The following is a 144,179-nucleotide window of genomic DNA, read 5'->3' on the forward strand; positions in this document are numbered from 1 at the left end:
GTTATAAGCGGTGGTCCTCTAAGTGTGGTTTCCCTAGATCACCATCATCATTACCACCTGGGAACTTGATAGAAATGCAAATTTGGATATTTTGAATCATGAATGGCGCCCAGAACTTGTTTCAACAAACCCTCAAAGGGCTTAGATATATACATGAGAGCTCAGGTGTGAAACACTTATTAGAAGGGTAGATTTTACCTGTGCTGTAACTGGATAACACAGCTATGTAAGGCCTGGCTGACTAGAAAAACAAATCCATAAACACTCATATATGTGTAAGAGAGAATTTTATATCAAGAAGAAATTATATATCAGGAAAACATTCCAGCCCTGTCCAAATCAAGTCTGATACTAGCCCATAAGCCTGATATTAATCCATAAATGCCTCATCACACTCACGCAGCTACATGGAAGGATGCAGAATGCAGGAAGATCACAGGCCAGGGGGTGCAAAGTCTTATGGATCCAATGGCAATGGAAGCATCACTGGAGCTCCTGCAGATCTCAGCATGACTCTTCAACAGGAAAGTGAAGGCAGAGATTGGGAGGGGCGGCAGGAGGGTCCCAAGACCCTCCTTATGAGGATCATGCCCACAAATAGGTGCCATCAGGCTGTGACCACATTGACAGGCTAGACCCCATTCCTACACTTTTATATACTAAAATTATGTAACTCCCACAGATCACCCCTTGTCAACTGTACACACCTATACAACTCTTTAGCCACACATCATTTTTAATCATAGACAATAGTAAAATTATGTTTGTGACTAACAGGAGAAAATTAAAGCACATGCAAATCAAAATGTGCCTGATGTACACAGGAGCATAATATAGAAACATAATATTCTATAAGTAAACAAAGCAAAAATATTCTATGTCTAACAATTGCAGTTAAGTGAACATCTGCACTTTAATCCTGTAATCCTCTTAACATATTCCCCCACCCATGAAAGTTTATATGTCAGCCCGCTCATACCTTTACACCCCACCATTAGGGTTATACAATTTCTGAAAAAAGGACAAGCATGTCCTTTGATGTGGAGCCTCTTCATTCCAGTTGGAACCTGTGAGTCCACATCCATAAGCAAAGTCAAATCAGGACAGACCACCCATAAAGTTAGCAACAATATGCACTAATTCATGGGTTCAAAAATATTATGTTTATCTAGTCAGGTTTCAGTCAACTCAGTGTGGGCTGCCTTGCTTAGACTCAACAGGGTGCCCATTAGCTGCCTCCCCTTTAAAAGGCATGGGCCCATCATGAATTCTCAACAACTCTAGCCCCCTTGGGCTTGGTCAGGCTGTAGGCTCAGGTTCCACATAACTCTATAAACTTCAGGCCATCCAACCTGCTCTGGTCTTTTCCTCTAGTCCCTGTGAACCACTTCCATGGGCGTCAGTGGCCAGACTCAACCCATCACTCTATTGCTGCTTTTTTCCCACTTCCACTGAACAAGTGGATCCAGGTGGTCACCCAGCGAGCCACTGGCTGCCTGCAGGCTTTCTTTAACTTTCTGTCCTGGAGTGGGGAGTTTCTACAAGGCTCCAGATTTTGCCAGCTCTGGGAGCAAACCACTAAGCAAAATTCAAAAGGGCCAAACTTCCTTTTTATTTCTCCAATCTGCCAACAGCTCTTTCAGCAAATCTTTCAAATGCAAAGGTACTGATAACTCAAGGCACTGGGTGGGGCTTATTTTTCCAGAGTCTTTTTTCAAGCCTGTCCTGTACCCATTTAAAGATCCAACTTAATTATGTAGACAGTGGGTTTACAAACACTTTGTTTCCATTATTCCCAATAATCATTTCTTTCACATATCATATCAATAACAATAGTTAGAAGATATCAATATTATCCTAGTACATCCAGATCTTACATTCTTAAAACAGTCGACTTCAATCCTTATCTAAACCATCCCATTCATATGCAATATGGCCTTAGGCCTATGATCACATCAAGCCAGGGCAGGGGTGGGGGAGGAGGGCCTTCTCTCAATCATTTTGACTAAGCAACAGTCTAGAATGAGAAGTTATTTGCCCCTTCAGCTCAAACTTTACATTCATCTCATTCATTTTCGCCATTTCAAACAGGAATAACCCAAGAGAGCAACCAAAGAAAAGAATCAAAACTTTAACTCCCCATATTCTTTCAGTGTGACCTTATCTGACTTCTGGCTACAAAAACGACCATAAGGCAGAGGTCAAACAAGCATCCACTCTCCATCTTCATGGTTTGTTTCTCTAGTACCCCACTCTCACCAGGTACCATAATATGTTAGGCCGGGTTGACTAGAGAAACAAATCCAGTGACATTCATATATGTGTAAGAGAGAACTTTATATCAAGAAGTAATTATGTATCAGGAAAACACCCAGCCTTGTCCAAATCAAATGCATAAGTCTGATACTAGTCCATAAATCTGATATTAATCCATAAATCCCTCTTCACACACATGCAGCTACATGCAATGATGCCGAATGCAGGAGGATCACAGGTCGGGGGATGCAAAGTCTTATGGATCCAATGGCAGTGGGAATATTATAGGGTTCCTTCGAGTCTTGCATGACTCATCAACAGGAGAGAGAGATGGGGTACGGGGGTGTGGTTCTCAAGACCTTCCTTATGAGAAGGCCCTGTCTACCAGGAGGTACTCTCAGCTTATGACCTGATTGACAGTCTAGACTCCAATGCTACACTGTCATATCTTCAAGTTGACATGAAATTATGTAATACCGGAGAAGTACCTCTTTCATGCTGAAGCTCTTCCCAGAGTTCTCGCTGTGAATGAGTAGGGTTGTCAATGCGCGCTGGAAATGCTGTGGAGCTCAGTGTGATTCAGTCAGCTCCCTGGGTGTCAGAGCAGAGCTGCATTCCGCAGGGGTTTCAACGACTGATTTGTAGGAAAAAAAAATTTTTTTTTTTTTGGTCTAAGAAGCCTCTAGATGAACTCAAACTTCCAACCTCAACCTTTGGGTGAACAGGGAGCGCATTGAACATTTGCACCCCCTACAACTCCAACACATCTCTGTCACTCACTAAACAACATGACGCTTGCTATGCCTTGTTGTAACTACAATTAAAAAGTACTGTGACCTCAGAGTTAGAGGAAAGGCTTTACTCATCCGTGTTTTATCATTTACTATCAAAATACCAACATTTCAATAATCTCCTTTTTCCCTCAAATTGACTTTAACACCTTAATCATATGCTCTGAGACAAGGTATGGTTGAAAAGAAGGGGGTGTACAATTATGTTGTTCGAAGGCAGTGGAAATGTCTTCAATGTGTACAGCATGTTAGGTTCCACTGAGTCATTTCTGACTGACAGTGTTCGACTTGATTCTCACTCAATAACCAACAGGTTATGCTTCTCTTAAATATTTCAAAAAATAAGAAACATCATCTATAAGATATCTTCTTTTGTCATTAATAAAAAATAAAAAGCAAACCAAAAAACACTGCCCTCTAGTGGAGTTGAACTATTAACAGCCCTATGTAGGTAGGGTTTCCAAGACTGTAAATCTGTACGGGAGCAAATAACCTCATCTTTCCCCTTCTGAGCAGCTGGTGGACTTGAACCACTGACTTACACACATGATGTCAATAGAGCTCCTTTTTTACATTATAAAACCAAACCCACTGCTATAGAGTCCATTCCAACTCGTGGAGATCATTATAGAAGCTAAAAAGATCAAATTTAGGTCCTAATATCTTGCCTAAAGATGATGCAGCCTTCTCTTAATTGACTTTCAAGCATTTTTTAAATCCTCTCCCATCAACTCTAAATTGAACCACTCAAATCACCTTTTTGTTTGTTTTTGTTGATGTTGTTTTATTTGACATGCCAGCACTTGCCTTCAGTCTTTTCAAACTAGGCATTCAATTTCCCACCTTCAACTGTCATGTTGCCCAGTCATCTTCACTGGGCTTTTCCCCATGGGTCGCCCCCCCCGCCCGCCAACCCCTGTTTGTATTTAGACTTTCTGCTCCTGTAAATTTTTAACCCATTGAGCAGTTCTACTCCATCCCATATGGTCACTGTGAGTCAGAACTGACTCAGTGACAGGGGCAGGGTGGTTATGTGTTAGTTTCCTAACCACAAGGTCAGTGGTTCAAATCCAACAGTCACTCCAAAGGAATGGAGCTAAGCTATCTATTTCTGTAAAGAGTTACCATCTTAGAAACTCCCAGGGGTTGCCATGGGTCAGAATTGACTGGATGCACTGAGTTTTTGTTTTGTTTTTTTATTATCTGACAACATTCTTAACCATAAATGGAATCTAAGAGGGTGAGATGAGGACACAGGTAAAATAAGAAGTCTGCTGTGGACTTGGCATTTCTAAACAGAATCTATCTGTGGAGCAGCGCTCTGGGTGATGCAAATTAACTATTCCCTTGGTGATCCAAACACGGGCAGTTCCAATTCATGCAAAGGTGCCATAGAAGAAAGGCCAGTGTTCTACTGAAAACATAAGCTATTGAAAACCGCATAGAATACAGTCCAGTTTACCACACATGGGGTCACCATGACTCAGAGGTGACACAACAGTCGCTGGTTTGGTTGTAGTTTATCTGGGAAGGTTAAGAAGATATCTCAGATAAAGGTCAGGTTCAGTGGCATGGAGTTTTCCATTTTTGCCATCATTTGTTCTGGACATACATAATGAGCCTTCAGTAAATCTGCCTTTCTAGGCTTTTGCCTTTTCTCATTGTCTCCCGGCTCTCTGGGTATTTACCCTGCCGTTGTGAAATTATAAAAATGTAGCCCTTGGGGTCAGACTAATAAGAACAGGGCATATCCATAGGGCAGACAGTTTGCAAAAGTTTCCTCCTGAATGGACCTTCCACTTACCAAACATTATTCAGGGACTATTCACTCCTGATCAGAGAGAAAAAAAAAAAGCTAGAGAGCAGAAGGGGCATGTGCAGTACGCTGGACAGCTGACAGGCTCTGGCCTGGGTGCAATGGAAGCTGGTACTCCATGTGGCAGGGCATGGGGGATTGCCAGGGGTGAAGCACTGGGGGGTTTCATTAGTGTTTACACTGTTGGATGCAAAGCTGATTCTCTGAAATAGAAATCCCTAACTTATTTACATAACATTTGTCTTAAATATGTATATTGTGTGTATATATGTATATACATGTATATAATATACGACGGGTACCCAAAATAAAATTAAAGAGTGTAAAGCTCCACTGAGTGGCGCTTTCGTAGTGAGCCTTTTTCCCACTAGTGAGCATCAAACAACTCTCTCTGAGTTATGCCTCCACTGGTGTCACATGGAGGGTTGTCTGTCTCCACAGTGAATGTTTTCATAAAATCAGTTTCGCTAAAGTCTAGATTTTTTTGTGTGTGTGGTGTCTGATTTAAGAGAACAGTGTGTGGCTGTGACTTTTTGTTCCCTGCTTGGGAAAAATACCAGAGAAACTGTTTTGACGGTGAACACAGTTTACAAGGACAGCGCTACAGGAAAAACTCCTGTGTGCGTATTTTTCTCTTTTCCAAAAAGATGAAATGTCAAGTGATGGCAAACCTTGTTCTGGATGTCCATCAACGTCCATAATGGGAAATATGTCAATTATAGTCCATTTGGAGTTTATTCCACCTGGTCAAACTGTTAATCAAGCTTTCTATTTAGAGGTTCTGAAAAGATTGTGTAACCATGTGTGACCAAAAAAAAGGCCTGATTTGTTACATACGGGGGATGGGTTTTACCACCATGACAATGCACCTGCTCATGAAGCCATCTAGGTGTGACAGGTTTTGGCAAAAACCAGCATGCCTCTCTTGCCCCATGCACCTTAATCACCTGACTTCACTCTGTGGCTTCTTTTTGTTTCCATGCATGAAGAAGAAATGTTGCCATGAAGGGCATTGCAGATTTAACAAATATATTAAGTGTATGGGAGGGAAGATGATAAGGTTGACTGGTTAAAAAAATTTTAATACATAGCTTTGAAAAAATTCCATTTGAGGGGGCACCCCCTCGTATATGCATAGATATCACACACCTACCCATATATAGACACACCCAGTGGTTCCAACAACGGACTCAAGCAGCGCTTGTGTTTCCCATAGGGTCCCTGTGAGTTGGAACCAGTGCAACATGACCTAACACAACTCTGGGTAGACAAGATACACAAGTTGACAAGTGTTTATTGTCTCAGGCTGATGTGGCCCTCGGGCTTGGTACACAAGAGGAGCTGGGATTCAACCCCCAGTCCTAACCCACAGTCTGTCCCAGGTCATCTTCTTCATGCTGCCGTGGCACAGCCTGGCCTATGTCTCTGCTTACCTTTTCCTCCCCTCTGGCTGGAGTATCTTTGCTTTACAGTAAGTTTAAGGGGACTTTTGCAGTAGAGATGCCCAGTGCATTATGCTCTTGGTTGGTTGGCTGCTTCTGCCATGGGCATCAATTGTGTGTCCAAGTACCATGAAATCCTGGACAATGTCAAACTTTTCTACAGTTATCATAGTGTTGGCTACTGGTCCAGATGTGATGATTCAGTTTTTCTTTGTACTTAGGTGTATTCCATACTATAAATTCCAGTCTTTGGTCTTCTTTGGTAAGTGCTTCAAGCCCTCTTCCCTTTCACCAAGCAAGGTTGTGTCACCTGCTGGTTATAGGTGCTAACGAGCCTTCCTCCAATTTTGATGATGCGTTCTTCTTCATAGGGTCCAACTTCTTAGACTATTTACTCAGTGTACAGATTTAATAAGTATGGTCAAAGGATATAACCCAGACACACATCTTTTCTGATAGGATATCACCTGGTTTTGTTTGTGTAACTACATTTTGGCCTATTTAAAGACTCGACATGAACATAATAAAGTGTCTTAGACTTCCCATTCTTTACAATTTACCTATAATCTATAATGATTCACACAGTCAAATGCCTTAGCATGTCAATAAAACAAAGGTAAACGTGTTTTTGGTAATCTCTGCTTCCAGCCAAGATCCACTTGGCATCAACAATGTTATCCCTCATTCCACCTCTTCTTCTCAGTCCAGCTTAAAGTTCTGACAGTGCCTGTTGGTGTACACCTACAACCATTTTTGAACTATGTTTAGCAAAAGTTTACTTGTATGCAACCTTAATGATATATTCTCTTGATGCTTCCTCTGTTGTTCAATTATTTGCCCATAGAATTCTTCAATATTGAAACTCAAGACTTGCGTTTCAATTTGCTTAGGCTGAGAAACGCTAAACGTATTCCCTCCTCTTGGCTTTCTAGCTGCAGACCTTTGTACATGTCTGTAATACATCTTTGGTCATGTCAAGTAGCCCTTGGGAATCAACTCTTCAGTTCCCTTTCTTCATCATTTCTTCCTTTCATTGTATCTACACTAGCTACATTCCAGGGAAAGTTTTAGAGTCTATTCTGACATCCATTTTGATTTTTTCTTTCTTTCTTACCTTTGGAATGATCTTTCACTTTTTTCATGCACGATGAGATGTTCTAGACATCCTCCCACAACTCACCTTCCTTTGGGTCATCATTGGTCAATGTGTCAAATCTGTTCTTGAGATGGTGTCTAAATCAGGTGGATGTACTTAAGGTCACATTTTGGTTCTCATGGACTTATTTTAATTTTCTTTTATCTTCAACTTGAACCTGTACATGAGCAATTAGTGATCTGGTCCACAGTCGGCCCATTGCCTTGTTCTAACAGGGGCTTTCCCATCACCTCTTTCTGCAGATGTAGTCCATGATTCCTGTGTATTCCATCCAGCAAGTCGCCCATAAAGTCACGGTTTAGGTTGTTAGAAAAAGGGTGTTTGCAATGAATACGCTGTTGGTATTCCAAATTATTATTGAGTGTTCCTTTCTATCACCAAAGTCATGTTTCCCAACTACCAAATCTGTTTCTTTTCCCCAACAGTCACATCCATATTAACGGTAATTTTCAGACTGCATGTCTGATCCATTTCTGACTACAGACATATTAAAATCTTCATTTTCTTCATCTTTGGCATTAATGGTTAGTCTCCATGTGTGAATAACTAAATGGTCTTTCTTATAGGCATAGGGATACTATCCGACCACTGACACCATTGTACTTCAGGCTGGATCACGCAATGTTCTTTTTTACTATTAATGTGATGACGAATTCCCAGCATAGTAGAACGTGTGATTGTTCTATTTAAAATGGCCAATAGCTGTCTATTTGAGCTCACTGATGCAAGAAATTTGATCCTTATGCATCACATTTAATTTTTGATGACTTCCAATTTTTCTATATCCATACTTCATACATTTCAAGTTCTGATTATTAAGGGATGCTTGCAGCTCCTTATTTTTATTTTGAGCCATGCGCTGCAAATGATGGTCCCCATCGCTTTACTCCATCACGTCGTTTAGGGCAGTAATTCCCTGAGGAGGCAGCTCTTCACCAGGCATCGTCTGAGTGCCTTCCGGCCTGCAGCCTCATCTGCTGACCCCGTGCCAGTCAAAGTTCACTTGCAACTCACAAAGTTCATACAGGTTTCACTGGATTTGTGATGCAGATTACTTGATTTCTTGACTGCTGCTTCTAAGAGCGCTGATTGTGGATCCAAGTAAGATGAAAGTTTTGACCACTTGCAATCTTGTCTCCATTTATTCCATCGCTATCTGTTGGTCTGGTTGTGAGCACTTTTGTTTCCTTTGTGCTGTAGTCCATACTAAAGGCTGTGGTCTGTGATCTTTGTCCCTTGAATATCCATCCTGAGATTTGGCAGAATTCCTGCTTCCCAACCCAGTTCCAGAAACGTCAGGTCTTGTCCCTTGATTTTTCTACCTATACAGCCCCATAGTTAATTCCCCTCTTCTGCCCTGAAGTTAACTGGGATCCTCACTTTTCTCTAACGCTCGCTCAGCTTCAGTGAAGTTTTATTGCAGAGTCCAGTGCTGACTTTCAGACAGCTTTCCAAGGAACTTCTTTTTAAATGCTCTCTCTGTTGCCATTTCATGTAATGTAAGCATTCAAAAATAGTTTTGTTGGTGAAGTAGAAGAAGCTTAGGCTTTCGATTCAGAGAGTAAAAACCATTCCTGTGTTCTGTTTGCTGCATGACCTGGGGGGGGGGGGGGGGGTTTAACTTGTCCGGGGCCTTAGTTCCTACATCTGCTAAATGGTTCCACATAGAAATTTATGCTGCACCAACTGCTAATGAAACAGCATATAAAAAGCACCAGTGTAACATGTAGAACATAGTAAGGGAATTGTAAGCAAAAGCCATAGTATTTTTTCCAAGTGGTGCCCTAGTGAAAATGCTATAAAATTAGTCCACACACGCTTGCTTTCCTCCTTCTATTGGCACGTGTTGAGGTGTGCTCCCATTGTTTCCTCTTCAGGTTTTTATTTTAACACCTTACGTAGATTGCAAGACCACACCCTGATTTTCTGAACTGGCCTAACATTTCCTTCCCAAGATGTCCATTCAACCATAGTGACCTCCAGGTCTATTTTTTAACTTCCACAATAGAGAAAGGTCTTTAGAGAGGATGTTTTTAAAGATCTAATATCATTCTTATCTGAATCACGTTTTAAATAAATAAATAAAGTTACTTTTTAACTAAAATTTTAATAATTAAAATTTGTTTCTCTTTCTTTAAAATATTATTTTAAATTATTTGGAGGGTTATATATCAGATACTCAATTTTATATTCAACAGCTTAAACTCTTTATAAAATACCCCAATAGCTTGTCCCTTTTATTTCCCCCTCTATGGAATACTATCTTCTCTTTCACCTCAGTCAATGCCTGTCTACATCTTTCACCTGTCTACACCTTTTGCTTCATCTTTCTCTTTTCTCCCTCATCCCCCACCACCACCACCCCCACCACCATCCACACACACACCTTTGGTACCATCAAAGTGTGTTTCCTTTGATATGAAAACCTTTGCCTTGAGTTTTTCTTTATAATATAATTTTATTTTTTTAATTGTAACAACGTTTTCCTTTTGCAACTGGCTGATTTCACTAGCATGGTTTTCTCCAGCTCTAGCTATGCCTTGCGGTGCTTTGAGGTGTACTTCATTATTTTTTTAGTGACACATAATATTCTGTTGTGTAGGTGTTCCAAAGTTTCTTTTTCAGTTTTTCTGCTGATGGGCACTTCGGACGGTTCCATCTTCTTGCATTGTAAATAGTGCTATGATAAACATGAGCACGCACATGGGGTTGTTGGGCCATACGGAAGTTCTATTCCCAGTTGTTTGAGGTAGTGCCACACTGCTTTCCACAGCAACTGCACACACTCACCAGCAGTGAGGGTTCCCATTGCCAGACAGCCTTATTTTCTCTTTTCTTCTTCTTTTTTTTCTGTCACTTTGTTGTCAGTGAAGAGTGAAGTGGTATAGCTGCTTTGATTTGCATTTCTCTGATAGCTAGTGATTGTGAGCAGTCTCGATTGTTAGCTATCTAGATGTCTCCTCTGGTGAACTGTACGCCCACATCTTTGTTCATTTTTTAATTAGATTATTTGTCTTTTTCTTACTGATGTGTTGCAGTTTTCATTAGATTTCAAAGATTAGTCCCTTGTCCGATGTGTCTTTGCCAAGTAGTCCCCTCCCACCCCAGACTGTGGTTTCTCTTTGGACTCTTCTATAAAGTCTTTGGATGCACATGATTGTCTTGTTTTTAGTAGGTTTAGTAACCTAGTGTATCTTCTGCTGTGTATGTTTTTGTTTCTTATGCTTGGTAGTATATTTATGTCCTATTAGGGCCCTTAGGTTTTTCCTGAGTTCATTGTTGTATAAGGGATGAGGTAGGGATCTGGTTTGAAGAATGATTAACTTTGAAAGCCTAGATCGAAGCTAACCAAGGACTTTGTCACTGAACTACTGTTTTATCATACTAATGTGGCATTTTGTTATGCGGGAATCCATGGGCGGGTGAATTCAATAATTTGATTAAGTTCAGGAGCACATTTGGGAAACCACAAATTGGCCCTAAGTATAAATGTTTTAATACGAGGGGTGGAGGGCCGGCGGCGAGGGAGGGAGTCTTTGTGCAAATGCATTGCACCTAAGACTACACCATTGATAAATGTGCAGACTCTGAGCCGAGCCTGTGAGATCAACCAGAAGGACAGAAAAGCCAGAAACTCGGTCAGAAGACCTTCAATTTGCATGTTTCAAGACATTCACCTGGGAACTCATTTATTTATTCAAGTAATTAGTGATGGAGACTCTCCTATTTGGTCTTTTCCAATACATTCAACTATAAATCTACTCGGCCCAGCTATTCAAAGGGGCTTTTATTTCAGGATCATGAAAAGCAGGGTCACAGTGGCATGGAGTGTAACTTCAGGCTTACTTTACCCATTGTAAGCTCACTCTATACAGCTACCTTCACCTACTTTTTAGGGCTAATTAGCAGTAACTCTGTCAAGTAAATGCAAATATTCAAACACCACTCAAAAATAACACTAATATTTTTAATGGTCCACATGATTTAGATTTGTTGCCATTTAGGGGTTATTTTATCACTGAGTTGCCAACTAAAGCAAATTCAACATCAGTTTTGCATATCTCCAATCATTCACATTAATATGTTTAGGTTATTGCCATGAAAATTGCTAGGAAGTCCATAGCGACATGGCTGAAGTAATTGTCAGTATCACCAGGTTCTAGGAGGCAAATACAACTTAGTAGAAGCTCGGCAAAGATTCCTGAAATGGATGGATGAGTTCTCATTATTACTCTTATGAGGTGTCCTGGTGACATAGAGAATGCGTGGGGCTTCGACCCAAAAGATCAGTGGTTTAAAACCCAAGCAGCTCCACAGCAGAAAGACAGCTTTCCATTCCCGTAAACATAGCAGTCTTGAAAACTCACGAGGCATTTCTACCCTGTCCATTATGAGTAAGCAGGGACTCAGCAGAGAGTTTGGTTTAATTTTGGTCTAGTATGTTTTTTTTTTAATTTAACTTAATTTTATCATGGTAGACATATAGGTAGCAATGCATTTTCCATTTTAACACTCTTTATATGTATAATACAATGGCAGTAAATATGTGTATCATGTGTTCAACTGTCACCATTCATGAAATCTGACCTTCCTTAGTAGAAGCCTCCACTATCATTTTAATAAACAAAGCTACATTTGAATTTTGTCACTGTCTCTCCAGAACCGGTGTCACTTAACTTGATTCTCTACACTGACTCCCACACCGAAGTCAAACCCTTTATGGTTGACTCATATTATCAGACTTGAATTATGTTCTTTTTTCCCTTTTTTTCCTCCATGTCTGAAATTTCTATAACCTTGCACTGCAGATATTGTAGAGCAAGGCCTCAAACCCTTTCAAAGCTGCTCTTGCAAGCACTGTAGGAATGTATTATGTTCTTAAGCAGAGGAATGTGTTTTATTTATAGGCAGGTAGTTTTGAGAGTTTTTAAAAATTGTTTTATTCTTAAGTTATTCATCTTGAGCTTTAATATCTTAAATGATTTCTGTTATTTCCTTCTTGTGCTGAATTTATTAAAAAGAAAAATAAACTTTTCCTAACATTTTAACTCAAAAGTTTGTTTCTAAGCAAACTGTCCACTAGATGGAACTATTGTTTCAAAGGAATAAGGGCACTGGCTTGAAAAGGATGCATTGCTAAAACTTTCCCATTGAAAGTCACCTTATAAAAATTAATTGATAACTCCTTTTCTTTGCTTTTACTAAATTCTTTGGCTTTTTGTGAATAGCACTAGCATTTAGGATGCACATCATTTAACTGCTTCTTCTAAAGCCTTTTACACCTTGTTAATACTCTGGCTAACATACTAAAACAGGGTTCTTTCACAGGCTTTTTGTTGTGTATTTTTGGGACTTTTTGCTTGTTTGTTTTACTGTATGCCTCAATGGTTTAATGACAAAAAGTAGAAAATGTCTTAGGTATAAAACATGCCTTAAAATTAGAGTCCTGGGAACTTGCAAAATAAGTCAGAAAGAACAATCCGGCTGACAGAGGTTTAAATGAAAAGTCCTAAGCCTAAAGTTCGCAACAAAAGATAATCAAAACCACACACAAAGATTAAATGTGAGGGTCTATTAAGCACATGTGTCAAGTTCTCAAAGGAACAATATCACTGTGTAGTCACACTCTCTTGCTCAGTACACACAACTGTATTTAAAGTACACAGCTTACTGTCTGCTAATGCAAATGGCATAGTAAAGTTGCAAATTCCATTCCTTTCTTGTTTGTAGGGGCTGACATGAATATAAAAACTGTCTTTATTAATTGAAATTGGTCATGGCTTACCGTTAGTTTAGTAGACTTAAGGCAGTGGCTAAAGCAGTGTTTTATTTTCGTGCTGTATTATGACTAAGACCATAAAAATTATGTCTTTAATCTATATGGCACATAAAATTTGCTATGGTTTTGGAATTAACTAATAAAGTTGGTATATTTAGGAAGTATAATTCTGCAGAAGCAAACTTATAATGCAACATAAAAGCATTTTAGTTGGGAGTTTCCATCCCTCTGTTTCGTGACAAACGTCCTGCACATGTCGCCCCACAAGTGCGTACTTTCAACAACTGATAAAGAGAAATCAGTCAGGCCCTCGGCAAACCCTTTGAGGTAATAATTGAAAATATCAAAGAGTATGTATTTCATCAAGCAAGTATGAGTCACTATGATGTCATTAAAATACTTTGGTTCTTTTTCTATATTAAAGCTGAGAAGAAATTTTTTGAAACTAACTTGAAATAGTTATAATGCTTTGGTAAAGTTCCCCTCACCCCCAAAAGACCACCACAGTTGAATTAGTTTTGTTCAGTTTGGGAGTTAATACTTTCTCACACAATTTACTTAAAGAGTAAAATTTAGTGATTAAATGAGGTCCTCAAAAGCTAGCCGAGCACATTTTCCATTTGTCAAAGTGAAGTTTCAGGCATTAGGTTTTGATTTAATATTATATTTTCGGTAACAAATACAAAGGTAGTTCACACCCTGTAAATGGGATTTATAAAATCTTGATAGTTTGAAATATCTCGAAGCTCATTTTTCCAGTCCTGAAGCTAGGCAGCTAACGGAGCCTATTTCAGCGCTGTGGGCCGGTTTATATAAATGACAGCACACTGTTGATGTTTGATATAAACAGTAGAGGTGACGCTGACGTTAACCTCCTCTTCACGTTAAATAAGGAGTCACAATGCGAGCCCTGGCTCTAGGGCCAGAATAAGTTTGTATTCCTTTGCCCTTCACGAAAGCAACTATTCCTTCATTCACTGGTCAATATTACTGAATGCTTATTACATGGCTTTAATTTTTCACAGTGAAAATTTCTCATTTCTTTTTTTTAGTATGCTGTAATACTTTTTGTTTTTAAATCCCCAAAATGTCTCTTTTAAAATATATAAATATGTGTATATGCATGTGTGTATATGTATATATATGTATGTATATATATATATATATATATATATGGAAATACATTTTTCCTAGCACCATTTGTCACGGAGTGTCTTATAGGCAGTTAACTATCGGTGTATGAGCTTATTTCTGGAATCTCAATTCTAATCCATTGGATTTTCACATCCCTCAAAATTAAATAAAACAGGATCCATGCCTCACATTATACACAAAGACAAATTCAAAATTAATTTAGGACTTAAATGAGTAAAATGAGCCTATAGAATTCTTAGAAGGAGAAGCAGAGGCAACACTACTGAGCCTAGCTCTCAATAATGGATTAGCTAATATAATAAAAGCCCAAACCACAAAAGACAAAAATAAATGAACAGACTTCATAAAAATTTTTAAAATTTGTTCATCAAAAGACTTTATCAAAAAAATAAAAGACAGGCCTTTGGCTAAAAGAATATCTTCAGAAACTATATATTATCCAGCAAGATTCTAATGACCAAATTATATATATGCTACAATTTAGCAAGAGAAATACAATAACTCAATCAGAAAGTAGATAAAGGACTTGAATAGATGTTTTACCAAAGAGGACATTCAAATGGCCCAAACCCATGAAACGATGCTGAGCATTATTAGGTAGGCATCACAGAAAGGAGACCCCAAACCACAATGAGATACCATTTCAATCCCACTAGGATGGCTAAGATTAAAAACAAACACACACACAGAAAATCCCCCAGAAAATGACAAATGTCATTTGGGGTGTGGAGGACTCAGGATGGCTAAACCAATTGCTCTCAGGTAATCTTTGACCCTTAAGTCTAAAATATTCCCTGAAGTGATCTTAAAACCGAACAGTAATATTACTTAATAAAAAATGTTCCTTCTTAAGCATTTTGCTATTTAAGGATGATTTATATGTGATCAAATTGCCATCTTGACCCCGGGATCCTGTGCACGTGACTGTTTTTGAAAATATAGCTATTGTAGATGTAATTCTTAGGGTGAGATTAGGCCACTGAAGTGGACCCTGATCTCGTTGTGACATTCTTATAAAAAGAAGAGAAGAGACACCAATATGGAAGGAGATGAGGTGTGAAGCCACAAAAACAGACACTTCACTTTAGAATATTAGATCAGAACCTTAGGAGGTGGTGAGTTTATGCTAAAGGGGGGTGGGGAGTATAACTGGTTGCATATCTTGAAGAGTGTAATCAATGTTGAATTGGTGTAAAGACAAGCAACTGTGCACATGCATGTACATATGAGGGTGAATAAAATAATATTACTACTGGGATTCCAGTTCACACATGTACAAGTCTATTCCACACAAAATGTGTTAAAAGATGCTGTGTTAGTCTGAATATTTTAGAGAAACAAATCCACAGAAACTCATGTATAAGAGAGAGTTTTATATAAAGGGTAAGTGCACATCAAGAAAACATCCCAAACCAGTGCTGCCCAAGCCCACAAGTTCAACATTAACTGATATGTCCGACACCAATGCACAAAGTCCTCCTCTATCTCACAAAACACAAGCAATGATGCCAACTGCAAGAGGAAAACTGAATCGGTGAATGTGTAAGCATCTCAGCACTGGCAGGTTTCTCTACATGGCTGCTCCAGCACCCAGGGCTGCATCAGAGTAGGTCTATGTGGCTTCTCCTCGGGGATGTCTTGCAGGAAGTGAGCCTTGCAAACTGAAGCTGGGAACTGGCTAAGGCAGCCGCACCCTGGTCCAATCATCAGAAAGCAAGGGACCTGAGAACTCAAAAGGCAAGGCTCGCCGAGCCTTTTATCTCTCTGCCCTTCAATTTATCCCACATGTGCTTTATCAGCCAGGTTGGCACAATAAACTAACTACCTCAATTTTTAATGGCTGAAAGCAAGTGGGCTTACGAACATTCTATTTTCCATATTTTTCCAAGAAAATAACCGAGTGTGTGTCTTTATCTGACCTCTGGCTAGACAAGGAAGAAAAACTACCATGAGGGAGAGGTCATAAAACATCTACTCTCCGTCTTATTATTTGTTTCTCCAGAACCCAAGGTACCATAATAGTGACGTAACCAGGTGGTGACTCCAATTTCAGCTGCCATTCCATATGTGATTTCATTGCTTGAGCAAATTAATACTTCTCCTGGTGCTTGGTATGCAGCTATTGATCTGGCTAATACCTTCTTCTCAATACCAGTCTTGAGAGACCACCAGAAGCAGTTTGCCTTCAGCTGGCAGTGGCAACAATATACTTTCACAACTCTCCCCCAGGGGTGCATCAACTCTCCTGCCCTGTGCCATAATTTTGTCTGAAGGGAACTTGATCTCCTGTCTATTCCACAAAATGTCACACTGGTCCGTTATATTGATGACATTATGCTGATTGGACCCACTAAGGAGGATGTATCAAAGACTCTAGATTCATTGGTACATCTGCATACAAGCGGTTGGGAAATTAACCCAATGAAGATTCAGGCACCCTCCATCTCAGAAAAAATGTCTAGGGGTCCAGTGGTGTGGGGCATATCAAGATATTCCAACTGGATAAGATGACACGCACTGGGGAGACTGGTCCTACTTTTTCCTTTGTCACTCCTGCTATCGCCCAATAGGCACATGAACAATGTGGACATGGTAGTAGGGATTGAGATTATGCATGGGCACAGCAACATAGAATTTGACTCACCAAGACTGACTTGGCCACTGCCAACACTGAGTGCCCCATTTGCCAGCAGAAGAAACCAACATTAAGTCCAAGATATGGGATCATTCCTTGGGGAGATCAACTGGCAACTTGGTGGCAGGTTGAGCTAGAGTGGCACCACTCACTATTACTCCTAGTGATCCACTTGCAGCATTTTTGCTTCCTGGCCCAGCAACCCTATGTACTTCAGACCTGGAGGTCCTGGTCCTGAAGGAAGGAACTCTCCCACCCGGAAACACAGCATGGACTCCACTGAACTGGCAGCTGAGAATGCCCCCTGGCCACTTTGGACTTCTCATGCCTTTGAATCAACAGGTCAGGAAGGGTGTCACTGTACTGAGTGGTGTGATTGATCCTGATTACCAAGGGGAAATTGGGCTGGTGCTTGCATGATGAAGGTAAAGAAGAATATGTCTGGAATCCAGGAGATCCCATAGGCCAACTATTAGTGCTACCATGCTCTGTCATTAAAGTAAATGGTAAATTACAGGAGCCCAATCCTGACAGGACTTATAATGACCCAGACCCCTCAGGAATGAAGGTCTGGGTCACCCCACCAGGCAAAAAAACACAGCCAGATGAGGTGTTTGCCTAGGGAAAATATAATACAGAATGGGTAGTAGATGAAGGTAGTTCTACCTCGCAGTTAGGACCACATGATAAATTGCAAAAGCAAGGTTTGTAATTGTCAATGTATTTTCTTTATATGTGCTTATTGCATATCTTTCCTTTGTTCATGTATGATATATCAGATGCAGTTTGACTCAGTGTGTTTTCATTTATATGTATGATAGGTGTTTGATGTTAAGTGCAATGTCATTAATATCTGGAAATTATATATGGCTAAAGAATTGTGTAAATGTGCCAAGTTGGCAAGGGGTAGATTGAGATAGTTTGCCAACCTGGCCAATAAACACATGTGGGATTAATTGAAGGGCAGAGAGATAAATGGCTCGGTCAGCCTCACCTTTCTCATCTCTTGCTCTTTGATCATCAGACCAGTGTGCGGCTGCCTTGCTTGTTCTGTGCCTCAATTTGAAAGTTACACTACCTGTGGGACACCTAACCTGTGAACTGTGTGACTGTAATTTGAGGTTCTTTCAAGACCTGCTTCACCACACCATTGGAATTTACATCTCATGGGTGGGGACTATCAGACCCTGTCATCTGGCTGACTGTTTGTGACATGACTTGCTGTTTGCTGCCTGTGTCCAGATAGCCTAAATTGCTCTACAGAGGACTACCCAGTGGCCCTTAAGACTTTTAGGACTGCCAGTCTCTCACAACTGTCTCACGGGAGTGAGTTGCACTGAGCTATTTGTACTGCTTTATAGTTTAATTAACTGTTTATTTCTTATGTTACATATCTATCTAGCTGTATAAATATTTATAAAATTATTAGCATTCTGGTTTTGTCTCTCTAGAGAACCCTGTCTAACACAGATGCTCTGCCATCAGTGGCTGGCGGCAGACCGTTTTCTTGGCAATGTCTTCGTCTCATCAGGGTGCCTTCCAAAGAAAGGGTCCAATCAAAACAGTAACCTCCCAGGGGATCCAGTGGGCCAGTTAAATTCAGGGCAGAGAGATCAGCTCAGAAGGTTATGGTGAGCGCTTTGGGAGATTCCAATGCATCATCTTGATAGAGTTTCTCAAAGGACAAAGGACAATCATTGGGGCTTATTATGGAGGGACTTATAGAAAAGAGAAAACTGCATCGGTAAGAAAATGTCCAGAAAATTTGTGCTAAATAATTTTTCCCTTAAGGATAGCAGTGCTTGCTATCCCTAGAACACAGTCTAAGTCCCTTGAGGATGCTCAAACACCTATTTTGAGGTGTTGTAACCAGAGAGCAGACTTCTTTGGGGCCGGGTTAAAGGTTGAAGAGATGGAAGCGCTGCCTTCACAATGTTATTGGACACACATGGAGGATACAGAGGTCCGTCTCATTGAGGACCTTCTTCTTTCACCACCCTTCCACTTTGCCAGATGATGTCTCTCTCCAGTGACTGGTCTCTCCTGACAATAAATATGTCCGAAGAATGTAAGATGAAGTCTTGCCATCCTTGCCTCTAAGGCACACTCTGGCTTTACTTCTTCCAACACAGATGGTTTTGTCCTTTTAATGGACCATGATACTTTCAATGTTCTTCTACAGCACCACAATTCAAATGTATTGATCCTTCTATGGCCGTCTTTAGTGTACAACTGTCTCATGCATATGAAGCAGTGGAGAGTACCATCGCTTGGGTCAGGTAACCTTAGTCTTCAAAGTAACATCCTAGCTCTGTGATACTCTAAAGAGGTCTTGTGCAGCAGATTTGCCTAATGCAGTACATCTTTGGATCTTTTGACAGGGATAGCTCAATATAGTTCCTCTGGGCCATCCCAAAGTCTGCAATCCTTGATCTTCATCAGAAAGTGCTTCAAGTCCTCCTCATTTTAAGCAAGCAAGCTTGTGTCACCTGCATGTATCAGGCTGTCAACAAGCCTTCCACCAATCCTGATGGCACATTCTTAGTCAGTTAATCCATTTTCTCTGATGATTTGCTCAGCATACAGATTGAACAAGGACAGTAAAAGCATACAATACTGACACACACCTTTCCTGATTTAAACCAGACAGTATGTCCTTGTTCTGTTTACGCACTGCTTCTTGATCCATGTACAAGTTATGAATGCACACAATGAAGTGTTCTGGAATTTCCATTCTTCTCAAGATTATCCAAAGTTTAGTATGATCCACACAGCTGAATGCCTTTGCACAGTCAATGAAACACAAGTAAACATCATTTTGGTATTCTCTGCTTTGAACCAAGATCTATCTGACATCAGCAATGATATCCCTTGGTCTACATTCTCTTCTGAATTGGTCTGCACTTCTGGCAGTTCCCTCTCAATATTTTGCTACTATCAATGTTGAATGATCTTAAGCAAAATTTTACTTGCATGTAACATAACGATTATCATTCTATAGTCTCAACATTCGGTTACATCACCTTTGTTTGGAATGGATAAAAATATGAATCTCTTCCTGTCAGTTGACCAAGTAGCTGTCTTCAAAACTTCCTAGCATACACGAGTGAGTGTTTCCAGCACTTCTTCAGCTTTCTGAAACATTTCAGTGAGTATTTCATCAATTCCTGGAGCCTTGTTTAACAAAAACGGGGAGTTTCAAAAAGTACATGGATGCAGAATTTAGTAGTACTTTCAATTAAATTTTTAATTAAAAATTTTTCCCACAAATTTAAAAAATCCCATTCATATTTACATGTATAAACGTTCATCTCTATTTTTTTCCTCTCATTTGCTTCAGAATCTTCTCTGATTGGCTAATCTCTTCTTCTTTATTGGCTTCTTCCCATCAGGAGGAATGTTTCTCCTATATTAAAACATAAGAAAATAAATTTCCTTTACAATCCGATGCCTACTTTCAATTAGCACTCTACCTCCCATCTCCCTTTAACAGAAATATGTCTTTTGAAACAGTTTTCTACCAGTGGAGTCACCACTCTCAAAGCTCACGATCACTTCTCAGCTCTTTGTAATTTGGCTTCCATCCCCATCACTCGAATGCAATCATTCCCACAAGGGATAGCAATGACTTTCTGTTGCTAACCTCCATGGAACGTCTTTTCCTTGCCTTCATTGGCCTCCTACATCACCTACCACCATTGACCTTCTTCCCTAGGGCTTCTGTGACATCTCATACTCTTAGAGTCCCTTTTAGATGTCTGACTCCTCCTCAGTTCATCACGTAACAGGTGGACTTTGGTCTGTGTTCTATCAATAGTCTTCTGTTTTCTACACATCCATCATGAAGGGTCATCTAATCCGCAGTTTTAGATGTCAGTATGCTACTGAATTTTGTGTCTCAGTTTTACTGCAAGTCGAGATTTTCTTCTGGGCTTCCTTCCCACGGAATGAAACTGCCCGCTTGGCATCTCTGTTTTCATAGCCCATATATAGCCCAAAGCCATCATGTCCCAAATCTCATTCACTATATTTCTTCTGCTCACCCAAATATAATTTTTCCCTCCACATCACACTAAAGGGCAATATGAGTGATCACATGTCCCAAGTCAGAAATGGAATTTTTTTTCTGGTTCGTGTCTTTATATGTGATTCCACACATTCGATCAATGTCACCAACTGTGAGTTTCTTGAATATACACCCCACCACCACCTCCTGCTCAGCCTCTTTCTCATTAACTTGGTTAAGACCATCATTATTTCTTTCCTGGATTTTGGCCATAGCCTTCTAACGTGTCACTCTGCCTTCAATCTCAGTTTCTGGCAATCTGATGGCCATACTGAAGATAGGGCAAGCTTAAAAAATACCTATCTGATCATTAGTTTAACACAACAATCGCTCAGGGCCTTATAGTCCCACTTCCTTAAGCTGGTTTACAATGGTGTATGTAGCCTGACCTGCACTCACTTCTCTGACCTCACCCATGGTCAGGCTCCCTTCAAATTCCATATTCCAACTCTTGCAATATGTCTTGCTCTCTCTCACCTCTTATCCTTTCCACACTCTCCACTCTATGTATAGATCACTCTTTTCCCCACCTCCAAATACCTTTGCAAGGCCCACTGCACCTGGTCTACCAAGCTTCTCAACTTAAATGCCTCATTCCTTAGAAAATATCAAACATCCTACTGTACCTGGGTCAGATATCCTCCTTTGGCATCTGATACATTATGGTGCCTTCCATTGTTTTGATTTGCTTGCCTGTATTCCCATTAATTGGTTTACAGTTACCTAACCTCATAACTTCAGTTCTTAATACACTACGTATTATATAGCAGGGACAGAAAAATGCGTGAAGGGATTATACCAGTGGTTCTCAATGTTCCTAATGCCGTGACCCTTTAATACAGTTCTTCATGTTGTGGTGGCCCCCAACTATAAAATTATTTTCATTGCTACTTGATAACTTTAATTTTGCTACTGTTATGAATTGGGTGACCCCTCTGAAAGGGGTCATGACCCACAGGTTGAGAACCACTGGGTTATACCCACTTTCACTGAGTGAATTCTAGCTCATAGTGAACCTATAAGACACAGTAGACCTACCCCATAAGGTTTCCCATGTAGTAAATCTTTCCTGAAGCAAAGTTTCTTATTTTTCTCTCATGAACAATTGATGAGTTCCAACTGACCTCCTTTAAATTAGTAGTCAATCACTTTAACCACTGGGAGCCAAAGGGATTGTAGTTGTTCAATAATATATGTAATAAGTGACAACTTTTAAAAAAAGTAATAGTACCTAGCACACAGGGGGAAAATAGTTATCCAATCAGTTGATTGGATAATTAATTTCTTAAGTTTGTTTTTGCTTTGCTTTTTTCTGCCATAAGAGTTTACTCTATGTAATATCAATCTGTAGCCAATCCAATTATATAAGCCAATCCATCCCAAACTCAGAACCCAAGCTTCCTGCCATCAAGTCAATTCCAACTCATAGCAAGTCTATACGACTCACAGACCCATAGAAGTAACACATTCACTGTCCCTGTGGGTTTCTGAGACTCTAAAGCTTTAAGGGAGCAGAATCCTTCCTCCTTCATCTGGTGAGTTTGAACTGCTGACCTGGTGGCTAGCAGCCCAATATACAACTCACTTCATGACCAGAAGTCCTTACATTGGTAGATGTGGTTGTTAGGTACTGTTCAGTCAGATCCTACTCATGCTGACTGCGCACAGCAGAACGCAGTACCTCCTGGTCACGTGCCATCCTGGTCATTGTTCTTATGCTCGAGCCCATTGTTGCAGGCACCGTGTCATTTCACTTTCTTGAGGGTCTTCCTCTTTTTCGCCGCTCTTCTACTTTACCGAGCATGTTGCCCTTATCTAGGGATTGCTCTCTCTTGATAATCTGTCTGAAGTACATGAGAATAAGTGTCATCATCTTCATCTGTAAGGAATATTCTGGCTGCACTTCTTCCAAATCTGACCTGTTTGTTCTTTTGGCACTCCATAATAATTTCAATATTCTTTGCCAACACCAAATTTCGAATGCACCGATTCTTCTTTCATCTTCTTTAGTCAGTATCCGATTTTCACCAGCTTGTGAGTTGATTGAAAATATCATGACTTGAATAAGGCCCAGCTTAGTGCTCTAACTAACAGTCTTGCCTTTCAACAATGTAAAGAAGACTGTGTAGCAGATTCACCCAACGCCATGTGCCCGCTGATCTCTTCACTGCAGCTGCCATGTGCATTGATTGTGGATTCAAGCAAAATGGAATCCTTGGCGATTTCCATTGCTCCTCCATTTCATGATGTTACCTATTGGTCCACTTGTGAGAATTTTTGTCTTCTTTACAGGAACCCTGATGGCAGTGTGGTTATATGTTGGGCTGTTAGCTGCAGGGTTGGCAGCTCCAAACTACCAGTCTTTTGACCAGAGAAAGAAGAGGCTTTCTACTCCAGTAAAGAGTTATATTCTTGGAAAACCACAGGGGAAATTGTACCCTGTCCTATATGGTCACTCTGAGTCAAAGTCAACTTGATGGCAGTTAGTTATTTTTAGTTTTACATTGAGTTGTAATCCACACTGAAGGCTGCAATCCTTTATCTTCATCAGAAAGTGCTTCAAGTCTTCCTCACTTTGAGCAAGCAAGGATGTGCTCTCTGCATATCGTAGGTTGTTAATAAGCCTTCCCCAATCCTGTTGCCCAGTTCTTCATCATTAATCTAGCCTCTCTGGTGATTTAGTCAGGATGCAGATTGAACGAGTGTGGTGAGAGGATACAACCTTGATGCACACCTTTACTGATATTAAACCATATAGTACTCCCTTGTTCTGGTCACACAGACTACCTCTTGATCCACGTATAGGTTGCTCAAGAGCACAGTGAAGTGAACTGGAATGCCCATTCTTTTCAACGTTATCCATAGTTTATTATGGGCCACACAGTTTAATGCCTTAGTGTAGTCAATAAACCAAAAGTAAAGATATTTCTGGTATTCTCTGCTTTCAGTTAAATGCATCTGACATCAGTAGTGACATCCCTTGTTCCACACCCTTTCTGAATCCAGCCTGTAACTTGTCAATGGACTGCTGCAAATATAGCATGATCATCAGTAAAACTTTACTTGTACGTGATATCAATGATATTGTTCTATCATTTGCACATTCTGTTGGGCTATCTTTCTTTGGAATGGGTATAAATATGGGTATAAATATGAATCTCATCCAGTCAGTTGTCCAATAGCTGTCTTCCAAATTTCCTGACATAGGTGAGTGAGTGCTTCCAGTGCTTCATCGGCTTGTTGAAACATTTCATTTGGTGTTCCATCAGTTCCTTGTTTGGGGCTAATGCTTTCAGTGCAGCATGAACGTCCTCCTTCAGTATCATTGGTTCTTGCTCCTATGCTACCTCTTGAAATGGTTGGATGTCAGTTAAGTCTTGTTGGTACAGTGACTGTGTATTCTTCCCATTTCTTTTGATGCTACCTGCACTATTCAATAGTTTGTCCATTCAATATTACAACTTGAGGATTGAGTTTTTTCTTCAGTTCTGTGTGCTTTGTTAGTGTTAAATCATTCACTACCAGCAAACATGAAGAAATATTACACTGAGGTAATGATTTAACTAAGAGGTCTCAGACAGCCAGAGTCGTAGAAATTTGGAAGCTTGAGTTGTTCTTCCCATGCCTTCAATTCTTCCTCCCCACACCACTTGTCTTCACTCAAAAGAAATTTATTGTAATGTAGCTCATGTCCCAGAGTCATATCAATGAACCATTCACACATTCTCTTTATATGCAATGCTTAAATATTCTCCCATTCATGATCTGAATCCATATTTCAAATTCTTCTGTGCCTATTTCATGTCATAGCCCTCTCCCAATGCCATGTCAAACTCATCTAAGGAGGTTTGGGTTGCTTCCTCTTTTAAACTCTTATGGCATTCCCCCACCCCCCCAAGCTTCTTTGTACGACTTCAGTCCGTCGGTGATGCAGTGTTCCCAGGACTCGTTTTGTCTTCTCCACACTTCTTTCCACACGGCACAATGGGTATCTACATTTTTAAGACAGATGTTCCCTTGCTGACCTATGCACCAACCAGAGAAACTAGCTAGATTCTTGAACACAGGAAGGCCTGGGAAAGACGAAGCAAGGATCAGCCTTAGCCCTGCCACCTCCGTCACGTGTGACATTGCCTACTCTGCCTTTCTACAGCTCTGGTTCCCCTTCTCAAACATGGAATCATGCATTTCTTGAAAATATCATCCTTGGTAAACATGACAGAGAGTGCTAAGCCCTGAAGCAGTCAGCAATGCCTCTCATTTTGTCATATATATTTATTTAATTACTATCGAGTGGAACCTTGGTCTTTTGGGGGTCTGCAGGCTGCTGTGGCTACAGCAGTAGTCCTTCCGTCAGTGCCAGCTAGCGTGGTGGCTACCCTGTAGCTTGTCTGCAAATTCTGTTTTGTGCAGATAGATTTTTCTTTCTACTGTATTTGTTGTCGCATCTTCAGCTCTCTCGAGGCACTAGGATGTGACAGGAAGAACACTGGGTGTGGCTGTAGAGAGCCCTGTTTATAACTTGCACTTTGTCTAATTGTATGATACCTAGTTGATTCTGAAGAACTGCCCACCTGGCCTACCAAAACGGTAACTATATATGGGAATAGAAAGCCTCAGCTTTCTCTTAGGAGCTGCTGGTAGTTTTGAACTGCTGACCCTGCGGGGTTAATTGCCCAACACGCAACCCACTATGCCACCCGGGTTCCTTGTATGACATCAAAGACCAGATAATTATAGCCTCAATTAATTTATACCCAAAATGAGAAGAATAACTGCCATGTTTTCCTCATGATTTTTGTAAGTATCTAAAAGAATTAAGGAAGTAAAAGCCACTTACAAACTGAAAAGAAGCATACCAATATGAATTATGAATTTTTATTTGATTTTGATTAGGCAGTCTATATGTTTCATCAAATTTCAAAATGTACAGCCTTGAATGCAAGCTTCTCTCTCGTCCTGTCCCCCCGCCACCCAGATTCCGTCAGCAGGGACAAAGAGGCCATCGTTTTCTTATTTATCTTTTCAGAGATGGTCTATTTATATGCAAGTTATTATGTAACTTTTTATAAAACTTTCCAACTGCCCCAAACGCCTTCCTCCAGCCTAAGGCTCCACTTAGCACCTTTCAAGCCAGCAACACCCAGGGCTGACACCTACAGTTGGCCTACTTAGGTTGCTAAAGATATTGACTATTGAGAGTCACTCCATCCCTGACACAGATTCTCTGACAAGTCTGGAGGCCATGCTCTCAGCCCCTTCCCAATCCTCCCAGGGGCCCTAGAGCCACGCAAGGACCACGCAGTTGCTACATCTTCTTCACAGAACCACAATAACTAAACGGCCCCTATTCTCTCACATTCCAAATGAAGCTGCGATCCAGCCATATCAACTGCTTTGCTCCCCTCCCCCCACATGTCTTTGCTTGACTTCCAAAAATTAAAAATAAAAATGAAATCTTCTATTGCAGCAATTCTGATTCTTAGCTTGACTTAGGTGTGCATAAAATGATTTGTTTAGATTTTCCCTCTATGTTTACACAAACTTTAAACAATCTTAAACTTTTAAAAAATATATATTTTTATTGGAGGCTCTTACATCTCTTATCACAATCCATACATTCTTCCAATGTGTCAGGCACATTTGCACATATGCTGCCATCATCATTTTCAAAGCATTCTCTTCCTTCTTGAGGCCCTGATAGAAGCTACCCATTTCTCCCCCTTCCTTCCCCTGTCTGCCCTCCCTCATGAACCCTTGATAAGTTATAGATTATTTTCCCCATATCTTGCATCATCCTCTGTTGCCCCTCACCCACTTTTCCATTATTCGTCTTTCTGGGAGGGGGTTCTTGGTTGATCCTTGTGATTGATTCCCCCTTTCTCTCTTCACCCTCCCCTTGTCCTCCTGGTATCTCTACTCTCCTTATTGGCCCTGAGGGGTTTATCTGTCTTGGATTCCCTGTGTTTCAGGCTCTTATCTGTAGCAGTGTGCATGCTCTGGTCTCATCCGACTTGTAAGGTAGAACTGAGGTCATGATACTGGGGTGAAGGAAGCACCAAAGAGCTAGAGGACAATTGTGTGTTTCATCAGTGCTATACTGCACCCTGATTGGCTCATTTCTTCTCTGTGACCCTTATGTGAGGGGATATCCAATTGTCGGTAGATGGACATTGGGTCTCCACTCCATGCCCCCTCTCCCCTCGTCCACATTGGGTATAGTTTTATTCTGGATCTTAGATGCCTGATACCTAATCCCATCGACAGACACTTCATGATTACACAGGCTGGTGTGCTTCTCCCATGTGGGCTTTGTTGCTTCTCAGCTCATTGGCTGCTTGTTTATCTTCAAGCCTTTAAGACCCCAGATCCTATCTCTTTTGATAGCTGGGCACCATCAGCTTTCTTTACCACATTTGCTTATGTACCCATTTTGTCTTCAGCGATCATGTCAGGAAGGTGAGCATTACACAAATCTTAAACTTTGACTCATTTTTTATGTTTGATATACACATCCTATCACATTCATGAGATACTTGTGCAGAGTACTTAAATGTTAAGTATTATTATATTTTGAAGCTCTTCAGAGGAACCTAATATATGCATATTATTGTTATTAATTCATAGTCAACTCCAACTCAAGGTGAGTCTATAAATAGTAAAGCATTGTCTAGACGTTTGTCATCTTCTTAGCCACCAACATGTTCAAATCCATCATTGTAGCATTGTGTCAAAGCACTTCCCTGAGGATAGCTTGTGTCCTCATCAGCCCAATAATTCACCAAACAGGAAGTCTTCTTTTAGAAATTGATCTTTCTTGATTATTTGCCCAAGGCAAGTAAGTAGGACAATGTTCCGTTGTGATCCATGAGGTTTCCATTGAATATCCTTTGGAAGACCACCAGGCTTATCTTGCTAAGTTATGTTCTTAAAAGACTCCTGGCACACAAAGTCTAAGGAGACCCTGGATAGCTTCAGCACTGAGCTATCAGGTTGATAACTGAAATGCACTCAGAGATGTCTTCAAAGGCAGGCCTGGTGATCTCATCCCAAAGATCACAACCATGAAAAATATGTGTACCAGAGTTTCTGCTCTGCATACATGAGGTCACACACTTGATGGCAACTAACAACAGATGCATTCTGAACATCTAAGATAACACAAATATGGTGATTAACTTTATGCTGTTGTTTTATCACTCATCTTACTCTTTAATCACTTCAGTAATAAAATGTCTTCCATAAGAATGGAACTAATATGAAAAACAGATTCTTTTGAATACAGGAATACCATGTATCAATTAGAAGAGGGAAACCATAGCATTGTTTAAACAGAGAATTTAATACAATTCTAACTCGAAATTTACTGTCATTGAGTCAATGCCAACTCATAGTGATTCTATAGGGCAGGGCAGAACTGCCCTTGTGAGTTTCAAGACTTCAGCATTTTTCAGGAGTAGAAAGCCCCATCTTCATCCCTGCAAGGGGGTGGGGGGTTGACCTACTGACTGTATGTATTGAAAAAGCAGCCCTGGCGGTGCTATCAGGTAAGTATTTGATGACTAACTGTAAGTTCATCAGTTCAGACTCACCAGATGCTGCCCCAAAGGAGGAGGAGGCTCTCTCTGCTCCTGTAAAGTTTTATAGCCAGGGTCACCATGGGCCAGCATTGGCACAATGCCAGTGGGTGGTAAATAGGTACTCAAAATTGAAAAGTGGAAAAGGAATGCCAGGCTTGCCCAAAAGTAGCAACCGAGGAAGCTGAAGCACAAAAGAAACAGGTGAAATTATTAAAACTTGGAAGCTTGTGTTGCAAGCATGAAGGAGATATGAGCAACAATTCAGCTCTCCAAGGTGAAGCGCTTTTCCACAAGTGCTGGTGTCTCCAGGAATCCCTGGCTGGGCACATGAATGGGCACTGGATTACCAAGTGGCAGACTCAGAAGCAGCTCAGAACACAGAAATGGTAACCTGCTTCCTGAAACCGTGACCAGATTTTAACCTTGGTAAAGCGGGACACCATGGATAAAATGCATATCCTGACTAAATAGCCACGTGGCAGCCGAAAGCCGGATACCCTAGCTTGTCGTGCATTCTTTCGAAAAATCGGGACTTTTTAAAAACGCCGCGGGACGCGGGAAACATTGTTAAAAATCAGGACTGTCCCCCCCCCCCCCCAACTACCATGATCCGAATTCTACCTTGCAGGGCTGGATAGGACAGAGGCTGTACACTGGTACATATGAGGGTTGGAGGTACAGGGAATCCAGGGTGGATGATACCTTCAGGACCAAGGGTGTGAGGGACGATGCTGGGAGAGTGGAGGGTGAGTGGGTTGGAAAGGGGGAACTGATTACAAGGATCCACATGTGACCTCTTCCCTGGGAGAGGGAAAGCAGAGAAGGGGGGAAGGGAGACTCCGGATAGGGCAAGATATGACAAAATAACGAGGTATAAATTACCAAGGGCATATGAGGGAGGGGGGAATGGGGAGGGAGGGGGGGGAAAAGAGGACCTGATGCAAGGGGCTTAAGTGGAGAGCAAATGCCTTGAGAATGATTGGGGCAGGGAATGTATGGATGTGCTTTATACAATTGATGTATGTATATGTATGGATTGTGGTAAGAGTTGTTTGAGTCCCTAATAAAATGTAAAAGAAGAAAAAAAAAGAGTTGTATGAGCCTCAATAAAATGATTTTTTTTTAAAAAGAAAAAAAAATCAGGACTGTCCCACCAAAAGCAGGACGTCTGATCACCTCCTGGGACCACCAAGAGTCATGATACTTGGCAGCAATGGAAACAGCGGGGGCGGGCGGGGGGAGGGGAGGGTGTCTCTGAGCTGCAAGAAGAGCGCCAGGGCTCTGTGCCCCAGACCTCTGAGGAGGAGGTGCCAGCCAGTGGTTACCGCCAGAGCTGGCAAATGGCACCGTAAAGTTGGTGTCCCAAGGGCTGGGAAAACCACAAACTGGAATTGACTGTGGATACAGCTAAAAAAAAAAACTACACTGCCCTTCACGGGAAGCAGGTACATAATCCAATTAAACAATGGGCAGAAGACATAAACAGGAAAGAAGACATGCAGGCAGCCTACGAAAAGTTGCTCATTTTGCCCCCTTCCTTCCCCATTCCCCCCTCCCTCATGAGCCCTTGATAATTTATAAATTATTATTTTGTCATAGCAGCTTACACTGCTTCTTAAAGGCAGAAAGGGCAAGACTTCATCTCACATACTTTGGATTTGTTGTCAGGAGATACCAGTCCCTGGGAAAGTAGAGGGACAGCAAAGTTGAGGAAGGCTCTCAACACGGTGGCTTGACTCCGTGACTGTCACAAGGGCCTCAAGCGTAGGGACAATTGTGAAGATGGAACAGGACCAGGGAGTGTTTCGTTCTGCTGTGCATGAGGTTGCTGTGGGTCCAGACCTACTCAGTGGCGCCCAATAACATGTAATACTATTAATTACATAAATAATGGCTTCATGCTCTTACGTGTTTCCCTGCTTGTTATTCTTGTTGCTGTTTTAGTTTTCATTGAGTCAGTTCTGATTCATGGAGCCCCTCTGTATACGATGATGTTGTAGTCTTACCTCACAGTTGAAACCCTTCTCTGTCTCTTTTGCCCTTCTAGTGTCCTACTATATTACGTGACTCATTATTTTCACTTCTAGATTTTCTGACAAGTAAACTCATTATTTTCTCTTGTATTCCTTGACCCCCATTACTGTAGTTGTTCTTTCTTTTCTTCATTTCTTAAATTCTGTGCTTCCTAATAATTTTACTACCTGTCCTTATTTTTCCTTCACACTCTTACGTTCTTAACCACTACCTTTTCTTATCATTACTCCTTCTTTTCCCGGATCTCCTGATCCCAATGGGAGATACTCTTTCTATATTCTTTACTCTCCGCTTAAGGTGTGCTTCTTGCCCTGCATTGGGTTCTACTGGACTTGTCTTGAACCATACAGAGAAAGTTGCAAATATGAACTTTATAAATAAAGTGAGTCAGATATTTCTCCTGCTTTTGAAGTTTTTCCTGCACTTGGAGCCAGTTTGATTTGTATCACTTATTCCCCTAAGATCATTCCTACTCAAAAGGAATTATAAAAATGCTGGTTTAGAATTGATTGGGTTTAAGATTATCTTTAGTTCTTGAATGAGACCCTGTATTAACACAAATTACATATTCCTCACAAGTCAATGTGTACTTTCCCACATAGATAAAATCTTGTAAAAGCTCTTTCAAAATCAGACTGATTACCCCATGTTTTGACAGATGGAAAAATAAGTTCTTTTGAGTTGAGGATTTCAGTTGACTTCAGAGTTTCAAACCTATTTGAAATTTTATTGTGGCATTTGTTTCCTCTACTTGTAGAAAAATTCCAACACCTAAATATAGTTTGTTCACAATAGAGTCACTTGGATTCCCATTATTTTAAGATTTGGGGATAGAAAGTGATAGAATTATACTATGATTGTCACATTCATAAAATTTTATGATCTTAGAAATACAGGGGTCAATAGGCAGTTGTGCAGGTAGAATAAGAGTTTAAAATCAGGAAAGATGTGCATCTGTGTTATACCTCCTCACCATACTTATTCAATCTGTATGCTGAGAAAATAATCCCAGAAACTGGATAATATGAAGAATGTGGCATTGAGATTGGAGGAAGGCTTCTTAACAACCTGCAGTATGCAAATGAGACAACTTTGCTTTCTGAAAACGAGGAGAACCTGAAACGCTTGCGTATGGAGATCAAGGATTATAGCCTTCAGTGTGGGTTACAACTCAGTGTAAAAGGGACCAAGATCTTCAACTGGACTAATGGGTAACATCATGGTAAATGGAAAAAAAGATCAAAGTTGTCAAGAATTTCATCCTGGTATGAGCCGCAAGCAGCACTCATGGAAGCAGCAGTCGGGCGATCCAACCATGCATTGCTCTGGGAGAAACTGCTGCGCAAGACCCCTTTCGAGTACTGAGAAGCAAAGGTAGCACTTTGTGGACTAAGGTGTCCCCATCCTAGGCCATATCCATTGCTTCATATGCACATGAAAGTTGGAGATTGAATAAAGAAGACCAAAGAAGGATCTATGCATTTGAATTACGGTATTGGTGAAAACTTGAAAATACCATGGATTTCCAAGAGAATAAGCAAACTTGCCTTGGAAGAAGTACAGCCAGAGTTCTCCTTCAAGGCAAGGATAGCGAGACTTTTTATTTACATACTGTGGACATGGTATCAGGAGATCCCAGTCCCTGAAGCAGGACTTCCTGACTGGCAAAGCAGTGAGGCGATACAAAATAAGAAGGTCCTCAACAAGGTGCATTGACACCATGAGACTCACAGAACTGGATCTTTCCCAGCTTCTGCTCTAGAAAGTCCTGGGACAGAAGAGAGGGCAAAACTCAAATTTATTTAAAAGATCATACTTATTGGACTGATAGAGACCGGAAGTGCTCTCAACACCATCTACCCCGGGTTCCCTTTTAAAATGGTTGTTTTGTTTTTAAGAAAGCATGAATTATAGTCTTAAATAGGACAAAGGGAATAAAAGACATGTTAGCTTGAAGGAGGGATCATTGGCATGGGGTCATAATGATGTACAAGGGTATGCTGATATGTACAACTTTACAAAGGACATGGCTGATATGTACAACTTTACAAAGGACATGGCTGATATGTACAACTTTACAAAGGACATGGGAGGTAAAGGAAAACTGCCACACATGCAGCAAACCAAAACATCTTATGTACAGGTGGGCTTACCAGAGTGTGAAGGGGGCCATGATTGGGATATATATGCTGTGGAAAGCTTAAGATATACTTTTAACCTAAAAGTGAACCCACTCCTGGAGGTCACTTTAAACCAGGCAATTGTCACTGCTCTTAGGTGTCACTAAGTAGGGTCTACCTCACAGAGATCCTATGGCCAACAGAGCAAAGTACTACCTGGTCTTACACAATCCCCGTAATTACTGCTATATTTAAGTCCATTGTGCATCTTGGGGAGTAATGGGTCCCTTAAAAATTAACTGTATGAGACCAAATAGTCAAAAGCTACCCAAAATCAAAGATTAGAATGTAGAGAGAGGAAGGAGGAAGCGAAACTACATCAATGGAAATAAAAGAAACAGAATGGAAATCATGAGAATGCTGACACGTTGTACCCAATGTAATGGTTAAGTGGTGTGGCAGTTACATAACCTGTCAATTTGAGGAAGGGGTCATGTTTAGCCTGTCAATCAGGTAGGTACTTGATGACCTCATTTGGAGGTACTACGGAGATAAATTGCTCACTGGAGGCGGGACACTCACTCACTTCTTGCAAGACATTCCTGTGGACAAGACACATGGAACTATGCTAGAGCCCTGGAGCTGGAGGAACCACGTGGAAATCCCAGCCAGTGTAGAGATACTTCCACTGCCACTGGAACCACAAGACTTTCCACCCACTGGCCTGTGATCTTCCTGGACTTGGTGTCATTGCATGTGTTGCATGAGTCTGAAGAAGAATTTAAAGACTGGCATTGGACATATGGGCTAATATTATTCTTCTAGACTTGATCTGGACTGGGCTGGGATGTTTTATTAAGGTACAATTGCTCATTTATATCAAGTTCTCTCTTACACACATATGAGTGTCTATGAATTTGTTTCTCTAGTCTAACCAAGACTAACACAAGTAGTGACCTAATTCACTGTGCAATCTTTCCCCTAACAAACAAACAAACAAAATGTTGAAAAAGGGAAAAAATGAAGGCTTTGCATAGTCATGAAGAGAAAACAACATAGAAGGATTACATAAGAAGGAGTTAGGGGAGATACGCTTTCATTAGTGAAAACACTTTTTTTCCCTTTAAAACACAAATAGTGTTCAGAGTAAAATCACACTCTCTTGGGACAGACACTATTTTCCCAAAATAATTTCAGTGATTCATTTCCAAAAAGCTTTGCAGGAAAAGAAAAATGCCTTTATCCCTTCTAAGTGACCTGGAATAATGCAATGTCTTTCCTCAACAGAGAATGAGTTGAGAAGTCATGCTCAGAAAGAAAGACAACCCTGTTTCTTGTTACCTAACACACGCAAATTTTCAATTTTACAGGGTAGCGATTCATCTTTGATTTAGTGTTATAGCAGAATCTGATTTGGCAGAAGGAAGTAAATATTAACACATTTCTTTCCTAGATGTGGCATTAGAAGTAGAAAAGTGACCAAATCCAGTGTTAGCTGATCTAATCCAATAAGGAATTTAGTAAGCTTCAGCATAACACATAGTGAAAAGCATAATGTGCTGCTGAAATAATGTGATTGAATAGATGTTATTTCTTTAATTTAAAAAAAGCTCTATATTTTCAAAGGAATTTTTTTCTTATATGCCTAACTACGAGGAAATTGGTTTTTTTTAAAGGAGGGGTATACTAATAGGATTAGGGTTGGAATGTTTCTTTATTTCATTTCCCACAATTGATACAATACCAACAAAAGGGACCCAAAGGTGCCACTGACATGACAATGGCACAGGCGCCATCAGTGGTCCTACATAAGGGCACCAGAAGTCACAGTAGACTTGAAGTCACGGAGAACAACCGTGGATCCATTCCAAAATCTGGGGAGATACATGTGAGGTTAAGAATGTCACTCCACTGTCTCGGGCAAAATTTTCTTCCAACAAGAAATGTGGCGAGGTCTGACAGCCTCAGTAGCCTTTTCTCTTAAATGGGAACAAAATTACTTAGTGAAGCGGCCTCCCCGGCAAACACCTTCAGGAGACAGAACCGAGATTAAAAACATAGACTTCCTCACATGTCAAGCTTTGAGGATGCTGAAGTCCCTTAGTAAAATCGAGTAGTTTGGGGGTACTACCAAAAGTTCATGGAGAAATTCCACTATCCTGTTTTTCCATAAGCTCTTTGAAGGCCACTTGAATGTACATGTTTATACCCATCTTCCATATATTTTTCATTGTCTCCAAATCACTTGTAGTACATAATACTAGGTAAAATCTCTATAAGTAGCTCTTGACCAAACCTTTGAAGGATTACTTTGACCACTTAGTTGCTTTTTAGGAGCCTGTAAACTAATTATTTTCATGGTTGGTTGAATTCATGGATGCGGAACCCCTGAGAACAAAGACCATCTCTGTATAAATAATCAGATGGCTACTTTTTATGAGCTGCACATGTGAAACATTTTAACCTCTGTTAGTGCTTCTACCCATACAGCTCTGCATAGACAGGCTAACTTGGTATGTGTCATTAAGGAAAGACATGTAATGCATTGTGTCAGGGTAACAAAGTTGAATTATTTTTCAGATGGGGAAAAAAAAAAAACCAAGTCAAGAAGCTAAATCAATTTACCTGTTCTCTCTCCCTCCGGTTTGATCTTCTAGACTTGCGAGCCGAGAGGTTTGTGGCTGGAGTGGAGGAGTAAGTAGAGCAGTGCGTGACTGAGTTTACTCTTAAAGGAGGCCATGAAGAAGTCACCAAAGCAAGATCTGTGATGAAAATCCTTTTTCTAAATGCCTGGTACTATGATGAGGAAAAGAGGAGAGGGAGAGGAGAGAAATTACCCTGAATAAAAAGCTGACGGAGAAGTTGTAGTGAACCCCTCAGCCTAACAACATGGTGAAGATCACTTACTTTGGAGGTAATCAGAATAAAGCTAATTCCACTCAAACCGGTCTCCCCTGAAACTTCGGTTTACTCCTTTATGAAATATGTACTCATTTCACCGAATGTCTTAAAGAACAAAATAAGTAAAATTTGTAAAAGAAAGAGTATTCTATTGGCAGATTTTGTCAATGCTCAGATCAAATATTTGGGTAAGTCTACGAAGCAGTGTCTGAGTGAATTCATTCAATATTTAAATTGAGGAGGACTTAATGCACTTGTTGGTGAAGATCAAGGCTACAATCTTCAGTTTGGAAGGCAATTCAGTGTAAAGAAAACAAAAATCATCATCACTGGACCAATAGACAATCATGGTAAATGGCGAAAGAATCAAGGTTGTCAAAGATTTCATTGTGGGTGGATCCACAGTCACTGCTGAGAGAAGCAGCAGTCAAGAAAACACAAGATGAATTTCACTGAGCTAATCTGCAACGCAGGCCTCTTTAAGTGTGTAAGAGCAAGAGTGTCATTGGAGGAATAAGGTGTGTGTTACATCATCTGTTGTCAATTTGAGAGGATTAAGAGTGAGTGGGGTGGAGTCTAGCCTGTCAATCAGGTCGTAGCTTGACCTCATTTGGAGGTGCTAAGGAGATAGATAGCTTGCTGGAAGCAGGACACATGCTCACTCCCAGAGAGACATTCTTGATGACAAGCTACATGGAGACAGGCTGATGGCAGTTAGAGTCTTGGAGCTGAAGGAACCATGTGGAGACTTCCGCCGACGCAGATGATGCTTACATAGCCACTGGATCCACAAGACCTTCAACCCACTGGCCTGTGATCTTTCTGTGTTCGGCATCGTTGCATGTGTTTTTGTAAGTCTGGAGAGCACTTTATAGATTGGTATCAGACATATGGGCTAAGATCGGACTTATGTACTTGATCTGGACTGGGCTGGGATGTTTTCTCAATATTCACGTGCTCCTGTATATAAAACTCTTTCTTGTGCACATATGAGTGTCTCCTGGATTCGTTTCTCTAGTTTACCGGGACTAACACAGTGTGCCTGACCCAAGCCATGGTATTTTTAATTGCCTCATATGCATGTAAAAGTTGGACAATGAATAAGGAAGAGAAAAAAAGAATTGCTGCATTTGAGTTACGGTCTTGGTGAACAAAAATGAAAGTACCGCAGTCTGCCCGAAGAGCAAACAAATATGTCTTGGAATAAGTAGACAGGGAATGCAACCTAGAAGTGAGGATGTCGACACTTCATCTCACATATTTTGTGTATTTATCAGGAGAGACCAGTCCCTACAGAAGAACATCATGCTTGGCAAAGGGAAAGTCAGCAAAATAAACACAAAATCCATATCTTTAAGGAGAGAGATTGACAGAGCGCCTGCAGCAATGGGTTAAAACAAAACCCCTGTTGTGAGGATGGTACCTTATTGTTAGAATTATTAAATGTCCCATGGATATTATTTCTCAAAAAAAGGATAATGCTGCTCTTTTGTTGTTGTTGTTGCTATTATCAGCTTTGTTTTGGCTGAGGTTGTTGTGCATGTGTGTTTTATTTTGATGTTATTGCTAGGAACATTTTTGTATAACTATAAAATTCAGAATAGGTAAATCTATAGAGATAGTAACTAGAAAATGAAAACAATGTTCTAAAATTGATTGTGGTAATGAATGCACAACTCTTTTTAATATAGTTAAACCATTGAATTGTATGGTATGGTACATATGTGTCAATAAAACTGTTGTTTTTTTTTACAAGAAAGATGAAACTTTCTTTTCTCATAAAGATTACCGTTTCAGAAACCCACACGGGCAGTTCTACTTTGTCCTATAGGGTGGCGATGAGTCAGAATGGGTGCAATGGCAGTGAATTTGAGTTTTAATTATATAGCAGATATTTTTCATATTCAAAATACAGGGAAATTTCATTTCCCCATTTTCAGATTAGAAAACAAAGCCTTGGGGTGATTGAGTAACTTTCCAAATCCACACACTCACTAAGTTATTAAATGGCAGAGCAGAAATTACACCCAAGGTCTTTGGCTAAAAAGGCTATCCTCCCTCCCCTCTCCCCTCCCCCCACACACTTTATCTGATGCCATTCAGCTCCATAACCTTTGTTCAAATAAATAGGCTTTGTATCTGTGCGGCCCTAAGCATTATGATATCACAGGCACACCGACAAGAGGACCTGAGGCCAAATTACTCACGGGGAAAGGGTTTTGTTTATTACACGTTTCTCTCAAGAAGCCAAGAGATGTAGCAAATAAAGCAATCATTCAGTGAACCCAAATATAGGAGCATATTAATCACGTAGCCCTGGATACCCAGTTATAGCAAAGTATACATCCCACCCATTTCTTTCAGTCATTTTTATGCTTATACTTAGCATGTTTTCTTCTCATCTATTTCTGTGTGCACACAACTTTGTTTCACAACTCTGCAGCTCACCTAGGTTCCTATTGAATTGCTGTATAACTGATCATGGTACCAGCTACTAAAAACACCAGCCCTACCCGATTTGGCCAAACAGCCGGAAGCAGAGACTAGATACCACAGGCTGAGGCCACTGTCCTCAGTGGACTTCCTTTTCTAGAACACAAGAAGTCTAGGTTATATTGTTTGAAGAATAACACTTTAAAACATGGGTTCAGGTTTCCCTCATGTAACTGATCAAGTATAATATGTGAATTAATGAAAATAGTCACAGAAGAGGCAATGATTAGACAAACAGATAGGCACACTTTGAAGTGAAACAAATATGAAATTTTATGTAAGAAAAAATCATAAATGACAATCAAAAGCATAACTTTTTTCCGTTTGCTTTTGTTGTTGTTTTTAATCATTTTATTAGGGGCTCATACAACTCTTATCACAATCCATACATCCATCCATTGTGTCAAGCACATTTGTACATTTGTTGCCCTCATCGTTCTCAAAACATTTGCTTTCCACTTGAGCCCTTGGTACCAGCTCCTCATTACTTTCATGATTTTATCATATCTTACACTGCCCGACATCTCCCTTCGCCCAAAAGCATAGCTTTTACTAAGTGGCCATGTCGCAAATGATGTTCATTTTAGTTAAGTAAGAATTTACCCACTGCCAAGAAAACGAAGCTCAAATCTATCTACCCAACCAATATATCAGTTCTCCTCTGCTTGTTTCTCCTATTAATCTCATTGGTCAAATCCATCTCAGCCATACGGTTCCCCTCTCTGATCATTAAATGCACTGCGGCCAGGCCTTTCCCAAGGTGGGTTTTCCACTTCTGGTGTCCTCGCCCTTGTCACCAAATCAAACCTCCCTCATTCTTAGACGATTTCATGAAAACTGCCTTGTCTAGTCAAGCTGTGAATAAGCCACATCCCATCATTCCTAGTATTGTCTTGGTAATTATCACTCAGTAGCTGATACTCGGAGCAATACTGGAAACTCAACTAACTTGTTACTTTTGCTCTCTGCAGGCAGAGGTAACACCTGTCATGTCAATAATGCACCCTTGGATCTGATTGACAATAAACTTTACTGGATACCTAAAGGAACTCATCTCGGAGATTTTCCCTTGGGAAAATACTTTGATGTTAGATGCTGTCGAGCGGGTTCCGACCCCTAGCAATCCTATGGACGACAGAGGAAAACACTGCCCAGTCCTGAGCCATCTTCGCAATGGTTCGGCTGTTTGAGCCCAGCGTTGCAGCCACTGTGCCCGTCCATCTTCTTGAGGGACTTCCTCTTTTTCCCTGTCGCTCTACTTGAGCAAGCGTGATGTCCTTCTCCAGGGATTGGTCTCTCCTGACAACATGCCCAAAATATGCGAAGCTTAATCTTGCCATCCTTGACTCTAAGAAGCATTCCAGTTGCAATTCTACTGTAAATATATCTGTACCTCAGCATGCTTGTCGAAGTTCTCATCTTTGGAAATCCATGAAGTTATGTTTTCATTTTTTAATACAATGTTCAATATTCTATTTTTATTCTAGTTATTCTTTTGCAGTATTATATTGATCACTCTGATTTAAGTCAATGTATTATAATGATTTAAAATACCATATTTTCTTCTCAAATAAACTGTAACTCAGTGAAAACATATTGAACAATGAACAACTTTAAAACTAAGATCACTTTCTGTGGTAATTGCTTATCTTCTAACATCCTTTGCATTGATCACATTATACGTTGTTCCCTTTTCTCTCGAAAGCTCATGTATTCTGTGTCTACCCTGTCCTTTGCGTCTCTCCTTAGATGTTCTTTTTCCAATGTGCCTTCCCTTGAGCTCTCAGTTTTACAGTGTTGTTGGTACGCACCAGTTGAGTTTATTTCAACTCATAGCAACACAATATGACAGAGTAGAATGACCCCATAGGACTCTTGTTGGTTGGACGGTTGACCCTTTTGGTTGTAATTTCTAAGGAAGCAGATTGCCAGGTGTTGTTGTCAAGGAGCTATGGATTCGTTCCACACTTCCTGACATGAGGAATAAGTGATTCCAGTGGTTCTTGTTTGTTGGAAATTCCAGTTGGTGTTCTATCAATTCCTGGGCCTGTTTCTTGGCTAATGCTGTCAGGAAAGCTTGAACTTCTCCCTTCAATACCATTGGTTCTGCTCACAGGCTACTTCTTGATTCAATAGGAATAGAAGGGTTTATTTACAAATAAGCAAGACAGATTGTGTCATCTGCATGTTACAGGTTGTTACTGTGCCTTCCTCTAATCTTTCATATAATCCAGCTTCTCTGATCATTTGCTCAACATACACATTGTAAATAAGTTCTTCAATATGTATCTCACTGCCATCGAGTAGGTGCTGACTCACAGTAAACTTATAGGACAGTGTAGAACTGCTCCCGTGAGTTTTGAAGACTGTAACTCTTTATGAGAGTAGGACGCCCTCTCTTTCTCCTGTAGAGTGACTGGTGGTTTCAAACTGCTGACTTTATAGTTAACTGTCAATATACCATCAGGGCTCCTTCCAATACACACACACACACACACACATACATATACATATATAAAACTTACTATATATATTTGTATTAGTCTTGGTACTTTAGAGAAGCAAATCCACAGAAACTTGTGTATATGAAAGAGTTTTATATAAAGGTTAAGTGCACATCAAGAAAACATCCCAACCTAGTGCTGCCCAAGCCCACAAGTCCAACATCAACACATATGTCCAACGCCAATCCACAAAGTCCTCTTCCATCTCACAAAACACACACAATGATGCAGACTGCAGGAGGAAAGCTGAGTCAGTGAATGTTTAAGCATCTCAGCGCTGGCAGGGGTCTCCACATGGCTGCTCCAGCACCCAGGACTGCATCGAGTTAGGTCCATGTGGCTTCCCCTTAGGGATGTCTTGCAGGAAGTGAGCCTTGACAGCTGAAGCAGGGAACTGGCTAAGGCAGCTGCACCGTGGTCTGACCATCAGAAAGCAAGAGACCCGAGAACTCGAAAGGCCAGGCTCACTGAGCCTTTTATCTCTCCACCCTTTAATTAACCCACATGTGTTTATCGGCCAGGTTTGCACAATAAACTATTCAATCCACCCCTTGCCAACTTGGCACCTGTATGTAATTCTTTAGCCTCACAATTGCAATTAAGTAACACCTATACCTTATTCCTATTATCCTGTGAATATGTTCCCACATCTATGAAAGTTTGTAAGCCAACCACTTCATGCCTTTATTCCCCCAGTTTTGGGTATCCAATTATATACTGCCCACTTACATCAACCCAGGAACTAGTATAATTTTATATGTAGTTTCCTCTTTATAATTTGTGTTAAATGAAAAATTCAATGTGTAAATATAATTTGGGAGATGGTCCATCTTTCATCAAAATATTATTTTGTCTTCATGAGTCATCAATCTGTGTGAATGATAGTAGCTAATTCAAATGACTGTAGTTCTAGCCAATCCTATACATTAACTACTGAAGAATCCAAGCCTTTGTTTTATATGAGTTATAGCTAGCAGCATTCACTTTAAATTGAAATAAAGTTGACATTTAAAATATGTATTTATTCATTCATTTTAAAATAGTTACAGTAAATCTACTACATGTTAACATAGTTTTTAATGAGTAGTATTGATTTACATTTTTGCAACTCTCTTCACTATCTGGCTTAATGGATAACAGATGAATTCTCACATCACTTCTGAATTTAATCTGTTGCAATATGTTGTTTTGTTTTAAGTAAATGAAAATCTGTCTCACACAGATATGTAGTTGGACAGGGGGATGAGAAAGGCATAAGGGGAGAATTCAAAATATCCATGGAAAAATTCCATTATCTTTGTATTCTATGTTTTCCATGAACTTCTGAAACACCTTGAGATTTCAATAACCCTCTCAAATAATTCTGGATTTTCTTCTTTGGTACTACATAAAACTTGGCAAATAGTAGTTTCTTAAAACTTGTAATTATAATGTAGAATATAAAAACCATATCAATAAGCTTTTCCTGTTCTGCTACAATGAAATCCAGTGGCCCATAGGAACAGAAGAGCTCTGGTAGCATGTTGGCTGATGCATTGAACTGCTAATCGGAAGGTTGGTGAGTCAAACCCACTGTCTGGTTCTCAGGAAAATCAGCAAAGATTTGCAATTTCAGAAACCCTATATGGGGTCTCTATGTCTCATAAGCAACTGAGTGGCAATGGGTTTAGATCAATGAACTGCTCATACTCTCTTACAATAAAGTCCATTGGTCTACCTTCTACTTCTTTTAATCATCTACAATTTTATAACTTCTTTCCTTGGTCACTTCATGAATATTGGTTTACTGAGTCATGCAGTTCTTTCAAATTTTGGTATATCTTTGTATGCAATGCCAAGAAGCCTGATTTTTTTAGTACAACTACAAAAATATAAGAAAAACATTTATTGGGAATCTATGGAGCTCATAGTAGCTGATACAGGTCTCATAGCATCTAGTTTGTACTTAGAAAGCTCTAGTGTTTCATTGGAAACCAGTACTGTCCTTTGTTTAACATTGAAGTGATAAGGTCACTTCATTCACTTTGAAATCTAGCATTTGACAAATCAGTTTGTCAGTTCTCCTTCCAAGAAAAATATTTTCTGGGGGTGGAGGGGTGGGGAGGGGGTGGGCAGCCACTTTAGCTAACAACTCAGTCAATTACATAAATCTCTTAATCCAAGACAAATATTAAGTTCTGGGTTTTCCATTTAATCATACAGAATATTAAAAAGCATAGTCAAGTAAATAAAATGAACAAACATTAATGTTTCACCAGAACATTCTTAAGGGAAATATTCTTTCCACTAATATTTGTGGCTGTGAAGAATTCAACGATGACTAGCGAAGTGAATTGTGCCTGCCATGATTCATATTATCCTCTTACCCAACATGGCTTTTGTACCACTGGGGCACATGTCAACACACTAAAGAAAAAAACTTTTAAAGGTAAACATGCCTTAAAGTTAATATTAAAACAGTTTAGACCTTGCAGAACTTCTGTGGAAAGTTTCAGGAACAACCCAGACCCACAGACCACATGACAAAACCAGTTGCCTTAGGACACAGGACACAGAGAAAATTCTCTTAAGTAAAGTCTATTAAATTGCACTCATAATTTTATAATTGTTTTGGAGTTTAGCTGTTTTGTTTTCTGCAATGGAAACAGTGCATGTCATAGTTTAATAGTAAATTCAGATACAAATATGCCAAGCACTTGAATATGTTACACTACTTTATCCTCACTGTGAATCTGTGAATCAGCTATCATGGCTTCTGTTTTTATATTTGAATGAGAACTGTAACCCAGACATTTGAAGGTTATTTGTTTCACAGCACATAATTGTCAGACTCTAGAATTAAATACAAGTCTGTCTGCATACACAATGCATGTTCTGTGTATGGCAGATAGTCCAATTCTCTCAAAACACATAGAAAGTATTTACATATATAAACACATATCCATCCATTGGCTTTCCCAGTGACTCAGTTTGAGAAACAGGTATCCTATTAAATGCAAACCCTAAAGTGCATGGGAGCAGCAATCAAGAGGTCAAATGACACATGACCTTGGGTAAATCTGTTACATAAGATCTCTGTCAAGTGTTGAAACGCAAGGACATGACTTTGAGGACTAAGGTGCACCTCACACAAGTCATGGTGTTTCAACCACCTCCTCTGCACGTGAAAGTTATACATTGAATATGGAAGACTCAAGAAGGAAGATCAAAGGAGAATTGATCCAGTTGAATTATGGGGCTGTTGAAGCATACTGAGAGTACCATGAACCGCCAAAAGAACAAACAGATTTGTCTTGGAAGAAGTATAGCCAAAATGCTCCTTAGAGGCAAGGATGTTGAGAAGGTCTCCTGTACGTTGGACAAGTTGTCAGGAGAGACCAGTGCCTGGAGAAGGACTTCATGCTTGGTAAAGTACAGGGGCATCGAAAAAGAGGAAGACTTTTGACAAGATGTTTGGACACAGTGGCTGTAACTGTGGGCTCAGACAAAGAACGATTGGGAGGCTAGCTCTGTGCCAGGCCATGTTTCCTTTTGCTATACATAGGGCAGAAGCAACACGGTGGTACCCAACAGCAACATGGAGGACAGAGATGCTTTGAGGAATTTTCTCAGAAATATCCTTCTCAGGGTTCTTAGAGAATTTTTCTAAAACACAGGTTTGTCGTTAATTTGCTGAATTATGGGACTCAGTTTCTTTCCAATAGCCATTGTAAACAGTGCTCTAATCACTGCTGGCTTGGGACTCTCCACTAACCTTTAGAGATGTATATCACCAGGTGAATATTAGACACAGTCTCTCCCGAAGGTAGATCCTACTCCCCACCCCAATTATATCAAAGAGAGAAGAGACCCTCAGAGAGCTTATATGGGTTTCTGTGCTCTATCTTTAGCCTCCCGTCTCTACCCACTCTGTCTTCATCAGACAGTTAAGACCAGGAGGGGGAAACTGAGCAGCTGATATTAAGGGCTCAAGTGGAAGGCAAATGCCTTGAGAATGATGATGGCAACAAATGTACACACGCGCTTGACACAATGGATGTATGTATGGATAGTGATAAGAATTATACGAGCCTCCAATAAAATGATTTTTAAAAAAAGACCAGGTGTTTCACATTTGGAAGGGGAAAAAAACCAGCGCAAAAGGCTTTTCTCACCTTGTGTTAGTCCGGGTAGACTAGAGGAAAAAAATTCATGGACACTCATGTGTGTATAAGAAAGAGCATTATATGCCAGAGCAATTGAATATTGAGAAGACATCCCAGCCCAGTTCAGATCAAGTCCATAAGTCTGATATTGGGCCATATGTCCGATACCAATCTATAAATTCCTCTTCAGACTCATGAAACACATGCAATGATGCCAAGTGCAGGACAATCGCAGGCCAGTGGGCAGAAAGTCTTGTAGATCCAGTGGTGATGTAAGCATCTCAGCGCTGGCAGGAGTCTCCATAAATCTTCCCCAGCTCCAGGACTCTGGCTGCCATCAGCCTGTCTCCATGTGTCTTATCAGCTGCAATGTCTCCCAGGAAGAGAGCATGCGTCCCACCTCCAGAGATCTATTTATCTCCTTAGTGCCTCCAAATGAGGTCATCAAGCTATGACCTGATTGACAGGATAAATTCCACCCCTTCACTCTTAATACTCAAATTGACAACAGATTATGTAACTATCACATCCCTCTAAGTAATTTTCCCCTCACAACCAAACGATTAAATAAATAAATTTACATTCTCTGTCCCCACAATGTACCTGGTATTACTCAAGTCCTTTGTGAACCTACAACATAAAATCCGCTTAGTCCAAGTAACCTGCGGGGGTTGAGAAAGAATAGCTGTGGTTTTCAGTCTGGTTGTCATGATCTCTGTCACCCGGTTTCTAACTGGTCACCAATCCTTCTCTTTAGGTTTCAGGAGCCCTGCTCTTTCCTTAGTCTCCTCTGCTTTCTCTTCTCTCCCGAGTCTTCAGCCATTCCTAAAACAGCGAGATTCTGCCAGATTCCAGCCTCAGTCATCTTCTCTTCCTGCTGCCTTCCTCCACACCCTGACTTCCAGAAACTACTGTATGCAGATGACTCCTGCTGGTTCCTCCAGTTGGGGGTCTTCTCTCCTAGGAGGTCTCTCTAGGCAACGCTAAGACATGGTAGTCAGATGTCCCTAACACAGGCTTCCCTAACTCAAGTTTAAAACAGAACTCACCACATTCCTCCTGAAGCTACCCCTCCCTATGTGCTGTTTCTCTTGGCTAATAGACCACCCCGTCTTGTTGTCCCAGCCAGAAACCTGGGAGTCAGTCTAGACTCCTCCTCCTCTTTAGTACCCTCCACATCCTATCAATCATCAAGTCCAGTCTATTCTAGCTCCCAAATATCTCTAGAGTTGCCTCCACCTCCCAACTGGCATTGCCACTGCGTTAGTTCAGACCTGTTCCTCCCCACCACCCCTCTCTAGAAATAACCTCTCCATTCTTCTCTCTCTCCTCTGCCTTCCACAGCGGTATCAAAGATAACTTTATGAATCTGCTGATTCTTAACTATCTTAAAAGTCTGTCCCTGCATAAAACTTTTCACAGTTACCTAACCACCAATCTCCTTCGGGGCAGTTCTGATTCTTTGGGCTAGCAGATCTGAGATCTGACAACTTATCTCACCTACAGGTTAGCCTTAACTCACTGTTTCCAGATCCCGGGACACACTTTGACACCTCCCTAATCTTTTCCCTGGCTTCTTTTTGTTTCTGAAGTGCCCTCCCCCAGCCCCCTTGTTAACCTGGTGATCCTGTCCTCCTCCTTCAGGATGTTATACTAAACTCTCTACCACACACACCTTCTCAAGGGGAATTAGATGCTCCCTCGTGCTTGTTCCCACCTGACTGGGTACAAACATCTATCATAAGCGTTAATCATATTTTCATTTATATATGTCTCTTCCCAAAGCTGTAAGCTCCTTAAAGCCAGGTGTATGATTCACTTTAAAGGAGACCTGGTGGCTTAGTGGTTTGTGTGTTGGCATGGTAACTGCAAAGTCAGCAGTTTGAATCCACCAGCCTCTCCCTGGGAGAAAGAGGAGGCTTTCTGCTCCAGTAAAGATTTACAGTCTGGGAAACCCATGGGGACAATGCTACTCAGTCCCACAGAGTCACTATGAGTCAGAATCAGTTGCTGCAAACTTGATTCCAGCTCTGGCGACCCCTTGTGTGCAGAGAGGAGCTGCTCCACTGGGGCTGTCAGGATGTGACATTTCAGAAGCTCCCTCCAGGCCTGTGTTCTCAGCCTCCCACCTCTCAGCTAGTGGACCAGCAATTTTGGCCACCTTGGGATTCCTGAGCACTCTAGGCCTCCTTTTCTGTCTTGCATACAAAATGAAGATTTCCCAGTGACCTCCAAAGTTCCTTTTGAGTTGAGTCTGATTTTTACAAAACACATTTTTTGTGTTTGTTTCATAAATCCCCCTTCTTATCAAGGAATCAATAAACCGTAGGAGCTACATCCTGTGCACTCTGTGGCCAGCTATTTAACAAAAAGAAAGATCGAAGTTCTTAATATGATCGCGGTGAGGTTAGTTTTCATCTTGCATTTTCGTGGCACTGTGGAGGCAAGCCTTTTTCACCTTATCAGCACAAACATTTTTAGAATCTTAGAACTAGCTCATATTCTACACGGTAAACTCCAGGGTCCAAAAACCAGGTTTACTGGAAGCGAAGTTCGCCATGCCGGAAAACGAGATCACAAAATCACTGTCCTTTTTTTTTTTTTTCAGTGCCCGGGCCACGTTGCTAATTAGGTAACTTCTCATCATAATTACCTAGTCAGCCTTAATGGGCTTCACACTCTCAGTTCCGTTTCTCCCTGGTCCTGTAGGGCCGCTTTTCAATTGTTAAAACAGCTGCTGAGTTTCAAACCGGAGCAGGCTGGGTCTGCGCCGAGGGGGCAGCGCTCCCCAAGTGAAGGCTGTGGCAGGCAGGCTTTCCGCTGAAAAGTGGGACATGAATGCTCAGTTTGCTCGTTCTGTTTTCCACCCCCAATCTCCCGGATCTAAGAGATCTCCCCAGCCCGCCCCCAGTCACCCCCAGGAAGTCCCCCTCTATTGTGCACCCCCTCTCCCTGACAGGGCAATGGTTCCCCATGGGTAGGTATCTGCCCGGGTTTTGAGGTTCACGGGGTTGCCTGTGAGCCTCCCACTTCTATCCTCCCAGTGGTCAGGGGTACCCGCAGCAGCAATGAATTCCCCGGGATGCCGCCTTCGAGGATCCTGTTAGGGGAGCCCTGGGTGGCCAGGAGGTGTCTGTGTGTGTGTGTGTGTGTGTGTGTGTGCGCGCGCGCGCGCGCGTGCTAATATGTGTGTGTGTGTGCACGCGCGCGCGCGCGCAGCGGGAAGGAGGGAAGGAGGGAAGGGGGGTCAGCGGGCAGCGGAGGGAGGGGGAGGGCGGGCAGCGGCCGGGCGGGAGGGGTTGGGAATGGGAGGGGGAGAGACTGGGGCTTTGGCAGTGACACTCCGGAGCGAACACACACTCCCAGCTCGGAGCCGTCAGCGAGCGGAGCCAACCGAGCCGCGCATCCGCCGCCGCCCGGTGCGCCCGGTTCTCCCCACCGCGCTCCTGCCCAGCGCCCCGAGCGGCCGCCAGCCGAGCCCTCACCTCCGGCTCCCGCGGCAGCATCCTCGCGCTGCCCGGCGGTGCCCCCGCGCGCTTGGAGCCTTATACTAGGACCGCTCGACCCTTCCCGGCGTTGGCCCGGGGCGCTCTCACCCCGCGCTTCTCCCCGCTCCACTTCCCGGCAACTTCGCGGCCGCGCGCCGCCACGCCTCGCTCGGCTTTGAAGTTTGCAGCGCCGGCCGCCAAGTTGGGGCGCTTCGGCCGAGCTCCTTTTCCGCTTTTATCCGTCTCGGCCGCTGCCCCGCCAGTGCCCTGGGCTCTCGGATACCGGTGCTCAGCCCCGGGGCTGGAGCCGGGGACGTGAGCCGCAGAAGGCACCGCACCTCGGGGCGGCACTTTCCTCTGGCCCGGGGAGAAAAAGACTGAGAGTCAAGGTAAGAAATCTTGAGAGCAAAGCAAACCCCCGACGCCCCGGAGGGGTGTCCACACCTGATCGCTCCTCGGAGATGGGGGTTCAGGGGCCTGTCCCCTAACTCGCGGGGCCTGGCGACGCCCTTGGTCAGCGCGGCGTCTCGGGCACCTTCTTGGCGGGAGGCTCCGAGCCGCGTGACCGGGGAGTGGGGAGACCTGCGCCGGCCGAGGCAAGGCCGAGGGGGGACCTGGGTGCCTTTTCCAGCCGTAGCCTGGACACCCCGTTTTGCCCTCCCGCGGAGGGGGCGTCGGCGTCCCTTCGCGTTCTAGATCTCCGCCAGCCCCGGGGGTGGGGGGCGACCCTCCTGTGGACCCGGGGACTCCCCGGGGCGTCTGCGCCCAGGCGGCAAAGCGAGGGCTGCGAGCGCCCAGCGCAGCCCCCGGCGCCGGGGTCACCGTCAGCCTCGCCGGCGCGACCCCCTGCCGCTCTGGTCCCTCCTTGTGTCCTTTGTGCGAGCAACTTTAGAGAAACTTCCTCCGGCTGCGCTGGGTGGTCCGGGACCCGCGCGGACGCCCGGGAGAGGGGAGCTGTCACCCCGGGAACGCTCTTCCGGCCCCGGGCTGGGCGACCGCGAGCCGAGCCCCAGCCTGGAGGAGCGCAGGTCGGGGTGGGCTCTAGTCCGCGCCGACCTTCAACCCAGAGCTGGGAGTCAGGTGGTCCCGACTTCAGGAATGGGAACGTGTACCCCCCAGATCCCAGATGCTCTCTGTGCGCGTTTTACCAAACGCTCCCGCTGGCCGCGGAGCTCCTGCCTGTGCGCCCGCCTACCTCGGTCCCCGCACTGCTGCCTCGGGCCGGCGCGGGAGAGGTCCCCGATCCCCGGCCCGCGCTCCGCGCTCTCCTCGCGGAGGCCCCCTGTGTTTGCCACCCGCACCACTGCGCTCGCACTGAGCTGTGACCCTGGCCAAGTCGCGGTTCCCCTCTAGGTCCCCTTCGGGGCGCTGTCCATCTCCTGCTGTGGACGCGAAGTAGCTCCCTGGAACCCAGACGTGGAGCGGGAAGTGAACCTGAGGCAAAAGTCTTCGGCTTTGATTTTTTTTTTAACTGATTTTTTTTTTTAGCAACTTCGTTGAGTTGGTAAATGCATTTACTCCTCGCTCTCGGATCTCCCAGGCTCCCTGGTGTAAAAGGAAGACTTCACTTTCCATTTAGTGGCTGATCGCCCCACACCAGCTACCCTCTCTTTTCCCCTCCACCCCTCCTCCTCCTCCACCCTGGCTTCCTGAACCCTTTTTCTTCTGGGAAGCAGGGAATCTCGGCACCTCCTCCTCTCCTCCTCCCACCCAGTCCCTGTGCGCTGGTGAGAACCTGGGGAGTGGGCCATGGAAATAAATAGGACCCGCACCATTCTCCGCCCCCTCCAAACAAGTAAAATCCTCCCTAGGCTCACTGAGTACAGATAAAACATCCCTCCCAAGAGAAAGGTTGCTGAGGATTTAATGGGATTGAATTGTTTTATTGTCCTGGAAGCTGTGATGGATGGATGGAGAGGAGAGGGGATATGTGGGCAGCGCAGTGGGCTGAGGGCGTTGGGTATTTGTTATTATTCATTATTGTTTATTAAGAGTGATAATAAGGCCGTAACCCTAGCTGGGGACTGTGTTTATCCTTGGTTTGATTTTATGTCAGTCTCTTATTACAGTGGTTTCAGAGAGTGAAAACACCACAAGGGTATTAATTCCTCACACTCACTCTGCATATGGGATTAATCAGATGTCAAAATGATACTGTCCTTTTACCAAAGTTTGAATCTGTGAACTTTTGGAAGGTTGCCATCTTAAGAAATGCCCTCACTTGCCCCGACCCCTCACTTTTAAAAAGTCAGCAACATAATTAATCATGGTCCCAATTCCCATTTTCAATCTAAGCCTATATTCAAGATCGTATTAAAATGTCCCGTTATTTACCCTTGAAAAGCAACTCTTACGAATTTTATGGTCTTGGGGTTGGGGAAAGCTCCTGGGAAGAAGGAGCCCAGAACTCATAGAAAATAACACTACTGCAAATTTCCTTCAGAAATCCTTTACTTCTTCCTTGAAAAAACAAGTGCCTTCTCTGCTCAGCTCTTAACTTCAATGAATGTCCTTAATCTTTACCACACACTGGAAACATAACAGCTTGCAGCCTTCTCTGGATTATTGTTTTCATTTTTATGTCAGGAAGTTTTATTCATTAAACCTGTATGTCAAAGAAGCAGGCGCAGCGTGGCAGTAACACTCTGTTTTAATTAGTAACTATCATAAAAAAGAAGCTAGAAGTCTGTAATGGGCCTAAATTGCTATGAATTATGTGTGGTTTAAATTACGCATTTATTTCAGCAGAAATGAAACCATGAATATAAAGCATCTTCTGATCACTTGCAGCTACAGCTTTTTATCTCTTAAGATGCAACAAAATACATAATTGGAAAATCTCTTGAGTCAAAGAAGAAGGGAACCCCCCCCCCCCCGTTTATTTCTCCTGGGTCTATTTAACAGTCTTGTGGTAAAATATGAATACTAAGGAGTAGAGACCAATGTTACAACCTTGCCAATACCATGCTGAGAGAATGCTGCCTTAGAAGTAGCCACAGCGGGCCAGTCTTCAGATAATGTAGGGGCTTTTTCAATGGACTCCAGGAACCTGGCGATTCAGATCTCAGCTTGCTTGTTTGGACATCTTAGCGAGATTCTGTATGGAGTTGAAGGGGAAAGAAGTTTTAAAACTCTCACAAATTATTTGAAATGAAGAGGAAAATGGTTTGACTGTATTCATCTATTGTTATTTTTCTATGTTTTCTTTGATAGCAGTTCTCATCAGTTTTTGAGAGATCAGATTTTTTGTTTCAGAATTTGTGTTTTGCGTGTGTGTGTGTGTGTGTGTGTGTGTGTGTGTGACACGGCAGGTCAGAACTTCTATTTTGCTATGGTAGGTGAGCCAACATGCCTGGTTTAACAGATAGTCAAGAATGAGTGTGCATCTTACTTCATGTGGTTAAAATGAAGGTTGATTTATTGCTCTCTCATTACCACCAGTCCACGTTCCCATCTTCTTGTCAAGTCTTGCTTAAGAAAACCAGACCCCAATATAGGTAACGCGTCAATGACTGAAACTTGTCAGTCAGTTGCCATTTGCTTGCCACTAGGAAGAGTATTATCACAGTCTTTGTATCGAGTCAAAGACAAGCCTATCCGCAAAAAAGCATTCAAATAATTCCTTGGACCTTGAAACAATATCTAGTACCTATACATGTTTATTTAATAACGGTTATTCTGAAGAACAAACTTTTTCCCCTCTATTAGTTTATGATCATTTAATAATGGTAATAGCTAAATAGGCTATAATTAAATAGTACATTATGCCAAATATTCACATTTAAAAACTTGATTTTCTGATTAAAGTCCCCGGTATTTAAATACCCTACTTTAAAGCTTTTGTTTGATACCTATGAGTTAGGTTGCATGCTGCTTTGTTTTATTTTTCTAACCAATTACAAATACAACTGAAACCTAGAATACCTGAGGTCATTCCTTTATAGCAGTGGTTCTCAACCTGTGGGTCGCGACCCCTTTGGGGGTGCGTCAAAGACCCTTTCACAGGGGTCAGCCGATTCATAACAATAGCAAAATTACAGTTATCAAGTAGCAATGAAAATAATTTTATAGTTTGGCGTCACCACCACATGAGGAACTGTAGTAAAGGATGGTGGCATCAGGAAGGTTGAGAACCACTGCTTTATAACATATATATTATTGTTATTGGAGGGGGAGTAAATACTCTGTGGTTGTCATTAAAAAGGAATTGTGTAGAGTGTCACAGAAAGACAACCCTGCTGATATTTTATTGCATCATGGGGTCGTGTATCAGCCATCAGCTCAGTTATGGACCAACTTCCACTGTTCACATGTGAAACTGCGTTTGTGTGGATGTGTGTACAGACTCACGTTTCTCTGGCCACTGCTGAGAAGACACCTGGGATTTGCTGTGCCTCAGTCCACTCTGGCCAAATTAGTGCCCAAGGCAGGCATAGTCTTGGCTACTTACCCCTAAACACACAGCTCTAAGTGCTACCGCCACGCCCTTTCTTCTCACAGTTTGCTAATAGCAAACTGACATATCGATGTCTTTTGAAGTACTTGAAGAACATGAAAGATGTAACATTAGTTCCCCCAAATAAAATGTATTGTTTGTTTTTGGATTTCTGAAATTAAAGGTAAAACTTTAAACTGTGTGGAATAAAAGCTAACTAGCAATATGTTCTTGTATATTTTTCCATTTGGGATGAGGAGAGGCACAGAACAGCTGGGTGTTGGGTCTCATTTCAATGTCTTTTTTAAAGATATTTATTGCACTCTATTTGATTGTGAATCCCTTTGGAGTTAGTAGGCTTCATGTATATAGGAAGAGTATAGCAACTTTCAATGTTTTACATTTCATTACCCCCACAATAATTTCCAGATCCTTTGGAAATGGATTTATTTTAGTAAGTTAATGAATAGTTCTTGGTTTTCATTTGTTAATTTCTTCCTGTAGCAAATTTGAAAATGATCCATTTTTAATGTTTCATGTATTTTTCTGAAGTATATATTTTCAGAATCATTTGTAAGAACACTTAAATAAATCTTATATTTTAAATATGGAAGAGTGGATCTCATTAGCTTATGAAATGTCTCCTTTAATTTTTCTTTTGAGAAAAAAATCCCTATTTTATTTTGTATAGCCCTGAGAAAGGGGAAAATTAGAAATGGTGGGGTTCATATAACTTTTGGAAGAAACTCAATAAAAGCATGATTAATCATGATCCGAAACCCGCTGATGTGCGTGGACCTCCAGGTACTCCCCTCCGGAATGGAGTCTTCTGAATACAATAACCAACAACCGCACAGAGTTAACAACTTGCACGCATGTGTTTCCTTAGTGGGGTAATTTCGGTCAGTATCACAAATCGTGGTGACAGACTGAAGTAAATGGCTAGGCAAGTTTTCGTTAGCGTTTCTTCTCCCTAAAATGAAATCCAAGTAAACACTCTTCTTCCAGCTGTGTGCTCGGGGAACATGTATCCCAAATTCAAAGAACATAGCCAAAAATGTAGAGCTATGTTCAAATGCTGTTTATCAACAACTGAAAGTTGTCATAGCTACCTTTGGTCCTGTGAGGGCAGGTCTTGATAGCCGCAGAGATGAAAGGAGGTTGCAATTTTGGCTTTGTTCCTCAAATAACTTGTACAACCAGGACTCCTGGTTAGGAAAAGCCCTGTAAAGTGCGATAGCTGGTTTTTCGACAGTCACCAGGACTCTCCACCCCACCCCCCACCTTTTTTTCATTTTAAGCAAGTTAGTATTGCAAGGACAGACAGTATCAGGAGAGTCGGCAAACGCAATGAAGGGGAAATGGTGTGGTTACTGTCCTTAATTGGTGTCATCAGCTGCAATTGACAACGACCTACGTACTTGAAGACACGATGCATAAGAGGGCTTGGTGTTCTGTATAAGCGCCCTAGGTGTCAGGTGCCCAATTTGTTTATGACTGATTTCTCCAACTTTGATGTTACACGTGTGTTAGGTGCCTACTAGAGTGTCCTTATAATATATAGTGCATTGCAGTGAAAAGGAAACCCTTACAATCCCTACAAACCCGAGAGATGGCTTGGATTAGTCTCATGTGTTCAGGTCCTATGTATGCTAACTATAGGCATTGCCAAGTGTAATATTATGTATTTTATGCCAGTAAGAAAATGTGTTTGGGATTAAATTATCATAGCCCTACCAATAAAGGCCACAATAGAAATGCACTTGATCCATTATCTTGTTTAGAGAAAAAAACCCAGACATTCAAAGAAAAAGAATAAACATTTTTACCCATTCGGTTAAGCAACATAATTTACATCTAAATATGAAATTTATGCTAATGGACCTCAATGCTCATTGTGATTTCATATTGAATTGCAGCATTAGTCAATTTTGGTCAAAATTCACTGACATTATCAAACCTTAACATGGGGATTTCTTCAGAAGTAACTGGATCCTGTAATTGAAGAGATATTTGTCGATAGCAGTGGTGACAGGGATTGGAAATAGCAGAGTTAGCTGAAACACCTGGCAATCTGGGGAAAACAGCAATCATGTCGACCGTGGCACTCCCCCAGTCCCGGATATGAATGTCACTTCTATTGGTGACCCTCAGAAGTTTGAGAAAATGGGCCATGAGCATGTGCTCTTTTTTTCCCCTTTTGGGTGGGAGTAACAAGACGGCCTTTTAGATGGGAGCTGAAGCTTAACCCTGTAATGCTCTCAGGACCCAGGGAGCTGTGCTAGGAGGGCAATAAACGGAGCCTCCTGAGGGCCTAGTCTCAGCCCGGAACACTAATGCCTCCCTTGGCCCTTAGGGATTTTCAGGGTTGGTTGTTGTCATCAGCGATGCGGCTGGTCCAACAAAGGCAACCCCCGCACCATGAAGCAGAATGCGATTGGCCCCTGTCCCACTCCCACGATCCCTTGTGCATCAAAACCATAGGATTTCATTGGTGGATTTTCAGAAGCAGATCACCAGGCCTTTCTTCCGTGTCTGTCGTAGTCTGGAAGTGCCACTGGAGCAACCAGCAAGCCTCCAGAACAGAGGAGTGAGTCGCTGCTGCCAGTGAAGTGGATTAGCCGCGGATCGCACACCCTGTCTTGTGCTTGGAAGAAGAGAATTCTAACACTGACCCGCCTGTGCTCTCATTGTGTGTCACGGCCCCGCGGCCTAGACATATTCCCGGAGGAGGAACAGAGCAAGCCGATTTTATTTGGCATACAAAGATCTGTTAATTGCTGCAGAATGACAGATAGAAAGGAAGTTAGCTTAAGACGGAATTGGGCAGCCTACCTACTGCTGCTCCTTGTTCTCTTTCCCTAATAGTTGATTTTCAGCTTCTTGTATTTTCGTGTGAGTGATACACAGGGACGGGTTTTTGAAGGCGTCCACACGTGGCTGAATGCGCTACTGCTGCCATCTCGAAACCCATCATTTGTGAATGAGCCGTCCTGGATTTTCATTTTGCGCTGAGCCGTTGCTTCTGCAGGTCGTCCTCATTACAGCTTGTTGTCACTTTAAAACACAGAATCTTAATGCTGGGAAATGACAACGGGTATGTGGGATCATCTCTGCAAGGTGCGGCCCATTATTATGTACATCCCACACCTTGAACCTGAACACTGTCAGGTACTCTTGAACAACTGAGGTCAAGGTTGCCCATTGTCTTTCGAAAGTCATACTGAGCAAGGGGAGCATGTCTGGTAGTCGCCCTGCTAGTCTGAGAGCAGGACCTGCTCCTGTGGAGGCTACCAAAGGTGCTTCACTAGAGGATAAAAAAGAAAGACCAGAGCATCTATTTGTCTATTTATATTTACTCATAGGTGTTGAGAAATACATTGTTTTATTGATATTAGACATTATATGAATTGACAAGGCCAACTTTACTTAGTGGGCAATTAAGCAACAAAAAAATAGCAAAGGTGACAGCTTCTGTGAAATAAAAATAATAGAAAGCAAAGTTAACGATAAACTTCTCAGCACTGACGAGGAGGCAGTTCTTCTTGTAAAACTCCCCTGAGTTAAATGAAATATTTTGCAAATATTTAAATGAAAAGATTCATCTACAGTAATGAACTGTGATGCTCATCCCAGAGTAGAGACCTGCAGGTTATTATGTATACGATAATTTGTGTTTGGTCTTAAAGTCATAGCGTTAAGACCTTTAGAGACTGCAGATGCTGCTGTACATCTGAGCCAAAGGCTGTAAAAGGGGAAAAAAATAAACATTTTACCATTTTGAGGAGCACTTAGTTATTTATAAAATTTCATAGTGCCTCTGTTCCCAATAAAATAGGTATTTTACTCAGTAAGTCCTTCAAAATCCAGTAGTCTAATAGTTTCAACCTTAACCTTGATCATGCTTATAAAAACATGCATTATGTTGCATTTCTAAATATTTTTAAATTATTTATTTCCCTGTAAAGTTAATCGTCAGTTTGTTTCTGTGTTTTGATTGTCATGATGTGTACATAATTGGATCTGTTTACTAGTAATATAAGAATTGCGTATAATTCTTAATTGTTTACAAAGTATTCCCACATCCATCTCTTTTGCTTAATCTTCATAGCGACCTGATAAAGAAGATGCTGTCATATCCTCTTATCCCTTAGACATCTGAGACTCACTTTGGTTAATAGACAAAATGTCACAGAGACATTTTCTAAGAAGGTGATAACTCTTTGGGGGTTAGATGTAAAATTATTAGGCATGTCTAAGAATTTATGTTGACGTGGATTGCCAAAATAATTTTCAGAGACACATTTTTCTTAGGGTTCATTTAAAAATTGATGATTCAAAAAATACCACATTTTTTTTCGTCTTAATCCACCAGATCCTAATTTCAGGCTGCCTGGGGCATTAAGATTTCCTCTTTGTCTTCTTCCTCTTCCTTTTCTTCTTCCTTTTGCTGTTGCAATAACTCATTTATTCGAAGATTTTAAAAGGAAAACTGATTAAACTTTTCCACTTGTAGGTCAGTGCGTAAGACCATCCAGAAACAGCCTTCAGGGGTAGACACAGTCTAGCTGTAAGCGACACAAGGGGCTAGCAGTGGCTTTACCCGTGGTTTGTGTGTAACAGAAAGAGCAGCAATAATGACCTCCATCTGTCCTCCCAGAAGGCGGAAGACTTTCTCATAGGGACGATGTTAAAAGGGAAATGAAGTGTAATCTCTGAGCACGTGTAAACTTCCCTCAGCACCCCTTACCTCGCCACGACCACCACCATTTGCACACATCCTCCCCAATTACAAAAGCAAAATTAGGTCATCACTGTGTTTTAAGAAGTCTACACATGCAGCTCTCGAGGCCCTGTTGGCGCGGTGATTTTGTGCTGGTCTGCTAACTGCAAAGACAGCCGTTTGAAACCACCAGCTACTCCGGGGAGGAATGCCGAGGCTTTCTACTCCCATAAAGGGTTAAACTCTCAGAAACCCACTGGGACTATTCGTCTCACGGTGTCGCTATTAGTCAGACTTGACTCGCTGGCAGTGGGTTTGAGTTTTTTGGAATGTGTATCGAGAGGACAGGGCTTTCTACTCCTGTAAAGAGTCATCGTCTCAGAAACTCATGGAGGCAGTCTGTCCTATAAGGTCTCTAAGAGCAGGCATCTACTCGAGGGCAGTGGGTTTCTTTTTTTTCAGTGTATGTGCATATTGTAATTTATACCAATATGCATTTATACTTCCAAACGAGGCCTCTTTCCCTCTTGGCTGACTCTGTCCTGCATAAAGAGCACTGCGCATCGCTGACCCTCGACACTGACCGGCTGCAGCCTGCCTCCAGTGCTTCCCTTTACACATGTTTTGTGGAAAATCAAAAACACAAACCCTAATTGGATACGTTCCTTCTCCGAGGAGAACAGAATGAACTCATTGTGTTTCTGATTACTGGTATTGGATTGGTACCTACTGGGTTGTCATCTCTCTCACTGTAGGTGTATATGTGCATGTTATTTCATCTTAATTCAGCCAAATGTGCTGCTCGTGTGGGTCTGTCTGCATTGTGTGCCTTTTGAAAGTGCCCTGTCCTTCGATCATCTCTTAATCCAGAGAGAATAATGCACAACTTCCCAGGGACCGAGCCAGATCCTCTGCTCTCTAATCTCAGCACGTGCATCTTAATCCCTTGCTAGATCTAGTGCCTGAAAAGTCTGAGCACGCTCACCCTTGAACTCATTTTAATCCAGCTTTGTTTATCAAAAATTATTGATGTTCTCCATCATGGTGTATCGAGGCTAACCAAAGAATATGAAGAGTTTCTGACTGGTTATGTGATTTTAAAAAAATCCAACATCTTGGCCTTCTTCTCTTTTTCAAGTTCAGTCTGTAACTGAAGAGAAGCCCAGCCTTTTACCTGATAGGTTAAATCAATAAGGATAGAATGATCTGATGCGGAGACTTCTCTCATCTTCTTTAAGAGCAAATCAAAGCCCGTGTCTTTTTGCTATTGAATGGATTTTTGCAACCAGTTTGAGAAGCTGGTTTGTGCTACTTGTAGATCAATCCGAACCTTTCCATTTGAAAAGGGCATTCATATCCATCATTACACTTAATCCGTGACAACCCTGGGGTAATTTCCTCGGCTTCGTACGTGAGGAAACGGAGACCCAAAGACATAAGGACACTTACTGGCCTCTTGTGAAGGAGTTGATAATGATTTGGCTGGACTTGACCTCAGCTCGTCTTACTCTACTTCTTGTGCTCCTTTTCCTGCGTGGTTTTGTTAGCATTTTAATTGTCCCCAAACTTGGATAAAACAAAGAGCACATGACTGTGGAGGATAGCAACGAGAAAAGAAGAGCTAGAAGAGTAAATCGGGGTGTTTGGGAAAGAATACAGCTCCGAACTGATTGAAACCAAAGAGTTAAAAAGAGCCCATTTGACATACTGAAGCCTAAAATCTAAGCGTGTGCAGAGCAGACAATGGAAAGCAGAGGGCTGGCTAACTTTTCCCCGAAGCGCTCCAGACTACTGATTATCAGGAACAGTGGCTTTGGAGAAGATTGTCTCATCTCTTCCAAGACAACGCTTCTTCTTTAAATTTGGTCGTGGTGGTGGTGGGGAGGACCTTGGATTATATAAGGGAGATAGCAGAAAAATATATAAGAAAAATATTACATTAGCTTCTTTCTTTTTACTAGAAAAAGACCACTACATGCTTGTTAGTCTTTCTAACAAGCGGTAGGCTACCTGCTTCTGAGATTCACAGCCTCAGAAACTCGACAGGGTTGTTAGGAGTCCGAATCAACCTAATAGTAGTGGGTTGGTTTATTTGTTTGTTTTGTTTCAACAAGCAACCATCCGCCTTTAATTTTTTTTCTATAAATAACAATAATCTAGAGGTTCACCATTTTAAGTACTATATCTAATGTCCCTGATACATCAATCCAGTTCATTTACTTCATGGGTTATACCATCTTTATTATCATTGATATGACTTTTGTTTGTGTCGTGTACATTTTGGCATTGGACACTCCCTAAGTCCCTTTGGGCGGTAGCTGCTGCTAGTTGGCCGCTGGCTCATGGCACAATCAGACCATGCTGTTGTGATCCACGGGTGTCCTGGACTCAGTCTCAGAAACAGATCACCAGGCCTTTCTTCCCCGTGTGCTTTGGTTTAGTGGCTCTGCTGAAACCAGCCATTGCTATGACCCTTTCTGACCCGCGTTATTGGAATCAGACAAGATCCAGGGATGGGACTTGGGGAGATGTGATTGAGAAAGCTCAGCAGAAGATGCAGCTTCAGAGTGATCAGCTGTTGGGTGAAAGATGAGCTAGGGCCTAAGGAACAGCCTTTTACTGATCCATTCTGCATTTTCACTACACATTAAGTATAGGAGCAAAATAGAAACTTAGTGTAACTTTGAATCTTGTCACAATCTCCAATCAGTCCTTTTTTTTTTTTTTGGCCCTTATGAGATAGCAAAGTCAAAGGGAATAATCCAGTGTAGACATAAATACATGTATACATATGTATATGTGAAAGTCTATATTCATGTAAAAAGGGTAAAGAAATCAGAAAGCTGTGACAGTGTATGAATAAAAGAAAGGTTCTTCAAGAAAAATTGTTAATACTCTCCATTTTGTCCATGTCTTTCTCCAAAACAAGTATTTAAAATACTTAAATCTAAATGATGAATGAAAAATTAGAACTCAGAACATCCTATCAAAATCCTAAAGATGTGGGGCCAAAGAATGTACAGATGTGCTTTACACAATTGATGTATGTATGGATTGTGATGCGAGTTGTATGAGTCCTAATAAAATGTTTTAAAAAAAGGAAAACAACAACAAAAATCCTAAAGATGAAAATCACAGTAATCTGTTACTATGGAGTAAGTCTTACTTTTTTAGGTGTTTCAAAAATGAGAGAACAAAAGAACCACAGAATTGGAAGAAAAAAGCACCCATCTCTAACCATGTTCTTTATAGCCCATGGGCTATCAAAACCCACCTCTCTTGGGTGCATCTTTTCCCACTGCCATAAAGTGGATCTTTCCAGACTAGATGACTCTCTGTAGGGTTAATGAGACTGTAGATCTTCACAGGAGCAGAGAGCATCATCTTCCCCCCAGTGGAGAAGCTGGTGGTTGCTTGTTAGCAGCAAGACCAAACCCACTGCCATCCAGTGGGTTCCAACTCATAGCAACCTCTCATAGGGTTTCTGAGGCTGTCCATCTTCACAGAAGCAGGCAGCCCCCACCTGTGACTTAGCGAGTCATAGAAAAGTCATAGTATTGAGAGAAACAATGGCAGCTAATAACTTGCTCTGAGTCTGATTGGATGGCAGCGGGCTTGGCTTTTGTTTCGGTTTTTACAAGCAACCATCCGCCTCTCAGGATGAGAGACAAGACTCTTTGCTTCCATTTGGCCCACGAACCATCAGCTTCAGGATATCCTGGGAATTTGTTGCCAGTTGCTTCAGTTCCCCCTGAATCAGAATTACGACAACCTAATGTGTGCTCTCCAGACTTTTCAAAGGCTAATTTTCTTTTGGAAGTAGATCTCCAGGCCTTTCTTCTGACATTCCCCTGCATTGTTTGAGCCTCCAAACTTGCTGTCAGCTGCGGAGCACATGAACAGTTTGCACCCGTCAGGGACCCAGCGGGGAGCTTGTTAAGCTCGTTGCCATCAAATGGATTTCTACTCATGTGGAACCTATACGAGAGCTCTTCACCAAAAGCAGGCCACCGCATCGTTCTCCTGCCCAGCAGCAGGTGGGTTTGAACTGCTGACCTTGCAGTTTGCAGTGGAGTGCTTTAACCACTGTGCCACCAGGGCTCCTTTGGGAGATTGTTAGAAAGGCAACCCTCCTGCCCAGACACCATCCAAGATACACGTTGAGCCAGAATCTGTAGGTGATTCCTGTGCACATTAAGGGGCCAATACCACTGCCGTCGAGTGAATTGAAATGTCGTGTTAGGAGTGGCAGTCAGAGACTCACAGGGCAGTTCTGCCCTGTCCTTCAAGGTCGCTATGAATTGGCATCAACTCGCTGGCAGTGAGTTTGGTTTTCTTATAGGGCAGATTTAAACCACCCCTTTGGGCTTGAAGGAGTTTTAAATCATTTTGGTGGGGGGGGCACAGACAATCTCATCCTTCTCCATTTGGGAAACTGGTGGTTTAAACCGCACCTTTACTATTAGCAGTTCAGTGAAGACCCGACGCCGCCAGGACTCTGTTGTACGGCCCCATTCCTGTCTCCTGATGAGCACGGGTCCCAACCCAACCAGATGTGATACAATTTCAAGGGAGAAGAGCCTCTTCAAACATTAAAAAGAAAAATAATTGCCATTAAATTGATTGTGACTAATGGCAACACCATGTTACAGAACAGAGTTGTTCTATGGGGCTTCTTGCTGACTGTACTCTGTGGAAACCCATGCTCAGGCCTTTCCTCCACTCTACTCCTTCCTGGGCTCAGACGACTCGCCTTTAGGCGAGCAGTGGAGTTCATAATATTTGTGACCCCTTTCTTTGTAATGCTCCCCGGACCTTTGCCACAAATACATGATGTATATTCCTGCCAGGACATTTGCGTGTGTGTGTTTGTGTATAAAGAGGAGCCCTGGTGTCCGGGCTGCTAACCGCAAGGTCAGTAGTGTAATAGTTTGAACCCAACAGCTTCCCGTCAGGAAAATCGGAGGTTAACTTTACAGCCTCCGAAACGCCAGGCGGAAGATGCGCCCATTCCTAGAGTGTTGCTGTGAGTCAGAACTGACGTGATGGCAGGGCTATTTGGTTTGTTTTATCGTTTGCCGCAGTCCCCTGGGTCAGCTAGCATACACCATCTGTCCAAGCCAGCGAGGCCAGTGGGTGTCTGCTATGTCTACCTCCAAAGGTTTTATAGCAGTGTAATATAATGCAGCAACTATTTTTGAAGTATTGTGTGTGGGAACTCTAAGTTGGTATAGATATATAGAGATTTATAGATTATATGTGTGTATATATATATGTATTAATGTGTTTGTATACACACATACACAAATAGACTCATCTTTCTTCCGAGGAGCTGATGGGTTTGAACCACTGACTTTGTAGTTCGCAGTTCAGTAGCTGACCCAATAATGCCACCCGGTCTCCATTTTATTCATGTATAAAAAGTCATTTTTCCAAGGAATAGTTACTTAAGTACATGTCATGTAAGCTTCAAGAGAAACATTTTTTTGTAAAGACGAGGAAAAAATACAAATAACTATAATTCAATCCGATTAGAAAGTTTCCCTGAAGGACGGTCATTCCGCGGGGTTGTCTTCTGGGAATTCCCCAGGCCTTTCCTGTAGGCTCTGAGTGGACACTAGGTGACTTACTGATGGCACGCAGAGGAGGCTCAGACAACAGAACATGTAGCAGACACCACACTGCCACACTCCTGTTGAGAACCTCCCAGAGATCAGAGAACTCTTTTTTTTCTTTTGGAGTTGGGGGTGGTTTCTCATTCCCAATGTCAGGATGCATCCTTCCTCTGGCTGGAACACCACCTACGTTTTTAAGCGTGCCTTTAAAGGCTTCATCAGATAAACCTTTCTATTATTGAGCTCAAATCTCTCCCTTACAACGATCAACCTCTGGCGCTAGCTGGGCTTCTAATGTCTTTCATCTGATAATGTACTCGGAAACAGCTGGTGCCCCGGCCATGCCAACCTGCCCAGGTTAAACACTGGCCACTGGTTCTTCCCACGGCATGGTCCTGCCAGGCTCAGTGAGCCAGCACCTCGCTTCTGGTCCTTCGTGACTTGGCACAGTCAACGGTGTATGATCGTTGCATACATTCCCATGTATGGAAGGCAGCTAGGTGTGAATCTCAGAAGACCAAAACTTGCCCTTCCCCTTGCTCTTCCTAAGTTTACACATGTGTCAATACACATACATATGCATGTACGTATGTGTGTGTATATGTGTGTGTGTGTGTGTGTGTGTGTTCCAGTTCCTTCTGTGGCTCTGCATGGCTCTCTCTCCTTAGTTCAAGTTTCTGCTCCAAGGTCACCTCCCCAGAGAAGCCGTCCTTGGTCACTTCACGGAGGGCCTTCCTTTCCTCCTTCCTTGTCTTCCCCAGCCCTTCTCTGCCTCGAGAGAGTTTCATTTTCTCCACCTGCTTTCCCTTCTCTGGGATGCATTTTCCAGGGTACTGTTCGTCTTTTGTTTCCCTGCCCTGAAGCCTAAGCATTCCAGCTCAGAAACTTCGAGCACCTTGCTCCACACCTGTATTCCTGGGACCCCAACTAGTGCCTGGCACAGAGTACGCCTCCCACAAAAGTGTCAAGCCAGTTGCCATGCAGTCGGTTCCACAGCACAGCATCCTTACTTGTCAGAATAGACCTGTGCTCCACAGGGCTTTATGCAGCTGCTTTTCCAGTGCAGTTGCGAGCTCTTTCCGGATGAGCTCAAACCTCCAAAATTTTGGTTAACAGCTAAGTGCGCTCATCATTTCTTCACCCACAATATGTCAGTGTCCAATAAATGTTTGTTGGACTCAAAAACTCTAGTTTGTTTTTTTAATTGTGTTGTCACTACCTTGTTGATGGGTATCGCTTTTTATTACATCACTACACGCTGTTGTGTTTCTTTGATCAAATTTTCATGGATAAGGCAGTTCATGTGTTCAGCAGAGTTTCTGAAGTAGTGTTTCAAGACATGTTTGTCAAAAGAACTGGGATATCTTTGAACTTGAAAATTTTAAGTGTCTTGTTTTTTGTGAAATTCATGTCAGTAGAAGTAGAGAAACCTTTTATGTTGAGCTGATCCTGGGAGAAGATAGTATATTATTGCCCAGGAGAGCTAGAAGGTCCATAAACATTCAGCTTGCTGCTGATCAAAAAATGAAGAGATGGATAGTTAAAATTTTTTCCCTCTGCTCCAGAGTTTGGTTTTAGTCTTTCATATTTCTACATTCACCACTAATGTAAACTCACCCAGCAATGATCTCACTTCAGCATATACAGCGATCAGTCAATTTGATCGATCAATTTGTACTTAGTAAACCTCAACACATATAGCCACCCTTTAGGACAGAGCAGAACTGCCCCTGTGGGTTTCAAAGGCTGCAGATCTTTAGAAGAATAGAGAGCCCTCTCTTTCTCCCGCAGTGTGAGTGTCTGTTTCAAACTGTTGTCCCTATGATTTGTCCCTATGGTTAGCAGCATGGGCAACAGGGGGCCTGTTTTGCCACCAGGAGTCAGAGTCCATTCAACGGCAGTGAAGTCAATTGTGATTAGGAAATATATATGAAACCCTGAGATGTACTGGTTACATACGTGTTGGGATGCCATCCACAAGTTCAGCAGTTTGCAGCCACCTGCCACGCCTGGGAGAAAGATGAGACTTTCTGCTTCTCTAAAGAGTTGGTCTCGGAAACCCACAGGTGCAATTCGACCCTAGTCACTGGAACTGCCTCGATGGCAATGAGTTTTTATGAGCTCTGGAGGTATAGTGGATTAAATAGTGAGCTGCTAACCAGCGGTCAGTTGTCTGAACCCACCAAGTCACTGTGCAGGAGAAAGATGAATTTGTTGGCCCCCATAAAGATTGTCTCAAAAGCCCAAAGCACCAGGTCTCCCTTATTCTACAGGGTCACGATGAGTCAGAATCCATTTGATGGAAGTGGATTTTTAAAAATTCCCTATGAATTACAGACTATTTTAAAAGATCGCTGAATTTTCCCCGTTAGATGTATTAGACTTCAAAGCATGACATCTGCCTGCCCGCTAACCTGTGCTTTTCTGACCTTCTCAAGGACAGCAGGTAGCCCTTCCAGCCTTTTCTCCGTGTGCTCACCACCACTGGCCCCGACCTGTGTAGTCCACCCCATTCTCATCTTACTCAGAGCTTTCCGGATTCCGTTATCCATGGTGCTGCTTTACACACACACACGCATGCACACACCTGATAGCATAAGTTTTTGGACACTTATAGATCCTTGTTGGTGTTGTTGGGTAAGTGTTGTGTGGTAACCATTTCATGGTGGTTCGAACCCATGATCCACTCATCAGAGAAAGGTGACACTGTCTGCTCTCATAAAGATTTAACTGTCTCAGAAGCACCATAGGGTTGCCATGAGTCAGAATAGACGCAGTGGCCGTGGCTTTGAGTTATGTTATCTGACATTTGGCAAGTGAACTCAGAAGAACCCACACAGGTTGGGTTTTATTTGCTTGTGTAACTTATCCATCTGGCTGCCCAGAGGAGCTGTGTAGCACTCTGGTGAAAGCACTCAGTTGCTAATGAAAAGGTTGGAAAGGTTGGCAGTCTAAGCCCACCAGTCAATCCCTTGGAGAAAGATGCCATGGTCTGCCGCTGTCGAGATTACAGCCGAGGAAACCCTGTGGGCCATTCTCGGTCGGAAAGGGTCACTCTGAGTCTGAATCTGGCACCGCAGGTTTTAGCAGAAGCTGTTTTCCTGCAGCATCTTTCATGCACCACCTGCATCTGCAGCACATCCCGTTTTCCACAGGACAATGGGAATCAACATATGCATATATAGCAACACAAGTTCGTCTTACTACATTTTACTTTACTCTTTTTGTTCCTCGTAACAGAAAGCGAATGCCTGCTTATTTTATTTTCTAACAGCTTCTCTGGTACAAGACGGCATTTTACAAATTTCCCACTGACGTAGGCACCAGAGCATAAATTCTCTGATGCTCCCCGGAACTTCTGACCAACTAATTTCACATTTCTCTTATTTTTCTATATCTCCATTATTTGTTCTTTTATTGAGTGTACTTCTATAATCACAGTGACATCTTGTATTCTTTATTCTCTGTCATCTCTCACGTGACTGCATATCTAGGTGATGCTCGACCAAGCCTATTCTAGATCTTTCTGCATCACCCTAGCCCAGTGGTTCTCAACCTTCCTCATGTCCCACGACCCTTTATTTTAGCTCCTCATGTTGTGGTGACCCCCAACCATAAAATTATTTTTGTTGCTACTTCATCACTGTAATTTTGTTGCTGTTATGAATTGGGCGAAAGGGTCATTCGACCCCCAAAGGGGTCGCGGCCCACAGGGTGAGAACCGCTACCCAAGCTTCTCTGTTTATAACTGTTGCATGCCAACACCATCTCCACCCAGTACTCCACTGGACCTTTTTAGCTTTTACAAGGCTCAGATTTGTTTTGTATTTTTGCTTTTACAATGATCTGCTCCCTTAAATCCATTTTCTACACGACAGGCAGAGTAATTAAAAACAAAACAAAACACATGAACTCCATAACTTCGTCCTGCTTAAAGGGCTTTCCAACTGCAGATAGAGTACAAGCGCCTTCATGTGGTTTGCAACGCTTTATGTGACCTGGACTTTGCCTTCTACTCTTCCCCTGACCCGCTCTGATCGCCCTGGAGATATCTTCATTTAATCAATGGGCCAAGTTAACCACCACCTCAGGACCTTTGCACCAGCTGTTTCTCTACTTCTTTCTCTTTGTTCTTTCTCCTGACATGTGTTCCCCTAGCTTCCTCTTGTCATTCAGATCTCTGCAAAAATGTTTCTTCCAAGACCTTCCTATTCATATTCAAGCTGAAATGGCCATTACCATTGTACTCTCTTTCACTTGGCCTATTTTAATTAACTGCATAGCAAGAAAAGCCAGTTAACAGTGTTTTCTTATTTATGTATTTGCTTCTGTCTGGATTTCCACCTCTGCTAGAACATAAGCTTCATCATTGTCCCTAGAAGTGTGTCTACCAATCAGGTGTGTCTACAAGGCTGATTGCTTACATACTTATTAAATAAAAGTCATGATAATTAATGATAAATGAGTGAATATACTAAACTCATTTGGCTTGATTTCCTGAGTATGTAAGTTTGTAGTTGTTGGTAGATTATAAATTCCTAGGACAGTCCTTCATCGCTTAGTTTAGACAGTGCTTTGCAAATTAGTATTTTCCAGATCTTAGCACATTTTGCTGTCAATAATTTGGTAGTCTATGGGATCCACAGACAGTTCTATGCCGCAGAACAGTTCTTTTCTCAGCCACGAGAGCTATACAAATACCAAACCTGTAATTGACATTTTAATTTTTAAATTTTGCCTGTGGTAAGTCTTTAAATGTCTTAATGATGATTTCAAGAGGAACTAAGGCTAGACTTACTCACCAATAAAACATTTGTATTTTACTTTTGTGCTTTAACGTTCTTTGCGTGATTTTGCCATGGTGGTAAATTTCTTCCCATGAATAACCTATTGTCGGAAACCAAACCAAAGCAAACTCACTTCTGCCAAGTCAATTTCTACTGACAGTGACTGAACTGTAGGGGGCTGGAGACTCTGCATCTTTATGAGAATAGCCTGCCTCATCTTTCTCGTCCAGAAAGGCTGGTGGGTTGGACCTTCTTATCTTGTGGCTAGCAGCTCAGCAGATAACCTACCCCCCTGCCAGATATCCTACAACCGAACCCCAGACCCACTGCCACCGAATGGGTGCTTACTCACAGCGACCCCAGGCAGAGTTTCTGAGACTCAGGCTTGACGGGAGCAGACAGCTTCATCTTTCTCCCAGAGACTGGCGGACACGTTTGGACTGCCAACATTGCTCCCCTAGTGGCCCAGCGCCTGACCCGCTGCACCACCGGGACTCTTGGGGCTCCGACAACAGCAGCTGTTAACTAGATAGCATGGTTGTACACTTTTCCCTGGAAGCAAGCTGGCTTTGGCTCACTCTGTCCATCTAGGCTTTCTTGTCTTATGATTAGGCAGGCGAGAACCCAAGCTGCAGTGTGTACTACTGGGAAGGGTATTTGCTGCTAGCTTTTTAGAAAGAAGTCCGATGCACTGGTCTTGGGATCTTAAGGATTCACAACTGCAGAACACCTTCGCCAGTGGTGTTACTTTACTGAAATAGACACCGAGGTCCAGAGAAAAAGGTGACCAAATCAATAGTTTCCCTACTGGAGTAGAAGCCCCCTGGGTCCCAACCCGCGATTTTCCAAGGAATCCTAGTCTTTCTTTCTAACTTTGGGGGGATTTTGTGAGGAAGAGAGAAAGACGATAAATAGTGGTTTGTGGAATGATAGACGGTCTTCTGAGGAAGTGAAGCTTCTTGTTTCTTTCGCTTTTCTGGGAATGCGTCAGGACACAATCTAAAACCTTGGGGGCCCTCTTTGGAAGTCCTCGCAGGAATTTCAGCAGTTACCAAGAAGCAGACAATATAAACCATTACATGTACGTTTGCCTTTTAGCCTTCCAATTTCTCTCACTCTTTGTAAAGTCACGCAAGGGGACTTTGCATTGTGGGCAAAGTGCATTATCCTCCGATTCCACTTCCCACAAATCTTTCAAAGCTGCCTTCTCTTTTGCTTTAAGGACCTTCACAATTCGTTCCCTGTGATTTCCTCATCAGTATATATGTTCTTCCTCATTTCTTGCTAGACTGTATGTTCTTCAAAGATAGAGGATGCCCGAGTCTGGCGTTATGGACACTTAGCTCAATGTCTGGCAATGCAGCAGATGCTCCATTAACGTTAGTTTAACTCTTCCTGACACAATTCTACCTCCCTGCCCAGGCCCCTCCTCCAAAGACACATCTTTTTTGCTGCTTTGATCTCTTCTCTGATATCATGGACTCTACCAAGTCCTCACTCCAAATCCTTTGGCCCTCTTTACCTCTTGGGCTTGTTATCTTGGATTACTTTCATAATCAACTTAATTCTAAGCAGTGGAATTATAAAGAGCTATGGTAAATATCTTTGCACGTTTCCTCTTTTATTTGGTTTTGTGCTTTGGTGGGGCTAGTGCGTACAGCAGGGTGTCGGCAGTTATTACCCCTCACCAGGTTAATATGCGCCTTGACAAGATGCCGCTGGCATGGGGCCATCTCTGTGAACTGCATTTCAGCGGAGGATGAGGTGTGCAGTTTGTAAACTGCTGTTGGAAACATTGCGCAGGAAGTCATTTCCATTTTGTTGTAGAGCAACAGGAAATAAGGCAAAGTTGCCAAACGAAAGCAAGAAAAGCAACCAAGCATATGATTCCTCCCCAACGGCCTTCCAGGAACCATGAGCTGCTTCTAAGATAATGGAAATATCCCACCAATCTCAGTTGCTCAGTCAATTTTGATAAGAGGGAAGTATACCAGATTTTTTCTGTAGTTTATCTTTGCACTCTTTTACACATTGCTTCTTAATTTTTATCATGGCATCTAATGATTTATCAGATTCCATTTAGGAGATATTGTGCCTGAATTTAGTAAACTGGATCTTGACTCAAAAGACTATTCCTTCCTGTGCTATTTTATTTTGGCCACATTGCTTTTGTTGTTCATTACGAATCTCCAGTGGTGCTGTGTCTAAACCTATAAGACACTCTGTGAGAGAAAACTGCCGGTCGTTGTTGCTACAACGTTAGTAGTCTTGGCAGCTGTACCGTGAATGCCGTACCTTTGGTTGGCAGACAGACAAGATCTGGCGACATCAACGCCCTGTGCTGTATTAAGATACGTATTATTCTGGCAAACCCGTGAGAGCCATTCAGTTATATTATGCTGCTGCGTGTTTATATCAGGGTGTATCTCAGAGGTGCGCTGCCATTGGGGGGTCACCCTCTTGAAGCTATGTTAATGGTTTCTCTTTTATTCAGTCAAGGAACCCCAGGAAGTTGAGCCTATAGGGAAAGAAAATATAATAAGGTTTTGGGAGAGGGGCGATATATAAGGGTGGGGAAATGAGAAGGAGATGATGTCAAGAAGTCTGGGAAGGAAAAGTATGTTTGGAGACTGATCCTGGAAGCAATTGTACAATTATGTTTGACAAGATTGAACTATGGAGTAATATCACATATGTATGAACTCCCAAGGTACTGAAATTAAAACAAAACAAAACATAGATCCAGGCATGGGTTTTAGATTCACACTAAATCCTAGTTCTAACCGAAGAACAATTACTTCTTACATCATGGCCCTGCTTGATACTCACCTTCATGAAATGATCACTGAAGGTAAGGGTGCTCCAGGAAAGTGTGGTGAAGAACGTAGATGGTGTCTGGCTATCAATCAGAATAGGGTCTGGGGTCTTAAAGGCTTGTATTAAAACAAGCAGCCATCTAGAAACGGAATCCACTTGGAAGAAGCACACCAGCTTGTGTGACCCAAAGATGATCATTACAAAATTAAAATATGGTGAGGAGAAAAGTATCCAAGCTAAAGTTATGAACAACGAATTTGTAGAAGGTTATGGAGGATTGTGAGACCCACAAACCCATCTGCAGACTATCTAGTCAGACTGAACCACTGGAAGATCCAGTCTAGTCTCAAACAACCTTATTCTCAGGCAGAAACCATTGTAATCTTAATTACGCTGGATCAAACTTGAGACTTGGCCAGTCGGCATCCCCCCTCCCCGCTATAGACATGACCTGAATTTGTACTGGGGGCAAGGAGCTCTTAATACATAACAGAAATTTCCTCCCTGAGATTTTGAATGTTGATGGGGTATTTTCCTTCTTACACATTATTTGCATTTATACTATTACGATTTTAGTCTTAGCATGTTTTTAAATTGTTGTTATTGGGTTTCCCAGCTGTGAAGCACAGGAAGAGTGGATGCACAATGAAAATAGCTGATACAAGGGGTTTTAGGGAATGGGGGTGTGGACAATAGGGGAAAGGGGAGTTGGGGAGTAGATAATGAAGGCAGTAGGGAGAGGGAGCCCTAGAACTGATTGTGATCGCACAACTCATTGTCAAGGCTATGCAACCATGGGGGAGGGGATGCTCTAAGACTGATGTGGTGGTGACTGCACAATACCCCTGGATAGGATTGAATGATTGAATTGTATGGTCGGTAAATTATGTGCTATAAACCTGTTGGGAAAAAATAAATAAAAGACAGTCTTGGAAACTGTCCGGGGCAAGTCTGCTGTGTCTTATGGAGTCACTATGAGTTGGAATCAACTCAATGGCAGTGCATTGTTGTTCACAGTTCTTTTTGTTAGCTTTAATGACGGTGGTAAGACAGCGTTACTTGCTTTAGCGTTTGATCATCTTTCAGATTTTTCTTACTCTGTAGCTTTGGCAATCTTTTGGGAGTAGAAGGCCCTAGCTCTGAACTATGCCCATGATGAACTATATACACCACGAAGACTTGAGTGGGTGCATGACAGAATGGAAACTTTATTCAGATCCTTGGCATGTTTTAATTTTACATTGCATTTTTTCCTACTAATCTAATTTCCTTCCAAAATGAAAGTTGGCAGTCATTTAGGGAAGTGGTAGAGAAAGTTGGAATTATTGAGGTTGAAATGCATATGAAGTTCCCTAATCCACAGATTATTGACATAATGAACTCTAAAACCCTCAATAAGGATTCTGTTATATAATGACAGCCCACATCTAGAGAGCTTTGACCCACGGGTTCTGTATAGAAGACTGGCTTCACTTTGTAAGGCTAAGTAGGAGTTAGCGTATATCAATTCCACTCCGAGGTTACATCGCTTATGTAGAACCTGCCAGAAACCATTCCTTCCCCCAAACAGCTGAAGGAAGAGGTCAGACCAGGAACCTATTACTTCCTTCCACTGACATTATTTCGCTCTTTTTCAAATATGGGAGTATATCAAGCCTTAATATATTTCCTTCCAATTGTCAACCATAGCAGAACATATTTGTAAATTCATAAGACTGACCAGTTCGTTTGTCTACATTTTCATTGTTTGCAAAGGACAACCAAACAAAAGAAGCTTCTCAGAACTCCACTCTTCTTATGGCCTGAGTCCTGTGTAGAGGGTATCTGTCCATCTCAGCTGGCAGGTGCTGGGCATCCGGGGCAATATGCACTGTCCCTTTCGCTCACCCAGGGCGGTGCGGCAAGCACAGGGCCCTTCCTCTCACCAGTGCTCGATTTCTTTACCTTCCCTGCCAGATCAAATGCTTCAACTTTATTATCAGATGTGGCACGGATGAGTCAAATGAAAACAAATGCCCTTGAGTTTTAAAATAGCAGTTAAAAAGACTAAATATTTGCACTTAAAAAGGAAAAGAAAATAACAGACGTCTCTGCGGCAGACCATTCCTTGAAATTATCCACACTAAATTATAATCGTGCACTTTCCACTCTGTAATTAACCATTAGATTTCATTTATTACAGATGCATTTGCCTCATGTAAATTCCACATGCCTAGCCATCTCTTTTGGTCACTGTAAATTTATTTGAAGCGTGGCCAGCACACAACTGGGTACCCCGGTCATTTTTAAGTGAACCCTAGTGACACTATCCTTTTTGTTGTGTTTGTTTGTTTGTTTTTAATTTTGTACTTTGTGCGGAATTTTTATACTGATCTTATTAATGACACATTATACTCATAAGAGTATGTTTTGCCGAACATTCCTATATTTCTGCAAGGAATTTGCAGGAGCTTGGTTGTAGCGGGGGCATGGAGGACCTTGTTTTCATCATTTTTTCAGATAGTAGAGTGTTGGCTACTGTACTACTGAGCAATCCAGAATGCTGGGAGAAAGGCTTCAAGGCTCTTAATATACTCCCAGCCATCTACTCAGAGACCCTGGGACAATTACATGAAAGCTTTAAGGAATTTTTAATTTGCTATATTTCCAAATTCCTTACATTAGCGAGATCATAGAGCTAAAAAAGTGTCTGAAAATTTTAAAATCAAGCTTTTTAGTGGTTTGATGTATGTATGCCTCCACTCTTAAAACAAGGCTCTTACTTAGGATTGTGGTTAAATAAATATAATATGTTTTTAAAGGTGGTTTTATAAAAAGAAAATCCAATATATTTTATTTGTGCAATTTCAAATAATATGTATTTCACTAACTGAATCAGTGGTTCAACAAAGATTAAATTAACTGTCAATCACGTGTAACGAAAAGACAAACGTTGCAAAACGAACTCAAAAGGCGTCATCTGAATGCAGTCTCTGCTGTATAGACATCTGGGGAAGACTTTATGGTTTTAGGCATGTTGTGTTCATGTGGTGACAAAGATCATCTTGGGTGTTTTGTTGAATCTTGGGCAAGTTACTTACATCCCCTAGAAGTTTCCTTTGTCATTTGAACATTGTAAACTTCATGAGCATTTTCACAGGTCATTCAACTGTGTGGACCATAATAAACTGTGGACAAATGGGAATTCCAGAACACTTATTGCTCTTAAGAGGAACTTACACATGGATCAGTAGGATACTGCATGGTTTAAAATTAGGTAGGATGTGTGTCAGGGCTGTATCCTTCCACTGTACATATTCAACATGTTTGCTATAATTTGAGCAGCTGTACTATATGAAGAAGGATGTATCATAAGGTTTGGAAGAAGGCTTATGAGCACCTTTGGGTAGGCTGGTGACACCACCTTACTTGCTGAAAACACAAAGACTTGAAGTCTTTCTGAAGATGGACAGGGAGGGAAGCCTTCAGTCTGGCTTGCAACTCAAGGCAAACACACAGCGGGACCAGGGACAGCCTCATAATACATGGAGACAAAAGGGAACGTGCCAAGTTCTTTGCTTTGCTTGGATTTGCAGCCAATGCTCGAGAAAGCAGGAGTCACGAAATCAAACATTACATTGGGGAAACCTGCCACACAAGACCTCTGGAAAGTGGTAAAGAGCAAATCTAGCACTTGGAGGCCTGACTTAAGCTATGGCATTTTCAGTTGCCTCCTATCCATGGAAGAACTGGAAAATAAGGAATACCACAGAAGAATGGATGTCCTTGAATTGTGGTATTGCAAAAGACTGTTGAAAGTGCCTGACACTGTCAAAGGACAAGCCAGTCTTCCTTGGAGGTCTTTAAACCACGAGGCTCCTTAGAAGCATTGATGGCAAGACTTCGTCATGATGTCAGGAGATACCAGTCCCCAAAGAAGGACAACATGCTTGGTAAAGTAAAAAGGCAGTGACAAAGAGGAAGACCATCACTGAGGTGGATTGACAAAGTAGCTGCAGCAATGGGCTCAAATGTGACAGCAATTATGAAGATGTCACATGACCAGCAGGTATGTCCTTGTGTTGTACATAGGGTTGCTACGTGGGGGAACTGAATCAACATGGTGGAACAATAACAACATATATTTAATAATAGTCATGTTGCTTAACTCCTCCTCCTTTGTTGTTAAAATGTTTGATACTTCCAAGTCCTACACATATCCTCTATATACATAAATGTAGATACATACAGATACATGCATGCTGATACTGAATTCTTCAAAATTCTTAAAATAATAAAAAAATTAAATAAAGTATATTGTTAAAGAAACAAGAGTAAGCAAAAAACAAAACGGAGACCCTAGAGAGAGAGACCCATGGATAGCGAGTTTGGCACAGTGGCTGCAATGATGGTCTCAATCATTAAAATGAAAAAAATGTGAGGATGATGTGGGAATGAGCAATGCTTCTTTCTGTCACACAGGGGATTGCTATTGGTCTAAATCAACTGTTTGGAACTGGATCGCAACAACAACAACAACAAAGCCCCCTGGAGCCCTTGGTGATGCTGTAGTGAAGCTCTCGGCTGCTAACTTAATGGTTGACAATCCCAAGCCACCAGTCATTACAGGGGAGAAAGAGGTGACAATCTGCTTCCTGGAAGATTTCCGCCTAGGAAACCTGTGGAAGAGTGCCGCTCTGCCTTGTAGCAGGACTGAGTGGGGATTGATTTGACAGGAATGTTGTTCTTTCTTTCAGGACTCCCGAGATCAAAACATGTAAAAGAATGCGGAGAATCATGTCCTAGAATTATCTGTACATTTCAATTGTCCATCCCCTACCTCATGCTCTACCCTTCACTGAACAGTAACAAGAAAAAAGAGCTCCACTTTCGCATCCATTCTTTGGTATTGTCTTTAAAATTAGTGTTCTGTTTGTTCAGTACAGTCCGTAGGCCTCCCGGTTTCCCTTGACATGACCCAGGGGAGAGGGGAAACGGCGAATGGAAAGGGAAGGAGTGAGAGTGCAGGTGCTAGCTAAAAAGAAAGCCACTTACTGGGCTGCATGTGTTGTTTACTGGCTCGTCAGAGAGGGGGCAGCAAACGTCCCGTTTTTACATTTACAACTCTCATTTAGAACTCCAGTTCACTGGGCTTCGTGCTACCACACCTCAGGCTCGCATAATGTTCCTAAATATTTCTGTATACATATCACGTGAATTCATTATATTTAAATTTATATACTTTGTATATAAATCCTCTAAACCTTTGTAATTGCAAAACACATAGATAATCTTTTACAGTTGTATTTCTCACACACACACACACACACACAGCTCATTTTAATCTGTGACATATTCCAAAGGATAAAACCATCACACATTACCAATAATTTATCTTCCAAAGACCGTGATGTATCAAACCACGGTGTCATCTTTTGTTGTGTGATTACAGTGTTGGCAGGAACTGAAATTGTTTCTCAAATATGAATAAGGCCTTTGGCAAATGAGCAGGAGCAGAGTTTTATACGCTCTCGTGCATACTTCATTCATCATAACTTTTCTATCAAAATAGTCACCATCAGTCTTCACAGTGATAGAACACCACACCTGACTTTTCTGGGTTGTGAATAATTGTACAAACAAGTTGATGGATCTGCCTTGCCAAAACAAACAAACAAAAAAAACAACCCGAAAAAAGCAAAAAGCATCATCTTGCAACTTTCTATTTCTGATTGTGGAATGAATGGAAAGATGGTTTCTTTCTATACAAATGTGTTTCTTTCCCAGATTATCCATCAAATCTGCCCCTGAGTCAATGCTTACTCAAAGTGACCCTATTTTGCACCAGATGCCCACAGAAAAGGCAAGAATGATGAACGAAATGTTACTTAGGTTAGAATAGAATATACCTCGGAGTAATAAAATGAAACGAGAGGTAGAGTTATACCATTAGAGGGCACTTTTGTAAGCTTAGAATAAAAGTCTGTTCTTCTTGACTGGTCTACCTGAGGCTTATTCTTAAAATAAGTATTTTCAGCTGTTTGTGTTAAGTAACTAATTCTTATACTGAACACTTAAGCATGAACATTTTATTGTAAAGAAAAAAGAATCCATGAAATCCTAAAAGCATCCTTTAAAATATTTAAGTGAGGTTTCAGATTTGTTCAGTGACTAGGAGATGTAAAAATATACACACTATGTCTGGACAGCTAATAATTGCTTTTTTATTAGCTACATTAAGTGCTTCTTTTAAAAACATCTCGCGTTAAAAACTGCCTGTAACCTGATCAGAATGAATGGATTATTAACTGTCCCTAATAACTGAGTAAGTTTTTTTCCTAAGAAAATTTGACTGTTATCAGATAAAAATCATTTATATTTTGGAAACCATAATCTAGCACAATATAAGATCCTGGCTTTGGAAAGCCATGCTAATTTTAAAATCTTTTCTGAAAAACATGTTCCTCCCAAAACTGATCTGACAATTCAGATTATTTAAACCGTTTCAGGGTTGGGGAGAATTTAAACTGATTTAACTTAGAAAAATGAAATATTATTTATGTAATAAGCAAAATATCTTAGAACATATTTATTCTTGGTGATATATAAATAAACATTTCTAACTGACCCAGAATGTAAGGCAGTAAATTAATTTAATAATGCACGTTTAGAAATGTTATCATTCTTGAAGGCCGACTGGCCTGCCATCGTTGCATTCTAGCCAGGGCACAAGGAGCCCTGGTGGCACAATGGTTAAGCACTTGGTGGCAAACTAAATTCCACAGCACCACATCAAGGAGACCAGATGGCATCAGTTTTATTGTAGGAGAAGAGAAGTCACCTTGTGCATAGGGAACACATTTCTTTTAAAATGGGCAGTCACCGTGCCTACTGTTTACTTCGGAGGGAGATACTCTCTTTGCTTTCCGAGGGTACTTCATACTTACACACTCATTGCTTCAGACCCCAAGATACCCAAAAACAAGTGCAGGAGAGCGCTGGGACATCACCTCCCAACACATGCTTTCCACGGTCCTATCACCTGAAACTGGTAACATCACTAGGTAGTGCCTTGGAAAGTCACTGAAATGTTCTTGGGGAGTACCAATAGTCAAGCCCAAAGAATGATAGTTCAAATCCACCCAGAGGTGTCTTGGAAAAGAGGCCTAGCTATCAACTTCCAAAGTAAAAACTCCGTGGAGTTCTACCTGAAACACAGGGGGTTGCCATGAAATTAGATGACATCAACAGCAACTGCTTTGTAAACCTAACTCTTGTCTGCAGTCCATAAAGCAGTTGAGCTCCGTCCCATATAACTCACATGATGATGATGTAATCATCAGATTTACCATATCAATTTTTAGCCAACCATGATAAATAGCTCATAATTCTCATATTTCCTGTCCAAGTTCCATTTTTTAAATGATAAAAATCAATGGTGACTCCATCACAGAGTTCTTGCTAAGCATAATGTGAAGAAAACTTGAGAGAGTGTTTGGTTTATTAGGAACTCAGAACAAATAAGAAAGTTGTTTGTCATTTGATTGAAGTAATGAATTTTATGATATATGGATTATATGCCCATAAAACGGTCTAAAAAATAGAAGAAAGAAAGGTGTGGGTCAAGGTTGTAGCCTCTCACCATATTTACTCAGTCTCTCTCCTGAGAAAATTATCAGAGAAACTACTAGATTATATGAAGAAGAATGCGGCATCGGAATTGGAGGAAGGCCTATTAACAACCTGCGACATGCAGATGACACAGCCTTACTTGCTAAGAGTGAGAAGGACTTGACGCACTTGATGAAGATCGAGGACTGCAGCCTATAGGGTGGAATACTACTCAGATGTAAAGAAAACCCAAATCCTCACGACCGGACTAATAAGTGACATCATTCACGATAAAGCACATGAAAGGTAGAAGTTGTCAACGATTTCGTCTTGCTTGGATACCCTCTTGATGCTCCTGGAGGCAGCGGTTAAGAGGTCAACGATCCACTGTGTGGAGTCAGGCTGCCACAGGAGACCTCTTTAGAATGTGGAAAAGGAAGGACATTACTCTGAGGGCTAACCCAAGCCTGACCCAACCCATGGCATTTTCCATCGCCTCTTATATATGTGAAAGCTGTGTACTGAAGAAAGGAAACCACAGAAGAATCAATGCATGTGAATGATGGTGTTCGAGCAGAATACTGAGAGTACCTTGGCCTGCCAACATAGCAAACAAGCCTGGCTTGGAAGAAGTACAGCCAGATGTTCCTTGGAAACAAAGATGGAGAGACTTTGCATGTCCTTGGGCCATGCTATCAGAGAGACTAGTTTTTGGAAAAGGGCATCATGCTTGGTAAAATAGAGGGGCAGCAAAAAAGACACTCAACAGGCTGAGAAGAGCCCATAAATGATACCTAGCTAATTCTCTGACTACGGAGTTGATCTTAGTATCCCAATTATCCTGGAGTGTTGAGAATCATTTCCTGCTCAGTGAATTGTAAGATTGACAACTTTATGGGCAAATAGAGAGCCTGATGAAGCAGAACTCTCTTTGAGTGAGGCTAGGATAAAGTATCTCACTTTCAAGTGTTGCCTTGACACATTCACTCTATGTCCTAATAAGGCAAATTCTAAACTTTTCTGAAGAGACATTTTTCTTGCCTCTCAAGAGGGAAAGTTTGAAGATAACACTGCAAAGAGAAGTAAACTGAATATTTTTTTATGGAGAAATGATAAGTACCGGTATTTCTAAAGAGGGGCATTATGTAAAATTCCATCTGGTTTTCCAATCCATTATGGCCTAAGAGAACATGGTGCGGAGGAGAGAGATTGGATACTTAAGGGTGAATGCTCTATCCAGTGCAGTCAAACATGCCCCTACTTTTTAGAACAGATTAATGCGTTTTGATTTCGCTCCACCCAGCCTTCTTGTGCAAACCTAACACTCGTCTGCAGTCAGTCAAACCGTTGAGCTCCATTACACATCCCCACTTTCCTTAGGATGGTTAAAAAAAGAGCTTATAAGACATCATTATACCTTTCTTGAAACATGATTTATTGCAGAAGAAAATGTATACTGTATTCTTGGACTCAGTTGGATTCATGTCATTTGTCTACCTCTGTGGAGTTCCTGGGTGCTACAAACAGTTAATTTACTAACTTGCTAGCCACTTGGTTGGAAGTTCAAGTCTACCCAGAGGCACTTCAGAAGAAAGCCCTGGTGGTCCACTTCCAAAACTTAGACATTGAGAACTCCGTGGAGCACACTTCTGTTGTGGTGCACAGGAAGTCACTCATAGGCTGCATGGATCCCCTGGTAACTGGTTTTTTGGATATCTGTTTTTTATGCAAAAGACGTTTATTCCTACACAAAAAGAGTACCTATGTCACAGTGAGTACCTACGTTACAGTGAGGACTGAGTGCAAACATATAGTTCATGAACTTAGCGCAAGGCTTCCCACATGATCAGTCTCACTTGTTGCAGGTATTTGGTATAGAGATGGCAGAACAATTTGCAGGGGGAAAATGGTAGATTCAAATGTAGCAGTTGATTTTATCCTCCTATAGGCCCATTTAAAAGTTCGATCAGTTTAAAATTGTTTAAAGTGAAGTGGAGATAGATACTCAAGGATTAAACTTCCAATGACTCCCCTCTGAACAAAGATGAGGGATGTGAAAAGCCGAGAGACCATGCAGTGGACTAGAAAGTGGATTATGGCACAGGTTGTTAGGTTAAAATCTAATGTCATTTGAACTCCCTTATTGGTCCGTTTAAAAGTCTTTCTAGTTTTTAATATTTTGTATCTTCTTTTCACCTGGGATTTTTCTCTATCTTATTTTGTTACTGTTGTTAGCTTTCTTTACTCTTTGCTAGTTTTTGTTTGTTTCTGTGTGTTTTTCAGTATATGAAATCCAGACTGGGTGAATCCATAGAGACAGTAACTAGACTAATAATTCCCTAGGGATATGACAGGGTGGGCTGGGGTAATGGGGAGTTATTAACAGAAAGTATAAGAAAGAAGAAAAAAATTTAAAAATTGACTGTGTAATGAGTGTACAACTTTTCTTCATATGACTGAACTACCAAATTAAATGTGTGGATTATATCCCAATAAAACTGTTTATAAAAAAACAGTTTTCAAAAAAGAGTTAAATGCCTTTTTGATTAAGCTAGTTATTGGGGCAAACTGCTCACACTCTAACAAAAATGACAAGTTTTATTATTTTCAAAAATACATTCAGTTGTCTGAATCAGTTTTTGATAGAACTCATAGAAAGATAAAATTAAAGTCACAAGATTACTTTAAGTGCATATGAACTAATAGTTATATTAATGTATATTTTAAAATAAAATGAGAATTATCTCATTTATTTAAATTATCACATATATTTATATTTGTCACTATTTTATATATATTAATTTTCCTGAAGTATATTAAGTTTTAAAAATTGCTTAGACAATTTGGTGAGGGGGAAAAATGTTGTACTAAATTTTCAGTGGAAGCAAAACCTTTCACTAGCATGGCATGAAAAAGAATTGCCTACCTGTTGTTTAGGTTTTTTGTTGGGAATACTCTGACATGTAAAATCAGTATCCTTGGCAACATTCCTATAGCAATGTGAAATAATTTTCCAGAAAGCCACTGATAACCTTATGCACAGCTTCGAAGCATTTTCAAAGACTGCATGCCTAAGCAAAAGAAGAACTTTGTCTGGTATAGTGCCAGCTGATGGACCCTCAGTGCTGAGGGCACGTGAAATGTGATTCAAGAGGAGCTGATTTCTTAGAGGGGAGGTGACCAGGGTGACTTAAGCCGGATGAAGCCTGTGGGAAAGGAGCCTTCTGCATCTTCATGTGCTGATGGAGCACGACTCAGGGTGAAGAGAAAATCACTCTAATGATTATAACCAGGGATGTGCAAAGTATGAATTTAGGAATATTGGAAGTGGTCAAAAATGAAATGTAATTCATGAAGATTGATATCCTAGGCATTGGTGAGCCAAAATTGACAGGTATTCGCAATTTTGAAAAAAAAATCATATGATTAATCTGCTGGGAATAACACAATCAAGAGGAATGGGGAACATCCATTATCAGAAAGGATTTTGCCAAATCTATCATGAAGTACAATGCTATTTGTGATCAGCTTATATCTATCAGTCGTCAAGGATTCAATTAATACAACTATAATTAAATTTTATGCACCAACCACAGAAACTAGTGATGAAGAAACTAAAGAATTCTACCAACCACTTCAGTGGAAAATGATCAAACATGTAATTAAGATGTATTGACAGTTATTGGAATGCAAAACTCAAAAACAAAGAGGAAGTCGTTGGGAAATATGGTCTTGCTGATAGAAATGAAGCTGGAGATCTCATGATAGAATTTTGTAAAACCAATTTCTTCATAGCAAGTACCTTTTTTCAACCATACACATGGAATTACCTAGATAGAATTCACAGAAATCAAATTGACTTCATGTGTCCGAAGACATGATGGAGAAGCTCAATATCAGCAGCTAAAACCAGACCAGGGACCAATTGTGGAGCAAACCATCAATTGCTCATATGTAGGTGAAGGGTAAAGCTGAAAAAAATGGAAACATGTCCACAGGAGCCAAAATACAACCTTAAGTCTAACCCACCTGAATTTCAAGAACCAAGTTGACACATTGAACACTAATGACAGAAGACTGATGAGGGTATCAAGACCATCATTCATGAAGAAAACAAAGGGTCATTAAAAAGACAAAAAAGAAAGAAAATATCAAAGTGGATGTCAGAAGAGACGCTGAAACTTGCTCTTAATCATGGAGCAGCCAAAGAAAAGGGAAGAAAGAATGAAGTCAGGACCTGAATAGGAGATTTCACAGGGAAACTCAAGAAGACAAAGACAAAATATTACAACGAAATGTGCAAGGACCTAGAAGTAGAAAACCAAAAGAAAACACTCAGCGCATCTGAAAATGAAAGAACTCAAGACAAATTCAAGCCTCAAATTGCAATCTTGAAAGATTCTACAGGTAAAATATTAAATGATGCAGTAAGTATCAAGAGATGATGGAAAAGACAGAGTCACCATACCAGAAAGTAGTCGACAGTCCACCTTTCCTGTAGGTAGCATATGAGCAAGAACCAGTGTACTAACAGAAGTTCAGGCTGCACTGAATGCATTAGCCAAAAACAAGGTTCTAGGAAGTGACAGGATACCCACTGAAATGTTTCAGAAAGCTGAAGAAGCACTGCAAGCACTCACTTGTCTATGCCAGGAAATTTGGAAGACAGGAACCTGGCCAACTGACTGGAAGAGATCCTATTTTTGCCCATTCCAAAGAAAGGTGACCCAACAGAATGCTCAAACTATGGAATGATATTGTTGAGACCACACTCAAATAAAATTTACTTAAGATCACCCAACAATGGTTGCAATAGCACGTTGACAGGGAAATGCCAGAAGTTCAGGGTGATTCATAAAAGGATCTGGAACAAGGGCAAGCATTGCTGATGTCTGATGGATTTGGCTCAAAACAGAGAATAGCAGAAAAAATGTTCACTTGTGTTTCATTGACTATTCAAATGCATTCAACTGTGTGGGCCATATTCACCTATGGATAACCTTGAGAAGAATTGGAATTCCAGAACACTTCACTGTGCTCATGAGGAACTTGTATATGGATCAAGAGGATACTGCATGGTTTAAAATCAGGAAAGATATATGTCATGGTCAGGGTTATATCTTCTCACCATACTTGTTCAATCTATATGCTGTGCAAATCATCAGAAAAGCTGGGTTATATGAAGGCTTATTAACAACCTGTGGTATACAGATGACACAGCCTTGTTTGCTTAAAATGAGGAATTGAAGCACTTACTGGTGAAGATCAAGGATTATAAACTTCAATGTGGATTATAACTTAAGTAAAGAAAACCAAAGTCTTGGACCAATAAATAATATCATGATAAATGGAGAAAAGGTTGACCTTTTCAAGGATTGTGTCTTTTTGGATCCAAAATCAATGCTCATGGAAGCAGCAATTAAGGGATCCAAAGATGTATTTCATTAGGTAAATCTGCTACACAAGACCTCTTTTGAATATTGAAGAGCAAGGATTTTACTTTAAGGACTAAGGTCTGCCTGACCCAAGCCATGGCATTCTCCATTGCATCATATGCATGTGAAATTTGGACATTGAATCAGGAAGACCTTAGAAGAATTGATGTATTTGAATTGTGGTGCTGGAGAAAAACATTAATAGTACCATAGACTATACTAAAAGGACAAACACATGTGTATTGGTAGAAGTAAGAACAGAGTGCTTCTTCGAGACAAGATGGCAAGATTTCATCTTACATACTTTGGACATATTGCCAGGAGATACCAGTCCTTGGAGAAGAACATCATGTTTGGTAAAGTGGAGAAAAATAGGCAGTCCATGGATGGGATGGATTGACACAATGGCTACATCAATGGGCTCAGGCATAGGGACAATTGTGAGGATGATACAGGACTGCTCAGTGTTTTGTGCAATTGTGCCTACGGTCACTAAGGGTCAAAGCTGACTAGACGGCACCTAACAACAACGATTGAAAATAGTATGACTTGGGTCAGGCACACCTTTGTCATTCAAGTGTTATTTTTGCTTTTTAATACTAAACAGGTCTTTTGTGACAGATTTGTTCAATGATATACATCATTTGATTTTAACTGCTGCTACAGTGGCATTACATCTTCACCCCAAAAGAATGAAATCTTTATTATGTTGGTCATTGGTCCAGTTGTTAAGATTTTATTTTATTATGCTGCTTATTGATACAGTTGTAAAGATTCTTTCTTTCTCCTCCTCCTCCTCCTCCACCTCCTCCTCCACCATCACCTCCTCCTCCTCCTCCTTCTTTTTTTGGTTACATTGAGACAGTCTAGACTGATGGATATATTCTTCTAGACATCAACATATAACTTATCTTGTGATTTTAGACAAATTGATATCCTATGAAGGTGTTGAAAATTTTTATCTATAGCAATCTTTGTTTCATGAATATTGAATTTGCAAGTTTGTATAATGGAGAATGGATAGTATAATCATTTGTTGCATTTTAAGGAAGAATAAATTTGATTGCCCAGTGGTAGTTTTATGGTTCTCAGTGGTCTTTATCACTTATAGTAAATGTAATAATCATTTCAGACATGTCACAAATTACTGACCCGACTGTTGAGCAAGGATTCCAACCAACTCTTGGCGTAGCTTTTATAACTATTGGGAGAACAAACACTTAACACTCCTTTTAGTACAGTCTCAGAGACACTGGAGTGAAGTTGTTTTCAATGACCATATAAGCTTCTTCTATAATAGAGTGGGACCTTTCTCTGTAATATCCACAGGCATCAATTCACCAAGATTCTTCCATTTCAAAATCTTTCCAGCATCTTAAATTCTTGTGAATTCATTTCACCTTCATAAAATCGTCTGAAGACATAAAATCAGAAAAGATGTTTCAAGTTCATGTGCTTGTATCCAAAGCACCTGATCCATCTATAAGTTCCAGTCAAAGCTAAGCTAGCACTCGCCCTTTAGGAAGTTTGCAGCTTGCTTCAGTGTCTACCTGTGGAACTAATGTGAGCAATCATTTCTGTTGTCCTAGGATGGTGCTGCTTCACTGGTGTCTGCTGTGGCTGCTATTACCACTCAGCTCAAGGACCCAGAAGTTACCTACTCGGGATGAGGAACTTTTTCAAATGCAGATCCGGGACAAAGCATTTTTTCATGACTCTTCAGTAATTCCAGATGGAGCTGAAATTAGCAGTTACCTCTTTAGAGACACACCTAAAAGGTATGCCCCCTGCAGAATTTTTGTGTTAAAATGCTCATAAACAACAGCTCCCCCCCCCAAAGGGGAGTAGACCTTTTAGACCTAGTTTAGAACATTTGAAATCCAATCTAGGAATAACATTTACAGTTTTCTTTTAGTACGAGGGAAATGACAGGGCAGTTATCGATTATTGAGAGGCTGCCGGAGACTGTGTGATCATGATCTCCTTTTGGGTAGAAAGGCGATCCTTGCCATTTCTTATCTTTTAGAAGGCTTTTTCTCATATTCTCAGGGCAGAAGGAAATATCTGAAAAGAACTACGTGGGTTCAAAAATGAAATTAATTGAATACATATGACTCTTTAAGGCTTTGCATTAAGTTTTGTAAGGATAATGTTTCTTAAACCAATATTATCAGATTCTGAGAGAATCAAACCAAACTGTGATTAAAAACTGGGTATTAAGCTCAACAAGCAGGAGAAAGACAAGGCTGTCTATTCCTGTAGAGTTATAGTCGGAAAAACACACATACACTCCTACGCTGTCCTATGTGTTGCTCTGAGTTAGAATGGACTTAATGGCTGTGAGTGAGTGAGATTAAGACCAACAATAATAATGGAATTTGACGCTCTAAACCCTCCCACCTAGTGGCCCAGTCACATCACCATCTGGCCAATCTGTGGGTCATCTGTTTTCCTATTTTGACTGAAGTGACCTGTTGCTGGAGTATCACTTCAGTGCGGCCAGATGAGATTGTCTGCTTTTATTTGAACAAATGCAATAGATTTGGAACTGATATGGCAACAACCAATAATTATAAATCTTTACATATAAGGGTGATTACATCCAAGGAACTTAATACCCTGCTCCTTACTGAGGCTGCATCTCTGAAATTAAGAAAAGATGAATGAGGCAGACCTAATATTTCACATGAATCTGAAATATCTACTGAATTCTCACTATACACATCTTCCTTTTGGTATAATTTTGTCTCTAGAAAATGTCGAATGAATCACAGCCAATTAAATTTTGTATTCGGTACCTGGTGGGGCATGAGAAAGTGCAATGTAGCCCAGAGGAAATACTGAAAGCCAAATAAAGGCTGAGCATGCTAGTGGGACAAGAGGAAAGTAAAAAGAAATAGAGGAAAGAACTAGGAGGCAAAGGACATTTATAGCGATATAAATACAAGTACACACATATGTAAATATATTTACATAAAATGATGGGGACATAGAACTATGTATATATATTTGAGTTTTGAAATTTAGCCTTTTCTTTTTAGTCATAGACAAGCATGCAAATTGAGAGCACATATTTTTTATTTGCTTGAAACTTACTTTTTTTAAAAAAAAAGTATTTTATTGGGGGCTCTTACAACTCCTATCACAATCCATATATACATCCATTGTGTCAAGCACATTTTTACATTTGTTGTCATCATCATTTTCAAAACATTTTTTTTTCTATTTAAACCCTTGGTATTAGCTTCTCTTTTTTACCCCCTGCCAGCACCCACCCTCCCTCCCTCATGAACCCTTGATAATTTATAAATTGTTATACTTTTTCATGTATTACACTGACCAATATCTCCCTTCACCTACGTTTCTGTTGTCCGTCCCCCTGGGAGGGGGTTATACAAAAATCATTATGATCAGTTCTCCCTTTCTCCCTCCACCTTCCCCTTCCTCTTCTGGTGTGGCTACTCTCAATATTGGTCATGAGGGGTTTATCTGTCCTCAGTTCCCTGTGTTTCCAGCTCTTATCTGTACCCGTGTACATGCTCTGGTGTAGCCAGATTTATAAGGCAGAATTAGGGTACTGACAGTTGTGGGGGTGGAGCATTAAAGAACTAGAGGAAAGTTGTATGCTTCATTAATGCTACACTGCACCCTGACTGGCTCATCATCTCCCCACGTCCCTTCTGTAATGGGATGTCCAGTTGCCTGCAGATGGGCTTTGGGTCACCACTCTGCACTCCCCCTCATTCACAATGATATGATATTTTTTGTTTGGGGTCTTTGATGCCTGATACCTGATCCTATGGGCACCTCATGATCACACAGGCTGGTGTGCTTCTTTCATGTGGACTTTGTTGCTCCTCAGCTAAAGGGCCACTTATTTATCTTCAAGCCTTTCAGACCCTAGATGCCATATCTTTAAATAGGTGGGCACCATTAGCTTTCTTCACCACATTGGCTTATGCACCCACTTTGTCTTCAGACATCATGTTGGAAAGGTGAGCATCATGGAATGCCAGGTTAATGGAACAAAGTGTTCTTGCATTAGGGGCATAGTTGAGTAGAGGCCCAATGTCCATCTGCTACTTTAATACTAAACCTATAAATATGTGCTCATAGATCTATTTCCCTATCACCACATATAAATACAATTACATATGTACATGCCTGTATTTGGACCTCTATAAATGTCTTTTGCTTCTGTTATATGTTAAATATTAAGGAAACAGATGGGTATTGGGCCTCTCTACTCAAGTACCCCCTCAATGCTTGAGGGACAGAAGGTGGGGAAGGGAGGAAGTAAATGAGGAGCTGATACCAAGGGCTCAAATAGAAAGAAAATATTTTGAAAATGATGATGGCAACAAATGTACAAATGTGCTTGACACAATGGATGGATGTATGGGTTGTGATTAGAGTTGTAGGAAAAAGTGGGCAAAGGAAGACGTCGGGCAGTGCAAGATATGACAAAATAATAATTTATAAATTATCAAGAGTTCATGAGGGGGCGGGAGGGGGAAGGAGGGGTAAAAATGAGGAGCTGATACCAGGGACTTAAGTGGAGAGCAAATGTTTTGAGAATGAATGTACAAATGTGCTTTACACAATTGATGTATGCATGGATTGTGATAAGAGTGTGTGAGCTCCTAATAAAATTATTTTTTAAAAGCATACAAAGGGGAAAAAAAGAGCTGTAAGAGCCCCCAATAAAATTTTTGTTTTGTTTTTGGAAAACACTTTGATTTTCTACGCATACTTGCTTGGAGTTTGTGTACTAGAACATTACACATGATGCATTCATATCACTTAATCCAATATAGCTTATCCGTAGTCTTCCAGTCTGCCAAACATTAAACAAACTTTTGTTCTGAGAATTGTCTTTAAAATTACATTATGTTTTTTCCCTTCAAAACCACATGTTTTTATTAAAGTACATTGCAAAACAATTACTATGCTCCCCCCTCTCTTCCTACCTTCATATGTCTTCATTTATTCATTCACTTTGTCTTTTTTTAAAACTCATACTTATTGGGGTCCTTCATTTACACAGTTAAGGTGACTAGCTCATGTACACAAAAGACTTACACGAGAGCCACCATTTATTTTCTTGTTTCACTGTAATGAACTTTAATTTCCCACGGTTCTTGTTGCTGGTGAGTCCATATCACGATCCCCCTGTGGGTTTGCGAAACTATGTTTCCAGAAGTAGAAGGCCACACGTTGTCCTGCAGAGCGGCTGGGGGCTCCCATCTGCCAGCCGTGCAATTCCCATCCCAATGCCTAACTTCTACAATTAGGAGGTTCCAAGTCCAAATTCAGGGCTCTCTTTTTAGGAGTCGGCTCTCTCTCTGTCTACTGTGGGGACTGGACACCTTTGAAGTTCCCAGGAACGGAATATTACTAGCCGGTAGACTAGGCTGCTCCTAGATATCACTAGCCTAGAGACAATTCTTCCTCTATTGTCATTGCCTTCGTTTAAAAAAAAAGTTTTATTGGTATATGTTTCACATATCACACAATGTGATCATTCAATCATATTAATCAGAGTTGTGCAATAATCACCACAATTAATTTCAGATCATTTCTTCTGGTTAATACTTATTAGCTTCTTATTTTCCCCCAACCTCCTCTGCCATTTATTCCCCTATGTAATTATTAATCAAGGTACCTCTCCTGGATTCAAAAGAAAATCATACAAATGCAAAAGATAAGTAAACAACAACAAAAAAGAAAGCAGAAAATATTAAAGACTGAAACTTTTAAACCTCTCAGAAGGGAGACCCCATTCTAACCTATACCTGTATCTACCACACTAGACTTTCCAATGCTCTGTCTGATTGCAAGCTTATTCACATTCCTGGCCTGTGTTCAAGAGGGGGCTTTTGGAGGCTTAATCCATTTGGGGACCGTGAATATGGATTTGGGCTTCCATTGTCATTCATAGCGTTCTGAAAACCAGCTGTGCATAATTGAAGTTTCGACACCATTTCCTCCCTTGGATTTTGATTTTTTATTGTCAATCTTCGGATCATTCAGGCTAGTGTGTGTGATTCTTCCATTTGGACTTAGTCGATGCCTCACTTAACTGGTTATTTTAAGACAAATCTTCAAGACCCCAGACATTGTTCCTTCTGACAGCTGGGCACCACGTGGTTTCTTCACCACACTTTTTCATAGCGCCCAACTCTTCATTGATCTCATTAGGAAGGCAACTATTGAGTAGGGTCATGCCATGTACACTAATTGTTCTCAGAGTTCAATGTGAGCCCCATATCATCTCATATATCTATGGTTTATATGTGTTTCTGATTCACTTTAAAGACATCATTGTCATTTCATGATAGAGAACATTATAAGTCATCCCACTGGGGCAGAAGATAATTCTATTGATAGTGCCACTAATTTAACCAATGGTGCAGAATTTAAAACATTATTGAGAAAAGGAAAATATGAAAGTATATGCCAGCATCAAACTGGAATACATAAATTGTTGAACTCTTAAGTTACCAGACACTATTTATGTGAACAATGGGGGGTTGGTGATAGGACAAAACTTTGAATAGTACTCATTCACAAAATAGCAAATATAATGTTAGTGTTCCAGGCAGCCATTAATTGGGCACCCTCAAAATAAGAAACACAAACCAAAGTCCAACAAGCTCCAGTTCCATAACCTTGGGATAATAGCCATCTGCCTCTTCTCACACTACAGGTATTTCAGCCTGAAGTCCAACAGTGTTTCAGTTCCTTAAATCTGTACCGGTGAGTGTGAGATAAAGCCCAGGTCACTTAGTAGGGTTTCCACGTTGAATCCTTATGGTGTGAAAGCCACCGTTCCACAAAATACACAACTGGAAGCAGACAGAGTCAAAGTAGACATTACAACTCAAGATGAACTTCAGAATAAAGTTCAGTAGAAACAGTAGAAAAATACAACTAAGAAATGCATTATTTATTTTAAAAATTCGTAATGCTGTATATTTAATATGTAAAGTTTTCTCTATATATGTGCAATTCAGCAAATTATTTGATAAGAATCTTCTAGCTATAGTCTGTGTAAATCCCATTAAACAACTGGATGTTGCTTTTTGCTAGTCGGTTCTGCCTCGTAGAGACCCTATGTGCAACAAAGGATACACTGTCGGGCCTGCGGCATCCTCAACATCGTTAGCTTCAACACATCGTTGCTATCAATCCACCACCTTGAGAGTTGTCTGTTTTTTGATGATCCTCTTCCAAGCATGATGGCTTTTTCCAGGGAATCGTCTCTAACATGGCCAGAGTATTTGAGTGTGTTTAGACATACATTCCAAAGACCAAACGCCATGGAGTGCTTATCCTTCAGCGTAGGCATTGTAATTTGGGGCATGGTTCTAGTTATTCATTATAGTTTTATGTACCTCATTAATTAGTAAATCCCTTGATCATATAGACCACATCTTACCATCTCAGAGTGTTCTCTTCCATGACAGCTTTCTGCATGGTCGAAAATAAATGCTTATTTAATTGTTAAAGTGTTCTCAAATATTCATTTATCTCTAATCATAAGTGGTTCAGTATGAACATGTTGCCCGAGAGGAACTTCCTCCTGTTTTATGCATGTATAAATTACATTGTAGAATGCAAGCATTGTTTTATTTGTTACTGGCCACTTCTGTCCTGTAGTTAAGTTACTGAGATAGAGTTGTTTACTTTGGGAAATAAACTACTTACTTGTCTGTAAAGAGAAGAGGAGGGAACAGATGAGCTTTCACATTAGTCAGTTCTGCTTTGGCTTCAGTTCATTATGCTGTTCACATAAAAACCAAACCAAACAAAAAGTTTCCAACACTCTTATTTTACCCTCATGATGCCGAGTAAATTCGTTTTACTGTACCTATTTCTTTGTACCATGAATTGGTTCAATGGTTTTCTCGATGGTTAATATCTCTATACAACCTAGCCAAAGAATCACACTTCCTCTTTCCAAGAAGTAAACTGAACTGGAAATGAAACCAGCTGACATCTTTCATTATGGATATTTATGGTACATAAAAATTTCCTTGCAATTAAATCATCTAACTACTTAGTTGGCATCATTGTCTGACTCCATTATTTTATAAACAAATTGATTTTGCATGCATCGAGTGTTCACATTCTTTATCCTTTCCTCTATTCCTACCCTCATCTCCAAATTCAGCTCTCAGTGGTAAGGGGTAGTACTCAGTTTTTCCCACCCATTTCATATCTTCACATAGAGATAACTCTGTCTTGTCAGGCTGGGACAATAAGAACAGGGTTAGGATTCTCGGATTCTCTGCATTAACTTAGTAATTCATTCATTCAAGAGTAGTTATCAAGCATCTACCACTTCCAGATGTCGATGCTAAATGCTGGAAATACAATGACACAGAAAATGAGCCTAAAGTAGGTTCATGTGGAGAAAAAATATATAAATCAAATAATAACACAAATATAGCTATAAATAGAGATAAGTGCCCCAAGTATAGGACTCTCTAGGAGTACCAGAGAATAGGTTCAAAAATAATGCTAATATGACATAGAAAGCTCTATTTAACAAAATATCAAAATGTGAAAGTTATTGTTTTTTGGCTTATGCTTCTTCTACGTCTATACACCCTGTAGAATTTTTCAGTTTCATTTATAGTACATCAAAATGGCAGTTTTGACATCTTGAGGGATGCATTATATTACTTTCATTGTACTTTGAGTTTCAGGAACAAAAAGACATTGTAAAAGGCAAGATCGGGGTTGTTGGGGCCATGGGGTAAGATTACCTCTGGAAATTCTCATAGGACAGCCCTTGCTACCCTTGAAGAAGAGTAGATACATTATTGTAATGGGAGAAAGAAAAGGAACTTCTAACCAATACAGTTTTCCATTTAATTAAAATTATTTTCCAAATAAGCCTATGTGATCATCTTTTGTCCACTGAAAAGTATCTATCAAGATTAACCCTTTGGAATAAAAGAAAGAAAAAAAATTTACATTAACCTTCTGAGCTTACCTCTCTGACTTGAATTTACCTGACCCAGCAAATCCTTCCAAAGTGACTGTCTTGGTTGGGTTTTGCACTTTGGACCATCTTGGGAAATCCAAGACTTGAACCTAGTTATGATTTATTCCATAAAAATGTCTTCATTTACTTCAGTCTTGCATAAAAGCAATATAAAAAGATCTGCTTTGCTTGATGGAGTAGGTTCATGAAACTTTTTTTTAACCAGTTGAGCCAAAAACTTACTAAGACCAAGAAGTTGCTTAAAATGGAAAGTGCCAAATCTTACGAGACCCCAATTTCACCAGCTATCATATCAATGATAACTGTCTTCTACTAGTTTGTTTCTTCATTCTTTGAAATTCATGGTCTTTCCTTTAGTGATTCTTTTGAGGTCTGTGATAGGTAGGTTTATTGTGCCAGCCTGGCCAATGAACACATGTGGGATTAATTGAAGGGCGTAGTGATAAATGACTAGGCAAGCCTCGCCTTTCTTGTCTCTTGCTCTTTGATGATGGACCAGTGTGTGGCTGCCTGGCTTGTTCTCTGCCTCAATTTGCAAGCTATACTACCTGTGGGACACTTAACCTGTGGACTGTGTCACTGTAGTTTGAGGTTCCTTCAAGACCTGCTTCACCACACCACTGGTGTATATATCACTTTAGCTGGGGACTGTCAGACCCTGCCATCTGGCTGATTTTTGGTGACCTGCTTTACTGTTTGCTGTCAGTGTCTGGATTGCTTGAATTGCCCTGCAGAGGACTCAGCTGTCTGCTTCATTTACTTGCACACTGTGGCTCTTGAGACTTGAAGGACAACCAGTCTTTTAGCTGTCTCGCTGAAATGAGTTGCACTGAGCCATTTGTACTGCTTTATAGACTAATTAGCTGTTTATTTCTTATCTTGTATCCATATATCAATCAATCTATCTATATCTATCATTATAAGTATCCTGGTTTTGTTTCTCTAGAGAACCCTGTCTAACACAAGGTTACTGCCACCGAGTCAATACTGACCAATATTGACCATATAGGACAGGATAGAACCATCCCATGTGAGTTTCTGAGACTATAAGTATTTGCCAGAGTAGAAAGCCCTGTCTTTCTCCCATGAAGCACCTGGTGGTTCTGAACTGCCAACCTTGCTGATCGCAGCTAAACATGTAACCACTATGACACATTTCCAACCTTCCTTAAACTAAGATACTGAGAAAACTTGTTTGAAGTTCACCACCGATCACAGAGACATGTTTTGTTTGGACTGACTTGTGAATGTACAAACTGGTAGCAATACTATTTTACTTATCCCCATCTAAGAGAACTTGATCCAAAATGCAGAGTCACAAAATGTATCCCAGGAAGTAGATACGTTTCGATGTTGTTGTGGCTGGATGCCATCAGGTGAGTTCTAGCTCATGGCAACGTTATGTACACAGAACAAAACACTGTCTGATCCTGGGCCACCCTCACAATTATCGCTATGCTGGACCCATCGCTGCAGCTACTAAGTCAACCCATCTCATTCAGGATCTCCCTCTCTTTGGCTGACTGTCTACCAAGAACATTCTTTGTAATTCTTTCCCAGAGACAAATCCCTCTGATTATGTGTCCGGAATATATGAGACAAACTGAGCATCTAAGGAACAGTCTGATTCTACGTTCTTCTGGTGGCCCATGGAAATCCCAGTATAATTTACCAACACCATAAGTCCAATGCAGCCTTTCCCAGTTTTCTGTATTTGTTGTCCAGCTTTCACACACATATGAGGTAAAACAATGCCATGGCTTGGGTCAGGCCAGGCACACCTTAGTCCTCACAGTAAGAGCTATGCTCTTTAAACCTTTAAGGAAGATTCTGCACATTTAGCCAACGCAGCAGGTCATTTGCTTTCTTCATTGCTATTTCCAAGGGCACTGAATGTGGATATAAGAAAAATGAAAGATTTTTCTCCATTTATCATAATGTTTGTTGGTCCAGTAGTGAGGAATTTTGTTTTCTTTACATTGATTTGTAATTTATACTGAAGTCTCTATTCTTTGATCTTTATCAGTAATTGTTTCAAATACTTTTGACTTCCATAAACAGAATTTGTGTCATGTATCACTGGTTGTTAATGAGCCTTCCTCAAATCCTCTTGTCACATGCTTCGTCATACAGTCCAGCCTCTTGAAGTACTTGCTCAGTAAATAGATTGAACAAAGTGAAAGGATACAACCTTGATATAACCCTTCCTGTTTTTAAACTATTCACACTGTTGGAAATCACTGTTTCTGGTCTAGATACAGATTCCACGTGAGCACATTCACGTGTTTTAGAATTAGATTCCTTTGCAACGTTGCCCATAGTTTGTTATGATCCATACAATTGAATGCTTTTGCATAGTCAATAAAGCATAAATGAACATTCTGGTGTTCTCTGCTTTCAGCCAAAGTCTATCTGACACCAGCAATAATATCCCTCCTTACACATCCTCTTCAGAGTCTGGATTGAGTTTCTGAATGTAATGCTGCAACACTTTGTAAATTATCGTCATCAACATTTTAGTTCCGAATGACATTAATGATATTGTTTAACAATTTCTGCATTCTGTGGGGTTACCTCTTTTGAAATGGACACACATAGGGAGCTTTTTCAGTCACTTGTCCAGGTAACTCTTTTCCAAATCACTTGGCGTAGATAGACGAGTGCCTGCTCCCTGTGCTGCATCTATGCATGGAAACATTTCTATTGGTATTCTCTTAATTACTGGAGGGCTTTTTGCCAACGCCTTTGATGTCACTTAGACGTCTTCCTTCAATATCAGGTTTTTGACCATCCACCGCCTATTGAATTGATTGTATGCTGACCGGCTCTTTTGAGAATTGTGACTGAATATTCCTCTCATCTTCTTTGGATACTTCCCACTTTATTTAAAAGTTGCCTATAGATTCCTTCAGTGTTACAACTTGAGACTTGATTTTTCCTTGGCTTCTTTGTCTGTGTGTTCTTTCCCTAACTCCAAGTGTGCGCACATCTCATGATCACACTTACTTTCGTCTTCTCGTTTTGTTTTTTCTCTCTTTCCTGTCTTTTTAGTGATCTTTTACTTTCTTCATGTATGATGGCCCTGATGTCATCACACAACTTATAAGATCTTCCTTCGCCCACTTTTCTGTTGTCTCTCCCTCAGGGAGGAGGTAATATTTAGACCCTTATAATCGGTTCACGCATTCCATCCCATCTTCCCTCCAACTTCTGCTATCACCACTCTCACCACTGGTCCTGAAGGGATCATCTGTCCTGGATTCCCTGTGTTTCTAGTTCCTATCTGTACCAGAGTACATCCTCTGGTCTAGCTGGATTTGTAAGGTAGAATTGGGATCATGATAGTAGGTGGGGAGGAAGCATTTAAGAATTAAGGGAAAGTTGTATGTTTCATTGTTGCTACACTGCACCCAGACTGACTCATCTCTTCCCTGAGACATTTCTGTAAGGAGATGTCCTGTTACCTGCAGTTGGCCTTTGGATCCCCACTCCACTCCCCCTCATTTACAATGATATGATTTTTTGTTCTTTGATCCCTTCAACACTTCGTGATCACACAGACTTGTGTGCTTCTTCCATGTGAGCTTTGTTGCTTCTGAGCTAGATGGCCGCTTGTTTATCTTCAAGCCTTTAAGATCCCAGGCAGTATATCTTTTGCTAGCCGGGCATCATCAGCTTTTTTCCCCCACATTTGCTTATGCTCACATTTGTCTTCAGCGATCATGCCGTGAAGGTGTGCATCATGGAATGCCAGTTTAATAGAACAAAGTGTTCTTGAATTGAGAAAGTACTTGAGTGGAGGCCCAATGTCCATCTGCTGCCTTAATACTAAACCTATAAATATATGCACATAGATCTATTTCCCCATCATCATATATAAATATATTTACATATGCACATGACTGTATTTAGACCTCTATAAATGCCCTTTGTCTCCTAGTTCTTGCCTCTATTTCCTTTTACTTTCCTCTTGTCCCTCTATCATGCTCAGCCTTCATTTGGGTTTCAGTAATTCCTCTCAGTTACATTGCCCTTGATCAATCCCTACCAGGCCTCTAACTCTCCTTGCCACTAATTTTGGATCACTTCTTGTTCCCTTGTCCCTGAGCTGGTCAACACCATCTCCTTTCCACCATCTCCCCTCTCCCATCGGTCCCGTTGTTTTCTCCTCTTCATGTGACCTTTAACACCATTTCCATTGCCATATTTTCCAAATTCAAATTCTACCTCTTTATTCCCACCTTTACTTATCCCATCAACAGTAATTATCTTAGACACAACAGTGTCTCTGTCTTATAAGAAGTATGACCAGAATTCTCTTTAGAAGCAAGAATGGTAATACTTCATCTTATATACTTTGGGCATGTTGTCAGGAGCAGCAAGTCCCTGGAGAAGGACATCATGCTTTATAAAGTAGGAGGGCAGCAAAACTGAGGAAAGCCCTCAATGAGATGCACTGACACACTGGTCTTCTTTAGAGGCATACAAATATTACTGTATTACATATAATATTGGACTTTAAACTAGATCTTGAGCAAGGTTGAGTGGTATGTTCTGATATAGGATCATTCTGGAAAAGAGAAAATTAATGGGGCACCGGTGGAGGCAGGGAAGGTATTTGCTCAATACTTAGGCAATCAGGGTGACTTGGATCATCATAGATTCATCATGACTTGGTTCATCATAGATTCTGGATATGTTTTAAAAGTGGAAACCAAAGGTATGTTTGATTGACTCAATGTGGAGTATAAGAGAAAGAAAAAGTCAGGAATGTCTCTAAATATTTGACAAGGCCCACATCTATAGGCTAGGCATAAAATTGGACATCTCCACTGACTCATGGGATTGCAGATGCTGGCAAACCTCAAAATCTGCAGGTCAGACTTCAGAGCAGAGACTTCTATGAGCTTATGTCCCAGGAATCAGTGGTTACGCAATGCAAAGAGCAGAGGGGTAAGAGCTTTGGTGGAACATCTGTGTATGTACTGGAGGCAAGCCACATCACCAAGGAAACTCTTCTTCTCCCAACTGATTGAGTGATAACCTAAGATAAGGTCAAGAAAGGGGTTCCATCACATTGTAGAAGAGCAGCCAGTCCAATATCTGCCAAACCTTTGAGAATTGCAGCCCAGCCAAGTTGACATATATAGAACACTGCCACCCCCTGAGCTATTAGAATTGTGGAGGTATCACTTACTGAGAAGGGATAGATTTCAGAAACGTATTTCTGGGAGGAAGAATCAGAAATTTGGATCAGATATCTTAAGTTGGCTTCTTCCTAAATATCAACTAAAAATAAGAAGATAGTTGCACGTGAATGTAGAGTTTAGGAAAAAGTTTAGGGTGATTATTTGAATTTGGGAGTTACTAACAGGTGAAGTCCCATGGACTGCCAAAAGAATGAACAGATCTGTCTGGGATGAAGTATAGCCAGAATGTTCCAGGGAAGCAGGGAAGTATCGCCATCCTAATAACATGTACTTCAGAAGTGTTATCTGGATGGACTAGACTGTGGAGAAGGGTGTCAGGATTGGTAAAGCAGAGGTTTCCGTGAATCATGTGAGGGCTCTTAGGAGATGATTGACATGGTGGACACAATGGGCTCAAACTTGGCAACTATTGTGAGCATGGTGCGGGACCAGGCTGTGTTTCATTCTGTTGTATATAGGATTATATAGTGTATAAGATTATGTTGTATAGAGGATTATGTTGTATATAGGATGATGTTGTGTATAGGATTTCTATGGGTCAAACACAATTAAACAGCACCTAATACCAACAACAACAAAGCACAGGAATTGTGAATCACAAACTTGTTGAGATCGCTCAGGGAGTGAACGCTGGTAGCGAAGAGGCCTCTTGACACATTCCCTGGTTCATCACAGTATTCAGAGATTGAAGAGGGAATGAGAAACCAGCAAGGGTGCATGTTTAGATAAAAGGCATTGGTGCTCAGTTTGGAAAGTGTGATGGAAAAGCACAGATACAGACGGAGGAGATACTCAAGGAGAAGAGAGGAGAAATCCAACCTGCTATTTTTCTACCATGGAACTAGTGAGCTACCTGGCTTGCCAGCACTGAAATCCTTTTTACCTTATTTACAAGATTATAAACTTCAGAAGATAATTAAATGAAATCATTTAAGCTATTCAGAGCAAGAATATATAGATTGTTATAGTTAGGCAGTATTTTTATCAACCTAGAAAAGTCATTTGAGGCATAACAGAAAAGCCTGGAAAAAAACCAGAGAGCAAGTATGTTTTTGTTTGTAAATATGGTTTTAAGATCATTGTTGTAGTTAGTAGTTGCCTTGGAGTTGATCCTAACACATGGCAACCCTCATGTGTGGAGGAAGCCTCTTCTGTAGGGGTTTCACGTCGTGCACTAAGACACCTGTCCCTGTATTCCAACCAATAACCCTTTGACTAGCAGTCGGGTGCTTAAAGGTTTGCTCCATGTAAGGACACCTTAAAATACCTTATTCAAAAGAAAAAAATAATGATAGATAAAAGAGTAGAAAAATAAGTCTTCTCACTGATATAGTGGTCTTTACTTTTTTTTTTTTAAGTAGGTTCGCAAATAGTGAGTACTTTTTTTTGGGGGGGGGCGATGAGTAAAAGTCTCTAGTGTGAACTTACAGTAGCATTTTGCAATGTAGAAATGTGACTGCGCTGTTACGTTGCAGAGCATGGCAATGCACTGGGCTGCTAAGGTCAGCAGTTCTAGACCACCAGCCACTCCACTGGAGGAAAATGAGGCTTTCTACTCCCATAAAGAGCGACGCTCTCCGAAACCCACAGGGACCCTACTTTTACCCTCCCTGCAGGATCGCTGAGAATTGGAACTGCCTTGATAGCAGCGAGAAAACCCATTGTAGAATTGTTTTGTCATGAAAATGACATTTTGAAGTAGTTGGTTACTGTCACAAATTCTCCGAAGTACCTTACAATTATGACCAAGTTTGTGGGGCAAGGAGGCACCTGTAGCGTTGCACACCTGGAAATGTGGCTGGGTTTGTGTACTTTGCAATGGTGTGGCTTTTGTTAAACAGCACTTCAACTCAGCTAAGTGTTGATTCCTAACTCAAAACACTTTTGGTTCAATGGCTTCTTATTTCACACTGGGCTGATGAAAAATTTGTTTACAGGACCTTCAGTTATTTCCACAACTAATCTTTTAAATGCTGTAATTTGTGTCAAATGGCCAATTTGGTCCTCTGCTAAATAAATAAAAGTTAAAACACAATTATTTGCATACTACGGCTTGATTTTACGTGTAGGAAGGAATCCTGGTGATCTGAATTGGTCTGCATTCCCACAGGTATTTTTTTGTGGTCGAGGAAGATAACACTCCATTATCGGTCATCGTGACGCCCTGCGATGCACCTTTGGAATGGAAACTGAGCCTCCAGGAGCTACCTGAAGAGGCTAGTGGGGAAAGCTCAGGTAAGAAATAAATTATCAAGGGCTCATGAGGGAGGGGGGAGCAGGGAGGGAGGGGAAAAAAGAGGACCTGATTCCAAGGGCTTAAGTGGAGAGCAAATGCTTTGAAAATGATCAGGGCAAAGAATGTACAGATGTGCTTTATACAATTGATGTGTGTGTATGTATGGATTGTGGTAAGAGTTGTATGAGTCCCTAATAAAATGTTAAAAAAAAGAAGTATCTAAAACAACAACAAAAAAAGAAACAGGATAGATGATCCCCTGATCGCTGAATGGGTGATCAATGGTATATGAAACGTACAAGCTTCTGTTAGTAACAACAAAAACAAATGAAGAAAATGCAACTTTGTGCATAATTGAAACTGAAGATTTGGAGGGAAATGAAGAATGACTTTAGTTAACAGTGATGTTAATAAAATGAAAGATTAAGGGAGACAATGAGGACTACTGAAGAATATTATTTTTTGTAATACTGAAAAATTGCAAACAATGTTACCATGGTGTTACAAAAACTAAGTGATAAAAATTGAAGTTGAAAACAGGAGTTTGTATGAGTAAATTTATGCATGAGAATAGATATTACTAAGTTATAAGGAGAGGCGTGGGAAACTAATAGCAACTGTATAAAATATACAAAGGAAAATACTAGATAGAAATAGACCAAATTACTTCTATAAAGAGCTGTGTCTAATTAGGGGTCTGTGTAGCACACATGCTTACATGCTTGGCTGCTAACTGGAAGGTTGGCAGTTTGAATGTCCCAGAGGCCCTTGGGGACAAAAGGTCTGGCAGTGAAAAATCTTCTTTGGAAAATCTTGTAAAGCATAGTTCTATTCCGGGTTGGATGAAGTCTACATCAAGGAAAAAGCAACTTCTGTGATGCTGGGTGCTCAATAATGAATTAATGGATGATTTTTATCCTGATATTCCCCCCCTCCAATTCTATACAATAAGTTTATGCTATGTTCAAAAGGGAGGAAAATATATACGATAACCTTCAAAATGTAATTTCAGGTTGATGAGCCACCTGCCCTGACATGCCCCACCTCTGGTTCTCTTGTGTCTTCTAGGTGACCCGGACCCTCTTGAGCAGCAGAAGCAGCAGGTCATCCGTGAGGAGAGCACGGAGCTATTCTCCTACAAAGGCAATGATGTTGAGTATTTCACGTCTTCTAGTTCGCCATCTGGGTTGTATCAGTTGGAGCTTCTTTCCACAGAGAAGGATACTCATTTCAAAATGTACGCCACCACAACGCCGGAGTCCGACCAACCCTATCCGGAACTACCTTATGATCCAAGAGTGGATGTGACCTCGCTGGGACGCACCACCGTCACGTTGGCCTGGAAACCCAGCCCAACGTCCTCTTTGCTGAGACAGCCCATCCAGTACTGTGTGGTCATCAACAAGGAGCACAATTTTAAGAGCCTCTGTGCAGTGGAAGCGAAGCTGGGTGCCGACGATGCCTTTATGATGGCGCCCAAACCTGGCGTGCACTTCAGTCCCTTCGACTTTGCTCACTTTGGCTTTCCTCCCGAGCATTTGGGGAAGGATCGTGGCTTCCTAGCAAAGCCATCTCCAAAGCTCGGCCGCCATGTCTACCTGAGGCCCAGGGCTGACATTCAGAAAATATGCATTGGGAACAAGAATCTCTTCACGGTGTCGGATCTGAAACCGGACACGCAGTACTACTTCGACGTCTTTGTGGGCAACGGCAACAGCAACATGAGCACTGCCTATGTTGGCACCTTTGCCAGGACCAAGGAAGAAGCTAAGCAGACGACGGTTGAGCTGAAAGATGGGAAAGTGACCGACGTGTTCGTGAAAAGGAAGGGAGCCAAGTTCCTCCGGTTCGCGCCAGTCTCTTCTCACCAAAAAGTCACCTTCTTCGTCCATTCTTGCCTGGACGCTGTCCAAATCCAAGTGAGACGGGACGGCAAGCTCCTGCTGTCTCAGACCGTGGAAGACATCCGGCAGTTTCAGCTTCGAGGAAAGCCGAAAGCGAAGTACCTCATCAGGCTGAGAGGAAACAAGAAAGGGGCCTCCATGTTGAAACTTCTGGCCACCACAAAGCCCAGCAAGCACTCCTTCCCCGCGCTTCCGGAGGACACGCGCATCAAAGCCTTCGACAAGCTCCGCACCTGTGCGTCTGCCACCGTGGCTTGGCTGGGCACGCGGGAAAGGAACAAGTTCTGCATCTACAAGAAAGAAGTGGCTGACGACTACAACGGAGACCAGAGGAGGAGGGACCAAAACCGGTGCCTGGGGCCAGACACGCGGAAGAAGTCAGAGAAGGTTCTGTGTAAATATTTCCACAGTGAAAACCTGCAAAAAGCAGTGACCACCGAGACCATCCGTGGGCTTCAGCCTGGCAAAGCTTACCTGCTGGATGTGTACGTCATAGGACACGGGGGCCACTCGGTCAAGTATCAGAGTAAGGTTGTGAAGACCCGGAAGTTGTGCTAGTTCCCTTGTAGAGAGATGTGCGTAGAGCTCCAGCAGAGACAGGCAATCACTTTAAGTATAAACGGACGACTCCCACAGCTGAGAGAAGTGTGACCTGCATTTGTACTGTGTAAGAAAAGATACCAACTTGTGTATATTTATGTTGACATGAGTCCTTGTTGCAGGAGATTTGGTCTCCTGGGCCCCAGCGGTACCCAGGGTGCATCGATGCCGTGTGGACGTCAAAGGTGGAGGGAATCTCTAAGGAACTGCCGCCCCTGCTTTGACCACTGCATGAACTCCTTCTAAATTATTTTATTACCTAAAAATCTAAAATATGCCATTCATTGCACACCTCCACAAATGCAAACCATTCCTCTCAATAGATGCTAGGATATACATAAATTATTTTATAAAGTCTTGTTTTAAAATGTCAGTGTTTCTATGATTGTAAACTTTTAAACGTGTTAAAGTAAAGATCTAATCTAAGTATTATTAAGTGGACAGCTGTCTAGTCAGTGATATTGCTATTGTAAATTCTTATTTGTTGAGTAAAACGTTTAAAGACTATGTATCTCCTGTACAAAGTTGACATACATTATATTCATGTACATAAAATTAAAGATATTCGATTATATACTCCTCATTTTCTCAAACTGTTACCTTGGTGTATTCAATGCCTATTTTGTCCCTAAAACTATCTACATATAATTTGGAACCAAAATTGACCTTTCTTAATTGTTAGGTAGGCATGCTGCTTTGCTCCAAAGGTACCGAGCCATTAGAGAACGTTGCTAATATTTGTATTTTGATGTTGAATAGGAGGTACCTATTGTGAGAGGCTGACACTAACAGGTACTTGATTTCAAAGAGCCATGATAATTATTAAAACAAATTATCCTTAACAACCCAAAATACACAACCTCTGAAGCATCTATTTTAAGCATTTGGAGCTCTGGTGGCATTGTGAGTTACACATTGAGCTGCTGACCATAAGGTCAGCAGTTCAAACCCACGGTCCAACTGAGGGAGATTCCGGTAAAGACTCACAGTCTCAGAAACCCACCGGGACAGGGCTAGCCTGTCCTCTAGGGCTGCTCTGAGTTAGAATCAACTCAATAGCATGGGATGAGTTTAAGTATAAAATTTCAATATCCCAACTATTTTCCATCGGCTTGAATCTTGTCGTTAATTTTAATTGCCATCGTGTGGGTACGACAGACTCAGAGACCCCATGCACAACAATGCTAAACTCGGTGTCATCCTCACAATTGTTTTTTAAAGTCCATTGTTGTGGTCACTGTATAAATCCGTCTGAGGATCTCCCTCTTTATCGTCGACCTCTCCTTCTTCAGTAAGACTTGCCCATCCTTGCAACACGCCCGAAGCACGTGAGCCGAACTCTCACTGTCTTTGCGACCAAGAACAATTTGGCTGTACTTCATCCAAGGCAAATTCCTTCCTTCTTCTGACAGTTCCTAGTTTATTCAATATTTGTTGCCAACACTACAATTCGACTGAAGCATTTGATGATCTAACAACTAGTTTAATAACAATAAAATTTCAGAAGCTTCTATTTTGTAATAGCAGAAGTCTGCTATCTATAACTTCACATTTTAATTGATTTCTAAAACATAATTTACTTGTAACATACAATGGATGCTAATAAACCTAGAAATCTTTTCATGGAAAGATATTGCATACAGCAGCTTTAGTTAGCTTTGTTCTCTGTAGTTCTATATAGAAACCATGAAATGTAATTAGACTATTGATCTAGGATTCAGAGCCTTTTTGTTTTATAATCACCTACGCTATGTGACTTTAGTCGCAACTGTTTGCCTTCCTTCTCTGTTACTCCATCAGGACAACTAGCCTGTCCTGAGTTACAAAGATGACATTGTAAGTTATCTTCTACCACAAAAAGTGCTCTTTGGTCGATTTCTATAGTTCTCGATTATAAACGCTTCTGTGACTGTATGTGGTGACAGATACAGTCTCTTAGCCCCTGTCCCCTGTGCATTGTCCCCACCTTTCATACGGTGTGCATGCCTGAGTACTGGTCATGTGGAGTCTAAAGTGACTACAGCTAAGGAAATAAAAATGACAGTCCTTTCAAAAGGTGCTCTGCTCACCTTAGGGAGACACCCACCTCCTCAGTGTTAGAATGGCTGAAGAAAATTGATCACACCGCTACAAACAGTTATCCCATGGGAAATAGTTTCTAAAGATAAACACGAACCCAATGATTATGTAACCAACCAAAATGGTAGGAGAGACTCTTAACATTTGCAACGATATCTCATAAGTGATCAGTGTGCCGCTGTGGGAAAGAGAATCCACATTCTCATATAATGTGTGTGCTTTTCATTACAAAGCAGCGCACTACATGGGGTGATAGAGGATCAGCGTATTAGTGTAGCTCCCTGGGGGTGAGCAGTTTAATTCTCAGATACCTGGGAACCAGAAACAAATCGTGTAGCCAAGCTTTGACCTTTCAGCCAGCTGTAAGGGGTGTTGCTACACACTCTGGATGAACTTGAGAATCTTTTCGGAGCCACAGTGAAATCTGTCTTCTTTGAAATGGTAGGAAAATGAAATATGCATCCTAAAAGTTGTATCATTTATTAAGAAAGATCAAACCTATTAAAAGTAAAGTCCTCTTACTGATTTATGAATGCAGTTAGATTTCAGGAGCACTGGGTGAATGAGAGACAAGTCAGAAAACACTTGTCTTAATTAGCAACAGAACTAGAAGTTGTCCATAGGAAAGGGCCACCTGTCTGCACTTAGACCCAGGGTGGCAATATTAAGAAGGGGTTACTCAGAATCCCATCTTTTCTGGTCGTTCTGTTTCCCTTAATTCAGTGTTGTTGAAGAGGGTGTATGGAATCTTTGAGGATCATCTTTACTTTTCAGGTGCAGGGGAAAAAATTGAGGACTTAGAAAATAAATAAAATCCTCGTAGTCAAAATATATGAGTAAGGAACAATGCTCAGACTCTAAAAGTATCACAAGAACATAATGCACCAAATCTTGGAGAAAAGAGGAGAAGCTATTGTGTGTTTCACTTTCCAGAAAGGGCTGAATTTGTTTCTTGTGATTGCAAAGCAAATTATTATGTGTGTGTATGTATATATATGATGAAAATGTAAACAGCAAGTTAGATTCACCTTTAACAGTGTCGATACATATTGTTCAAGGAGCCCTAGCAAAGTAATGGTTACGCATGAGAAACAACCAGCCGCTCCAAAACAAGGCTTTCTATTCCTGTAGAGTGCTTGTCTCAGAACCCCACAGGGGCAGTTCCTCCCTGTCCTTTAGGGTCACTATGGGTCAGCACAACTAGATGGCAGTGAGTGATGAGATACATGTTGTTCAGTAAGACTTGTTACAATATCTGTAGAATGTCAACCATTCTCTTTATTTCCATTCCGGTGATTCTGTTTCTATTAAACTAGCCTCCCCACCCTCACCCCCCACATCTATGCGTTAAGGTAATGGTTGACCATTTGATCTCTTAGAGATTATTTTAAGCAACTTATTCGTGAGAATTTATATGCTAGCTATAGCTGATGATTTAAAATATACAACAAACAGTCTGTGTGGTTATTTTAGCTTTACAAACACTTTAGTTCTACTCTGGGTTTGCATGCATACATAAGCCTTAGACTCTACTAGGGGATAACCCCCAAAACCAATGCTCATTTGTTTTGTTTTTTAGATTTATTTGATCTTTATTCATAACATGTCATTAAGTCTTTAACATTTTTCTTTAGGTTACTGTAAAATATGGGAAAATATATTTATCTCATCTTTTATTGTTCTGTTTTTTTAAGTACTTTTATTTGGGTCTCTTACATCGCTTATCATAATCCATGCATTCCTCCAGTGTGTCAAGCACATTTGCACATATGCTGCCATCATCATTTTCAAAGCATTCTCTTCCCATTTGAGTCCCTGATATCAGCTCCCCATTTCTTCCCCCTCCCCGCACATCCTCCTTCACGAACCCTTGATAAGTTATAAATTAATTTTCCATATCTTACATCATCCTCCATCACCACTCACCTACTTTCCATTATCCTTCCCCCTGGGAGGGGCTTTTAAGCTGATCCTTGTGATCCATTCCCCCTTTCTCCCTCCACTCTCCACTAATCCTCCTGGTATCTCTACTCTCCTTATTGGCCCTGAGGGTTTATATATCCTGGCTTCCTATATTGCAGGCTCTTATCTGTAGCAGTGTGCATGCTCTGGTCTAATCTATTTGTAAGCTGGAAACGAGGTCACAATAGTGGGGTGAAGGAACCACCAAATAACTAGAGGAAAGTTGTGTGTTTCATCAGTGCTATGCTAGACCCTGACTGGCTCATCTCTTCCCTGTGACCCCTCTGTAAGGGGATGTCCAATTGTCTACAGATGGGCATTGGGTCTCCACTCAATTCCCCCAATTTACATTCACCGTGGGTATGGTTTTATTCTGGATCTTAGATTCCTAATACCTGATCCCATCGACACCTCATGATCACACAGGATGATGTGCTTCTTCCATGTGGGCTTTGTTACTTCTGAGATCGATGGGTGCTTGTTTATAATCAAGCCTTTAAGATCTCAGATGCTATCTCTTTTGATTGTCGGGCACCATCAGCTTTCTTCACCACATTTGTTTATGCACCCACTTTGTCTTCAGCAATGGTGTTGGGAAGGTGAGCATCACAGAATGCTAGATTGTTAGAACAAAGTGTTCTTGTGTCAAGGGAGTACTTGAGGCCCAATGCCCATTTACAACCGTAATTCTTAACATATAGATATAAGTACATAGTGCTAGTCAACTCTCATTTTATATATATTTACACGTACATGAACATGACTGTATTTAGGCCTTTGTAAATATCCTTGGCCTCCTTGTTCTTTCCTCTATTTCCTTTTTACTTCCCTCTTGTTCCACCATCATATTTGACCTTAATTCAGGTTTATAATTCCTTGATTGAACCCCACTAGGCATCCTATGACCTTCCTTCCATTGTTATTCCCTTGTCCCTTGGTTTGTTCCCCCCTTGCCTTCCTTTCTCCCACCTCTAATTCTCCCATATCCCCTGAACCATTGGTCCCATTCTTTTCATCTTTGAATTATTTATCCCACCTATTTTATCTAGATAGGCATGCAGATACATTTGGAGGGAGTTCTCTCCACCAAGTCAGACTGCTTAACAAGCTTTCTATTTAGAGGTTCTGAAAAGATTACAAAACAGGGTGTGACACAGAAGACCTGATCTGTGGCAGACAGGGGACTGGTTTTGTCACCACAACAATATACCTGCTCCTGCAGCCATCTCGGTGTGCCAGTTTGGGCCAAAAACAGCATGCCTCTCTTGCCCCACACACCTGACTCAACTGATTTCACTCCATGTGATTTCTTTTTGTTTCTGCAAATGCGGAGGGACATGAAAGGACAGCAATTTGACAATGTAGAAGAGGTGAAGAAAAAAAACAAGGTAGTTCTTTCAGCCATCCAAACAAATGAGTTTGAAAATGTTTCCAAGAATGGAATTGCAGATTTGACAAATGTATTAAGGGTGATGGAGAGTACTTTGAAGGTGACTACATTGTTTTGTAAAAAAAACTTTAAATACGTAACTTTGTGAAAAAGAAATTCCACTGGGGGGTTACCCCCTTGTAAGATCACATTAATTAATTGCTTTTATTATAAACTCTTTTATTATAAACTGCTTTTTTGGTGTTTAAAATATATGCAAAACTTATAGCAGATGGCTTTATAGATTACAATACTCTAAAATCAATATCTAGAGTAACTTTGAAGACATTCATTAAATAATCTAGAGAATTAGTGCCAAAAAGGATGTATTCATTCCTATCATGTTATTCAGAACCCATTTTTTTAAAAGCATGGATATCCTGAAAAGTTAAATGAAAACAAAAATGACGTACTTGAAATTTAGCATTTATAAATTAATGGTTTTGAATGGTTTGGGGGAGTTCAGACCATTTAAACAAAATTAATTTTATATATATACAATTTTCCATAAAATTCAGGGTACTAGACTCGGAAACCCATTGGATATACTGTCCACTATTTTTTATTAACCCTTCAGAGATAATAGCATTCCATTGCCCATTTTACCATTTAGGACATAGAGACCCAATTAATATTGGAATCCAGATTTCTCTAGTTCTAATCCCTTGTTCACTTCAGTACTTCATTTAAAGCATTCCTTCATTCCAGAAAGCACTCAGCAGTTCACACAAAGGAAATTCCTTTGTCTCTATTCACTGGCTATTGTAAAACAAAACTAAAAGCAAACTGATATATGCCTTGGAGAACAAGGTCATTTGGCCTGGGGACAGCCTTCCCCTTCTGCACTTTTATATGGTGTGACAGAGAAAAAAATCTCTTGGGAGCTTGTCTTTTGGTGCTCGCCCCAGGACCAAGCAGGGTGACCATTGGCAGACTTCAGCTGTCCTCTCTTTGTAGACATCCACAGGACCTGGGACGCATCAACACACACTCCTCACTGTGCTTCCTCCAGAGAGGTTTGGTCAGAAAATAGAGAGTACGTTGGAAACTCTGCCTTTGTTGTTGTTGTTAGGGTAGGAAACGGGAAGAGGAGAGCAGGGAGAAGCAGCAGCATGGAGACACGTCTAGTTTGATCTAGTTTCATTTTCTAATTAGGGGATAACAAGCTAAACAAATCCCCGGCATTTGAGTCCATTCCAACTCGTGCTGTTGCTTTTAGATGGCACAGGTCTGGTCCTACTCATATTAACTCTGTGTCCAACAAAACTAAACTCTGTTCTGCCTCTTTTCACTGCCCTACTGCTGTCCCAAGCATGATGTCCTTTTCCAGAGACGGGTCTCTCCTGATAACATGTCCAAAACACGTGAAACGGAGACTCACCGTCCTTGATGCTAAGGAGCATTCTGGCTTTACACTTCTTCCAAGATAGGTTTGATTGCTCTGGCAAGCCATGATACTTCCAGTAATCTTCACTAACATCATAATTCGAATGTAGCAGTTCTTCTTTGGCCTTCCTTACTCATTTCAACTTTCACAGGCTTATGAGGCAATTGAAGCAACATCACTTGAGTCAGGTGCACCATAGTTTTCCAAGTGACAAACCCACTTCATAGTGCCACTGTCTAGGGTTTCTGAGACTGTAAATGTTAACATTAGCAGATAGCCTTTTTTCTGCCATGAATTGGCTGGTGGGTATGAACCACTGATGGCACCAACAATGTTTCTCACTACGAGGAAGAGAGAGACCTAATGTATCGATTTTATTGACAGTTTGGATTTTGACCCCCAAACTTTACCTAGGGAAACTTATCTCCTCGAGAAAGATGTACCTTTGAAAAGTGTTTTTATTTCCTCTGAGGGGCTGATCATATATCCAGGTAAGGTTTGGTTTGTTTTATTCATTGATATGCTTTCTTCTTGATCCTTGCCTTTGAGAATCAAATTTCGTAAAGAAAATTTAGAGATGAGGTCACTTACATGGACTTTTCAGATTTGCTATTCGATCAATTGCAAAGGTGTTTAAAAATTTTTTTTCAAAGTATAAGGAAATGAAAGACTATCTCTATGGGCCAGAGAGAAATAATTGGCTCCATGATAGAAGAATTCAAGGGTTCAGACCTTCATTGATACATTGTTACGATTTAGATACTAACAGAGATGGGATCACTATGAGTCCAAGCAGAATCTACAGCAAATAACAAAAAGAGCAACAAAAAGTCTCCTCTTTTGTGGCAAATGACAAGTATTGTGCAGATAAGAATGGGGCAGGAAGAGTCCCTGAGAGCTTCCAGTGAAAAATTCTTTAAAAACCAGAAATAAGAATGAAGGATCAGGAATATAACTTAATCATCTCCTTACTCTCCCGGGAAGGAGAGTTTTCAGGTAAGATATTTCTTCCAACTATAGGACACAGAGACAACAAGTGTTCTCCCTGAAAAAGAGGATGAGTCAAAAAGGTTTTCTACAAAATAATAAAACCCCATATTAAACAATAATAATAAAAATATAAGAAACTGATATTTCTCAAGCTACCCTCCATCTAAGACTTTACCTTTCTGAGGGGGGGGGGGGGGGGCGGTCCTTCCATCTCGCTATCCCTTCCTGGAAGAATTCTGCACTGTTTGATTTACAGCATGTCAAAATAGCAGTTTTGCCATCTTCGTGGGACTCAAATGTTCTCTGAGTTTGTGGGACAAAAACACGTCTGCAGAGGCAAGATCAGAGTTGCAAGGTAGATGGAATAAGGTTTTCCAGTGACATTCCCACAGGACAGCCCTTACTAGCCTTGAAAATTGAGCAAGTGCATTAGTGTAGCCGAAAAAGAAAAAGGCGGAAAAAGTTCTTAGTGAAATTTCCTTGGCCTTTTCTTCAACAGTGTACTTTTCAATCTTAAAACTTCCTAAAAGCCCCTGTGATCTCCCTGTGACCTTCAAGCAAAGTTATCAAGTCCCCAGCACAAATGACTGTAACCTTCTGAGCTGACCTTGAATTCCTCTGCGGGCTCTCCAGTCCTTCGTTGGACTGTTTGATCCTTTGAACACTGCTGTTGCATGTGAGAGGGCACGTCTGGAAACTAGTTTTAAACCTTCAATGCTTCGGGAAGATGTCTGCTTGATTTTTGTTAAAAACTCAACTTCAAAATAATTTTCTGATGGTCCCCCATTTTTTTTAAAAGAGGGCACACTAACAAGACTGAGATCAACGTTTGACTGGAAAAGCATGTTCTCAGTCACCCACTGACTGCAGAATCATGTGCAAGCGTGTTTCATTGGGTACGAATCCATTCACCTAGGAATTAGAACCCTGGTCGGAATCGTTTTTGATGTACCTCTGTGTGGTCAGGATCCAAGATGTCAGCATTTGGAATAATGTTTCACATTGCAATGAAGGTATAAACGAGCAGACACTTCTGATCACTGGTGATCAGATCCACACAGAACCTTCCAGATAAAATTAAAAACAAAAAATATCTTATAAAAAAGAGATGTACTTAATGGATTGCACTAGCTTTGTGTCTAGTATTATCATCAGAAATTAGTACGTTTTAAGAAGCAGCTCTGAGTGTTTCTGGCCTCTCTCTTCTGCTGTAAATATCTGAGAGAATGAGTACCCAAATGGTCATAATTTGCATACAGGAAAATATACTTTCTTTGTCAAGTGACTTCTGGTTATAATCATTCCAAGTTGCATAGACAGGACAGCACAGAATAACATAAACAATTATTTTTAAATGTATTTTAAAAAAACTCCTGGTGTATGCTTTTTTTTTTTTAATTCTGACATAAGGCTTTGGCTTCTGAGACAATTTGTCTGTAATAAGCAGAATCAAACATGTTAATGCATAAAGGGAATGAAGGTTTGACTGTTCTGTTTTATTCCTTGCCATAAAATGAACTCAGAGCTATTAAATAGGATTAATATATTAACTATTCATCAAGCAGATCCCCACCCACCCACCCAAAACTATATTTTACAGTTTTTAGAAGGAGCATTTTACTCTCAAAAGCCACAGTTGAAATGTCCCACAGCTTGTTCCAATTATCTAACCCAGCCTGTACCTGCTGAAAATATCCAGACTGTGAATCAACCAATATGTTAGTTACAACAATAGGTATCGATTGTTAGGCAAGCAATTTGAGAAGAGCAACTGGTGTGGTCATGGGTATGGCCCGTTCCCAATGGCTGCTACATAGAGCACTGCTGTTACTGTTATTGTGTGTTGTCAAGTTGATACCTACTCGAAGCAACGTGCAAGAGAGTAGTACTGTATAATATTTTCCACTTTATCTGACCGAAGCAAAATCTGAAAGAGACAAACAAGTACTTGTGACCATTTGTATTGTTGTCAAAATGTCATGCTTGTGTTTTAGTTTCTTAAGAAACAACTGACTTTTGTAGTGGACAATTTTTGTTAATGATTATACATCTCCTTTCTACTGAATAATTCCTCACATAAAAAAGTCTAGATCTAACCTGCAGATTGCTGAATGTTGCCAGTTTCCATCATCCATGTGGTCTCGGGCTTCCCTGGGTGGCCAGTGCCAGAAAGAATGACAGGGACGTGAAAACAGAGAAAGAACCACAGCATTGACATCTGAAGCACCTTCCATCTGGTGCAAGTCCATGGACAGAACTGTGCTTCAGAGAAAGCTATTTGCTCCTCAGCAAACTTGACTGTGGCAGATACAGAACACGGAGGCGTTTGCCAATTCCATGGGCAAGCAATCTGGGAGGCTTGAATTGACATGTGTAGATAGATACTCAGGCCTGGGGCTTTAGGTTCCAAAGCACACAGACTCCTTATGTTCGGCTGTGGAACTCTTGGAAGAACAGAACTTCTGTTTTTAATATCTCGAAGGACTTAAAACAGTACTTAGACTACTTATTACCTTTCATAAAACTCACTCCCACTTTAAAAGTCTCCTGGTAGCTCACCTACATTACAAAGAGGAAAGGGGTATTTTCTGATCCCACTGAGCGTTCTCTTCTATTGAAGCTAAACTATTGAGGGAAAGGACAGCCATGGAAAAAGCCTAGAAATAGGTCACTGGGCATGATTGTAAGTTTCGTGATGTGGAGCTTTCTTATTTGTAAAATGAGAAGGGTGCTGATCTCGCAGATTCTATTTGGGAAAAGCCCGAAACTAGCAAACGTTGGTCACATGCTGGGCACAGCCCATCGATCCTGATAACAGCTCTGAGGTGAAGAGAGTGTTGGAATCTCATCGGGCAGATGAGGGACCCAAATCACAAAGCCATCAGATAAGGAGCTTAAGTCACAGAGTTCATACAAGGTGAAGCTGGGATTTAAACTCAGGTGCACCCAGCATCAAGCATGATGTATGCATCTGTCCCCTCTCTCCTGAATGTTTGTGGACACTTCAGTTATTAATAAGTCAGAATTGCATCAGGAGGAAAAACAGGAAGCGTAAATTGATGAAAATGGGGAAAGTTGAAGCTCAAGCCAGACCTAGAAAGATTGTCTTTTACACGGATATCAATGAAAAGCTAGAGAAAAAATTGGCAAAAGTATTGCTAGCTTGTTTCTGTTTTGAATATTTCCATTATAATTTGCCACATGTGGCATCTCCTACAAACTCCCTTGCTACTTGCACATATATTTATTTTAATAGAATTTCCTGTCAAGCTCATCGTATGTCTGTAAGACAATATCAATAAACATTTATTTGACGCTTTCCGTGTCAGCACATAAAGAGTTCTTTTGGTGTTTGTGTGCCCACTTTTTTGGTTTTTGTTCTGCTTTGTCCTTCACATATTTGCCTTCTCGTGTGACGGTTATTTTCATAAGAGATACGTCTTGAGTGTTTGATATATACCAAGGCTGAGTTAAGACTCTGACCCCAGGTCTAGCGGAAGGAAACACTGCCCTGTTATAGACCATCCTTATAACCACTGCCGTGTTTGAACCCAAGGGGGAAGCCACTCTGTCAGTCTAGCCCATTGAAGGTCTTTCTCTCTCTTTTTTTTAACATTTTATTAGGGGCTCATACAACTCTTATCATAATCCACTCATATACATACATCAATTGTATAAAGCACATCTGTATATTCTTTGCCCTAATCATTTTTTTCTTTTCTTTTTTTACATTTTATTAGGGGCTCATACAACTCTTATCACAATCCACACATATACATACATCAATTGTATAAAGCACATCTGTACATTCTTTGCCCTAATCACTCTCAAAGCATTTGCTCTCCACTTAAGCCCTTTGCATCAGGTCCTCTTTTTCTCCCCCTCCCTCCCCTCTCCCCCTCCCTCATGAGCCCTTGATAATCCACAGATTGTTATTTTGTCATATCTTGCCCTATCCGGAGTCTCCCTTCCCCCACTTCTCTGCCGTCCATCTCCCAGGGAGGAGGTCACATGTGGATCCTTTTAATAAGTTCCCCCTTTCCAACCCACTCACCCTCCACTCTCCCAGCCTCGCCCCTCACACCCCTGGTCCTGAAGGTATCGTCCACCCTGGATTCCCTGTGCCTCCAGCTCCCATATGCACCAGTGTACAATCTCTTCCCTATCCAGTCCTGCAAGGTAGAATTTGGATCATGGTAGTTGGGGGGAGGAAGCATCCAGGGTCTGGGGGAAAGCTGTGTTCTTCATCGGTACTACATCGCACCCTGACTGACCCATCTCCTCTCCTAAATCCCTCTGTGAGGGGATCTCCAGTGGCCGACACTTGGGCCCTGGGTTTCCACTCTGCACTTCCCCCTTCATTCACTATGGTATATACACACACACACACACACACACACACATATATATTCTTTTTTTTTTGCATGATGCCTTATACCTGGTCCCTTTGGCACCTTGTGATCGCACCGACTGGTGTGTTTCTTCCATGTGGGCTTTATTGCTTCTGAGCTAGATAGCCGCTTGTTCACCTTCAAGCCTTTAAGAGAAGGTCTTTCTCTTTGTCGCTGCCCCTTTCCTTTACCAAGCCGATGTCCTTCTCCAGGACTTGTCCCTCCTGGTAACATGTCCAATGACATAAGTTTCCCCATCCTCACTGTGAAGAACATTCAAACTATATTTCCTCCAAGATAGACCTGTCCATTTCCTTGGCAATCCATAATTTATGCAACATGCTTCAGCTCAACCATAATTCAAAGCACCGAGTCTTCTTCAGCTTCCTTATTCAATGTCCAGCTTCCAAATACACATGTGATTGCGGAATACATGTGGCTTAGTTCAAACACACATCAGTCCTCCACATGACATCTTATTTAAAAAAAATAAAACTTTTGTTGTCAGTTGAGCTTCTCATCTGTTGCTTCTGTGGGTTTTGTTGTGGAAGTAAAGCGAAATCCTTGACAACGCTAGTCTTTAACACTTGCTATCATGTTGCTCAGAGATGCAGTTGTGAGAATTCTGTTTTCTTTGAGGTTTTTTCCTAATTGAAAGCTGTACTCATTCATTTTTTATCACAAGTGTCTCCAGTCCTCCTGGCAGCCAGCAAGCAGTGTGTCATCTGCTTGTTGCAGGGGGTTAATGAGTCTTCTCCGATTCTGATGCTAGGTGCGTCATACAGCCCAGCTGCCAGCACACAGATTTAGTCACGTATGGCAAAAGGTACTCAAAATATGACTGAGGAAGAGCTGCCTTCTCAAAGGAGAATCGACCATAAGGATCGGCCTTCTCAAAGTAAAGTCAAACATATTGTCAGGCACTACTCAAAATGAGAGGAAACCATTGCCAACATATATAAATAATCAGAATTGTAAGACCCTCAATGAGAGGGACCAATGGCAACGATAGGCTCAACCTCAACAATGGTGAGAATGACACAGGATCAGACAGTGCTCCATGTTGCTGTCGGCAGGGTCACTGTGACTGGAACGGAGTTGACAACGCCTAAGAACCACTTGGAGGAGGAAGCTCTTCTCCGGCTGTATTTTGATTCCCTTCAAACTGGAGAGGTTCAGCTTCTGGCACTGAATCAGACACCGTTCTGCCACTATTCACAAAATTTTCACCAGCCATATTTTAGAAGTAGTTTGCCAAGGCCTTCATCTTAACCTAGAATTTCACAGGCATTCTCTGGTTAATTCACACTAAAGCCTTCTGAGACAGACACTCTTGTTCCCTACACTACAATAATGAAGAAACCAAGGCTCAGCAAAGGTTAGTTATTTTCCCAACATCATGAGGTTAATGAGCAGTACACCCAGCGTGAAAGGACAGCTTAGAGCTAAAGCCAGTGCTTAAAGGGATAATGGCCTTTCCCCTCTTTGGGGACAAGATTCTCTGACTGTGTTTTTCCTGGAATCCCCTGGCATAGCGCGGCTGTTAAAGTCGGTTGCATTGTGCACCATTATCCTGCTGAGGACACGTGTTGTTGACACGGTCAGTGCGCACAATTGAGATTCTTCTGATGGGCTTGGTGATACAGTACTTCCCACATAAATTCTTCCTCTTCCATGGCGTTGAGGACAACAGAGCTTCCTGAACGTCAGGCTGCAAAGGAAAGCTCTGCGTGGAGGAAGAGCAGGCCAATGAAAGTCGTACCTTTGCGCTAGCCAGGGAGTCGGTCGGTCTGGCTCCTTTAGCTGAAGCCTTTTATCAATAAGGCTAAGGATTTGTGAGTGCCCTGCTGCCCCTCTTGCACTTGACTTTCCCCCCTAAACAAGAAATTAATATTTGTTATAAAAATGGAAACATTTCCAAATGACATACCGAGTAACATGAACTTTCAGGTTCACCCTGTTCCTTCAAGAAAATTGTTTACATGCTAAGACTTCTCCACTCCTTTTCATATACTATTTTTAATCATTTTTATCAAATATGGAACTATCCTAACTATAGGGTTTTAAAACTGGCTCTTTCCACCAGACTTGATATCTTAGTCTGCATTCCATGTCGCCTTCACCGTCCTGTTCTTTGTGTTGACATCAATTCTTCGCAGACATGTTCCTTAGAGGTGTGTTGCTGTCAGGTGCCATTGAGTCATTTCTGACTCATCGCAACCCCACAGACCAGAGAACGAAACACCGGGGTCTTGTGCCATGCTCACAATTGTCCTTACGTTTAAACCTAGTGTTCCAGCCACCACTTCAATCCTTGTTTTCACTGCCCCTCGACTTTACCAAGTGCTTTCAAAGTAGCCCTTCTCCCTTCATTTATCTTGAACCACAATGAGATGGTCTTAAGGAACTTGATCCATTTCTGTCCCCCCGCCCCCAAGCTGGTAAGGGAAGCGGGTGGGGGAGAACGGTTTTTATTTTTTACCCATTTTCTTGATACTTGCCTTCTAGCACCCCTTCCCTCCCCATGCCCCTGCTGTCAAGATGACTCATCTTGAAGAAGAAAGTGCTTTCTGGTTGAGGTAGTTAGTTTATTGTGCCAACCTGGCTGATAAACACATGTGGAATTAATTGAAGGGCAAAAAGATAAATGACTTGGTGAACCTCACCTTGCTTGTCTCTTGCTCTTTGATCATCAGACCAGTGTGCGGCTGCCTTGCTTGGTCTGTGCCTCAATTTTCAAGCTACACTACCTGTGGGACACCTAACCTGTGGACTGTGTCACTGTAATTTGAGGTTCCTTCAAGACCTGCTTCACCACACCAATGGAATTTAAATCTCTTCAACTGGGGACTGTCAGACCCTGTCATCTGGCTGACTGTTGGTGACCTGCCTTGCTGTTTGCTGCCTGTGCCCAGATAGCCTGAATTTCTCTACAGAGGACTACCTGGCGGCCCTCAAGACTTGAAGGACTGCCAGTGTCTCACAGCTGTCTTACGGGAGTGAGTTGCGCTGAGCCATTTTTAAGGTTTTTTAAAATTTAATTAATTGTTTATTTCTTATGTTATATATCTATCTATCTGTATATATATATAATTATTAGCAATCTGGTTTTGTCTCTCTAGAGAACCCTGTCTAATACATTTGGTACCAGACGTGCTTCTAGAGAAATAAAATCATAAATATGGACTTCTTAAATTGGATCTCCAGCCTGATTAGTCTTAACAGCACTAGTAATGCTACTTCAATAGCTCAAAGCATGGATAAGCCTGCTGCTCTTCCTAATCCATGGTGTGAAATAGCAGAGCTAATACCTACAGCACCACCACCGATAGATGAGGTGCTGGTTAAAGAAAAGACTCTGAGTGATCGTATCTTTGATATTTTCCAGGAGTTTTGTCAGAATGACAAGTATAGGGAAGCTGGTTGGCTGGTCCTTCTTAAAATGGAAAGTGTGATTAAGGAGAGGGATGGTCTCAGAGCCTCAGAAGTATGCCTCAGGTGCAGAACACCAGATTTGAAAACTTCCACCTGTGTTACAAAGGAGAGCCTTCTCTCCTCTAGTAAAAGAACTGACATTGCTGAGAACCAGGTCCAGAGTCTCATTATGCGAGTGGCTGAATTACAATGGCAGCTGAATTGCAGATCTAGAGCAGTATCTGGAACCAAAGTAAGGGCATTGATTGGGAAAAGTTGGGACCCTGAAACATGGGATGGTAACATAAGGGCTGATGATACAGAAGATGAGGATATTGAGCCCTTAGAAAAAATTGACCCACCCCAGTCAATAGATCCACCCCTCCCAGCTGAAATTATTAATTCACAATCCACACCTGAGCAGATTAGCCAAACTATTCAAGTTGATATGCCAGGTGGGGCTGCATCAGTAGCATTGCATGAGGGAGGTGCCTTACAAGATGTTGCTGAGAGCACCCAGGAAACACCCTCACCACCCATTATTTCCACTAGACCTCTCACTAAAATTAAGTCTCAGAAAGCTCCTAAAGGTGAGGTTGAAATGATTTCCCAAGAAGAAGCATGCTATACTCATAAAGTTCTGCTCGAGTTTTCAAATACGTACAAACAGAAGCCTGGGGAATATCCCTGGGAATGGTTACTAAGGGTGTGGGATACTGGTGCATGAAACGTAATATTAGACTGGTCGGAGTTTCTGGATATGGGACCCCTAAGCACAGACTCTGCTTTCAATGTCTCTGAGACAGAGGCTAAGAAAGGATCTAATTCTTTATTTGATTGGTTCAATGAAGCATGGACTGCCAGATGGCCTAGACTGGACCAACTTGAAGTACCTGACCTACCTTGGTACACTGTAGAGGAAGGCATCCAAAAGCCTAGAGAAATTGGTATGTTGGAATGGATCTATCAGGATATTCCCATAGACCGAAAAAAGGGGTTGTCCTGAGGACATAACCTTTACCACAACCATAAAGAACAAGTTTGTGAAGTGGGCCCCAGCATCTCTTCAGACTCCTGTAATTGCTATTTTATGTGCACCAGGATTAACATTGGGCACTGCCCTAAGCGAACTCTGACATTTGCCCACAATGGAGCTGATTGGTCCCTTGATGGTAGAGGGCAGTTGTCAGCTTTGAATCAACAGAGACAGGGTGGGCGTGATTATGATAGACAACAAGGTTTCAGTAGTAATCAAAGCAGCCTGTCTCGTGTGGAATATATCATTGGCTATTTAGCCACGGTGTCCCTAGGAATGAAATAGATGGGAAACCTACTAAATATTTACATGATCTGTACAGGCAGAAGAATGGTAGATCAGGTGAACAGCAGAATAGACAGTCATGATCGCTCAATCAATTCCCAGACCTGACCCAGTTTACAGACCCACAACCCCTTGAATGAGGGGGAAGCCGGGTCCCTTTGAAGGAGGACCCTGCTATATCACTGAAGGTCTATACTGTTAGTCTTTCTTCTAGCCTTCCCCAAAGGGACCTGCGGCCTTTCACAAGAGTGATTGTTCATTGGTGGAAAGGAAATAATCAAACTTTGGGGGGATTACTGGACACTGGCTTGGAACTGACACGAGTTCCAGGAGACCCAAAGTGTTTCAAAGGACCACCAGAGAGTGGGGGCTTATGGATGTCAAGTTATCAATGGAGTTTTAGCCCAGGTACGCCTTACTGTGGGCCCAGGATGCCCCTGGATCAATTCTGTGGTTATTTCCCCAGTTCCAGAATGCATCATTGGAATAGACATATTTAGTAACTGGCAGAGCACCCATACTGGATCTCTGAAATGTGGAATAAGGGCTATCATGGTAGTAAAGGCCAAGTGGACACCATTAGAACTGCCATTACCTATGAAACTAGTAAACCAAAAACAGTACCACATTCCTTGAGGGATTGCAGAGATCAGTGCCACCATCAAAGACTTGAAAGATGCAGGGGTGGTGATTCCTACTACATCCCCATCTAACTCACCTATTTGGCCTGTAAGGAAGACAGATAGATCCTGGAGAATGACAGTGGATTATTGTAAACTTAACCAGATGGTGACTCCAATTGCAGTTGCCATTCCAGATGTGATTTCATTGCTTGAGCAAATTAATACTTCTTCTGGTGTTTGTTATGCAGCTATTAATCTTGCCAATGCCCTCTTCTCAATACTAGTCTTGAAGGACCACCAGAAGCAGTTTGCCTTCAGCTAGCAGGGGCAACAATACACTTTCAAAACGCTCCCCCAGAAGTACATCAACTCTTCCGCCTTGTGCCATAATTTAGCCTGAAGGGAACTTGATCATCTATCTTTTCCACAGAATGCCACACTGGTCCATTATATTGATGATGTAGTGCTGATTGGACCCACTAAGGAGGATGTATCAAAGACTCTAGATTCGTTGGTACAACATCTGTGTACAAGAGGTTGGAAAATTAACCCAACAAAGGTTCAGGCACCCTCCACATCAGTAAAATTTCTAGGGGTGCAGTGGCGTGGGGCATGTCAAGATATTCATACTGAAGTGAAGAATAAGCTATTGCATTGCCCCCCCCCCAATGACTAAAAAGGAGGCACAACTCCTAGTGGGTCCTCTTCAGATTTTGGAGCCAACATATCCCTCACTTGAGTGTTCTACTTCGACCTATTTATCAAGTGACATGTGACAATTGTGAGTGGGGCACAGAACAAGAAAAGGCTCGTCAACAGGTTCAGGCTGCTATGCAAACTGCTTTGCCATTGGGACCATATGATTCAGCTGACCCAATAGTGCTAGAGGTGTCAGTTGTAGATAAAGATGCAGTGTGGAGTCTTTGGCAGACCCCTATTGGTGAATCACAGCGTAGACCATTGGGATTTTGGAGTAAAGTCTTGCCATCTTCTGCAAACAACTACTCCCCCTTTGAAAAACAGCTGTTGGCCTGTTACTGGGCCTTGGTGGAGACTGAATGCCTCACCATGGGCCACCAAGTCACCAAGAGGCCTGAACTACCTATCATGATTTGGGTATTGTCTGACCCATGGAATCATAAAGTTGGATGTACGCAGCAAATTCCATTGTTAAATGGAAGTGGTATATATGAGATCGGGCCAAAGCAGGACCTGAAGGAACAAGTAAGCTGCATGAAGAAGTGGCCCAAATGCCCACAGTCTCCACTCCTGTTACATTGCCTCCTTTCTCCCAGTCTGCACCTATGGCCTCTTGGGGAGTTCCTTACCATACTTTAACTGAAGACCAAAAAAGTCACCTTGCTTGACATTTGACTCTGCACGATATGCAGGTGCCACTCATAAGTGGACAGCAGCAGCACTACAGCCCCTTTCTGGGATCTCCCTAAAGGACAGTGGTGAAGGGAAATCTTCCCAATGGGCAGAACTTCGAGCAGTGCACCTGGCCGTTCAGTTTGCATATAAGGAAAAATGGCCAGATGTGAGACTATATACTGATTCATGGGCGGTGGCTAATGGCTTGGCTGGATGGTCAGGGAATTGGAAGGACCATGATTGGATAATTGGTGACAAGGAAGTGTGGGGAAGAGGTATGTGGATAGACCTCTCTGAATGGGCCAAGAAAATACAGGTAATTGTATCTCATGTGAAAGCTCACCAAAGGATTACCTCTGAAGAGGAGGACTTTAATAATCAAGTGGGTAAGATGACACGCGCTGTGGAGACTGGTCCTCCTCTTTCCTCTGCCACCCCTGTTATCGCCCAATGGGCACACAAACAAAGTGGACATGGTGGCAGTGATGGAAGTTATGCATGGGCACAACAACATGGACTTCCACTCACCAAGGCTAACTTGGCCACTGCCACTGCTGAGTGCCCCCATTTGCCAGCAGCAGAAACCAACATTAAGTCCAAGATACGGGATCATTCCTTGGGGAGATCAGCCAGCAACTTGGTGGCAGGTTGATTATATAGGACCACTTCCATCATGGAGGGGACAGCGTTTTGTTCTTACTGGAATAGAAACCTACTCTGGATATGGATTTGCCTTCCCTGCACGTGAGGCGTCTGCCAAAACTACCATTCGTGGACTCACAGAATGCCTCATCCACCGGCATGGCATCCCACATAGCATTGCTTCAGATCAAGGAACTCACTTCATGGCAATTGCAGTGCGGCAAAGGGCCCATTCCCATGGAATCCACTGGTCGTATCATTTTCCTCATCATCCTGAAGCTGCTGTCTTGATAGAACGATGGAATGGGCTCCTAAAGACACAATGACGCCATCAACTAGGTGGCAACAACTTATGGGACTGGGGCAATGTTCTCCAGGAGGCTGTATATTCTCTAAACCAGTGGCCAATATATGGTGCTGTGTCTCCAATAGCCAGAATTCATGGGTCCAGGAACCAAGGGGTGAAAGCTGGAGTGGCACCACTCACTATTACTCCTAGTGATCCACTTGCAGCATTTTTGCTTCCTGGCCCAGCAACCCTGTGCTCCTCAGGCCTAGAGGTCCTGTTCCAGAAGGAAGGAACTCTCCCACCTGGAAACACAGCACAGATTCCACTGAACTGGCCGCTGAGAATGCCCCCTAGCCACTTTGGGCTTCTCATGCCTTTGGATCAACAGGTCAGGAAGGGTGTCATTGTACTGAGTGGTGTGATTGATCCTGATTACCAAGGAAAAATTGGACTGGTGCTACATAATGGAGGTAAAGAAGAATATGTCTGGAATCCAGGAGATCCCATAGGCTGATTCTTAGTCCTACCATGTCCTGTGATTAATGTAAATGGTAAATTACAGCAACCCAATCGTGACAGGACTTATGACTCCGACCCCTCAGGAATGAAGGTCTGGGTCACCCCACCAGGCAAAAAAACACAGCCAGCTGAGGTGCCTGCTGAGGGCAAAGGTAATACAAAATGGGTAGTCGAAGAAGTTAGTTCTACCTATCAATTACAACCACATGATCAATTGCAAAAGTGAGGTTTGTATTTGTCAGTGAATTTTCTTTTTATGTGCTTACTGCATATCTTTCCTTTGTTCATATATGATATATCAGATACAATTGGACTTAGTGTGTTTTCATTTATATGTATGATAGATGATTGATTATAAGTGTGGTTTCATTAATGTCCAGAAATTATACAATTATATATGGCTAAAGAATTGTGTACAGGTGCCAAGTTGCCAATGGGTGGATTGAGGTAGTTTATTGTGCCAACCTGGCCAATAAACACATGTGGGATTAATTGAAGGATGGAGAGATAAATGGCTAGACAAGTCTCTCCTTTCTTGTCTCTCTCTCTTTGATCATCGGTCCTGTGTGTGGCTGCCTTGCTTATTTTGTGCCTCGATTTGCAAGCTACCTACATGTGGGACACCTAACCCGTGGACTGTGTCACTGTAATTTGAGGTTCCTTCAAGGCCTGCTTTGCCACACCATTGGATTTACATCTCTTGAAATGGAGATTATTGTACGCTGTCATCTAGCCTTGCTGTTTGGTGACCTGCCTTGCTGTTTGCTGCCTGTGCCCGGATAGCCTGAATTGCTCTACAGAGGACTACCCGGCGACCCTCAAGACTTGAAGGACTGTCAGTGTCTCACAACTGTCTCACGGGAGTGAGCTGCACTGAGCCATTTGTATTGCTTTATAATTTAATTGATTGTTTATTTTTTGTTATATAGCTATCTATCTGTATAAGTGTATATATATAATTAATAGCAATTTGGTTTTGTCTTTCTAGAGAACCCTGTTTAACACATTGGTCCTGCTCCATCTCCAAGATCAGTTGCATCACAGACAATTTTGGCTCATGGGATTATTCACGGGTGATTTTTGGAAGTAGATTGGCAGGTTTGTCTTAGATTAGAAGCTCCTTTGAGATCTGATCACATGGTAGCAAGATGTGCCTCCATTAGCAGACAGGTAGTGGTTGCATATGACATGCCTTGGCCAGAAATTGAACCAATTTTTTTTCACATGAAAGACAAGTATTCTTATCTACCACTGTCCCTTTTCCTCTATTACTGACAATCCTGTCACTGTGGAAAATGACAGCATGTCTTCCCAACTCGAGGTGGTCTTCCTTATTTAATAGGAAGAATCATTATGCTTGAATTATGATGCTGGTGAAGAATATTCAAAGTACCACGGGCTGCAAAAAAAAACAAGCAAATGAGTCTCGGAAGACGAATAGTCATAATGCTCGTTAGAGGCAAGAATGGCGAGTCTTGGATTCATGTACTTGGAGAGCTCAGTCTTTGGAGAAGGATGGCATGCTTGATAAAGTAGAGGGCCACTGAAAACGAGGAAGGCTCAACAAGTTGGACTGATTCAGTAGCTGCTCCCATCGGCTGAAACATAGGAATAATGGTGAGGCTGGTGCAGAACTGGGTTTTGTTCTCTTGTACATAGGGTCCCTAAGAGTCAGAATGGACTCCGTGGATCTACACATAAATAATAAGAGGTGTTTGTCCTCTCATGCTGCCCTTCAGGGAGGGGACTGATGGAATAGGAACCAAACAGGTCAGACACTTGGGTTTAGTATCTCAATCATCTGGGAGCTCAATATCATGACATTGGTCGCTGGCAAGAGCTTGAACAACTACCATTAAAATTCTCATCTCAGGCACGTTGTAAATTCTGGTAAAACGAAAACAAAATTGCCAAATTCACTGCTATTGAGTTGGTTCCAAACTCTGGTGGCATAGTTGGTTACATGCAAGATCAGTTCAGAACCACCAACTGCTCCTCAGGAGAAAGATTAAAAGATTGATTAGGTGTCCCACATGTAGGTAGCTTGCAAATCGAGGCACAAAATAAGCAAGGCAGCCACACACAGGACCGATGATCAAAGAGAGAGAGACAAGAAAGGAGAGACTTGTCTAGCCATTTATCTCTCCATCCTTCAATTAATCCCACATGTGTTTATTGGCCAGGTTGGCACAATAAACTACCTCAATCCACCCATTGGCAACTTGGCACCTGTACACAATTCTTTAGCCAAATATAATTTAAAAGATTAAAACCTCAGAAACCCACAGGAGCAGTTCTACTTTGTCTTACAGGATTACAATTAATTGACTAAATGAGGTCACCGCAAAAAAAAAAAAAAAAAAAGGTAAAATGAAACTACTCACAAAGGAATTATGGGGAACTAAATTAAGACTTGAAAATATACTTAAAGAAACTATAGCAAATATGTTTATAGCATCCAGTTTGGGCCTACAAGTTAGGCAAGAAATTAAGGAGCCTTGGTGGTGGTATAGTGGGTCATTTGTTAGGCTGTTAACCTTTAGGTCATCAGTTCAAAACCACCGGCCACTCAGTTTGGAGAAAGGTGAGACTTTCTGTTCAGAAAAAGAGTGAGATCCTCCGAAACCCACAGGGGGAGTCTACCCCTAGGTCCAGTATCTACCCTGCCCTAGAGGAACGCTCTGAGTCAGAATTGACTCAGGGCAGTGACTTTGTTTTTGAGTTGTGGTGACGTAGTGGGTTGCATATTGGGCTACTAACAAGGAGGTGGACAGTCTGAAACTGTAGGCACTCTGGAGGAGAAAGGTGAAGATGCCCAGTCATGGAAACTCACAGGGGCAGTTCCTTCCCCTCCTATAGGGTCACTATGAGTCACAATGAGCTCGATGGCAGGGAGTGTTTTGTTGATATGCATTTAATACTAACATCTGGTTTGCTGTACAAGTCCTGATTTCATATGTATTTACAAAATATCATTTCTAGTTTATTTAACTATAGAGCTGTACATTTTATTTATAAAATCTTCTATGGATATAATAACCATTAAGCATTAGACTTAAAATTATGATTTCATTTTGTGGAATCAGAAAACCTGCTGATTTTTCTTCCTCGTGCTATTGCTGTCTGGTTTTCTTATAAAGGTTTCTCCTGTCTCACGAAATTAAATGGGAAGCTTTCCTTCTCTCTTTGTCCTCAGGAAAAATTTGTGTAGTATAAGTTATTGGTTCCTTGAATTTTTGATAACACACACATGTGAACCATCTGGTTCTATTATCCTTTGGGGAATTATAGCTGTTTGTTCTCTTTATTTACTGATTGCATTTGACTCATTTCTAGCTGGCATTTGACTTGATTTTTATTTGGGGTTCAACTAAAATTTTAACTCATATTTTCTTTTAATATTTTCTATTTTATTTATATTTTCAAATGTGTTGCTCTAAAGTTGTTCACAGCATTATTTTATGGTGGTTAAATGTTGTATATATAATTATATATATACAGCTGTTGCATCTATTATTTTTAAATTAAAATAATTTATTATTGTTCCCTTAAGATGTTTCTAAAAGTTAGACTCCTGTGTCACTTTATTCAAAGAAAGCATCTTTGTGTGAGTGAGGGGAGTCAGAGTGGAGGACCCAAAGCCCATCTGTAGACAATTGGACATCCCCTCACAGAAGGGTCACAAGGAAGGGACGAGTCAGCCAGGGTGCAGTACAGAACCTACAATGACACAGCATTCTTCTAGTTCTTTAAGGCTCCTGACCCCCTGACCCCTCCTCTATCAAACCCAGCCAGGCCGCAGTGCTTCTCAACCTTCCTAATGCTGCGACCCTTCAATACAGTTCTTCATGTTGTGGTGACCCCCTAGCCATAAAATTATTTTCATTGCTACTTCATAACAGTAATTTTGCTACTGTTATGAATCAGGCAACCATTGTGAAAGGGTCATTTGACCCCCAAAGGGGTCACGGCCCACAGGTTGAGAACGGCTGAAATAAAAGCTCTCAACACAAGGAATCTAGGACAGATACCCCACCAGGAACAATAGTGGGAGTAGCAATTTCATGAGCATAGGGGAAGGTTGGGGGAGAAAGAGGGAATCTACTGAGAGGATTGACGTATAGCACCACTCACCCCCCGAGAGGAATGAACAACAGAACTGTTGGTGAAAAGAGACTGCGAACGGTGTAAGATATGAAAACAAAAATAATTTATAGTTTATCAAGGGTTCACGAGGGGGTGGGGGGAAGAAGAGGAGCTGATACCAAAAGCTCAAGTAGAAAGAAAATGTTTTGAAAATGATGATGGCAACACATGTACAAATTTGCTTGATACAATTAATGTATGGATAGTTATAAGAGCTGTAAGAGTCCCCAATAAAATTAATTATATGTATAAAAGCATCTTTAATTTCATTAATTTTCTAAGGCAAATATTTATGTTTTAATTTCTAGTCTTAATTATATTCTTCTAATTTTTTTCATTTCCATTGTGTTTTTAATTTCATGTTCATCACTAAGCTTATTTCTATTAGCCATATTTTTTAATATATACATTTCTTGTTATACATGATCCTCCAAGTGTTCTGTTAATGTTTGCTCTAAGTATCATTCAATCATTATTCAATAGAGTTTTACATGTCGTATTTTATGAACTTCTAAGTAGTCAGTGAGTGCCACTATGATTTCTTCTACAAACTCTGAATTGGGGCATGACTCTCCTTTGGTTAGTAATATATATTTAATTTCACTGTGTACAGTTAATTCTTTGGGAGAGTTTAAGATTTGCTACAGCCAAGTTCATGTTCCATCTCTACAGATATCCCATGAAAGCATGTAAAAACTGTATTCTCAAGCTATTAAGAATCTGAAAACAATGCCTATTCATGCAGCTTATAAAATACATGGTCCAACTTTCTTTGTACTTTTAATTTTCTATCTGAGATCAATTTATGAGAGAAATTTATTGAAATATCAAGTAACTGTTGACGTGTCAAAATTTCTATTTCAGTTTGCCCTGTTTATATGTTGTGAGGTTACATTGTTATGTACAAATAAACTCGATTTCATGGCTTACCAATGAATTTCCCATGTAAGAAGTTATATTTACACACAATGGCTATTTCCATAATCAATTTAGTATATAGAATTATTTATATTCCAACAATCTATACTGCTTTGTTGCAACTTTTTTAATTTCTGTAACTTTATGTTTAAATTGAAGTAATTTTCAGGAGCATAATGGTAAAATATAAATGACAAAAGAACAGTAATATATTGACTACAAAAGCCAGGTTATTATTCAAATTAAATGTGAAGGTCTAAATGTTTTTGGTGCCCAGAGTACAAAAGGGAGACATGGCACATATCTTATTGTGAGGAAAGGAAAGCAATATACCCATTCCTAATAAAGTTTTTATAACACTAAGTTCTAAATCATTGCTATGGAGACAGCCTTAAAGAAATCAAGCCACATATTTCACTGGGGAAATATGCTGCACTAGATCTCTTTAAAGTGTTAAAGAGCAAAGATGCCACTTTGAGAACTCAGATGTAAGTTGTTGTTAATTTGTTGTTTCATCAATTCAGATCCAACTCACAGCAACCCTATTTGCAACCGAACAAAACACTGTCCAGTCCTGTTCCAACCTCACAATTACTCTTATATTGCAGTCCATTGTTGAGCGACTGTGTCAATCCATCTTGTCCAGGGCCTGCCTCCTCCTCACGGTCCCTCAGCTTTACCTAGCTTGCTGTCCTTCTCCAAGGACAGGTCTCTCTTGATAACATGTCCAAAGTACATGAAACCAAGTCTTGCCAGACTTGCCTCAAAGGAACATTCTGGCTGTACTTATTCTAAGACAGAGCTGTGTATTCTTTTGGAAGTCCATGGAACTTTCCATATTCTCCAGTTTCATAATTCAAATGCATGGATTATTCTCCAATCTTTCTTAGTCAATATGTAACTCTCACATCCATTTGAGGAGGATGAAAAAACTTGGATTTAGTCCTCAAAGTAACATCCTAGATTTACACAACGCAATGCATATTTGATCTTTTGACTGCTGCTTCTATGAGCATAGATTATGAATCCAGGCAAGGTAACATCCTTGAAGATTTCAAATTTTCATCCATTAATCATTATGTTATCTAATGATCCACTTGTTAGGATTTTTTTTACATTGAGTTGTGATCCATACTGAAGGCAGCAAGCCTTGACCATCATCAGCAAGTGCTTTTAAATTCTCCTCACTTTCACCAAGCAAGATTGTCATTTGCATATCACAGGTTGTGAAGAAGCCTTCCTCTACATCTGATGTCGCCATGTTCTTCATACAGTCCAGCTTCTCAATTGACTCATACAGAGAGAATAAGATGGTGAGAGATTACCACCCTGACACATGCCTTTCCTGGTTTTAAGCCATGCAGTATGCCCTTGTTCTTTTTGCACAACTGCCTCTTGACATACACGCAGGTTCCGTGAGAGCACAATGAAGTGTTCTGCAGTTCTCATTCTGCTCCAGGTTGTCCATAGTTTGTTAGGATCCACACAGTCAAATGCTTAGGCATAATCAATAAAACACAAGTTAAACTATTTCTGATATGCTCTGCTTTCAGCCAAGATCAAGCTGATGTGAGTAATGTTCCATCCTTGCCCCCTTCTGCATCAGGATTGAGCCTCTGGCAGCTCCCTGTTAATATACTTTGGCAACTACTCTTGAATGATCCTCAGCAAAATTTTACTTGCATATGCTATTATAAATATTGTTACATAATGTTTGCATTCTGTTGAGTCACCTTTTTTTTTTTAATATGGATCTCTTCCAGTCACTTGGCCAAGTAGCTCTCTTCCAAATTTTCTGGCATATACAAATGAGTACTTCCAGTTAGTAGCAGCTTGTTGAAATGCGTCCATTGGTACTCCATCAACTCCTGGAGCCTTGTTTTGGGCTAATGCTTTCAGTGCAGCTTGACTTTCTTCCTTCAATAGCATCAGCTCCTGCTCCTCTGCTCCCCCTGGAGCGGTAGAAAGTTGACCAGTTCTTTGGGGTACAGTCATCCTGTTTGTTCTTTTCAGCTTCTTTGAATGCTTCCTGCATCATTCAATGCTTTGCTTAGACTCTCACTATTGAGGGTTGATTATTTTCTTTAGTTCTTTCCAATTAAGATATGCTAAGTGTGTTCTTCCTTTTTGCTTTTCTAACTCTAAGAATTTTCACATTTCATTATAATTCCTTAACTTGAGCTGCCATTTGAAGTTCAGCTTTTCAATTTTACATGTCTTCTATGTATCTTAGCTACTATATAGCCAAGAGCAAGTTTCACAGTCTCTTCTGACATCCTTTTCTAGCTTCCCTATCTTTTTAAATGATCTATTCTTTTCTTTATGCGTGATGTTCTTTATACCAAGTCATTAGTGTTTGATTCAGAAAACCTGTTCTTGCCTACAGAATCTTTTGAGATTGCAAGTCCGAGCTTGAATGTTTTCATGAGTTCTTTCAGATTGAGATATGCTGAGTGTGTTCTTCCCCTTTGGTTTTCTAGTTCTAGGTGCTTACACCCTTTGTTACAATATTTTACATTTCCGTCTCCGGCTGCCCTTGGAAAGTTTTTATATAGCTCCGTGACGTCATCCTTTCCCCCATCTGCTGTAGCTACTCTACGATAGCAGCAAGTTTCAGAGGCTCTTCTGACAGCCACTTCGAACTGTTCTTTCTTTCCTGTTTTTCCTTCAAGTACAATGGTCTTGATATTCTCCCACGCTTCATTGGGTCTTCTCTCATTGCCGCTCAATGTAGCAACTCTGTTCTTGAAATGGTCTTGATTCAGGGGGAATAGACTCAAGGTTGTATTTGGAGTTTGTTTTCATGTTATTCAGCTTTATCCTGAACTAACATATGAGCAACTCATGGTCTGTTCTACAGTCAACACCTGGTATTGAGCTGGTCCATCGCGTCTTCCCATAGATGTTCATAGCAAATAGCTTTTTTTCGCAAAATATAACTATATACATAGACTTCCCCAGATGGAATACACAGAAATAAAATTGACTACAGTTGTTAGTTTTGCAAAATTCTGTCATGCAATCTCAGTTTCATTTCTGTCACCAAGTCCATATTTTCTAAGCACTGTTCCCTTTGTTTCCAACCTTGCATTCCAATCACCAATAACTATCGATGCATCTTGATTGCATGTTTGATCAACTGCCAACTGAAGTGGTTGGTAGAGTTCTTCAACATCTTCATGACTGGCTTTTGTGTCTGTTGCATGATGTGGAATAATCATTGTATTCATTGTATTTCCTTGAGGGCAGATACATATAATCCTATCACATCAGAATTGTACTTTATAGTGGGGTTAGCAGATCCTTTCTGACCATGAATGCCACACCTTTCCTTTTGATTGTGTCATTCTGGACCTAGTACACCAGATGCTTTTCTGATTTGAAATGACCAATAACAGACCATCAGCTCACTAAGGCCTAGGTTATCTGTCCTCGTGCATTTCATTTCATCTTTGTACTGCTTCCAGTTTTCCTAAATTCTTCATACATTACATATTTTTGTCATGATAGAATTTGTGAAGCTATTTTGCTATACCTTGAGTCATGCTCCATCAGCAGAGAAGACCGACCCCAAAGGCTCCTCTCCCACAGGCTTTATTTGACTCACAGCTCTATGGTCCATTCCCTGACCCCCACTACCCCCAAGCAGTCATCTCCTGTTAAGTCACATTTCCATTGCCCTCAGATCTGAGGGGCCTGAAGTATCTCTGCCAATGCTTTGCTTCTTTTGTTTAGGTTTTAAGAATTTGACAATGCTTGAAGCTATGCATAAAGTTTTCCATTGAAAACAAATGAGTAATTACACTCCACTAATCTCTTTTTTTTAAACCCTCTAGAAAATATGTCTGAATTTCTCACTTGAAACCTCGATTTGAAGGCTAGAGAAATTTGGTTATGTAATGGAAATTATCTTCCCAACATTCTCATAGCAAGTGCAGTGAGGGATTTGATATGATTGTCTCTTCTAATCTTTCACAAAAAAGCCACTATCATGACCTAAAAATACAAGGTTCGTGCAGGTATCCATCAGCAGCCAACACAAAAAGGCAGACGCATGAATACATACTTGGTGCTCCAGTTTGATATAATTATTGAATACTTAATCACTGCAGTCAGAGTTCCACAAAAACATAGCCCTAATTGATTCAATCTGATCATGTGAGTTGCTGCTGACTCAAATTAACCCTGTAGGCAATGGGGTTGCTTTGCATTTTTAAGGTATATGGAGTAAATCTCAATGAAGAACTCAAATATTCTTCAAATCCTCACCAGAAAATTCCATTTCAAACCATTTTTAGGAAAATACAATTCATGATTGGATTAACTAGATGTGTCTACTGCTAATTAACGCCATGATATTGGGGAGGAACTACCCCATAGAATCTCCACAGATGAATTTTTTTCAATCATTTTATTGGGGGCTCATACAACTCATCATAATTCATACATCCATCCATTGTGTCGAGTACATTTGTACACTTGTTGCCATCATCATTCTCAAAACATTTTCTTTCTACTTGAGCCCTCGGTATCAGTTCCTCATTCCCCCCCTCCCTCTCCCACCCTCCCTGTCTCCCTCCGGAACCCTTGATAATATTTAATTTTTATTATTTTTTCATATATTACAGTGACCAGTGTCTCCCTTTACCCACTTTTCTGTTGTCCATCCCCCAAGGAGGGGTTTATATGTAGATCATTGTGATCGGTTCCCCCTTTCTTCCCCCACCTTTCTCTTACCCTCCTGATATCACGACTCTCATTATTGGTCCTGAAGGGTTTATCTGTCCTGGATTCCCTGTGTTTCCAGCTATTATCTGTTCCCATGTATGTGCTCTGGTCTAGCTGGATTTGTAAGGTAGAATTGAGATCATGACAGTAGGTGGTGGGGAGTGGGGGAGGAACCGTTAAATAACTAGAGGAAAGTTGTATGTTTCATTGGTGCTATACTGCACCCTGGCGGGCTAGTCTCCTACCTGTGACCCTTCTGTAAGGGGGTGTTCAGTTGTCTACAGATGAGCTTTGGAACTCCACTACACACTCCCCCCTCATTTGAAATGGTATGATTTTTTGTTCTTTGATGCCTGAAACCTGATCCTACTGACACCTTGTGATCACACATGGTGTGTTTTGACCATAAGGGCTTCGTTGCTTCTCAGCTAGATGGCCACTTGTTTACCTTCAAGACTTTAAGACCTCAGATGCTATATCTTTTGATAGCCAGGCACCATCAGCTTTCTTCACCACATTTGCTTATGCACCTACTTTGTCCAGTGATTGTGTTGGGAAGGTGAGCATCATGAATGCTAGTTCAATAGAACACAGTGTTCTTGTGTTGAGGAAGTACTTGAGTGGAGTCCCAATGTCCATCTGCTACCTCAGTACTAAAAATATAAATATTTGCACATAGATCCATTTGCCCATTGTCATATATAAATATATTTACATATGTACATGCCTCTATTTAGATCTCTATAAATGCCCTTTTCTTCCTAGTTTCTTCCTGTGGGATTATAAAGAGACTTTTCCTCAGCTTTGTCTCCCCCAGACATGCCAAATATTAGAGGTTATTTGCCAGCATATGGTGGGAGATCAGATGCCTAGAGACAACCTCCCTGAAGGCAGTCAGTTGCCAGACTACTGTCTGGTCCCACCATAAGAGGGGTCCACTCCCTGCTGTTAAGAACAATGGGCTACTTCTCCCTAAAGATTTGTGACCATCAGTCTAGTCCCTGTAGGTGGCCTTTACACCCTACTGATAATGGTTTCTACAGAGAGCCAGAGAACAGGTCAAACCTGCTCAGTGACATCCAAAGTTAGTCTGCCATCCTGTATCTAGGATCTGCCCAACTTGTCACATGTATACCCCCAATACCTCCCCTTCCTATTGCATGGATACCCCTAGATCATCCCCCTCTCATTACTTTATTATCTATAACACAACCCTCTCCTGTGATATATGTCTTCACCTGTAATTACCTTCCCCAAAGCTATATAAGCCTTGGTTAGCAATAAAGATTCTCCCTGTCTCCCTTTCCCTACCTCCGCTCTCCCCTGCCTACCTCTCCTCCCCCCATACCCTTCTCCCTTCATTTACCCTGGTCCTTGCTCCCCTCTTCTCTTTCCCCTTGCCCTCCTTCCACTCCCCCTCTCTCCTTCCCTTTGGTCTCTCTCTCTCCACTTGGACCATCAAGCGAGGCTGAGGTGAGCATGCTACTATGAAATGTGTCCGACTCCATTATTTCAATCTCTCATCTACCTCTCCTTATTGTCTATGACTTTATTATAATCTCTCTCTATTGCAACCATACAATTGCACCTATCGAACCTGCAATTAGTTGTGGGGAGTTGGCCTTTTCCCCCACATTGTCCTCTACTTCCTTTTACTTTCCTCGTGTTCAGCCTTCATTTGGGTTTCAGTAGTTCATCTTGGTTATATTGCCCTTGATCAAGCCCTACCAGGTCTCCTAAACTTCTCCTTGCCATAGATTTTGGATCACTTGTTGTTTCCTTTTCCCTGATTTTAACACCCACTTCCTTTCCCCTGCCTTCCCCTCTCCATGTCCCCTCAGAACTGTCGGTACCATTGTTTTGTTCTCCAGCTTGTTTATTCCACCTATCTTGCCTAGTTAGACCTGCAGAGATAATAATATGCACAGAATACAAGACATAGCAAAACAAAGCAACAATGACAACAATAACAACAACAAAAAACCCAACAACAGCAACAACCAAAAAAAATCAACTACAAAAAAAAAGGAAAGCCTGTAAATAGTTCAAGATCTGTTTGACTTTTATTAGTGTTCTGGTCGAGTCTAATGGGGTGCCACACCTTGGTCCCAAAGTCTATTTTTGGCATTCCCTGGGACTTCATTCCTCTGTTCCTCTTGCTGTTCTATTGCACACCCATAGTTTTTCACCGCAGTGTGGTAAGGTCAGATCAGGAGCAATTCCCGCACTGTGTCTCCAGTGTTGTCTCTCCTAGTGCTATGTCAGCGAGGGATGTGGTGTCTCATAGTGTGACCAGCCCTTGGTCTTCTCTGTGCATTGGCTGCTCTGAGCAGGAATATCATCCTCAGGCTTGGTGGGCCAGGATGTGTTCCACCCTCTCTTCCTCTCCCTTCATTTGCTCCCATGTCTTCTGAACCAGCATGCCCCTCTCCCTGAACTGCAGCTTCAGTGACGTCCTCTGAAATAAATTCTCCTGGGGGGAGGAGCGACTGTCTATGTAGTAGGGATTGGCATTAGACCCTCAGACCTCTCCTCTGTTCCATCAGATGTAAACTTTTAAGGAAGCAGACTTCCAGTTCTTTGTCTCTCAGGGTAGCCGGTGGGATCTCACTGCCAACCCTTTATTGAACCTTTGAGCACCCGAGTTCCTTTCTTATTTACCTTTGGAAAACCACTTTCTTGTGGGACTGAATCTGCAAAGCCGGGGGGGGGGGGTGTCATCTGTGCAAGCATATACTGAAGAATCACATGATTTTGAAAAATAAGTTAGTTTCCATCTCATGCATGACTGCCTACAGATACACATTTCGGCATTTCAGACTATAGTCCTCTTGATTCTAGCCTTGTTAAATAAATCTAGGTTATGTTGCACTCGATGCATTTAACTTTAAAACACAAGAGAAATCAAAAAGTAGGAAAACTTTACATTAGTCTGTGTCAAGATGATCCTGGAGCATCTTATACTGCCACTTAAGGATGCACTTACACACACAGAGACACACGCAAATAATGACACTATAGCAAAAGGACACAAGCGATAGCTATAAGAACTTCCCAGAGGCAAACCGAAATATGTTAGCAATAAACATATTAAAGTAGTATCAGATTGCAATAGAAAGTTTAAAACAATATCCATGAACTTTGGGGCCAGGGTGTGGTGCCCCAACAGACTGGACTGGAAAACGCTCCTAAGGGCCAGCAAAGATCCCTGAACTAACTACAAGCTTTTCTCTTGTGAACTGTTTTGTTCTGTTCTTTTTCAGTGGTTTGTTTTGGTTGTTTTGTTGTCTGGTTGTATACTGTTGCTTTGTGTTCCTCTGTCTAGTTTTCGTGCATGTTAGTGACTCCACAGGTCTGTCTGAATAGGACAGGCTGGATGAACTATCTGGATGAAAAACAACGGGACCGACAGTTCCGGGGGGACTTGGGGTGGGGGGTAGGGGGGGTAAGGAAGTGGTGTTAACAAACCCAGGGACAAGGGAAAAACATGGGACCCCAAAGGGTAGAGAAGGGGGAGTGGCAGGCCTGGTGGGAAATGATCAAGGGTAAGGTTGCTTAGAGAAGAGGTATACTCTAGCCCAGGTGGCGATGAAGCATGGTAGTAGGGCAGGAGGAAGGTCAAGGGAGATGGAGGAAAGAGCTAGGAGTCAAAGGGCATTCATGGAGGTCTAGACAAAGACATGTACATGCAAATATATATAGGAGGTTGGGGAAATAGATCTTTGTGTCGATATTTATAGGTCAAGTATTAAGGTGGCGGAAGGACCTTGGGCCTCTACTCAAACACTCCCTCTATGCATGAATACCTTCTTTTATTAAATTGGAACTCTATGATGCTCACTCTCCCGACACAACGGCTGGAGCCAAAGTGGGTGAACAAGTAAATGTGGTGAAGAAAGCTGATGGTGCCCGGCTATCAAAAGAGATAGTGACTGGGGTCTTAAAGGCTTGAAGATAAACAAGCGGCCATCTAGCTCAGAAGCAACAAAGTCCACATGGAAGAACACACCAGCCTGTGTGATCGAGTGGTCCCAAAGGGATCAGTTACCAGGCATCAAAGAACAAAAAATCATATCATTGACTGCACACCTCCATGATAGGATCGCTGAAGACAAATGGGTGCACAAGCAAATGTGGTGAAGAAAGCTGATGGTGCCCGGCTATCAGAAGAGATAGTGTCTGGGGTCTTAAAGGCTTGAAGGTGAACAAGCGGCCATCTCGCTCAGAAACAAATAAGCCCACATGGAAGAAGCACACCGGCCAGTGCGATCACGAGGTGCCCAAGGGACCAGATATAAGGCATCATGCAAAAAAAAAAAAAAGATATAAGTGTGTGTATGTATGTGTATTTATGTGTATATGTATATATGTATGTGTATATATATATATTATATTAAATGAAGGGGGAAGTGCAGAGTGGAGACCCAAGGCCCAAGTGTAGGCCAATGGAGATCCCCTCATAGAGGGGCTTAGGAGAGGAGATGGGTTAATTAGGGTGTGAGGTAGTATCGATGAAGAACACAGCTTTCCCCCAGATCCTGGATGCTTCCTCCCCCCAACTACCATGATCCGAATTCTACCTTGCAGGGCTGGATAGGACAGAGGCTGTACACTGGTACATATGAGGGGTGGAGATACAGGGAATCCAGGGTGGATGATACCTCCAGGACCAAGGGCGTGAGGGACGATGCTGGGAGAGTGGAGGGTGAGTGGGTTGGAAAGGGGGAACTGATTACAAGGAGCCACATGTGACCTCTTCCCTGGGAGAGGGACAGCAGAGAAGGGGGGAAGGGAGACCCCGAATAGGGCAAGATATGACAAAATAACGAGGTATAAATTACCAAGGGCATATGAGGGAGGGGAGAAAAGGGAGGGAGGGGGGGAAAAAAAGAGGACCTGATGCAAGGGGCTTAAGTGGAGAGCAAATGCCTTGAGAATGATTGGGAAGGGAATGTATGGGTGTGCTTTATACAATTGATGTATGTATATGTATGGATTGTGGTAAGAGTTGTTGGAGTCTCTAATAAAATGTAAAAGAAGAAAAGAGAAAAAAATGATTAGGGCAAAGACTGTACAGATGTGCTTTATACAATTGATGTATGTATATGTATGAACTGTGAAAAGAATTGTATCAGCCCCAATAAATTGTTAAAAAAAATATATCAAAAAAAAAAGGAAATAAATACAACAGAAGGAAAAAAAAAACAATATCCATGAATCCATACTGAGATAAATAAAGGATTGAATAAATCAGTGAGTGGATGAGAAGAGACAAATATCCCATTCAAAAATATTTCAAATAATTAATGAAGATATTTTGCCATACATTCCTTGCATGTGAACTGTAAAGTAATGAATTTTCTCCAAAGATAACAGTTTAACTGGAGTGCAGAGGTAGAGTAATTGCAATAGAAACCCTGATAAACACAATCCCAATCAGATCATTGAGATTGGCATTGACAATGACAAGCTCTCTTAAAAGCAATATCCTTGTATGAAGTTCTGTGAGTGACACTTTGGAAAACCCATAAACCAATCTAATCATGAGAAAATAATCAGAAACATACTACTTTTGAGACATACCTGACCAGTACTCTCCAGAACTGTCAAAGTCAGGAAAAATAAAGAATATCTAAGAAATGGCCACACGCCAAAGGGCTAATGACTAGATGTAATGTGGTATCTTGACTGGGATCCAAGAACAAGAAAAGGACATTAGGCTAAAAATGAAGGAAAGCTGGATGAGTATGAACCTTGGTTAATACTACTGTTTTTGGTTCATTCATTGTTAACAAATGTGTCATTCTAACAGTTTGTTGTTAGCTGCAGTGAAATCAGACCCCGACCCGCAGTGACCCACGTTGCACTGTAGAACTGCTCCATCAGGACTATAGTCTATAATCCTTATTGAACAGAGCACCATCTCTGTCTTCCATGTAGATGTTGGACGGTTTTCCACCTCTGGCCTTTAGATTGGCAGGTTATGTAGCTAGAGGAGGTCAGGCATGGTCTCCCTATCATTTTCTCACTGAACAATAGACAAGGGAGATTGAAGAAGAATCGAGGACTTTGAATGATGGTGCTGGTGACGAGTACTAAATATAGCTTGGTCCTCCAGAAGAATGAGCACATCTGTCTCAGAAGACATAGATTCGGAATGTTCCTTATGGAGAAGTATGAACAACACAAAGAGCTTCCGTGAGAAGGATTGACATGGGGCTGCCACTCTGGGCTCAAGCTTAGCAAGGATGGCGAAGACGGCCCAGGACCAGATGGTGTTCCTCTCCATTGCACATCGGGTGCTATGAGTCAGAGCCATTTCAATGGCAACCCACAACAACAATCATACATTACTATGGTGTGTGTGCGTGCGTGCGTGTGTGTGACTTAAAAAGAATATAGAAAGTAAAATTTAAAGATAATGGAACATTCCCATAAACTTAATGAAAGGAAAAAAAATACATATATATTGCATAATAATATAAGATACTGACAATAGGAAAAATAGAGTAGGGAATACATAGGAACTCTATATACTAGCTTCTCAATTTTTCTGTCAATGTGCGCTTTTAAAAAAATAAAATTTACTTTAAAAAATGTTGCTCCCTTGGCCTTGGGGGAAAAAAAATCTCACAAGCAAGTGTAGTCTTGACAGACAATGTTTCCCGGTGGATTTGCCAGAAAGAATGGCTTTGTATTTACTAGACTAGAAGCATAGAAAAGGTAGTGGCCACGTCTGTTTCCCCCTGATGCACACACAATACCTCCCTTGTTCATGAGGAGCCAGCCCTCTGTCAATATTTGTGAAAGGAGTAAATCCATCATTCAGAAAGTAAAGTAGCCATTTGGGTTTTATTGCTTGTTAGGTATTAACAGTACCGTAAATGGATTGGCACGGAGGCTACAGCAGTGCTCCAAGATAGCAGCGATGGGAGGTGGTGTCCGACCTGGCAACGCTTTGTTTGTGTTGTACGTGGCTCATCACGAGTCCAAACAATGCTCCAGCACCTAGCAACTCCATAGCATGCAGGTACTAATGGAGACGTATGCAGCGATATACGTGGCCAGGAATTGGAACGGACTCAATAGGAACCACCACCACCAATAGTTATATGAGAATTATGTGCTTTCACCACAATTTTTCTTTAAACTTTCAACTTCTCCGACTAATAACTGCCAGAATGTAGTTCTCTGTTTCACAGATCAGTAGATGGTAACACAGATGTGACCACTTGAGCAGGTGCTAAAATGTAGGAATGCTTCGCCTCACCATTTCTCCCACTAGCACAGTGTACATGTAACCAGTCCCTAGATGACGGCAAAGGATCTCTGCTTCAGGTTGCAAACAGTGCCAGTGCCCTCGGGGAAAGAGTCAAGGAGCCCCGGCACCACGATCATGATGCTCCAAAGGGGTTGGCAGGCAGAATTGTGTAAAGCCTTCAGGAAGGACGTTTGTTGTTAGTTACTGACCAGCTGACTCTGACTCCTGGTAACCTTGTGCATTACCGAATGAAACATTGCCTAGACCTGCGCTGTGTTCATGAGCATTCGCATGTGAGGCCTTGTGACATTTGGGTCAGTCTACTGTACCCTTGTGACATTGGGGTCAGTCTACTGTACCCTTGTGACATTTGGGTCAGTCTACTGTACCCTTGTGACATTTGGGTCAGTCTACTGTACCCTTGTGACGTTTGGGTCAGTCTACTGTACCCTTGTGACATTTGGGTCAGTCTACTGTACCCTTGTGACATGTGGGTCAGTCTACTGTACCCTTGTGACGTTTGGGTCAGTCTACTGTACCCTTGTGACGTTTGGGTCAGTCTCCTGCAGAGAGCGCAGCTCTTGCTTGCACTGTCCTTCTACTTTGCCAAACGTGATGTCCTTCTTTAGCTGTTGCTCTTTCCTGATCAGGTGCCAACAGTCCACAAGATGAAGTGCTTCCAGTGTGTGTTTCTTTGGCCTAAGAAGAATTCTAGAGTTTTATTTCTTTTTGTATTGAGTTGATTAATCTCCTGAACCCTTCCTCCACTAGGCTGGGTTTTCTACAGAAATGAAACCCGTGGCAGTTAGAGGTGTGTAAGAAAGAAAAGTATTCTCAAAAGGGTGGTATGCCCTGCTACAGGATGGGCAGGCCCCAGTCCCGCTCAAGTCAGTAGGTCAGATGCTAAGCTGGACACTCTGTGTGACTCATACAGCTGCTGGGCTGACGAATTAGGAAGCAGGAAGGTGAAGCAGGCGATGGGAATAGCACGGGCTAGTGGAGGCAGGGTTCACAGGGTCCAAGGCAGGCAACAGGGCAGGCAACATGGCAGGCCACCGATAACACTCAGGGTTGACAGGCCACACTGTACGCTGACAACCCAATTCCCAAGGAACCAGATGCAGAATCCATACCAGTAAGAAGGGAGAGAGTGATTTTTTTTTTACAGTTCTGTTTATAGGTATGAGCTAGGCCATATTCCCCAAGGAGACATCACCTGGCCGTGACCTTGTGGGGAAGGCCTTACTGCCAAACTCATGAGGGTCCTGGGCCCTGTCAATTTGACACAAAATTTAACTGTCATTATATATCATTGTATAGTCACTATTCTTTGCCAACATGACAATTCAAATCCTTCGATTCTTTTTCAGTGTTCTGTTTCCATTGTCCAGCTTTCTCATGCATATGAGACCATTAAAAAGACTGACACCTAAGTCAGGTGTACCTGAGTTTTTAAGAAACAAAGCTGCATCTTCTGTTAAAATTAACACATCTTTTTTATCTATGTTGGATAAATGTGAAACATGTCTCTTGACTAAGATCATAATAATAAGAGTTAAACCATCACTGCTTTCAAATCAGGCAGTCTTCTTTCACATGTTGGCTTCACCGCTTGCTAATGAGGTCGCCTAAGATACATGGCTTCATTAAGAAAACCCAGACTCAGAAAGGGGAAGCGTATTGCCTCGGTGATACAGCTTAACTGAACTCTGAACTCAAGTCTGATTTCAACTTGCAGGCCCCTTTCTTCTCCCAAAGATGCCTGTCTAAGCAGGAATGTCTGAAGCTTTAGGCAGTGTTACCACAGCTCCCTGTCCCTGAGTGATTGCATGGGGCTCCAGCTTGCCGTGCTGTTTGTTGGTTTTGGTTAAGTGGAGTCCTGACCACTTCTCTCAATAGGAGTTATTCTCTCTTGTTTTGTGCTGTGCAATATCACATTCAAGTAACGGATAGAGTGCTTCATAATACCCATGTAATAAATAAAAGTAACAATGAAATCCTATGGCCTGATCATAATGGTTGGAAAGACCTTATCTTCTTCGTTGGACTTTGCATTATTCTGTTGTTGTCATCCCATTTGGATAAAAGAATCTCTCCCTCTCTTAGATGATGCAATATTATTTTAGTATTCCTGAACTTCTCATTAACAAAAACCAAAACCTTCCTACCATTGAATCAACTCAGACTTATAGTAACCCTATAGAAAGGGGCAGAGCTGCCCCTTTGAGTTTCTGAGCCTGTAAATCTTTATGGCCAGCGAACACCCTCATCTTGCTCCCAAAGACTGACGTTAGTTTGAACTGCCAGAGTTGCAGTTAGCAGCCTGCAGTCCAACCCACTCCGCCACGAGGACTTCTCATTAGTGAGGTGATTAATAAAAGCATGTGCTAGGCAATTTTTCTAAGATAATCTATAGCTTTCACTTTAATAAAGCAGAAATGTGGAAAGATACAAGCCCTTTTCACCTGAGAAAAGGCAAAGATTTTGTTTAAAATATTCTGCAAAAGTTGAGCTGTATAAAAAAGGCAGCAACAAAGAATCACATTACACTCCGACAGCAGGTCATAGAGTCAAGAGCACATTTGTTTTTCATGAATGAGCAAAGTATATGATAGCATATTGGGTCCTGGACTGAACATAATTTTGCTTTTCCACATCCTGTGACTGGCCATTTATGCAAAGCATTTGCTTCCCATTGAATCAACACCAGTATCTATAAGCTCACTGAATTCTGAGAAGTTTAGGACCAGCATACTTAACCAAATTAAAGGCTCCGTGTTTTCCCTCATGTGTGTTTGTGGATTGCTTGGAGAGACAACGTTTCCAGTCCATTTACTTCCAATTTCTTCCACTCCAAGGTGTTGTTTTGCATGGCCAGCACTCCTGGGTTACCCCTGGCACAGCTGTTGATTTCTCTGTAATTAAAGTCCTTGTGGGGAGGGCAGAAAGTTGGCCTTTTATGTCATTTTCTCATTACTTTGCTTTTTCCACTCCTACTAGATCCTTGTTTAGGCTTGTCAGAAGAGACTTTTCATTAGAGTCTTTTGGCTGCAATGTTGTTATAACAGGGTAAACAGAATTTGGAAGCCCAAACAAATATCTCTTCATCAATTTCAATTGATTTTTACAAAAAGATGCTCCTAAACAAAATATATCCTTTAAAGAGTGTTATTTCAACTCTATGGAATAGTTGATATTCAAATTTAGGTAAGACTCTGCATTTTTTAAGGAAATTTCACAAAGACAAAAATAGAAATTTTAAAGGAGTCAGTGAGTTTTCTACTAAGTGTAGAATGCAAGTACCAGAAACTGAAGAATGTGAAACTCCTCTCTGGTTTTTACCTTCATTGCTTAGTTATAAGCACACGTCTCGACTGGAGAAGCAAAGATAAAACTAAAAGTCACGGTCCTGCGGTCAGTGCATTCCTTAGCCATTACTTTGCAAATGTGACTCAGCCGACCACATTTCAATGCTCATTTAGGTATATATGTGCCTGTGTATAAAATCCAAGCCTGTACATGCATCTTACAGAAGAAGCCTATTTCTAACTTTGCCTGCACGTGTTATTGCTAGGTCAAACGGAACAGACTATAGATAGCAGTTTCCTCTCATAATTCTGCTCTCGACAGACCTTTATCATCACAGTGTTCAGGGAAGCCTGGTACCAGGCTTTCACACATAGCTAGATTATACCAATGAGCCATAAATAAACTCAAGGTTGCCGACATCATGCTAGACATCAGGATCAAAAGACGAAATTGCATTGAAACTGACCTGATCACAGATAGATGAAAGCCTTATCCTTCAGCGTTTTACTTCTGTTGACATTGGTTTTGACTGAAGTTTCCTTCTGCACTGCCCTTGCCCACAGAGGAAGTTGAGTGGCACACCACAGAGCCTTGGAACGTCTTTGAGAATGGTTAACATTCAATGACTTCCTATGACTATCTTTCAAAAGAACTAGGAAGAATGTATC

The 144,179-nt window shown here is 41.4% G+C and overlaps 1 protein-coding gene across 1 annotated transcript; it reads left to right on the forward strand.

The window, feature by feature from the left end:
• The first annotated feature begins 48,232 nt into the window (after positions 1–48,232).
• Positions 48,233–103,269, forward strand: NDNF (neuron derived neurotrophic factor). The gene is made up of 4 exons (XM_075544832.1): positions 48,233–48,750; positions 85,353–85,541; positions 100,100–100,224; positions 101,294–103,269. Exons 2-4 carry the CDS (start codon positions 85,354–85,356, stop codon positions 102,685–102,687), a joined length of 1,707 nt encoding a protein of 568 aa, XP_075400947.1. The 5' UTR covers positions 48,233–48,750; position 85,353; the 3' UTR covers positions 102,688–103,269.
• Positions 103,270–144,179: the final 40,910 nt, after the last annotated feature.

The sequence above is a fragment of the Tenrec ecaudatus genome, chromosome 3 (genome assembly GCF_050624435.1).
Source record: "Tenrec ecaudatus isolate mTenEca1 chromosome 3, mTenEca1.hap1, whole genome shotgun sequence".
NCBI classification, from domain to species: domain Eukaryota; kingdom Metazoa; phylum Chordata; class Mammalia; order Afrosoricida; family Tenrecidae; genus Tenrec; species Tenrec ecaudatus.

Coding starts and splice junctions, on each gene's coding strand:
- NDNF (XM_075544832.1), top strand. CDS start 85,354: ATGGTGCTGCTTCACTGGTGTCTGCTGTGGCTGCTATTACCACTCAGC. Junction 85,542..100,099: donor TTTAGAGACACACCTAAAAG/GTATGCCCCCTG, acceptor GCATTCCCACAG/GTATTTTTTTGTGGTCGAGG. Junction 100,225..101,293: donor GGCTAGTGGGGAAAGCTCAG/GTAAGAAATAAA, acceptor TGTGTCTTCTAG/GTGACCCGGACCCTCTTGAG.